A 144179-nucleotide genomic window follows, 5' to 3' on the forward strand; every position below is an offset into this window, starting at 1 on the left:
CTAAATGATATTGTGAAGAAATTCTACATTAATTTTGATTATGAAATTTTATGTCTTCGCAGAAGACATAAAACAGGTGTTCTTGTCAACTATTAATACCAACTCCTATTGTATGACCAAATTAGTGAATTTCACAGTAATATTTCTATACACTCATATACAATACTTGAATCCTGACCACTCTCCTTAATTCCAATTTTCCCTCCTCTCTCTTTTTCATCCCCAGTTACCATCCCTATTCTTTAATATTCCCTCGATAATTTCTCTTTCCAGATACCATATGTTAGGAAGAGAATATGATAATTGAATTTTTTTCTGATTTTTTCACCTTAACATGATGACCACCCTTTTCATCCATTTTACAGTTTTTTCTTCATTTCTTTTATTAACCTTTTCATGTGAGGTTTGAATTATACCATTTCCTACTATCCTGGGCCTTTAAATTTCTACTCATAAATCTAATATTTTTCTGATGTGTTTATAATTGCTTTGGCCCTTATTATAGATTTCAGTTTACCTTTGGTAATTTTATAGACTATGATTTGGAGAGGTTCTTATATAGCCATGTCCACTTAGTATTCTAAAATCTTATACCTGGATGTCCATAACTTTCACAATATAAAAGAAATAGTTACTTTTGTTCACTGAGAAAATTTGCATTGCCTGCAGCCTGTACCACTTCTCCATTGTGTGTACCAGTGATTCATAAAAGTAGTCTATGAATTGTGTCTAGTGGGTTTGTAAGTTGTTTACAATTGTTTTAATTGTTATTGATATTGTGTGAATGTGATATTTCATCAGGTTCAAGCTATGATATTTTTCTTTCACTTGATCTAGTTTGTGGGTCTGACTTCAACTGGATATTTTTAATTTGAGGTATTGGGCTCTTCATTTTTAAGATTTCTAATTGATTCTTTTCCAGAATCTGTATTGAATTTTTTTTCCATGTCCTGCATTGTTTTCCTTCATTTACTCAGTTTTTCTTTGCTTCATCTTTGAATTAATTCATAATTTTAAACCCCTTTTCCAAACTTTTTTCTGGCACTTTTGTCTATTGCATTATCTTTGGAAAGAGTTTCTAGAGTTATGAACTATGAAACAGTCATGCTACCTTGCATTTTACCTTTCGTATATTTCTATATTTAAATTTGTACATTTTCAGGGATATATATCTTTTCCACATTTATGTGAGTGTCTGCTAAGGAAATAGATTTCCATGGATGATGTGTCCTGGGCTATTGGTTAAACGTGTAATGTTGAATTCTTTTCCAAATGGTGTCTGTATTGTAGTTTCCTGTGTCTTATCTATGACTCCTGAGTTGTGATAGTTTGCACTGTCAAGTAACAACTTTTTGTGTTGGTGTTGTGAGAGTGGAGTCACGTTATTGGACTAGTAATATAGGCAGTAAAGTATCTGAAATGCATTTTCTGTTGTGGTTCTTCCAAACTTGTCAATAATGTGCTGTCTGCAAATACATTGGAGAGACCTAGGCTGAGGACCTGAATAAATGAAGATCTCATACCTGCATAATTCCATAAGAGTTGCTTCATTTATTTTTAGTCTTGCTTTAGGATGTCCACACCATTTAATTTTAGTTATCTCTATTTATTACTAAATGGGTGTGTTAGGTGAAAGCTTTTTATCTCTGTTCTTACTTTTAATTTCTTTCAGCACCAGGTTTTAGTTTTATTTTTGAAGATATATATGACAGTATAGTGTATTCTGTACATACATGGGCTATAACTTATTCTATTTACAATCAAAGAGAACATTTGGCATTTGGTTTTTTGGTATTGGCATATTTTACTTGGTATAATAATCTCAGATTCCATCCATTTACCAGCAAATGCCATAAATTTCATTCTTCTTTAAGGATGAGAAATACTCCATTGTGTATATATACCACATTGTCTTTAAATTTCATCTTTTGAAGGCCACCTAGGTTGTTTCCATAGCTTAACTATTGTTGGGCTGCTGTAGATATTGATGTGGCTGTGTCACTGTAGTATGTTGATTTTAACATACTACAGCGTGTTTTGGTTATATATGTAGGCCCAACTCTCCATCATGTCAGTTTAGGAACTGACTTCCTCAACAAGACTTCTAAATTGCAACAAATAAATACAAGAATCAACTGGGTTGATAACTGGTTGAATGGGGTTTCCATTCCAAATTTTCTGAGGAATCTCTGTACTGTTTTCCAGAATGCTTGCACAAATTTGCAGTCTCTCTAGCAATGTATGAGTGCAACTTTTTTTTCACATACTCTCCAGCATTTATTGTGACTTGCATTCTTGATAATTACCATTCTAACTGAACTAAGAGTGGAATCTCAATGTAGTTTTAATTTGCATTTTTCTAATTGCTAGAAACGTTGAGCATTTTAAAAATATATTTGTTGACCAGTTGTATTTCTTGTTCTATTAACTACCAGTTCAGATTCTTTGCATATTTATAGACATCCTATGCACACTAGAAGAGAATATAGGCCCAACTGTATTGGGTTATTTGTATGTTTGGTTTAAGTTTTTTGATTTTTTTCCATGGGGGCAAGTACTGGGATTCAACTCAAGGGCATTCAACCACTAAGCCACATCCCCTGCCCTATGTTTTGCATTTTATTTTTATTATTTTTAGTTATAGATGAACACAATTTATTTATTTATTTATTTATTTATTTATTTATTTATTTATTTATTTTTATGTAGTGCTGAGGATCAAACTCAGGGTCTCACACCAGCAAGGCAAGTTTCTAACACTGAGCCCCAGCCCCAGCCTTGTTTTGAATTTTATTTAGCCACAGAGTTGTTTAGTACCTCTTGATCCTCCTGTTTCAGCCTCCTGAGCTGGTTTTTTGAGTTCTTTACATATCCACAAGACTAATGTTCTGAGGTGCAGGTGGTAAAGATTTTCTCTCATTTTGTAGGCTCTCTGTTCATGTTCCTGATAATTTTCTTTGCTGTGAGAAATCTTTTTACTTTGTTACCTTTCCATTTATTGATTATTGATTTTATTTGTTGCAATTTAGAAGCCTTATTGAGGAAGCCAACATGATGGAGAGTTGGGCCTATATTTTCTTCCAGTGGGTACAGGATATCTGGTCTAATGCCTAAGTTCTTGATGTACTTTGAGTTGAGTTTTGTGCAGGAATAGGGATATGGGTTCAATTTGATTCTGCCATATACATATTTCCAATTTTCTCAGTACAACTTGTTTAAGAGGCTGTCTTTTCTTTCAATGTATGTTGTTGGTGCCTTTGTCTAGTTTGAGATAATAGTATTTATGTGATTTATGTAATGTTTTCTGTGTTCCATTGGACTTTTTGCCTGTTTTGGTGTCAAAACCATGCCATTTTTAGCACTATATTATAATTTGAGATTGGATATTGTGATGTCTGCTGCCTCCTTCACTTTTTTCACTAAGGATTGTTTTGAATATTCTGGGCCTCTTGTTTTTTCAAGTGAATTTCATGACTGCTTTTTCTATTTCATTGTAAAATATCATTGACATTTTAATAGGAATTGCATTAAATCTATAGAATTTTGGTAGTATGGCAATTTTTATAACATAAATTTTGCCAATCCAAGACCATTGAAAATCTTCCATCTTCTAAGGGCTTCTTCAATTTCTTCCTTTAGTGTTTGGTAATTGTCATAAAAGAGGTCTTACACTTCTTAGATTGTTTCCCAATTATTTTGTTTTTCTAATTTTTTGAGCCTATTGTGATTCATCAGCTGATACATAATTTGTGTACAAGATCATAACTGATTTATGGGTGTTAATTCTATATCCTGCTACTAAGCTGAGTTTGTTTATGAGTTCTAGAAGTTTTGTGGTGTAGTTTTAGAATCTTGTTGTTGGCAAATAGGGACACTTTGAGCTCTTCTTTTTCTATTCATATCCCTTTAATTTCTTTAACCAAACTTCTCTGATTAGAATTTCAATATTCATATGTTGAATAGAAGTGGTAAAAGAGGGCACCCTTGTCTTGTTCTAGTTTCTAGAAATAATTCTTCCTTTTTTTCCATTTGAAATGATGTTAGTCTTGGGTTTTGGGGAATAGAGCTTTTAAAATGTTCAGTTATGTTCCTATTATCCCTCGTTTTACTACCATTTTGAACATGAATGGGTGCTGTATTCTGTCAAATGCTCTTTATTCAATTATTGAGATAATTATGTGATATTTTTAAGTCTATTTATGAGTTATGTTTTGATTTTCATAGGTTGAACCAACTTTGCATCTCTGTGATGAACTCCACTTGATCATGGTGCACTATGTTTTTAATGTTTTTGTATGTAATTTTTCAGTATTTTGTCAAGAGTTTATGCATATATGTTCATCAGAGATATTTATCTAAAGATTTATTTCATTGAGGTATCTTTGTCTGGTTTTGTTATCAGGGTGCTTCTTCCTTCATAGAATGAGTTTGGAAGTGTTCTATCCTTTTCTATTTAATGGAATAATTTGAGGAGTTTTGGTGTAATTTCTTCTTTACAGATTTGGTAGGAATTGCCATAGAATTTATCTACTCATGGAATTTTCTTTATTGGTAGCTCCAAATACTGATCCATGAAAAATAAGTGGCTTCAAAAATGCTAATAGTCTCTGGGCTCAGTAGTACATGCCTATAATCCCAGTAGCTTGAGAGGCTGAGACAGGAGAATTGTGAGTTCAAAGCCAGCCTCAGCAATGGCTAGATGCTAAGCAACACAGTGAGATCCTTTCTCTAAATAGAATAAAGAAGCAAGGATGAGATGTGGCTCAGTGGTTGGGTACTCCTGAGTTCAATCCCCAGTAACAAAAAAAAAATGCTAGAAATGAGAAAAAATATGAATTTGTATAAATGCCCATGAATCATTCAGGTCACAATTAAACAGAAAAAGAAAACAATACATTTGAATATATATATTAGTGCTTTTGTGGTGCCAGTGATTGAACCCATAGCATCATGAAATTGAGGTACATTCTCTGTGAGTTGGCTACATTTAAAGCTGTTGTCTTCCATTTTTCGTACTTTTGTTCATCAGAATAGGACATGAGGACATATAGAATGCATACTGAAGCATGCTGAAGAATTGTGGAGTCTATAAAAGACTTCCACTTATGAGGAGGGTTGGGAAAATTGACATCATATTGTATAACACAGTACTAAATGGACCATCCTGCTCTCCTGGGACCAGATAAACTCTTCTTAATGGAATTTTACAGTCTCAAGAAATTGTAGTTTGGGCTGGGTTTTTTTGGCTCAGCAGCAGAGCACTCACCTAGTACATGCAAGATGCTGGGTTCAATCCTTAGTACCACATAAAAATAAATAAAATAAAGGTATTATGTCCAACTACAACTAAAAACATATTTTTAAAGAAGTCATAGTTTATAAAATTGTCATCAAAAAGTCTTCTACATTTACCTTGCCATGGGAAATAAAACTCAAATTTGAATAGAATGCATGAATTGAAATAATTTCTCTTCTTTTGAGTGGTGAATATAAATTCAGCCTGTATAATTTTAACAGTACAATTTTTTAAAAAAATCATCATTCATCATCATAGTCATCATCATCACCATCATAGTTATCATCATCATTATTTATTTCACTGTTGGGGATTGAAGCCAGAGCTCATACATTCTATGCTATACATTACCACTTATCTCTTTCCTCTGTCCTACCAGTAAATTCTCTCAGAGGAAATGCCACAAGATTCACATTGTTTTTTTTCTTTGATTGTTGTTGTTATATTATTTTGTTTTGTTCTATAATGTAAATGAAGTGGGAAAGATTTTCTTCTCCTATGTGGATAGACAATGTTTGGCTCTTTCTGAAAGAAAGAGTGAGTTAATAGTCTATTTAAATATTTTATTATATCAGCTACTACATAACAACTTACTGATACCTTTCTAGTGCTTCTTTCTACATTTCCCCATGACAATGTGGTGTGGATAAAAGTATATAAACTCTGAACGTTGTCATCTTTAAACACTTTTACCCCTAAGGGAGGTAAAGTTTTGTTTGCACCACACATAAAATAGAAAAAGTAGCTGGAAGTAAGATACTAGCATATTTGCTCTCTCCTACACTGGAATGTCTTTGTAAGCCATCTTTCCCTGGTCTGTTTACTGCTTTTCTTTAATTTCTGTAAACATTTTTATATATTTGTTGATCATCTGTATTTCTTCTGTGAAGTTCCTGTTGAATTTCTTTGCTCATTTATTAAATGGGTGGTAGTGTTATTATTAGTTTTAAGTTATTATTATTATTATCATCATCATCATCAAAATCATCATCATTATTTAGTTCTTTTTTAAAAAGAGAGAGTGAGAGAGGAGAGAGAGAGAGAGAGAGAATTTTTAATATTTATTTTTTAGTTCTCGGCGGACACAATATCTTTGTTGGTATGTGGTGCTGAGGATCAAACCCGGGCCGCACGCATGCCAGGCGAGAGTGCTACTGCTTGAGCCACATCCCTAGCCCCATTATTTAGTTCTTTATTCTGAAGTTAATGCTTTTTCTGAGGTGCAGGTGGCAAAAGTATTTTTCCTATTCTGTTGGTTCCCTTTTCATGTCCTTGGTGTTTTTCTTTGCAATGAAGAAGCTTCTTAATTTGATGCAGTACTATTTATTGATAATTGATTTTACTTTTTGCAGAAGAGTCTTGCCCTTCCAGCATCTACTATTGGGAGCATGAAGGCACAGAGAAACCGCTCCAAAAACATTTTCAGAGAATTATTTCTTATCTATTATGCATCAAAAATAGCTTCTATAGTGGGTATGTGCCAATTTACATATTACAGTCATGATAGGCCAGAGGGGATACACAGCCTATCATATTACAGGATTCTTGAAACCAAGAGTCTAGGAACTGCCTTGTACCAACAGAGGAATAATTTATTGTCAAAGGAGCAGAGAAATGGTGCTTGCCAGTGTTCTGACAACACTCTGTTCCAAAACATAGTGTTGTATGTTAGGACTTCTCTGTTGCACAATGAGCAAGATAGGCATTCTTCTTTGTCGATCCATGGTCAGGCCCTCCAATAACTTCTTGTACTTTAGAGATTATATTAAGAAGTCTGTTCCTGAGCTGATATGTTGGAGTTTTTGACCTACATTTTCTTTCATCAGGAGCAGGGATTCTAGTCTAATACATAAGTCATTGATCCACTTTGAGTTGTGTTTTTCGTGTGGTGAGAGGATTAGGTTTCCATTTAATTCTACTACATATGGATTTCCAATTCTCTCAGCACCATTTGTTGAAGAGGCTATCTTTTCTCCAGCATATTATATTGGTGATTTTGTCTAGTATGAGGTAACTGTATTTATTTGGTTTTGTTTCTGTCTTCTGTTTCATTGGTGGTCTTGCCTGTTTTGTTGTCAAAAGCATACTGTTTTTGTCTTTAGAGCTCTGTAGTGTAATTGAAGTCTGATATTGTGATGCCTCATGCTTCATTTTTCTTGCTAGGAATTGTTTAGGGTATTCTGGGTCTCTTGTTTATCTAAGTGATTTCATAATTGCATGTTTTCTGTTTCTGTGAAGAACATCTTTGGGCTCTGGAAGGGAATTGCATTGAAATTTTATAACACTTTTGGTAGTATGGTCATTGTGACAGTATTAAATTCTGACTAAGGACATGGGAAGTCTTTCCATCCCCCAAGGTCTTCCTCAATTTTTTTCTTGAGTGTTATGTAATTTTCATTGTAGAGGTCTTTTACCTCTTTTGTTAGATTGTTTCCCAAGTGTTTTTATCCTATTTTGAAAAAGATAATTTTCCTAATTTCTTTTTTAGCTCATTCTTTATTGGAGAATAGAAACAAAATTGATTGATGAGTGTTACATTTGTATCCTGCAATTTGATGAATTCATTTGTGTTCTAAAAGTTTTCTAGTGAGTTTTTTTTTGGGGGGGGTGTTCTAAGTATAGAATCATGTCCTCTTTAAATGGAGCTAGTTTTAGCCCTTTCTTTCCTATTGATATCCCTTTAATTGCATTCCTTTGCCACATTGCTCTAGCTAGAGATTAAAGGACTTGATTTGTTCAGCTCTCTATCATTCAATAGTGAATTTGGTCATTTGGTGTTTTATTCCATTATGATCTGATAGATTGCAGGGTATTATATCTACATTTTGTATTTGCTAGGAGTTTCTTTATGTACTAATAGAAGTTGTGAAAGTAGGAATCCCTGTCTCATTCTAGTTTTTAGAAGAAATTCTGTAGTTGTTCTCCATTTAGAATTATGTTGGCATTGGGTTTGTCATGTATAGCTTTTACAATGTTGAGGTTTGATTCCTTAATTCCTGTATTTTCTAGTGTTTAAAGCAAGAATGGATGTGGTATTTTGTCAAAAGTAGATGGTGCATCTATTTGGATAATCATGTGTTCTCATCTCTGTGTCTATTTGTGTGATGAATTACATTTATTGATTTCCATTTGTTGAATCAATTTTGCATTCCTGGGATGAAACTCACTTGGTCATGGTGCACTATTTTTTAAAATATATTTTTATGGAATTTAGCAGTATTTTATTGAGGATTTTTGCATCTATGTTCATCAAGGATATTAGTCTGAATTTTTCTTTTTTTGATGTGTCTTTGGATTTGGTAGCAGTGTGAGATAGGCTTCATTGAATTAACTTGAAGAGTTCCCTCTTTTTTACTTTGATGAAATAATTGAGGAGGATTGGTATTGGTTCTTCTTCAGAGGTTTGGTAGAAATAGGCTGAGCATCCATCTGGTCCTAGGCTTTTCTTTGTTGGTAGAGTCTTGATGACTTCTTTATTCTCATTATTTGCAATAGATCTGTTTAAATTTTCTATATCCTCTGGTTCAATTTGGGTACTTCATGTTTCCAGGAATTTACTGATGTCTTTAAGATTTTCTAGCTTATTTGGATATAGATATTGAAAAATAGACTCTATTTATGCTCTGTTTCAGCAGTGTCTATGCTGATATTTCCATTTTCACCATATACTTTAGTACTTTGCATGTTTCTCTCTGTGTTAGCTTGGCTAAAATTTACCAATTTTGTTTATTAAAAAATTGATTAATTTCTTTTTCAATATTTTGATTTTATCAGTTTCATCTTTGATTTTTATTATTTGCTTTCTTTTGCTGATTTTAGTGTTTTTCTCTAGGTCCTTAAAATGTAATGTTAGATTATTTGCTTAGTAGTAAAAGAAATAAAGAGTAAAGAGAGAACAATGGAATTTGATTATTTGTAAGAGAAATGAGAGATATAGAAACAAAGGGAAATAAAAGATTTGAAATAGAATACAAAGCCAATGCAAAATATGCTAATTGAAATCTTTAACCCTCAGAAACAGATAATGGAAAAAATAACTATGTTTAACAATGGCACAAATGAAGAGGCAGAAACATATGTAGATGTGCAAATGTATAAATATTCATCATGCATCCATCTGTACACAGAGAAAAACTAAAATAACAACAACAAAAATAAAAACCTGGGTTGTTACTGAGATTATGTGCTTGTTGTCTGTTCCAAAGTATCTTTCCATATCTCAGTTTCCCTTCTCCATGGAATGGCATGGGGAGCTGTGAGAAGTGCTGTCAGCTGCATTCCCATGATAAGGGTTATGCTGCATTGTACAAAGTATACTCAGGGAAGGCAGTGAGGTCCAGTATTTTCCCCAATTGTTTTATTCCATGGGGAGTTACTAGGCATAAATAAATCAATGCACATCTCGTACTATACCCCACTCTTCTCCTCAGGGCTACATTCATGGGACAGTGAAGCCAATCCTTTACCATTCTGTATTTCCAGGGCACTGTTCTTTCTGACATCCTGAGGTCTGCTACCAAGCACCAAGCTCCATCAATCCTGCTCAATGAGATTTTGAAGCCACTGCCACTGGCTTGGGGCACTGCTGTGTCAAGGGAAGAGAGGAGGATAGGCTCTTTTTGGCTTATCTGACTTGCATTACCTCCAGGAAAAATACTGTCCATGCCAGGAATTTTACTGATTTGCTAGGCTCAGTTTAGGCCTTGTGGCTGGTGTATGCCAGATTTATGTATCGAACTGAGCCTCAACACATGGATCTAAGTTCTCAGTCTGAGTTGGAGCCACTGCAGTAACAGATGTTTAAATATATCTCCAGCTTCTGCTACCTGTACATAGCAGGCAGACCGGTGGTGACTTTCATTCCACAGTTTAATGAGTAGAAAAACTTGAGTCTGCCCAGGGCAGGCTTGACCCCTGGTCCCAGATTCTGCATTCCAAGACTGTCTGCAGCACTTTTCTTCTTATTATTATTATCTTTTTTAATTTTAGGTGGACACAGTATCTTTTTTTATTTTTACATGATGCTGAGAATTGAACCCAGTGCCTCATGCATGCTAGGCAAACACTCTACCTCTGAGGCATAACACTAGCCCCTTGTCTGCAGCACTTTTCAGTCTCTTCTGTCCTCATGTACTGATTTCCCCCACTCACATCAGAACCTAAGCTTCAGTTCTGTTTCTCATCTTCATCTGATGCACCCCCAAATTCCCCAGTTTTCAAGGCTCTCTGTCCAATATTGAGTATCAGGGGCATGCTTTAATCCCCACCTCACAGAGAAGTAATTTTCTCACTCTCTGAATCCCATGTCATGGAGCTGTGAGAAAAGCCACTTCCTGCTTGTCTCCCCTTGTTTGACACTGATATCTTTATCCTATTTTATGTGACAAAGATAAGGTTTTCTTTCATTTTTACAGCTTTTAGTAAAGATTAAGGTTATGGGACCAATAATTTACTTTTAAGTATCAAACTTATAATTCCCATGTTTCTTCCTTGCATTTGATAAGTACAAAGTGGGAGACATAGGAATTGTTAATGCATTCATTAATTACCTGTCAGAAATACAATTAATATTAATTCTAAAAATTTCTCCAATATGGGCCTGGGGGAATATTTTATAACAAAACATCAGTGTCATAAGCTTTTAATATTTTTATTTCTATTTTGATTAGATATATATTTAGACAGGCCACTGATTGAGATTCCTTTTAGTTTAACCTTATGTCAGGAATCTGCATATTTAAGGAATGTAGACTTCAAGTTTGGAGACTGCCACTGATTTTTGCAGATGAGAAACTGGGAAATGGATTCCCAGAGGAAGGAGGACATTTACATAATAGTTAGGGAAACAGAGGTACAAATACCAAGACTCTGCTTTTCTGGCATTCTTTCCCCTTGAGTGTCTGTAAAGGTTTTAAAATGCTTCCTAGTTTATGAGGACTTGAAAAAAGTGGGAATGACACAGAAAAAAAATTAATTTTATAATTTATTTCAATGTGTCTGAAAGATGTATACTAAATAACATATATATTCACTTTGTAGCTTTCAAAAAATTTTTAAAGTTCCAGAGAACTCTTTGCACTTTTTATGTATAAAGGGATTGGATAGTGTATTATTACTGGTGATTTCCATGCTGAATAACAAAGACCGACATTTTCAAGCCACCTTGCTTAGTATTTGTCTCCTGGAATTCCAAGATAGGGAACTGTGCATCTTGCTACCTTGTCTTGAGTTATCAGAGGTTTGTTTCAGTTCAGGTGGAAGAAAAATGCCATCCATTACATGGATTTTAAGTTCAGTCTTCAAGACAGGCAATTTGCAAAAATAAATTATTATCAGGTTCTGCTGATTTATTGGCTTTTTCTCTGAATTGGAACTAAGAGTGCCTTCATTGAATATTTTATAGATTCACAGCAGTAGAGACAGAAAGAGGTAAATACATGCTATTTTTTTTAAATGGAGGTCATATTTTAATTATATCAATCATGAAACACCATTTATTTAATAAATTATACCTTAACTTTAAACAGAGTTTACTTTAAAAAGAAAACTACTCACCTGTTTTTTTATACATTTTTGCTCTAAAGATCTACTAAAAAATCACATCCAGGTGATTGCTGCTTTGCAAGGGTTGAGAGCAAGTATAAAGCTCATAATAAGGTAAAGTGATGTTTTATAAAGCTCATGTTCTTGCTCTGAATTTTGTGTTTTAAGATGTTAATGCTGAAAATGTGGCTATATTTTTCTTACATTTTATATGAAAATTTACTAATAATCCATTTTAAAGAATTATGTTGAATTTTTTAAAAATGTTTTTTGTATCAATGTTCTCTTAAGTACTTGGGAGTCCTGGGGGCAGGAAGGAATGATAGCCTGGGAAATAAATAGTAACAGAAAAATTGCAGCTTTCTAACTGCAGAAAAATATAATATTTAGTCAAGGATTTTTGGATTAGTTTATATTCCTGTGGTTTTAAATCATTCTTACATGACTTACAATATCCATTCCTAAATTAATTTTTATAGAATTGTGGAATTTCCCTGGTGCCATTAGTTTGGAATGTATAATATACATTGCATATAACTTTTCTTTTTTCACTTGGACCCTTGATGTTTTGGTATCATAACATTTAAGGAGACTTGTATTCTCTATTTCATTCCTTGGCTCTGTATTTATACGAAAGTAATATTGGGAATTGTGGCAACCCAGTAATCTAGAATCTATATCTTAATACTTGCATTAAGAAGGGCTTGCATATCCATACATTGAGTCTTTCCACTAAAACTTTCAGTAATTTTAAAAACTATAAGTAAATAGCAGATAGATTAGAATAACATAAGGAAGTACTAGGTCCTGAATTAGAACAAATTAAATTCTATGCTTTTATAATTATATCCTAGTATATAAATTCTATTTTGATGTATAACTGAAAAGAACCAATAAAAATTCTCAAAAAAAAGTCAGGTAATGAAATTTTCTAAAAATTTACTCTTCATCTAATCGAAGAATAGATGGCATGTGCAAAGTAATAACCAGTTTTAGAAGCAGAAACCCCAATAATTGAAATACTTTAGTTTCAGAATTGTTGTTTTTTCATTATACTTTCTTAAAATATCCAAATTCTATGTCACACTCTGAAATTTCAAATTTTAGATGTTTCTATATTTACTTAAATATTCATTGCAAAACACTACTATTTTATAAACTATTCCAGGTTAGGAAATATATTTGCAAATATCCTGGAGCAGCTAAAATAAGGTTAAATGTAAACAACATCTTTTGTTTTTGAATAACTTTAATTTTATTTCAGTTATAAAGAGCCAAATATTATGTGAGTAAGAAGGGTGTAATTTTTATTTGGGGGATAAAAGTATAGAGTTATCATACTGTATTCCATTTAGAATGCTATTATGATATTATTCATAACTTAACTGAGCTCATTTAGCTTGGAAAAATGCACTATTTCTAGCAATTGGTGTTATATACTTTGTTGAACATGAGTAAATGTGGATAAAATAAATGTCTACTTGTTGAAACGTCCTATGTAATATAATATGCATGAGATAACTAGTAATTAAGTATATTGAATTCAAAAATATGCTTTAATTTTTCATTCTCTATTAATATGTTGGATGTGAAAGTTTTGAGCAAGTTATCTCAAATTGGTGCTATAAAGGAAGAATAAACAAGTTAGAGTAATGTCATAAATGTGTTAGTAGAAACAACAATATCCTCCAAGCCTTCTCCAAATTTGAGTTTAGATTTGAACTTCAGATGAAAATTTGTAGTTTCTCCCTTCTTGCTTATCCTTTAAAAAACAACATATTCCACTGTCTTTTGTTATGTATGTCAAGCAAACCTGGTGATGTGGTTAGCAGCGCCACCTGGTTTATTAAGAGATATTGTATTGTTTTATATCTTATTGTTTTGTTAATTTAATTATATGAAGGTACTGGAATAAAAAGAATATACATCCCTTTCTAAAACAATAACCTACTATAATGCCTAATTTTCCCTGCAGAAAACATTCTTCAGTGTCTTTTCATTGTGCCATTTCTGTCACTTTGGTTTGGTTACTGAGTTAGTGTTTCTGTTTAGTAACTCTGTGTGGTTTTTATTCATTGATATCACCCCAGAAGATGGTTTTTGTCATTTCTCTTTCTTTTGAAAGCAGCAAAATTTGTATAATCATTTATCTTTAGCTATTTAACACATAAGATGGACAAAACTTATACTGTTTATGAATACAGTCAATCATCTTTGATACTCTAAAAGCTCATGTCTTATGAGCTTTTCCCTCAAGAGGTAATTCATGCCAATATTAAGTCATAAAAACACATTAAAATATTACCTATAATTTCTCATATTGTTAGTCTTTTTCAAAAGTATTCTAAATAAATATGGATATGATTTTTATTCTATAACATTCAGCTTAAAAATAGTATAATGTATTTCAGTATTTGTGTAAAAATCAATTGGAGATAAGGGGAGTGACATTTTGGAGATATCTCTGTCATGGCTCATAATTCTTACCCCATTAGTGAGAGAATTTTAGTTTGAGTATACATCAGAATGCTTATTCTGTTGTACCCTGCAGTAGTGGAGAACATTAATTATTTTGTCAACTTTGGTTCTTATTATATTTTAATTTTTTTCTTCCTAGAACATCCCAGAAGAAGGAAAAGAATTAATTGAAGCTTCCAGACAATCCATGAAGAATGGTAAGATATTTGAAGACTGCCTGAAATTGTGATGCTTATTGACTTTAAATTGCAGAATTTTATATACTGTTTATTATGTTTTTACCGTCAGAAGTAAAATATGACATTGGGAACCAAAAGAGTGGAAACTTACCTGTCAACATTAAACCTACCAATCAAAGAAGGAAGTAGTTGAAACCACACTTGTGCAGGCAATCAGAATAAAGAATGATTGTCCTTCCATTCCGTCACCTGATTCAAAGGTAATGTATTTAAAAAAAATTCTTTGCATTTTTTTTACATATCATCTTCCATGATGACAAACATGCTAGAAAGAAATAAGGCTACCAGGTTATAGTAGAAAACAAGGATAGCAACAGATGAGGTATATTTATAGAATTCACATTGAGAAAATATGGTGGGAATAAACAGTTTTTCAGTGTGCCCTTATGGAAGGAAAGAAATAGAAAAGAAGCCAAAAAAACAGCTTTATGAATATAAACCTGGGAAAAGGGGATTCATACAAAGAATTCATTTATGAAGGGAAAGTTGTGTCCAGATTGAATAAGAGAGTCAAGATAGCTGATAGTTAAAATAATAAATATTAAAATTAATAAGAGTAGCAACTTAATATTAGGCCAAACTTTGGAATGTTATGGGAAGTACATGCTGGACATATAGAACAATGTGTCATATTTGTCTATCATTTACTCTTGATGTCCTTCAATGACTAGGAGGCAGGGTTTTGGATTACAATCACAATCATTTGTGATTATAATGAATAGAAAACTAAGCAAATAAATGTGGCATATTTTATATGCTTAAGAAATCAATGTGACATATAACTAAAAAGAAATCAATTAAAAATATATACATATATATATACAGATAGTACTGCTATTCAATAAAATAAAAATCTAAACAGAACAAGTATTAGTATTAATGAATATAATAAATAAAAAAATGAACTTCTAAAAATTAAAAAAGATGGTAAATTTTTAAAAATTGATACACATTAATTATACAGAATTTTTGTGGTGGCATATTTGTACATACATATAGATTAAGTATATTCCCATAATTCTGTCTTCAACATTCTTTCCTCCATACTCCCAATTTTATGTATGCTAATGGTTAAAAATTTTTATTCATTTATTTTTATGTTGAACATTTCCACCTCTAGTTATTCATATGAGAACAATATATGATACTTTTTAACTGCGTCTGGCTTATATTACTTAACATTATGCTTCCCTGTTTCATTCGTTTTGCTAAAATTAACTTATTTTTGTTGTTCTCTTTGCATAGAAATCTTCCTTGTGTATATATACCACATTTTCTTTATCCATTCTTTTATTAACAAGCATCTAGCCTGATTCTATAACTTGCCTATCATTAATAGTGTCATGGTAAAGACGGGCATATGAATATCTCTAAAGTAAGCAGATTTTAATATTTTCCATTAAGCACTGAGTAGTATAGTTGGATAATAAAGTAGTTCTATGTTTAGTTTTTGAGTAGCCTTCATATGAATTTCCATAGGGATATAGTAATTATGTTCCTACCATTCACATATAAGAGATTTTTCTCCTCATCTTCCCAGTATTATTTGCTTTCTTGATGATTACTTTTTTGAATTGTGTAAAATGGGAGCTTGTTGTTTTGATCTGCATTTTCCTGATTGATAAAGATGTTATGGGTTTTTTTTTCACTGAAGTGTTGGCCTTTGTATCTCTTATTTTGAGGACTCACTGTGCATTTGCTCATTGATTGAAAAGGTTTTTGTGTTTCTGGTGTTAAGATATTTGCATTAATATTTTCAGGTTATTAACCCTCTGTCAGAAGAGTAGCTAGTAAAGCTACTCTTTTCTCCAATTCTGGAGGCTACCACTTCTCACTGTTATGCAGGAATTTTTTCAGTTTGATGCACCCCCTCTTATCCATTGTTGCTCTTTTTTTCTGAACTATAGGGAGCTCTATTCAGAAAGTCATTGCCTACATACTGAAGTGTTTTCCATATATTTTTTCTTCTAGCATTTGTAAATCTTCTGGTCTGGTACATATGTCTTTAGTCCTTTTTGAATAAACTATTGTATAGTGTTATAAAATAGGCATCTAGTTTCCTCCTTTTACATATGGATATCTAGTTTTTCCAACACTATTTCTAAAATGTCTTTTGTCTTTCCTCCAAAATATGTTTTTGGTGTCTTTGCCTAGTATCACATGACTGCATCTGTGTGACTTTGCTCTCTAACTTTTCTTCTATCCATTGGTCTATGAGTCTTTCTTTACACCAGGGCCATGGTTTTTATTACCATGGCTATGTTTTATATTTTGAAATTGGGCATTGTTGTTTACCCATTGTTTCTCTTATAATCAGCATCACTTTGTCTAAGTCTTTTTTTTGTTTATTTGTTTTCCTCCCATACAAATTTAGGAGTAGTTCTTTTTTCCCAATTTTTGTGAAAAATGTCATTAGAATTTGAATGGGAATACATGGAATATATAATTCATTTATGGCACTATGTCCATTTTCACAATATTAATTCTGCCTCTCCATGAACATAGGAGGTCTTTTTAATTCCTATTTTCTTCTTTAGTTTCCTTTTTCATTAATCTGTAATTTTTCTTGAAGAGGTCATTCACTGCCTTCTTGAGGGTTATTCCTAGCTATTTTTAAAGCTATTTGAATGAGCTATTACTCTTTCTTCATTCTCACTAGGTATGCTATGGTATATAGACACTTTATTCTTATATATTTATTTTGTTTCCTGTTACTCTGATGAATTCATTCATCAAAAGTAGAATTTTCATGATACATCATTTATGTTCCTCTAAGAATAGGACTATATCATTTGCATATAGAAATGATTTAACATTTTAACTTCCCTATTTGAATCTCTTTTATTTCTTTCTCTTGTCTAAACTTTTAAGTACTGTGATTAGTGAGATTGGTAGCAATGAACATTTTTGTCTTTTCCGATTTTAGTGAAAATGCTCCTTGCCGCACTCCAGCTGCAGCAAAATAGTGTGGGGCGGAGGGGGGGGGTGACAAGGAACTTGTTTAGATTGATACAGCAGGAGTAGAAGCCCTTTATTGTAGGACAACAGAGGTATTTATACATTTTGCACAGCTTATCTTAATTAGCATAAACTAGATACATCAGTCAACCAATAAGGAATCTCCACACTTAATGGCTCGCTGGCCTTACTTCACAAACCACTCCCTCTGGCATTTTTCCAGGCGCCATCCAGACTTGTTTACAGACTCTAACATTTCTCTGGAAAAATGCCAGGTGCCATCCTGACTTGTTTACAGACTCTAACAGTTCCTCTTCATTATACTATTGGCTTTGGGCTTGATATACTTGGTCCTTATTATCTTGTAATAAATTTCTCATATTTCTAGTTTCTTGGGGCTTTGTTATGAAGGGCGATTGAATTTATCAAAGGCTTTTCCTGCAGCTGCTTAAATGATCATGAAATTTTGCCCTTGATTCTATGTGGTGCATTAGTTTTATTGATTGGCATGTATTGAATCATCCTAGAGCAAAACCAGCTTTTATATTTTTTGTTTTTGTTTTTGTTTTTATGTGACTAGAGTCTCAAACCAGGAACACAGTACCACTGAGCCACATCTCCAGCACCTTTTATTGTTTACTTTGATACAGGTCTCATTAAATTTCCCAGGCTGGCTTTGAAATTACAGTGTTCCTCAACAACCTGCTGCCTTTCTGAGAATGTAGACATATACCACCATGCCTGACACTGTATGTAATTTTGTAATGTGTTGTCAAATGTGATTTGTAAAGATTTTATGATTTTTGTACTATGTTCCTCATGGATATTGGTATCAATTTCTTTCCTTGTTCTGTTCATATTCGCTTTTCCAGTAAGGGTAATATTTTGCAGAATTGCTTTGGAAGAATCTTTCCTTTGCTCTTACATGTAATAGGAGGACTAATATCAGTTCTTCTTTAAATATCTGATAAAATTTAGCCATGCATTCACCTTTGGTCTTGGAGGCCTGTTATTATTGCTTCAACCTAATTGCTTGTTATTGAGCTGTTTGTTTTTTTTCTATCCCTTTGATTCAAAAATGTTAGGCCATATTTTACAAATATCTTCTAGATTTTTTTTTGCAATTTTAGTTTTTAAAATAATCTAGATTTTCCCATTCATTGACAAATAAGGTTTCCTATAGTCTCTAGAGATCTTCTGGATTTCAGTGGTGTCTGTTTTAATATTTCTGTTTTTGTTTTTACCTTTATTCATTTGAATCTTCTTTCTCTTTCTTTTAGTTCCCTTGGCAAAGGGTTTGTCAATTTTATTCACAATTTCAATAACCAATTATTTGTTTTATTATTAATATGTTTTTTAATTATTTTATAATTTTGGCTCTGACATTAATTATTTCCTTTCTTGTATTGGTTTTAGAATTCATTTACAGAAGTTTGTCTTAGACTTTGGATGCTTCATAAGGTATTTAATTTGAAATATCTCAGATTTTTAATGGAGGTAGCCATTGCTATAAACTACCCTCATACAACTGCTTTTGGTAGATTAGTGAAGGGACATCAGAAGGGAAAGAAAAGTTCCTGTGCAGTAAGATTTATCAAAATATGACATGTGCATTTCTGTATATAGTATAATGAACCCCACTATTATATTTACATACAATGTCTCAGTAAAATAAAATAAAAAACAAGCAATAAAAAATAACTGCTTTTACTTTGTCCCATAAATATATAGATGTTGTGTTTTGACTCTCTTGTGGTTCTTGGGTTTATTTAAAACTTTTACACCCCTGATTTCATCAGTGACTCTTTGATTATGCAACTGTATTATTAATTCTTCAAGTATTCATGCAGTTTCTGTAGTTCTACTCACTATTTTCTTCTTTTATAATTAGATAATTATTTCACATATAATATTGGGGTTCATTTTGCAATAATCATAGAAGCATGGTATATATTTTTCCAGTTTGAATTCCCAGTACTCTCCCTTCCCTAACTCTGTTATCTCTTATCTACTCCACTGTTCTTTCTTGTATTTATTTGTAGTTGTTTTAATTAGTACATCATTGATATACATCAAAGTGAAATTCGGTGTGATATATTCCTAAGTGTACAAAGGAAAATTTCTTCAGATTCATTTCACCACACTTCCTTTGACAGTCCCTCCATCCCTTTAAATCTCCTTCCTCTACTCCTCTGACCTCTCTATTTTTATGGAATCCCCCATTTTTTCTTTATTTTTATCTACCTTCTTAATATAAGGGAAAATATTCAACCCTTGACTTTCTTGAGTCTGAGTTATTTCACTTAGCAGGACATTTTCCAGTTTCATTCATTTACTAACAAATGCCATTATTTCTTTTTATTGATGACTTACTAAGTAGAGCTGCATTACATGTATGTGCCACATTTTCTTTATATATTAATCTGTTGATTGGCACCTAGGCTTCTTTTTGATAGCCTTTCTATTTTGAATTGTGCTGCCATAAAATTTGATGGGGCTGCATTCCTAAAATATGCTGATTTTAAATCTTTTGAATATATACCAAGGACTGGGAGAGTTGGGTAATACATTACTGGTGTTTTAAGGAATCTCTTCATTGCTTTCCAGGGTGTTTGTGCTAATTTGCAGTCCCACCAACAATGTACAAGTGTACTTTTCTTCTGCATCCTCATCAACAGTTATTATTACTTGAGTTTTTGATAATTACCATCCTGAAGAGAGTGAAGTAAAATCTCAATATAGTTTTTATTTGTATTTCCCAAACTGCTGGAGATGTTGAACTTTTTAAATATATTTATTGTTAATTTGTAATTCTTTTAAGAATGATCTCTTTAGTTTTTTTTCAATTTATTCTGTGAGTTATTAATTGCTTTATAATAGTTTTTTGAGTTTTTTATATATTCTGGATATTAACACGCATTTGTGGATCAGGTGGCAAAGATCTCCCATTCTGCAGGTTCTGTCTTTATGCTTTTATTTGTTTCCTTTAGTGTTCAGAAGTTTTTAATTTGATGCCATCCTACTTATTGATTCTTGGTTTTATTTCTTATGCTTTACAAGTTTTGTTAGGGCAATTGGTGCTTGTGTTAATGTGTTGAAAAGTTCACCTTACAATTTTATCTAGCAGTTGTAGAGTTTCTTGTGTAATTCCTAAATCTTTGATCCACTCTTGAGTTTACTTTTTCTCTTCATGTGTGTATCTATTTTTCCCAGACCCACTTGTTAAAAAGGCTGTATGTGTTGTTTTCTGATAGCAATCCATTGTGATGTGGTAAGGGCTAGAGGGAATTATTTCAGTTTTGTATTTACTAAGACATGCTTTGTATCCTAATATATGATCTATTAGAAAAGAAGTTTTTTGTATGCTAAAAATTATGAGTTCTGTTCTTCTCTGATGAAATAGTGTGTAGATAACTATTAAGTTGATATGATATAAAGTAAAAGTGATATGTAGGACAGTTATTGATGTTTTGTCCACCTAACAAGTCACTTTTGATAGTAGTATTAACTTCACCAACACTTATGTTTTTTTATTGGGGCCTATCTGTCCCTTTAGACTGAATAGTGATTATTTTTATAAAATTGGTTGCAATGCCATTCACGTGTAAATATTTTACAGACGTTTTTCTTCTTGTTGGATTTTTCCCTTTAGCAGTATGTAGTGACCTTCTTTGCTACATTTGAGTAATTGTTGCTTGAAGTCACCTTTATCACATTTACAAATAGCTACTACTTTTTTGGCTTTCATTTACATGGAATATCTCTCTATTTTTTCACTTTTATTATGTGAACAACTTTGCAATTCACGTGTGTTTCTTGTAAACCACATACATTTGGGTCTTGTTTGTTAATTGAATATTTCAGTCTATATCTTTAAGTTGATAATTAACACGATGTGAATCCAATGTTAATTAGGTGTGTTTCTTTATAATAGAGGGTTCACTCTTAATTCGCATTTGCTTATCCACTCTTCTGGTTACATTAATTCTTTGTATTCTCCAATGATTTATTTTAATCTTCTTCTTGTGTATATAAAATTCCATTGTGAATTTCCTACACTGGTAGCTTAGTTGTCCTAGTTTATTTTAGTTTATTCTTGTTTTGAAAGGTCTTTATTTCTGAAGAATAACTTTGATGCAGATCACAGTATAGACTGGCAGTACTGAAGTAAGACAGATGAGACTGGACTCCAGAGGAATTAGCAGGAAGCAGGTTTATTGTCTCCAGCATCTCCAGAGGGAGCTTTCACTTAAAACAAATTCTCTCACTGAATACTGAGTCTAGACATTTGTTGAGCTTTATACCCAGTGGTGTGGACAGGGGAGCTTAAAGGTATACATTTTTGTAGGGGTCTACATGAAAGTTATTTTTTTTTCTGTGAGTTCTCATAAGTTACCTGGTGTCTCATTTCTTAGAACTGTCAGGGATTTTACAGATTATACCACAGAAGCAGAGTGCATTCATTAAGTCCAGGGGTAATTTTTTTCCCCAAATTTGAATTGCTTTTAATGATTTTTAAGTTTCCAAGAATAAAAACACAATACAGGTCTATATCATACCATATGTTAATTGCTCTCATTCAGAGGAAATGCTATCTGGCTAGGATGGTGTCTTAATACAGAAGAAGGAACAAACATAACCCAGGTTTGTTTTGGCCCCTCTTCCAATTTTCTCTTTATCCCCTATAACACACACACACATAGACATACAACTTTTCTCACCAAATAAAACTAATCTTGCTTGGAAACAAATGTGGATACTATTCATCTCTGCATACTGCATGAAACACTGCTCACTAAGAGTGAGTATGAACTATGAAGTAATCATTTTCAAAACCAGTTTAATATAGTTGTAACTTTGCCACATAATCCAATTTTAGTTTGGTTTCCTAAAAATTAGTAAACTATCCAGGTTGACAGGTCTGTAACACTCAAACCTTTTTTTTCTATCACACATGTACTCTACACCCATACATACCACACAAGCACACAAAGACATACAACATTCCCACTCTTCACAGGGCTCTACATTAACATTTGCTCTAATGTGGTGACATCTGAAAATATTAAAAATCACAAACATCTCCAGATGACCTTTCAACCTTGATGTCAATGTATAAGCTTAAGATTAATAACATATATCAGTACCCTGTGGCAGTTCCAATAATTAACTTAAATTTAATAGTATGAGGAGAGTATAACCAGTAAGATTTTCCTAGAAATGAAAGTGAAAATTTTGAAAGAAACATTTCATGCCTCCAAATTAAGAATGTCAAATTGTCAATTTACTGAGGTTCTATACAATAATATAAACTTTACTGAGGCTGTTAATTATGTAATATAAAATAATTTGTTTTTGTTTGTTTACACCACAGTCAAATGTGAATATTAATATAAAGCCTTCTCTGCCCAAAGATTATAAAAATCCTAAGTTTAATTAAATTTAGGGGCCTTCACCAAACTTGCTGCAAGTTTGGGGACATAAATATCCAACAGCCATAAAGCTGTGAAAGCCCCTATAAGGAATAAAATAAATCCTACTTGCCTCAGACTGAACAGAGTAACACTGAGACTCAGCCTCAGCCTGTCCTATGGCAGGGCTATAGGAAGAAGAAAATTTTAATTTTAGAAAAACATTACCCAATTAATTTAAAAGACATGCATTAATTTTTTTTAAAAAAATCCAATGATCAAGCAAGAAAAGGAGAAAAGAGCAGCTCTTTTATCTACTACAATTCCATTTTGAGCCCATATTGTTTTTTTCCTAGGGAAAGGGAGTTTTCCCCTATATAAGTTTAATTAAACTGAGTTCAATACATAACTTGTTCAATGGAATAGGTATTCTCCCATATCTAATGGCAAAAATTGTGAGAGATTTCCAAAACACAAATTCAAATGAAATAATTCCAGCAGTCTCTTAAAAATTGATCCTCATTTGCCAGCCTTGTTACTATCATCAGTAGTAAATCTTATAAAATAGAAACTAGTGCCAGATAAAATGTTGTTTTTGCTTTTCTACAAAGGATGATAAGTGGAGTAGATGAAAGAGCCAAAACTACAGTTCTATTAATCTTATAACTTCCTCAATAATGGCAATCACAGTGCCTGCCTGAATTTATCAAATCCCCAAAGTAGGACAGTTAAAATTCAATTTGACTCAACTTTATCTACTACTTAAAGAAGCACAAGTCAAAAGAGTTATTTCAACATAATTTGTCCCACTCATGATTCAACCACATTAAGGACCCCAGAAGCAGTTAGGTAAGAGGTATTTTCTAGAAGCTTAATCATCTTTAGGTGCATGAAAATTACAGATTACATAACACTAAATGGGCATCACCTATGAGCCACATAACTTACAAGGTACAGGAAAGATCATGTACTTAGTTCTTAAATGCCATGCATAACACCATCAATTAATTGTTCATTATAATTTTATCACTTGTTTAAATTTTTTTATCCCTTTGGACCCCAGAGAACAATAAACTTTGCTATAAAATATTGGTCTTCTCATAAAATGCACATAAAGCTTTACACAATTTTTATAAAGGTCTACCAACTCTTATAAAGTTTGTGGATAAATCTGTACATGAAATCCTTTATTAACACTGATTTGGGAGAGCATTTCCTATTTAATCATTATAAACGATTAATCATTCTTAATCAGGCCACTTTTACCTTAAATACTTTTCAACAAAGATTTTCTTTGGAAGTATGAAAAACTAGTGACCAAATCTAAAAAAAACTTAAGCATATTACAAAACAATTTAGCTATGCAAACAGTGGAAAGGATTGTGGGACTGGCAAAAGCTTTCTTGGTGATAAATGGATTCTGTCTTTTCAAAGTATGGAATTTTTTGCACCTCAATGGTACCAAAGTACAGAAGCTATATCAGAAGAGCACAGCACCAGATTTTAAAAACCATTCAGCTTTAAAATACTTGAAATTATTCACTTAAATACAAACTCTTCTGTAATGAGTACACATTTAAATATATTTTCCTACAAAGTTAAAGCCTTTTTGCCTTAAAACTTTATTTTTTAACATTTTTTCCCATAACCTCAAAGTTATTTTAAGAAATAATCACTTTTTAGAAGCCTTACAATTAGAGAAACTCCACTTGTATTCATTGATAGTTACTTTGTGGATTATTTGATACTTAAAGATATCAGGAAAAACAAAAAGTCCAACAAGGGCTATTATTATAAAAGATTTGTAACACAAAATACTGAATAATGGCAGTTATCTCTACAGAAAAGTTCTCTATTAGAACACAATAATATTCAAATTTGCCAAGGATAAAAATAGCAAAGCCAAGTAGGCTTAATAACAGAAGGTATCCATCTAATCAAATAAATAATGTTACCTTCCAGGAACCTAATATATTTAAAAATTGTCAGTCCACCAATTACCATCAAACTACCCCAAGAGGCACAGTAGTACACTTAGAATAACACATAACAACCCATTAACAACATAAGTAGCTATTACTACATGCACCTAAGCTTCTAGAAGTTTGTACCTGAAAAGCTTCTGAGGTCCATGAAGTACTGAAATCTCAAAAATAATCAGCATGAAATTAATCGGTCTGGCAGTAGGCTCTAAATAGCTCATGGAAAAACTATTAAGGCTTATATATTTTAAATATCTATGAGATCTGATGACACCCAAGGGTGTGGAAAGGTGACAATATGAAGATTTCAAACCTATTGTATAATAATTAATATGTATATTTAACGGAAATATCAACATACAATTCTATATAAACTGTTCAGTTTAAAACATGCAGCTAAGAAACAATCTACTATTCAAAGGACAGAATTCAATAATGTATCAAAACTGCATTGATAACTATGAATTTTATTATGTGGACATCTACTGTGGCATGCATCTGTACAAACCTTTCAGGCAGTGGTCCACAGCTGGGTTATGAATAAAAAGGCATAAATTTATCTCTCTTTATTACAATGAAGTTTAACAGTACAGAAAAGTCACATGACCTTCGTGGGTCAGATTTCTTAAACCCTGCAACATGAGGAACTCTAAATACATTAAGTATTGTTATACATTCAGACTTCCAATGCACAGGTACTTGGAAATAGCCCTCACCAAGCTAGGTTGGGGACATGAAGTCCAACAGCATCTGAAATGCTGTGAATGCATAACTTTACAAATAGCAATGTAAGCTTACAGAACCTGCCTTTATTAAGGTGGTATGTTCATGTAATTCCAGCGCCTTTACAATTTAACAATCCAAATTTACTATACTTCACTTCTAAAAGCCTAGATGAAACATGAAAAAGAAGCCATACAGTATAAATTGCAACCTCAGGAAAAGTTCCTGCTTTATTATTCCAAATAATTTTTCCCATGTAAAATAAATTTAGAATAGTTCCTGGTATGTGGGAAGATAATGTTTGTTAAAGTCACAATGAAGCCTTATTGACGGAAGCTCAGCTATATAAACAGCACAAGTTGAGAAAAGGTTTAATCTCCAGACCTATTAAACTGGATGAAGCAAGATCAGTAACGGCCACCTTGCAACATTACAGGAGGTCTCATTCCCATTGGAGGTTGAGGAGGCCCACCTTGGTTATTGGGTACCATTGGTGGTCGCTGCCCATATGGTGGCATAGCACCAGGAAGGTAACCTGGCATGCCTTGATGATGACCACCATACTGACCATGAGGTGGCATTGGGGGTCTCATTCCTTGCTGCTGTGGGATGCCTGGCTGTGGTGGCATTATACCTTCAATTGGTCCAACTGGTGGGTTACTGATTGGGGCCTGTCCTAGTCGAGGAAGATTATGCTGATAATTACGTAACTGTGCCCTTCTCTCTTCCAGTGATAAATCCTCATCTGGATGGATCAACTTACTGGTTGCACTGGTGGTTGTAAGTGTAGCAAGCTTACTTGTTATTGAAGCTGCTGGTTTTGCTGCAGTACTATTTGTTGTCCTAGTGGTTGAAGCTGTAGACTGTGTATAAGCAGGGAATGTAGGCTTTGGGGGTTCTGTAATTGTTGCAGGGGTGCTATTTAAGGGCTTGATATCTGTACCAACAGGTCCTTGCACAGCTGCCTGAGCTTGTGCTGTGCTAGGAAACAGAGCTTTAGAAGATGCAGAAAGACTTTATGAATTGGATGAAGCTATACTTGAGCTTGTTACAGGTGTCCCCATTTGTCCAGCACTGGGGAAAAGAGGCTTAGTTACTGGAGGCTGTGGAGCAGGTACTGTTGCTGTTGGTGCAGGTGGCCTATTAAGAATACCTGGTGCTTACACAGCCTGTACTTGAGTCATTGAAGGAATTCCAGGACAGGGAATGGGGGGCATACCTGGTGGCATACCAGGCATAAGAGGTGGTATTCCTGGTTCAGGTGTCATCATTCCACCCATTGGCATCATTATGGTTTCACCACAAAATGACTGGGTGTATTTTCTCTGATGATGCAATCCAGGTGGCATGCCTGGCATAACTGGTGGCATACCTGGCATCAGAGGAGGAACACCTGGCATTACTGGAGGCTTGCCTAGAGGAATTCCTGGTGCTCCTGGAACTGGTGGCAGTCCTGGCTGAGCCATTGGAGGGATATAACCTTGCTGAGGTTGAACAGGCTGTGGTTGAAATGAAGTTGAGGCTGCAGAGTCATCATCATCATACTCATCAGAATCATCCTGTTGCTTCTTTTTTTTTGACTCTCTTGTGTTTTCTGTTCAAGAAGTTGTCATCTTTCATCCATATCTTTTTCTAGAATACCTTCCATACCGTATATTTCCAACTCTATGTATGTTCTCCTAGGTATTGCATTCCTTACAGCATCTATTGTCTCTTTATGAACCTGCATGCAATGAATAGCTAAGCCAGGTCCTGTATACAATTTCTTATGACATATATGGCATTTAAAATGCTTTGCCTTTTTGTGCTGTATAAGGATCTTCTCATCATCAAATCTCTATTACAATACCAGCACCACGGCTTCAGCTAATTCTTCTTCTTGCGACCCATAGCTGTGTCCTTTCGGAAAATTAAAGGGAGGAGAAAATAGCAGGAAAAGGAGGAAATACATTGCTCACTTTTCTGACCCAATGGCCACCACCTCATCCCACAAGAAACCCAGGGGTAGATTTAGTTTCTGCAAGTCAGAGCAGATCAAAAAGAAATAGGGAGTGTAACCACATTTGAGCCATTTTGTAGAGATCTTTGCTAATACATTGTAAACAAGAACAATTATGGTGAGGGTCTGTGGAGAAGCTTAATGAAGATGCATTTGTGTATGAGGAGGTGCCACTATAGTATTTCTGTTTTAATGCTTGAAATATATTATTGCGTGTCCTTCTGGCCCTTTGAGTTATCCAGATGTGTTACCTTTTACCAATGACTTGGTGCTTCTCTCTTGAATCTGTAAAAATCTTCCTTTGGTCTGAATTTTGGCATTTTAAACAAAGAGCAGCTTCATTTGTGACTGTCATAAACTGGAAGCAATCAAGATTCCCCTGGACAGGTAAACAGAGAAACAAAGTGCTCTCGTCACAGAGTGGACATGACTTGGGATTTAAAAGGGACAAACTAAGGTACCAATAGCGTGGCTGAGTGAGCTGGGAGTTTGTGTCATTCCATTCACATGACATTCTGGAAGGGCACATTGGCTGAGGCTGGTGTGGGGTCGAGCAGGAGATGTTCTAGGTTATTCTATGATGCTGTGGTGGTGGATATATGCACCACACCTTGTGAAAATCCAGAGACCCACCAAGAGTGGAACTGGATGTAACCAAGTAAAATCCAACGTGAAGATGGGGACCTGTGACCATGAATCTACCTGCATTACGAGCACTGAGGATTAAGCCCAGCACTGAGGATTGAGCCCAGGACCTCCTGGGGGCTAGGCAAGTTCTCTGCCACACCTAAAGCCACACCTCCAGTCCAACCCTACTGCAAATGCATGCCACAACCCCGCTGAGCAGGGTGAGGGGAAGTGACCTCCTGGAAACTCTGGAGGTCAGAAGAGACTGGAAGACAAAGACAGAGGAACTGCGTAGAGCACCGTGTGCTGGTGGTGACCAGCCCTGGGAGGCAGTGGTGATGGTAGGAGCAGGGTCTCTCACTGGTGGAGATGAGTGACAGATAGGCAAGGGGGAGATAATGAGAGAAACACTCAGTGACAGAGAACTCCCAAACCCGGGATTGAGGGGGCAGGCCAAAGGGATACAGGAGCCAACTGAAAGTTCCCAGTGGCCAAAGCTGGAACAGAGCGCTGGATTGTAACCAAAGGGCAGTGTAGGTATTCATAAGGACAGACTGAAAAATAAATGACTGCACTCATCCCGTCCCAAAAATAAAATCAAATAAATAAATGGTTGCATGAATAAATAAACAGGGACACCCCCAGGCCGAATGACAATGTCCATGTTCTTGACTTTTATAGGTACTCCCTCCAGAAGGCAGGGCTCAACTCCCACTCCTTCAGTGTGGGTGGCCCAGTGACTTCCTTCCAAACAGGACACAAGGTGGAGAAGGGAAAGCCTGACCCCTCACAAGGTGGTCAATACGGGCAGAGGTGAGTCACGCCCAGGACCTGTACCCTGGCAGGAGATGGGAAGAGAGTGACACTCACCATGGTCTTCCTGCCTGAAATCACAACCCGAGGCTGACCAGGAGTGCAGAAGGCGGCCCTCTACACTGAAGGCCAAGGAACCCCCTGACCAGAATTCCCCAAAACTGCCCAGTAATCAAAACAGGGGGCCCGTCAGTCTAGCAGGGCATTGGGAGACAGATGACTAAGCAACATAGTGTCCTGGATGGATGGGTTCCTGGGACACAGCAAGGGCAGGGCAGTGAGGAATCTGATAGAGGATGGGCTTTCGTTAACACTGTACCAACAGTGGCCCCAGAGAATCGTGAGCAAGAAGGTCAGTGGCACAGGGTCCAGGGGACTGCCTGCCCCTGCAACCCTTCGGTAAATATAAGCTATTCTAAAATAAAAGTTCATTTCAAAACACTAGCATGATTTACCTGTTAATTACAAAATTAAATCTGCCTTAAATTTAGGTCTTCAAACTACCCATGACAGTTCCACACAAAATGCCAATTTTAAAATACCTTCTAGTGCTGAGGTAGAGGGACATACTCCCTTGTTATTTTAATGCCCTCCTCAGTAGACACGTCGTGGCTCCCATCCAAGAATTCAGTCTCTCTCACATCTGCTCTCCTTCCTGCTGTCCGCCTCATCCCAGCCTCCTCTCTCTGCCCTACCCACCTTTCAGTCTCATCCATTCTTTAAGAATACACAGTGGCTGGAGTTATAGCTCAGCAGTAGAGCGCTTGCCTAGCACATGTGAGGCCCTGGGTTCGATCCTCAGCACCACATAAAAACAAATAAAGGTATTGTGTGTATCTACAACTATAAAATTATATATATATATATATATATATATATATACACACACACACATACTGAGCTCCTAATTTGGATGCACGAAATTTGCATCCACTGGGAACCTCAGAATATGGCTGTATTTGGAAACTGGGTCTTTTCAGGTGTTATCAAGGTAGGGGGCCAGATGAAACCATTGGATTGAGTGGTCCCTAAACACAGTGAGAGTTCCCTCGCAAGAAGGCCATGTGTGGACGCCCAGGGGAAGGTTGTGTGAAGAGGCAGGGACCAGCGTGATATGTCTCCAGCTGAGGAGCGCCGGAGACTTCAGGAGCCACCTGAAGCTAGTGGAGCCGTGGAGCAGCGCTCCCTTGGAGTACAGAAGGAACTACCTGCTAACACCTTGGTTTGGGCCCAGAGAATAAGTGGGCTTTGGTGGCACTGTTCTTTTGTCCCCACTGTTGCTCTCTCTGAGTCTCCCCTCTCAGCCTTCCAGCACCAGCACATCTCCCGCCATCTGCTTCTGTCCAATCCAGTCTCCTTACAGCTCTGGTCAGAACACCCCAGCAACACTCCTGTCTGCCAGGCAACCAGCGCGAGCTTCATAAAAGAAGGTTCGTTGCATAAAAAATTGCTAGTGAGTTTTAAATTAAAGAGGCAGACTCTCGTTTACTTTTATTCTCAGCTCCAGGACGGCTTCTCCTAGCTCCCGCCTCCAGCCACCTAATGCGGTGGAGAGGTTTACAGAAGAGACTAGTGAGAGAGGGAGAGCACGCCAGGGAGTGAGCTTTTATTGGGGAACAAAAAATTCCAGGGAAAATCCCATCCAATGAAGGTTAAGGGGGGCAGCATCCCAAGGTCAGGGCCAGCTACTAGGTCTTCGGGGCAGTGGCCAGGCACGCCTCTGCACGGACAAGCCCTTGTACCTGGGACAGGGTGGGAAAGGCTCTGACATGGCTGTGTCTAAGCGCCTCTCACCCAGCCAGGGAGGTAACTCAAATCACATGCGAGGATGGCCTCCCACACTCCTGGGCCCTGGGGAGCCTGCTGCTACACCTGCTGCAGGTGGTCAGTCCAGGCAAAATGCAACTGCTGGAACGACAGCAGTCCCCGAGCACTTTGAGATGGGCAGGGTCAGCAGCGTGGAGCACACCGAGTCTCCTGACCAGCACGGAGGCCTGGCCTGACTCCCACTTTACAATCAGGTCTCAGGAGAAGGGAGGCTGGCCTGCCCCACCGAGGGCTGGGCTTGCAGGCGTGCTCCACCACACCTAGCTGCTCGTTCCTTCTTGAATTATAGTTCAAATTCAGCCTCATAATAACCTAGCATTGCCCTTCTCCCTAAAGCAGAAATAGGATTTTAAAAGCCTGTGTAATGAAAACTAAGTGCACGCTGCACGGCGTACAAGAAATTTTACCTTAAAATCTACCAGAGTAGCATCGGAAGTAGACAGAACTACTGGAGCCGGGCTGAGAAATCAGGGAAGGATAGAGGGAGAAGGGAGGGAAGGCCAGGGAGCACCCTTGGGATGAGGCTGGGAAGCACCCCCACTGGCAAGATCACTTCCAGCCACACCCCCCACGTGTGACACCAGTGGCCTCTCCCACACCAGCATCACCCCAGCTCCAACAGTGCACTGAACCCCGATTCTGCATGTGATGTCTCTCCAGGCTCCTTTCCTGTCACCAAATCACAAAAGCCTCAGTCTCTGAAGCCCTTCGAATTCTCCCTTAGGGGAAGGAAGGGCAGCTGCCCTCCAGACAGCAGGGACTTAGGAGCCCACTGCTGAGGGCCTGGTCACAGCCTGTGGTGCTGAGGGAGGTGGGACCTTTGGAAGGTGGGGTCCAGCAGCAGAAGGAAGCAGGTCACTGGGGGCATCCCCTTACAAGGACAGTGTGACCTGGCCTCTTTTTGCTCTCTCTTTGCCTGCTGACCACCTTGGGCCACCTTGAGGTGAGCAGCTCCCTGCAGCACATGCTCACTCTGTGATGCTCTGCCTCACCCCAGCCCAAGACAACGGGCCAAGTGACCGTGGACTGAAACCTCTGAAACCAGGAGCAAAGTAAACCTTTCCTCCTGTAAGCAGGTCACCAGTAGCATTTGTCACAGCAGTGCAAAGCTGGCTGATGGAGCTTTCACTGAACAGGTTCCACCTGGACCATAAGGACAGCAGGGAAGTGGAGCAGCCGTGGCCAATCACTTTCAGAGAAGTGCTCCTTCGGTGAGCCCGACTTCCTGCCCTAGTGCCCTGAGGCTCACTGCCTCACCCAGGCCTTGGCATCAGTGCAGAAAGAGTGATGGTGCCCATCCTGCAGCCTGGGAGTGAGGGACGGAGCTGAGAGCGGGCACGCAGAAGTGGCAGCTGATGTCCTGTAGCCACATTGGCATGGAGGAATGCTCCATTTTGGACACCAGAGTGTGTCCTGAGTAGCATGAGTCATGGTGGAGGGACCTGAGGCGGCCCGGGGTGCTCCTGCGCACACCAGGAGAGCTGGAGGGAGACCCCAGTCACGCTCTCACCCAGCGTCACTTCTGCACTGATGCCAGGCAAAGGAAGGCAGGTGGCAGAGCAGGGAGGGAACTCAGGTGTAAGGTCAGGAACCAGGGCGCTGTGCCTGCTATGTCCCCCACTAGCAGTGTGACCACAGGTGAGGCCCCCTGGACCCTGCTTTCCTTGCCTACAGGGGAAAGGCTTCCATCTAAATGTTGCTTAGGGAATTTCCTGCTCTGCAGTCCATGCCCCTTCACAGGTGAGAAGAGCCTCTGTCAAGTGACACCTGAGGCTTTCAGTTGAGCATGCTGTGTCCCTTCCCATGGGCAGACTGTCAGGTCTGAGAGGCCTGAGGGACAGCAGCCAGAGCAAGAGGCAGAGCATGTGTGGCCGGTGGTTTCCTGAAGCGCCCCATGCTGACCGACAGTGTCACCAACCACCCGGGGTCAAATTCCCTGCAGTCGCACTTGAGTTAGGAGACGGAAAGATCTCTGGCTCTAACTAAAGCATGTCCAGGATGGCAGCAACAGAAACACTCCCCAAGCCGGGAGTGACATTTCTTCTCTCATCTTTCTTAATGGGAGTTTGGGGATACCTAGATTTCAAGAGGTACTAATCATGATGATATATTTTCAAAATTGCAGTTGCTGTAAATACAGAATTTCCAGTATAAGCTAGTCAAACCTACTAAAGCATATTATTATGGGATTAAGTATCAATCTAAAGAACAACCAATCCCTTTACCTTACATGATATTCACAACTCAGTGTATAATATCTGGTACCTACAACTTCCCATTAGATTGAGAAATAAATATAATTATACAAAATATTATTTTGTCTATGATTATATGTGAAAATATGAAGTTTAATTTAGTACATTTGACCATTAAGCATCAGGATTCCCTAATTATCACTAGGCCAGGTGGGCCACATCTGTAATCCCCAGTACTTGGGAGGCTGAGGCAGAGGATATAAATAAAATAAAAAGAGCTAGGAAGGAAGTTCAATGGTAGAGCACTTGCCTAGCATGCATAAGGCCCTGGGTTCCATCTCCAGTACTGCCAAAAAAGAAAAGAAAAGAAAGGAAGAATTCCTAAATATCTATTTCAAAATTAAAAGATGTCCATGTTTGGAATAGGAGAAGGCAACCTGGTTTTGCTAAATTGAACAACAAAATAGATGATTGCTGAGTGCTAGGGAAGATTCCTGTCGTCACCTCCACCAGGACCTAGCAAAATCACAGAAGCATTTGTCCTCCCGCCCAGCAACCCCACTTCTAGGAATCTATCCTAAAGCCGTCCTGGCCAAAATATAAAACACCCTCTGCACGAGGCCAAGCACGGCAGAGCTATTTGTAAGTAAGACCGCACGACACTGGCTGAGTAAGCCATGTCTCAACCCCATGTGGAGCTCTAGGCAGCTCTGGAAACTCCCAGCACTGCCCTGCAGGCCTCTGGACATGCCCTTGTGAAAAGGGCAAAGCACAGAGGGCGGTACCTGGTGCTCACTGCCCCACAAACCTGAAGATGTAAAGCAGGCTTGAACCCCTCTTATTTATTTATTGGTACCAGGGATTGAACCCAGAGGCACTTTACCACTCAATCACAGCCCAGCCCTAATTATTTTTTATTTTGAGTCAGGGTCTCCATAAGTTGCTTAGACCCTCAACCTGGTGATTGTCCTGCCTCAGCTTCCTGAGCTGCTGGAATTACAGTTATGTGCCACCATGCCTGGCTTCTTACATCATTAAAAAATATATATTTTTAAATGAGCTTTGCATGGTGGTCCCAACAGCTCAGGAGGCTGAGGAAGGAGAATTGCAAGTTCAAAGCCAGACTCAGCAACTTAGTGAAGCCCTAAGCAATTCTGTGAGACCCCATAAAATATTAAAGTAAAATACTAAAAAGATCTGGGGATGTGGCTCAGTGATTCAAGGCCCCTAGGTTCAATTCCTGGTACCTCCTTCCCCCAAAATTTAAATGATCAAAATGCATAAGTTGAGTTTTAATATATTGATCAACAGGTGGATGAGGCTCTCCACTGTACCATTTTTTAATCTGAATTCTGAGGGGTGGGTATAGTTGTGCAAGAATGCTGTAACATTAAAAATTCAATATAATAAAAATATGTGGAAAAAAGACATTAATGAATTGAATTCATGTCATTTGTTAACAACCTAAATGTCCATCAACTGATGCAAGGATAAACAAAATGTTGCATTTAGTAGAAATATTATTCAGCAATAAAAAGGAACGATGGGGGCTGGGGATATAGCTCAGTGGTAGAGTGCTAGCCTAGTAAGCACTGAAAAAAATAAAAGTGAATAAATACACAATAGACATGTTACAACATGAATGCACCTTGGAAGGGTTATGTTAAGTGAGGGAAGACAGTGGTGACAGCCCTCGCACTGTAGGATCCTGTTTACAGAAGACCCCTGGAGAATGGGAGGACCCACAGGGACAATGGTGTGCCTGCAAGCTACGAGAGGAGCCACTGGAAATGACTGTGGAGGAGGGCAGGTTCCTACCTGGTGATATCAAGATTTCTGTGAATATTAAAAACCAATACGATAAGTGAAATGCATCTCATATTAAACACAATTTAAAAATCTGCTGTTAAAGGAATGGATCGGGCAATTAGAGAACATGAAGGCTGACTTGATATTAGAGGATGTAAAGGAACTGTCAGTGTTTAATGGTTACTAGGATCAGTAATTTACAGACTTAGGGAAGAGTCCTTGTAGCCTGGAGAGACACACTGACGTGCTGTGAACCAAGTGACACTGGTCTTGGGTTTGCTTTTAGGTGACCCACCACGGAGAGCAGTGGAGTGAGTCCCTGAGGAGGCGGGCCGAGGTGCTGTCCCGCTTCTGTGTACATTTGAACATTTTCGTGTTACAAAGTTTAAGAACAATCTTGACCTCTGAAGAGTTAAGAACATACTCAATGTTTTCTATAAACAGTGCAAAAAACCTACTAAGCCTGGCAGGGCAACTAATGAGAAAGTGAAAGAAACAGGGTCTTCTAGCTAAAGGAGAGAAATTCTCCCCCTGTAATTCACCATTTTGTGAGGAGAAAGATACAGAGAACGTGCATAGACGAGAGACATAGAAAAGGCTATTTGCTCCCTGAAATTGGTTAACCAGGATAAACAACTAAGTTAATTATTCATTGATTCCATGAGGGTGAATAGCCCCAAGTATTGAATTTGTTAGTTGTACCTACCTAATAAAGCCTGGGGAGAGACCACAGCATAATATTTCTACACAAGGGCATGCTGAATGTGGTCTATTATATTGGAAATACTTTGCAAATAAAATTAAATCTTGGTGGATAAAAGTCTTATTTCCAGCCATGCAGCTATTCATTTCTTAACTATTTGGTTTGATTTGATTCATGCTAATTTTGAGTTCTATTGCTAAGACACCTGCATAAGGAAGCAGCCCCCTGGCAAAAAGAATTCCCGGAGGTGCTGCCTAGGGTTGTCCCCAGCCAGCTGAGCAACTGGGACAAATTATCCAGGCCTCCTGGAGGCCGCTTTTTCTTGTATAAAAAGAGCACAATAACACCTGCCACGTGGAAGTGTGGAGAGGTGAAATGTGCCAACACGTCCAAAATTGCTATTGCAAAGTCCAATCAACAGCAGTAGTTATGAGAATTGTTCTGAAGCTCAGTGTTAAGTTAGGCTAGCACAGGGGCTGGCAGAAGATCTTGGTCTTCGTGGCCAGGGTGGCCGAGGTTAAGGTCTGGGGCTGGAGGGTTTCAGGGTCTTGGAACGGCAAGACCAAGTTGGCACTTGCTGGCTGACTGTGCCAACTGAAGCCTTTTGGTTCTTTAGTAATTATCTGATCTATTAATTAATAAAGCTATTAATTAATGTAATTCTCCAATCTCTTAATGAGTGGATCCACTAGCTGATATAGCCAATAAAATAGTTTCCAAAGGCACATTAAAGTATTTTAAAAGATAAGCTGCCTAACTATAATCTGCACGAATGAGCATAATTTAAAATAATAAATATAAACTACTTGCTGGTTCCTGAGTTACAAGAGATAATCCCAGATACATGGAAGAATAGCAAATTTTAATCTACATTTTACATTTAAAATCCCAGCACTAACATGGAAATCAGCCATGCTTGCACACAATGGATCTTTTATTAAGTGAACCCCACACCCTGATCCTTGAGAACACGTGGGAGCCAACCCACCTCCTGACGTTGCCAAGAGCCCTGCTATCCACCTCAGAGTCTGCAGTAAAAAAGAAGTGATTTTTAAAACGTGTTTTTCCTGCTTATTAAGGACTAGGTACCACAGAATACTTAGAAACAAACTAAAATTATATAAAAAGTAAAAAAAATTAATCCCACACTCAGAAAAAAAAATATTACCAACTTTTGGTCCACTTCATTCCAGTCTTCTCTGCATGACTTTCATCTCTACTTGAAGTGATAGTGTATTCAATTCTATATCCTGCTTTTGACTTAAAATACCGTACAAGCGCTTTCCCTTTTATTACCAATTCTCAGCATTTTCTAAGACTGAACAGGACTTAGCCATATGGAAGTAACCGATTTGGGGCCTGCCCTGTTGCCAGCCGGCTGGCCCTATTGCTTCCCATTTGGGGTCTCCACTGTGCCCAGCTCTGCAGGGATCCCTGCATCCCTCAAGGGTCTGCTCTCTCCACATCGCAATAGCAGCATCTACAGGGTCACTGTGCTCAGCCAGCAGCAAGACCCCCACTCCAGTCACGTCTCTGAAAAACAATAATACGAGCAGGAACGTTAAGAATATAGGCCTCGGGGCTGGTGTTGTGGCTCAGCAGTAGAGCGCTCACCGGGCATGTGCGAGGCACTGGGTTCAATCCTCAGCACCACATAAAAATAAGTAAATAAAATAAAGGTATTATGTCCAACTACAACTCATATGTATGTGTATGTGTATGTATGTATGTGTGTGTGTGTGTGTGTGTGTGTGTGTGTGTGTGTGTGCATATAAAATTTTAAAAAAAGAAGAAGATAGGCCTCCATAAACTTCAAACAACTGGGTTATTTCTTCTCCACTATATGGTAATCCAAGGTCAGCAAAATGGGGACATGCCTAGTGGAACAAACTGTTCCTATGGTCCATGAGCCCCCAGGCAGCACTGAGGCTAGCGAGTATTAACTGCAGGCTAACAGTCAAGGACACCACCGCAAAGACGGACACATCAGGCATTGGCTTCCAGCTGAACCACCTGAGCACTCTGAATGTTCCCTGGCGTCTAAGGCAGCCTCTTCCTTTGTGGTGCAACCGCCCACGCTGTCACCTAAGCAAAGAACAAGGATACACACCTGCAGCTCCAAACATTGAGCCTAGAGTTTCTGTCAGTTAATCTTGGGGTTGGGGGAGTCCCTTAATACTTAAAGCTCAGAATGCCTGTGTCCAGCCTATCTCAAAGCTGTAACAGGAACAAGAGCCAAAATATTGCAAAATGATAACAATAACAGAGGTCAAGCATCCCTCATCCAAAAATCCAAAATGCCCCCGAAATCTGAAACTTTTTGAACACTGACATGACACCACAAGTAGAAAATTCCACACATGACAGGTTGCAGTAAAAATGCAGACATGCAGAATCACTGTAGAAAACTGCTGCTACCACCTGGATCCGGAGTGGCTCCCAAAGGCCCTGTTTTCATGGACTGTTCTCAGCTTGGGGCTACTGGAAGATGTGGGCCTAGTGGGAGGTCTTCTGGTAAGTGGGGGCATATTTTTTATCCACTCTGAGGCCATGGTGCATGCAATGTCACCATGATGTGCTGCCTTCCCACAGGCCCAGAGCCATAACACTAGTCAATCATGGACCAAAACTATAAGCCAAAATAAAACTTTCCTTTTTATGAGTTGACTGTCTCAGGCATCTGTACAGCTAATGGAGAACTGATTAACAAGATGACCTTCTGGTACATAAGGTGTATAAGAAACATACATAAAAAAAAATACATGAATTTTGTTAGGATTTATCCCCAAGATATTTCATGAAGTATATGTAACTATTTCAAAATCTGAAAAAGTCAGAAATACTTCTGATCCGAGTGTTTCAGATAAGACGTGCTTGACCTGCAATAACACAGCCTCCCAAAACCTTAACATATCTCACAGAGGAAATCCTACACCAAACTGTGGCTAAAGAGTGCAAGGTCAGGCCATGGTGCAAGGCCATGGCCAAGGGACAGCTCTCTACAGAGGGGCACCCACAGCTTCTGATGCATATGCTTCCCTCCCCTGTCCTCCCCTGCCCTCCCCTCCTTAGCTGCACAGTGCACAGAAACCACGCCTGCTCCCGGGAGACCTCCCGCTCATCCACTTTCTGTGGACTCCATCTCTCAGTGACCTGCTGGCTTTCATGATTAGATTCATTTTCACTTATGAAGAGCAAGGTATAAAAAAAAAGTCAGGTAACTATAAAAACAAATCATTTCTCTTAGAAGAAGTTTTACAAAAACCAAGCTTCCTCATAATCAAGAAAATAAAACTCCTGGGCAAGCCCTTTATATTGTTTTTTCCCAACTTTTCTAAAAATAAAGTTTTAGAAGTTTGAATCTTCATAAGGCACTGCTTCAAATGTACCCTCTGGGATACAGTCATCATCACATTTATTTTTGGAAAGCCGAGTAGGTCAAGAATACCTAAAATAACCTGGTTTCTATTTAAAATACCCTGATCACTTTGCAACTCAGAAGGAAAAAAAGATTACTTACAATTATTCAAAATATAGACATCCGCTAAGCATGCATATCTGACACACAGTGGGGCAGGACTCCTCTGAAGGACAAAGAGAGAAATTTCCTTTCCCAGATGTGTGAAAATGCAGCCAAGTACTTGAGAAAAAAATTAAGAGATACGCTGGACAGTCATCTCCACGCCAAGAAAAACACATTAACTGTGAAGTGATCTGCTGAATCCAAACAAAAAAAAAGGCATTTTTCAAGAGATTTCAACATGTTCTTACCAAAGAAACCTTTCAGCCATGACGGCAGCCACTGTGAACATGTTGTGGCAGAAGAGCAATGGCACCCATCCAGTGCAGGCCTTGGGGCCCACCCAGTCAGGGAGACGTTTCCGAGGTATTTATTCCCCAATTTTTAAGCAGTACTTACCACAAATACTTTTTAATGCCTCATTCCCAGGAGCCACAGGACATGAAACAGTGACTTAAATTTGCCAGAAATCCACTGGCTCACACCTCTGCACAGGTGCCCCCGCCCCACCCCATGGCAGAGAAGACTCGAGACAGAAGGGGAGGCCAGGAGGAGTGCCCCAGCCAGGCAGGGAAGTCAGGGACACCATCAGGACTCAGAACTCCTCAAGGAGGGACCCCATCTCTGTGCCCTGGCTGGGGGCCTCCCTGGTGGCGTACATCAGTGAAGTGTGTGCTGTGTGAGCTGAGGGCACAGATAGAGATGGGAGCTGGCAGCAACCAATCCCTGCGGGGCCCTCCGAGGGGCTGGAAGGAGCGGTTCCTCTGCAGGCTCTAGCCCCACAGCCCTGATGAACACGGCTCTCAGCAGGGCATGTGGACAGTCCCTTTTCCGAACCAAAAAGCACTGAATCACCACACAAATGCACACCCCCTAGGCAGTGTGATTCACCAACATTGTGCCAAAAATACTTCCACACTTAGCGTGGTTGTTTTGACAGAGCGAATTGTTGTACTGTGATTCTGAGTTTTGCTGCTGTCAGCAATCTCAATGAGACCCGTGCCGCCCTCGTTCCTGAATAATGCCCACCTTTGGTAGTTCCTTTCCTGTTGAGCACACCCTGCTGTTCCTGAGTGATGTTCAGCCGCCAAACCACGTTGGCCAGTGCTGACTTGAGCAGCTGGATGTCGTCTTCCTGCATCTGGACCTGCTGCTCCAAGGAGGCAATGTGGTCTGACACCTCCATGCTACTCGTGGCAGACGCGCTGTCATCTAAGCCAAAGGGAAGATGGGGAGAGTTTTAGACACTCCCAGAGCAATCACATCTCCAACCACAGGCTGGCACAAGGCTCCAACTAGACTGTAAATTGTACATTGTTAATTGTAATTTATAAACTGAAAATGAAAATTGTAATTTATAAACTCAAAACTTGAGAGACACAGACAGAATGAAAAGAGCGCAAGAGAAGGCAGATCTGTCCCAGCATTGCCACGTGCTCCAGCCCTCCCTCTTCCTGTGCTCCAGCTCTCTCTTCTCCAGTGCTCTAGCTCTCCCTCCTCCTATGCTCCAGCCCTCCCTCCTCCCATGCTCCAGCCCTCCTTCCTGTGCTCCAGCTCTCCCTACTGTGCTCCAGCCTTCCCTCCTCCCTTACTCCAGCTCTCCCTCCTCCCATGCTCCAGCCCTCCCTCCTCCCGTGCTCCAGCCCTCCCTCCTCCCGTGCTCCAGCCCTCCCTCCTACCGTGCTCCAGCTCTCCCTCCTCCCGTCCTCCAGCCCTCCTTCCTGTGCTCCAGCCCTCCCTCCTCCCGTCCTCCAGCTCTCCCTCCTCTTGTGCTCCTTTCATTCTGTCTGTGCCTCTCAAGTTTCAACTGTAGTTTTAACTGCTGTTGTCCTTTTCTGCAGGTTGGCCAACTTACTGTCTTTTCTATGACATTAAGAATTCGGAAGTAGAAGGGATGCGGGCATCTGTCCACTTCACCTGCACAGAAGTCTGTTTTGCCTGGTCTGCTGGCTTGTGTTCAGCCATGCTGACGGTAGGCCACACAGGGCTATGTCAGTTGAGTTTGAAGAACAAAGCGCCGAGTGGCCCAGTGTGCTCAGTACACAGCATCGCACCCCCCATGCCCCCCAGGCAGGCGCTCCGGCATCCTCCTGCCTTTCCTGTCCTCCCCTTCGCCTACCCTGCTCCAAGGGGCTGGCCTCTCCTCTCCTCGGGATTTTTGTTTCTGCATTGCCTTTGCTTGGGCCGTTTCTCAGCCAACTTTTTGCATGACCAAATTCTTATGCTTGAGACTCAACTCAAATAGGAGCTTTTGGGAGAACCTTCCCAAGAACTTTATCTAAAGCTGTTACTTTCTATTTCATTGACCTTATTTGTTGCACAGCATGTTCTAAATACTATAAAATGGTCTTGCTGGCATGTTCACTGCTACCCTTCCACCTGGAATGTGAGCATTGTGGAGGGATTTCTGCTTTGGCGTATGTCAGACTAAAAGACCCTCCTGGAAGCACCCTCCACCCCATGCAGAAACCAAAAGCCTGAAGTAGCATTAAAAAAAAAAACAACTACGTGAAGGTGCAGGGAAGAGAACAGAAACATGCACTCTGGTGGGCACTCACACTTGCCCTAGTGGGAAGCTCACTCACCCTAATGAGAGCTCATAGATTCTGATGGGGAGCTCACACTGAGACTCTAGTGGACAGCACACTTAAGACTATAGTGGAGAGCACACACTGAGACTCTGGCGGGCACTGTGGGCCCTTGTGCTCACACTTAGACTATGGTGGGAAGCTCAAACTTAAGACTATGGTGGGGAGCTCACACTTGGACTCTGGTGGGCACTCACATTTCATCTCCAGAGGGATGCTCACACTCAACACTGAAGACTTCACATTCACTTAGAAGAAGTAATGTAGAAAACTATACAAGAAGCCTGTCTCATTGCTTTTACCCTGGGGATAAGCAGTACACTCAGTGGTAAGGGCCCAAGTGGTAAACTTTGAAATATTTTTGCCCTAAGAAATTTAAAAAAAATCAAGTTAGGAAACACTACTGAAAAAGGTGGGGAAATCCTACAAGGAAAAAAGCAAGAGAAGGGTCCCCAAATCCCATATGCTCAAATCTCTGACTGATCTGTGAACTGCATACACAGAACAGAGAAATACTCCAGCGAACTGCAAAACATCAGAACTGAGAGTGGAGCTGTTGGCCCAGAGATAGGGTCTGCAGCTGAAGTCCAGAGAAGAACAGCACCTATTAACACAAAGGAAACACCACCAAAGAAAAAAGATATCATGTAGCTTAACATTCACAATGCCCAGCACATAATTCAAAATAACCAAACACACCAAGAATAAAGAAATGGAGCACATTCTCAGGAGAAGAGAAAATAGAATTGAGTCCAATCTCAAGAGGAACAAAATATTGAAACTACCAGATGAGGAATTTTAAATAGATATTATAACTATTCTAAAAAGAAAAATTAACATTCTTTCAGTGAATAAAAATTCAGTAGAGAAATGGGAAATCCCAGCAGAATAGAAACAATTAAAAAGAGAACCAAATACACATTCCAGAACTTATACATATATATATACATACACACATTTTCTGAAATAAAAGTTCACTGCATGGACAACAACTGAAAGGACACACAGAGGAAAGATCAAGAAAACCTGAAGGCAGGCATATCGGAAGCAATGAAGATGAAGGACACAGAAAAAAGCCTGACCAAAAATTAAGAGAGCCGTGGGAATCTACTAGGCACTCTTAGCAGTCCAACACACACTTAATTGGCACACAAGGAAAAGCAAGAGAATAGGGCAAAAACAAAATCTAAAAAACAATGGTCCAAAGATGCCAAATCTGATGTGCAGAAATATACAATTGCAAAATGCTAATCAAATACCAAGAAATAGACGGCCATGATTAATTTCTCTGACAAAAAATTATATGGGTACTGTTTATGATATTTTTAAAAAGCTAGACCCAACTATAGGCTGTTAACAAGAAATGCACTTCAATATGAAGATACAGATAGAATGGAAGTAAATGAATAGAAAAAATACACCATGCAAACAGTAAGCAAAGAAGGCTGGACTACTGTTAATGTCAAATAAACTAGGTGTCTAATAAAGTGTATATTAGACAGTCGTTCCACAATGAAAAAAGGGATAAAAACCAGGAAGATTCAACAACCTAAACATGTGTGTGCCCAATATAGAGCTTCAAAATACAGGAAGCAAAATTTGACTGAGTTGAAATGTAAAATAGATGATTCTACAATTTTTACTAAAATTTTACACCCCATCTTTTAGTGACTGATGAACAACTAATAAAAAAAAATCAGTGAAGTAACAAATAATCTAATAGTATAAACAACACTTACTTGCTACAGACAGAAAACCACACCTATATGACAGTACATATGGTACATTTGCCAGGATACATCAATTCTGAGCCATAAAACAGATTCGAACAAGCTTACAGATTAAAAAAGTACATTCTCTGACTACAATGGTATTAAAATAGAAATTTTAAACAATAAGACAACAAATATTTATAAGTTAAATACTTCTTAAGTCAAAAAAGAAATTACAGAGAAATTAGAAAATTTTCTCATTGAAAGGTAATGAAAATACAATGTATCAAAATGTATGAGAGGCAGCTAAATCAGGCTTTGAGGGAAATCAATAGCTTCAAATCCCTGTATTAGGAAAGATTGATTAAATGTAAGTATCACAAAACAGGGGTCTTTTTTGGTGCTTCACTTCTCTATGACTTGGTCCCTAACACAAAATAGGAACTCAATAAATATTTGGTAAATAATTGATAAATGGGTAAACAATCATTTTTAAAGCATGCATTAAATTAGATAATGGGATATATAGATTACTGATTCACTGACCCATATCTTAAGAAGTTCCCTGTCTAATGGAGAAGAGACATGCCCACAAGTTTTAATTGATACATTGATAATACAATTGATAAAATTATACAATTGATAAATTGTATAATTCAGAAATACACAAAGTGATAGGCAACTACACAGATGGGAACATTAACTATATCTGGAAAAATAGGATCATGTAGGGATTGGTTCCTATATGCAAGCTCTGTCAACTCTATAAATAATAGATAATTGTTTCATACACAGAAATATTTTTAAGTGTGTCTGTGATACCTCTAAGAAAGAATAACACATTAAATATCTGTAAATTAACAGAACTTATTAACTATCTAAGTACATTTAAAACTTCTAAACTCACCTGGACATGGTGGTGCATGCCTGAGGCAGGAGGATTACAAATTCAAGGCCAGCCTCAGTAACTTGGTGAGACCCTATCTCAAGATAAAAAAATAAAAAAGGCTAGGGATGTAGTTCAGTGGTAGAGAGACCCTTGGGCCCAATCCCCAGTGACAAAGGGGAGGGCTGCAGGGTGTAGTTCAGTGGTAGAACCCCTGGGTTCAATCCACAGTACTACAAAATAATAATAATAATTATCATAAAACTGCTAAGCTCTGAAAAAAAAACATTGTGTCAGTCCTTTTTCTAACTTTATTTTATTACTTTTTATTTTTTGCAGTGCAGGGAATCAAACCTAAAGCACACTCAAGCTAGGCAAGCATTTTTTCATTGAACTACATCCCCTGTCTCATCAAAGCCTTTTAAAAAGTATATCCTAGCCATATCTCTTTAAAGAATCAAACTATGAAGCCTGAAAAACTTGAAACATCCTCTCTCACTCTCCTCCTCTCCTAGAACTCTAGGTGTCATTTCCGTGCTCCTACAGAATCCCATTGCATGTCAGGAGTACTGGTGGGTCTCTGGGCCTGCTTTTCCTCTGTCCCTCCCTGTAGATTAAGGCACACACACATACAGTGCATTTAGACTCAACAGTGAGAAAACCAACAACCCAATTTTAAAAATCGTGAGAGAAAACAAGCAAAAGACTTGAACATGATAAGATGCTCAAGGTCATTAGTCACCATGGAAAGCACACTGAGCAAGCAGGTAAATGAAGGTGCACACCTGCCACCCCTGAACTCGGAGGGGGTGGCAGGTGGATTGCTTGAGCCCATGAATTCGAGACCAGTCCCAGCAAAGTGGTGAGACATGTCTCAAAAGAAAGACTGGAGATATGGCAAGCATTGCAGTGGTTAAAGAATGCTGACACCACCAAATGCAACAACATCCAGCAAAGGAAACCCTCCTCCGGGCAGCCAGCACACAGGGCGGTCTGACCCCTTGGAAGGCAGGTTGGCACTCTCACAGAGTCAACAAGCACTTTCCTCAGGACCTAGCTCTTCCCGGGTCCTTACTCTAGAGAAACAAACACATCCAGATACAGGTCTGTCTCCGTGGCTCTACTGGTGAACGGACAGAGTGTGGCATCTGCACAGCCGAGCACAGCTGAGCAACATAAAGTGAACCAGGTCACCCAGAACAACATGGGTGGGTCTCAAAGGTGTTACCTGAGTGAAGGGAGCCAGTAGAAAAAGGTGAGTGGATAGGAATTCATGCAATGACACTCTCCAAAAGACAACCATAGAGGGGAACAGATGGGGTCACCAGGGGTTGAGAGGGGCATGGGGCAGGAGAATTGGGGGTGGATGATTACAGTGCTCTGTATCTTCAAAACATGCAGCTGCGCAAATCCATATGGTATTCCAATGACTGAATTATCTCGAAACCACTTTCCTTAATGTTAACCTACAAAATAGCTTTGTGAGAGTCCAAGTGCAGTAAGATTCATGCACTGGCTTTGCCAGTTTGGGAGGTCATACTTCTGCTTGTTGGGACTGGTTGCCATTAGACTCTGATATCCTAGCTGAGAAATGCTTCTCTGAAACAATGCGTGCTGCCCAGGGGAAGAGACACCCCTCAGCGTTGCCTGACTCCTGTGAGGGCAGCAGGTCTGTGGAATTCCTCCGCTGTCCTTTGACCTGCAGAGTGGAGTAGGAAGCCCCACTTCAGATGTGAAACAAACTGGGAGAGAGAAATGGGAAGATAAAAGGTGTTTTATATCTGTTTTTCCTCAGAGGAGCAGCAATTGAGCAGCCTAAGGTAATCTGCTCAGGTGTGATCAAAAGAAAGGGCGGGCAGGTCTGAGCACAACTGTGGCAGGGGAGTCTGGCCAAGCCAGCTTCGTTGGGGGTCTCTGGCCTGGTAGGAGGCAGGGAGGTCTCAGGTGGGGAACCATTCGGGGGCTAAGTGGGTGAAAGAGGCACACCCTGGATGCAAATGCCAACATGGCTGCTTTTAAGTGACCAAGGGCATAAGGGTTAATCTCTAGGTACCTCTATTTCTCCTGCAGTAAAATAGGGACAACAGCAGTATCTACTTTGAAGGATTATGGTAATGTCAAGTGAGTTAATAAATGTAGAGCACTTGGAATATATATACATACATACATACATATATATATATATAAGTTATGGATGGATACAGTATCTTTGTTTTATTTATTTTTGTATTTATTTTTTATATGGTACTGAGAATCAAACCCAGTGCCTCATGCATGCAAGACAAGCGCTCAACCACTGAGCTACAACCCCAACCCCCATTTTTTATATATAAGGTGAATATATAAATGTAATCTATTTGTTATTATTACCAATTACCAAAGTAAATTCAAATTTAACATTTCCTTTGAAATTTCTATGTGCTAATATGCAAATTGGCATTGAATAAGTAATTAGAAACTGGTATTTTAATATATGTAATATTTTTTAAGTTATGAGAATGCTATAGTTTGGATGGTAAATGTTGCCCAAAAGTCCATGTATCAAAGACTTGATCCCCTGGGTGGCACTATTAAGAAATGCCAAAAAAAAAAACAAAAAAACAAATAAACAAAAAAGAAAAAAAATGCCACCTGTGAGAGGTAGGGCCCACTGGGAGGCCCTTAGGTCACTGTGGGAGGTGCTTTGAAGGGGACTGTGGAACCCCAGTCTCCTTCTCTTTTTTTTTTTTTTGTGTGTGCTTCCTGGCCACAAGGTGAGTAGTTTTGCTTCACCATGTACTAGAGGCACAAAGCCTCACCATAGGCCCAAAGTCACCTGGCCTATTGGGCCAATTGATCATGAACTGGAAACTTCAAAACTATGAGCCAAAAATAAACCTTTTTTTAAATAAGTTAATTATCCCAGTTACTTTGGCACAGTGATGGAAAGATGACTAACAGAAGCTGCAGTGTACAGAATCATGGATTTCTATCATCTCCAGGGTTGTTCATGCTGACAGCAGCTTTTAGAGAGGGCACGCATGCTCAGTGGGGCCCAGGCCAACACAGTACTAGAAAGGAAATGAGCATCTGTAGTCCAAGCTGGGATTTCACCACACAGAGTAAGACCAGCCTGGCTGCCACCTCCTAAAAATCCAGTTTAACTCAACATCACTGCAGCTAATAGAAGGGTGGATAGAAGGGATGAGTGGGTGGGTGGGTGGATGGACAGAATGTAATAAAATGCGTAAGTCAGGTGCTGGGCTGGGGCTTAGTGGAACAGCAGTCACCTAGCACGTGGGAGGCACTGGGTTTGATCCGCAGCACATTTATTTATAAATAAAAAAGGTATTTTTTAAAAATTACAAAAAATGCAAAAGTCACCCTTTTAATCACATTGTCAAATTTGTACAGGAAAAAGCTTGATTTTCATATTTTACAAAACAAAAATTCCCAAGCATCTCAGCATTTGCCTTCAAATATAAACTGATCTGTTCACAAGAACCTCTATTTGTGAGATTGCTAAAGTTTCCCCCATGATATGATCCCAGTGCTTTTCAAATCCTGCCAGAATCACTGCTCTAATCTGTAATGGATTTTCTTCCTTCTACTTACTTCTGAGGATTAATGTTAAGAGCACAGAGGAGACTTGGCAGCAGGTGAGTCTGGGGCTCTCACCCTCTTGCTTTCAGGAAAGGTCAGCCTTGCTGCTCAAATGACTCACACTTCAGCTCAGCTAGGGACCTGATTAGTATAATGAAAATGAACCCCAGAGCCTGGGCTAGCCCCACAGACCCTTTCCAACTCCCCACATTCCACAGGACTTCACAGCTCCAGGGGGAAGGCTACATCTGAATTGTCAAAGACCTCACTAGATTAGGACTATAGCACAAATAAAATCTTAAGTTATCATTCTGAAGTAAGGTGAGTTCCTGTGCTCCTACAATTTACCTAAGGAAGTCATTAAAATAGTGTTGGTGTTAGAGCCTTTTATCTTAATGCTTCCAAAATTTTCATGTTCTTGTCAATAATCACTTTGCTTTATAGCATTAGAGGGAAGTATAAAAAAGAGGGTCTCACTGAGTTGCTGAGGCTGGCCTTGAACTTGAGACCCCCCCTGCCTCAGCCTCTGGAGTAGCTGGGATTATAGGCATTATAGGCATTTGCTGTCTTCCTTGGGTATTTTAAAGAGGTTTTAAGGACTACTCTCTGAACTGGAAGGCCTGGGGCACCTGCTCACTCTTTGGGGAAGCTAGGGAACTGTTCATCCAGCACAATGTGTGGGGGTCTCTTCACCGGGCAGCAGATGGCCATCTCCGAGATAGTGGCAACAATGGCGGCAACAACTCCAAGGGCACAGAGTGGACATGATTTACTCCGAGCCAGGCTCAGCTCACAGTGAGTGGTACGTGGTGTGAGGTGCAGAGGTCTCTGCTGGCCACTTCTTCATAGGCTACTCAGCCTCTTTGGCCAACAGCAGACCTTCTTGGGGCTACGAATCCAATCCACTAATATTTTGTCAAGGGCCAAGCACAGGTGAGAAAACTAGTCTTCACAAAGCCTACGAGGGTCACCTGTGCCGACCTGAGCACTGAGAGGGATTCAAATGGGGCAGGGCTGACTCCTGGATGTGCTACTTGCTGGCCGTGGGTCCCTAGCAAGGGACTTGACCACTCAGGCACTATCCCCCTGAAGCATACAGCACGAGGAGGACACACAGATGCCCAGCCCAAATGACAGTGTGGGACTGCACAGGTCTGGTGTCCTTCATCTGAGACGTGGGACCAGAAATGCTTCCGATTTCAGAACACTAGTATAGACACCCGGCAAGTGACTTTTCCAAGTCTGAAAAGCCAAGCATTTTAGCTCTGAAATCCAAAACTTTTTGAGCATCATGTTGACATTCAGAAAGTTTTGGATTTCAGAGCATTTTGGATTTGGGATTTTCAGATTAGACATGCTTAACCTGTAGTTAACTGTTGGTAAAGGAAATACTGACCTTCAGTGAAATCATGATTAAAATGGTTACTGGAAAGTCTGCAAATACCACTGTGCCATGCTCAGTCCAGGAGTGAGGCCCAGACGAAAGTAAAACTGTCACTGCTGCCTCTCGCACCTCTAGCCAGGTGGGGATACAGCACAGATGGGTGGACAGAGCCCTCTCCTGGGGCAGCAGGCAGAGCCCCCAGCCTCATCTCCCCTTGCCTCTCAGGGGACCCAGCCCAGCCTTGGTGGGCTTGCAGCTTAGCCCTACCCTGGGCTCATGGGAAACTCATGGCGTCAACCTTTGACTACTTTTGTAGCTGTAAAAGGTGACAATGCAAAAGGATCTTCAGGAAGCATGTCTGCTCCATTCCACTTAGAATGTGGGAGGAGGAGGTTTTCCCCATTCCTACCGTTGTGTCACCGTCTAGAGGTAAGCGCAGCCTCCCTGCTCCACCGATGTTCTGGTGATACTAAGACCTTGCTGTTGTTAGGGCCCTTCCTGGAGGTCAGAGGGGCTATTAATTTTAAAAGGTCAACCTAGAGCTCTGATTGTGCTTCGTGGTAGAGCACTATGCCTAGCATGTGTGAGGCACTGGGTTAAATTCTCAGCATGGCATATAAATAAAGGTCGATTGACAACTAAACAAAATCTTAAAAAAAAAAAAGGTCAACCTAGAATCTGCCTCTTCTATGTTGAGATGTCCTTACTACCTTTTCCTTAATTATTTAAAATTAGATGATGCCAAAGCCACAGCCGCCCTCCTCTCCACATGGGGGGTGTCAGAGCCTGTGCCCCATGCCTAATCTCTATCCATGCGACATCCTTTGGCTTAGCTGCTATACCACTTCACAGATGAGGACGGAGAAGCTCCGTGCCTCTCTGCCTCATCTGAGGTCACACAGCTGCAGGGCAGCAGGCTGAGGCCAGCTGTGAGGCCCAGGCTCTTCTCAGCAGAAGTAAGCGCTGCCCACTCAGATGAAAGCACCGCCCCTGTGGGACTCCATACTGCTAACAGAACACACACAGAGTTTCTGCATCCTCTTAGCTTTTGCAAAATAGCAGATAAATGCTGTTGGATTAAAAAAAATCTCACTGGGTTTTAGTATTTTAGAGTCAATAAGGAATGATAACTTTTTCCAATTATTTGCAAAAAAAATCTAATATAAAAGTTGGCTTTCCATGTTATGCATCATATGCAGAAAAATTATATTGTCATCCTCTGCGCCACCCTATGTGCATCCAATAGCAAAGGGAGCATGAAAACAATCAGTGTCATTTTTCGGGCCTCCCGTAAGATTCGCAGCCCTGGGTGCCACCTTGGCTGAAGGACTCCAGCTTTATTTCTAAACTAAGACTGCTGGTTTTCCTTGGATCATCTGGACAGTCAGAAGCCTGAGTCCTGCTCCTCCCTGGGCTGGACCTCCACCAGAGCTCTGGCTCCAAACCCATCACTTCATAGAAAATTACAGGACTCTGCCATATCTTAAAATAAACTCGTCTCCTTGAAGCTCATGAACTAGTGTTGGCACTACTGACCGTGAAAGGCTCAGCAATAGCCCTGGATGGATACAGCAAGGTTGCCATTGCCTACCGATTAAGAGAACTGCAGCAGAACCCTTGAATCTGGGGAGGGGTGGTGTAAAGAACTCAGTAGGTTTGGAGTGTCCCCCAAGGCTCGTGTGCTGAAGGCTTGGTCCATGGAGGGACTCACAAGCTGATGGCTTCGTTGGCAGCTGGTGGAACTGTGGGAGGTGGGGCCCAACTGGAAGAAGTAGTGGATCACTGGGGGCATGCTCTGGAAAGGAGCAGCTTGTCCCCAGCAGTCCCCTCCCCAGCTTCCTGGCTACCATGCCTTCCACCAATGTATTCTGCCAGAGCAACGGACCTGGCCAACCTTGGGCTTAACCTCTGAAACTATGAGCCAAAAACTCTTTCCTTAAGTTGATTTTCCTAGGTATTTCATCCCAATGATGAAAAAGTTAACTAACAGATTTTTTTTTTAATTTTAGACTATATAATGGTAGTGGAGAGACAAAAAAAAAAACAAACAAACAAAAAACATGACATTACCCTAAGAAGCCCCATATGACCATTTAGGCGACATGGAGTTTAAAGCCAACAAAATTTCAGCTCAATAAGGAGAACACTGTTGGGATCCCTCTGGACCAGTGCTACCCTGGGCAACACAGCTAACCCTGCCAGTTCCCCAGTCTTTGGTGCTCGGTGTTGCAAGAGAGACTGGCCAACAAGCAACCACCGTGGAGACACAGAAGAGAGGAGAGAGCAGAGCAGGCCCTGCTCCCCTGACTCTCCTTCCAGTTCTGGGCATGAACCCAGGGCCTTGCACAGCTGGGTGAGCTCTCTGCATGAGCCCCACCCAGCCCTGCCCCAATGCTCCCAGGCCAATCACCAGGCCACAAAGTGACCCAAGGACTGGGCACACAAGCTCCAACACCGGGGAGGGATGAGCAGGCCTCCGACCAGCTGCTTCCATTTCATCGGTGAACAATCATTGACAATCAGAGGAGGAAGAACCATCATCTGTGGGTGATAAGCTGAGTGTTGAGGAAATTCACTAACTACTTTTTCCAGCTCTCCTTTCACCTTGCCTGACCACATCCTCAGTCAACAAAGACTTCCCAGGAAGGCCTTGATTCCTTGCCATCTCTGGAATGTTGACAATGCTACACACACACACACACACACACACACACACACACACACGCACGCACGCACTCGCAGGCGCAAGCAGGCGTGTGCACACACACACTGTCCTCTGCCTTGGCAGAAGCAGTTGTTTCCATCAGGAGCAACGGGCCCTGCACCTTGAGCTTCACAATACCTTCCCACACGCACACTTTCCAGCCTTGAGGCAAACGAGGGATCGTACCACTGGGCAGAACCGTACTCCTGGGGACGGAGGAGCAGCGTGCTTTAGAACCTGGCTTGTGCCAGCAGGGTCCAGTGCCAGACACGGTGATGGCAGCAGAGGCACATCCTGTCTCTGGGACAGCTGGGATGGGGGTGGGGGACCCAGGTCTTTTAATAATGGTCCTAGCAAGTCACACAAGATCACCAAATCCCAACCGTACAAGGAAAGATTAAAGCTTCAGAGCGACCAGACAATGAGCCTGAGGACAGGACCTGGGAGAGGCCCGCTGCGCAGCCTCAATGATCATTTCACATGGAGACTACTGCCAGCCTTCCCTGAGAACCGGCTGTACCCTAAAAGATGTTGGGTCATAAGCTGATTTAACAAAAAGCATCTAAAAGGTAGCTTTAATTTTTTAAAATGATAACAAGGTTTCAAACCTTTCAGTAAATAGAATAAAAGAAAAGCTCTTTTTAAGCTGGGCACAGTGGTGTACACCTGGTCCCAGCTACTCAGGAAGTTAGGGCAGGAGGACCACTTGTGCCAAGTTCAAGGTCAACTAGGCAACACTGCAAGATGCTGTCTCAAAAACAAGCTTATTTTTTCCATTAACTTGCATATTATTTATTTCCTATTTAAAGTATTACCTGTTACTCACTGACTTCTGAACTTAGAGGTTTTGCTGAGATTCAGATAATGTTCCCTTGCCCTTGAGGACATGTCCTGAACAGCTGAGATGGAAATCAGAAATGCACAGTTTAAATAGTCAGAATGCACCAAGGGGCCGAAGCCACAAACTGTCTGCCGGAGATGAGAACTTTCTGGAAAATAGGCAGCTAGTGGTCCCTCATCAGGAGGTCACCGTGGGTTAGTTCAGCTGGCCAAAAACACTTAAGAATGAAAACACGTATGTAGGTTCTCGTAGAACTTTGCTCTCGCTCACTACCAGAAAGTGGAGCCAAAACAACCGGACACCTAGAGGAATCTAGAGAATCTAGGAATCCCAGAATCTAGAGGAAGTTGAGATGGAGCCTTCTGCCCACGCTCCTTTTTTGTGACTGGTGTTGTAAATGTTTTTGCCCTTTTTTAGTAATATTGTGGAGCTAATTTTTAAAAGTGCCATAACTTCTGCTTTTAGCCAAGATGGAAAAACATGGACTGCATTTACCATCCTTACCTTGAGCAGTTAAAAGAAAAAAAATCAAGAAAAACTATATCCAGCAATGGTGTTCAAGACACTGGGCTTTAGACTGTGAGGGACGGTGATGGCTGAGAGATGGACAGAAGGAGTAGCCTGTGATGACCTCAGCATGCAGCTGGAGCTGGAGGTGCTGCTAGTTGCGGGGGAGGGGAGGCTGGTGGTATGCCTAAGTTGAGGTGACAGAGCTAAAAGGCCAGGTCAGCTAGGGTGACTGGAGTCCACAGGGCCGGATGCTGGAGAGGGAGAGCTCCAGAGATGGGCAGACACAGAGTCTGCCACCCACAAGAGCTACAGAGAACAACCACCAGGACTCAGGGCCAGGAACAGTGCGTGTCACCACCAGGTGGACTGTGAACCCCATCACCCGAGGGCAATGGGCAGAGGACTCACATGCACTGCACTACACTAAATGCTACTGTGGTCCCCACGGGCTGAAGCACAAGACCCAATGTGACCAAATGCTTCCAAGTAACTTAACCACCTCCCAGAACAAAGGTGGAAAATATTTACAGGAACATGAAAACACCCGCCCAGCCAGGCAGGCAGAATGCACGGTCCTGGCTTCCCGCAGAAACTACCAGGCAGGCAAAGAGGCTTGGAAACATGACCCAGTAAGGCACAGATGGACCTACAAACCCACCCAGAAGAAACAGGTGGGGGAATTGAGAGGAGAATTAAACAGCAACCAGGAGGACACGCATGTGTTCACGATGCTGGAGGAAGGAGAGATGTGGAGTAGAGACGTGGGGGATACACATCAAAGAATAACTCAGCCCTCTAATTGTGAGCCTCCAGGACGCAGTAAGGCGAAGAAACAGCAACAGAAACGACCCGAACAAGACAGGGACAGCCGGGAGGCAGGCAGAGGGACGTAGAGCAGGCAAGCAGGTGGGGTTGCAAGGCTGTGTCATCAACAAAAAGCTATCAAGAAATAATGGCGGGGACTGGGGATGTGGCTCAAGCGGTAGCGCTTGCCTGGCATGCGTGCGGCCCGGGTTCGATCCTCAGCACCACATACCAACAAAGATGTTGTGTACGCCAAAAACTGAAAAATAAATATTGAAATTCTTAAAAAAAAAAAGAAGAAATAATGGCAGGAAATTCCCAGTTTGATGAACATAATAAACCTACAGATCAAGAGGCTCTGTGAATCCCAAGAACGAGACACATGAAGAAAATGACACCAAGACAAACCAAAACCAGACTGCTTAAGACAAACCAAAAACAGACTGCTTAAGACAAACCAAAAACAGACTGCTTAAGATAACTGGTCAAGAGAAATTGGGTAAATGAGGGACAGAGGGGAGCTTCGATGGGAAAAGAACATGCACAGAAAATCTGAAGGTAACCCCGTGTTTCACAGTGAGATGCTGAACCCTCTCCCCTAGGATCAGGAGCAAAGCAGGGGGTCCCCTCCGCCACATCTAGTTGACTTGGCACAAGTCCCCCTTGGTGTGGCAGGACAAGAAAAGAAAGCAAAAGCGGTTAGGAGAAAAGACATACAGCTGTCTTCCTTGCAGATGTCCTGCATGTCCACATCCACGCTCCCAATGAACCAAGGAAAAGCCCCCTGGAACTAATAACACAGTCCTGATATGAGTCTAAGATATCAAAGTCAACCACTCTCCTGGAGGCCAACACTGAGCGACTGGAGCCTGAAATTTAAAATGTAATCGCAAAAAAAAAAAAAAAAATGTAATCGCACTTACAACAGCACCAAGTTGAAATGACTACATGGAAATCTAACAAAATGTACATAAAGGACAGATGTGCAGGAAACCACAGAATTATGATGACAGAAATTCCAAAGAAATGGAGAGATGTTCCATGTTCATGGATTAGAGACCCAAGTCTGTTAGGATGCTAAATTTTCCCAATTTGATCGGCATATAACAAAACCCCAATCAAAATGCTAAAAAAGCCATTTTGTGAATATTGACAAGATAATTCTAAAGTTTATGGAGCAGCGATGCAATACTGAGAAAGAGCACAGAGAACAGAACCATGTGGCTTCAAGACCCCATGACGCTAGAGAGAGAACAGACACAGAGATGTATGGGATGGAAGGGTCCAGGACAGACCCCACCAGTGTGCCCGCCAGCCTTCCGCAAGGAGCGAAGGCCATCTAGTGGGTAGAGGCAAAGCCAACCCTTCAGCAGATGGTACTGGATGCCCACGTGCAAAAAGGAAACAAGCCAGACCCGATGTCACCAGCCCCGACTCAGGCTGGGTGTGGCTCGGTGGCACAGCACAGTGCAGCCAGTGTTCACCACCAGCACCACAAAGAAAGTAGAAAGAGAGGGAAATTAGGAAGGAGTTTGAGTTTGAAGAACACAAACATGCAGTGTGTCACACATGGGAGGGAGGGAACCAAAACAGCGCCTAGGAATTGATATCGGGGACACCGACCTCAGAGAGAAAGGAGACGGGGACGAGGGAAGCACCTGCAGGCCACCCTGTGAGACCCAAAGTAGGCAGAAGGAAGGAGCACTGGACCTGCAGGACTCGGGGGAACAGGAGAAAAGCAACAGGAAGCTTACAAAACTAACCTGACTCTTGGAGAAAATAAATAAAATCCACAAACCTGTAGCCAAAGCGATGAGAAAACGAAGAGAGAAAAGACATGAAATATCTGATCAGCAACAAGAGAGATGACATCCCCACACCAACGGACACTGAAAGGATGAGACGATGTTAAGAATCTTAGCTGTTGGGGCTGGGGATGTGGCTCAAGTGGTAGCGCCCTCGCCTGGCATGCGTGCGGCCCGGGTTCGATCCTCAGCACCACATACCAACAAAGATGTTGTGTCCGCCGAGAACTGAAAAATAAATATTAAAAAATTCTCTTTAAAAAAAAAAAGGATCTTAGCTGAAACAGATAAGCTCTTTTAAAGAAAGCGCCGTCCAGGGCCTAGGCAAAGAGACAAGCAGATGGCCCTGCGGCTGGAAAAGGAAATGGATTCCTCCATGGGAAAAAGGACACAGACGGAAGACCCTACACAAATATCATACAATGCAACACTGAAGAAGAGCACAGGCAGTATTGTCCCATAGGCTCCTGCCAGCCAACAGGTAAGAGGGGAAATCGGGTATTCCAACTAGGTTAGAAAAGGAAAAAGAAAAAAGATTTTTTTCCATAGGTGACACAGTTGTACAACTAGAAAATCTGCTGGAATCTACTAGAAATCTTCTGGAATTTTTGAGTTTATCCAGTTTACAGGAAGAAAGATCAACACAGAAAAATAAATTGCATTTTCAAATCCTTACATCAAATAATTGAAATATTTATTATAAAATAAGAAATGATTAGGGATCCATATGATAAAAGGTGTTTAGGATCTGTACACAGAAGAGAAACATTACTTTTACTCTCAGAAAACACCACTGAGAGAAATCAAAGCCTTAAATAGATGGAAGATTTGTTAAGACAACAGTTTTCCTTGCAGAAAAATTAAATCCATCACTTCAATGCAGTCTCAATCAAAATTCCGGCAGCATTTTTGTAGAATTGAAAAGCAGATCCTGAAACGTGCATGGAAATGCTGAGGACCTGGAAGAGCCCAAGCAATTTTGGAGGACGAGGCTGAAAGATGAGCACCCGACTCAGTCGCTGCAGAGCCACAGTGATGGGGCTGTGGGGTCTGGGGGAGCAGATCAACACATGGGAACAGGGAGTGAAGGAATGCACCCTGGTGTACATGAACCATGGTAAAGAGAATTCAGTGGAGAAAGGAGTCTTTCCATTAAATTAGGCTGGGACAATGATAGAGCCACACTCAGAACAAATGCCAACCCCCTGTCACCATGTAAGGAAATTAACTCAAAATGGATCACAGACCTCATGCAGGACAGGAAACAGTAAGACTTCCAGAAGGAAAGGTGATGACCCACTTGGGCAGCTGTCTCTAGATGGGATGACAGGACCCCACTCCACAAGAGAAACGAGACAGCAAGTGGACCTTCATCAGGCTCAAGCGCTGCCCTTGAAGAGGTACAGTGAGGAGGGTGGAAGGCAGGAAGGGCACTCATGGACAGTGATGGGGAGTGGAGGGGCCAGGCCCACAAGGGGCACAAAGAAACCCCAGGGGAGGGGAAGGTGTCCTTGCTCTGGCTATGGTCATGGTTCCACAGTCGGGGACATGTCAGAACTTATCAAACTGCTCTGTTCAGTAAGTTCACACTGTACACCAATGGCACCTCAGGGGAAGGAGCAGCGAGAAAGTGGCCTCTTTCAGGGAAGGGGACAGCTGGGGAGGGGCAGGGCAGGAATGGGGAGGGGAAAGCATGTTGTGAGTGACCCAAGAAGCTTCCCCGGGGGCTAGAAGGATCAAAAACCCTCTGTGGAACAAGGCAGAGTATTAAAAATAAGAACACATCCAATTTGGGCAAAGAAAGGGAGGTGGTGAATCGAACTGTTTCTGGGCCTGAAGGTTACCAGATTTTTGTCTTAATCGTCCTAAGGAGAAGCGCGAGGGCCGGAGCTGCCCGTCCCAGAAGGCAGAGCAAGGTGCGCTCCCCAGCGCCTCCACACTCAGCCCAGCTTCAACGCCCCTGCAGCTGCGCGCTCCAAGCTGCACGCAACGGGAAGCCTCGGCCCAGCTAAGGACACAGCGCCCAGCGTGTGCAGGGAACTGGCATGGCACCTGTCCCCGTGCCCCATGGCTCCACTGGTTCTCTGCTGTCAATGGACGGTCAACCCGAGTCCTCGGCTGACGTTCAGATCTACCCAGGGCCATTTGCCTCTTCACATTAAAAGCCCAGCTTCACACTGCCAGGCCAAGAGAGGCTGGAAAGCCAGGCCCAGGGGTCTTCAGGAGCAGTGCCACTGCTAAAGAGCATCCACAGACACACGGACACTCCAGCTCTCTGACTCCTTAAAGTGCACTTTAAATGCTTGAGCCGTCGGAGATTCCAAGTGAAACTGCAGTTTGATCCTTTCTTGGAGTGCCATTTGAGGCTCCACCTGAAATGTGAGCCACAGGCAAAAGTGGAGAAAGCAGGTGGGACGGACGATCACCCTAACCTTGAATATCCAGAGCCGTCAGAGGCCCCTAGAAAGCCGAGTGTGCAGGAACCTCTGCCCTTGACAGCAGCACATGCTTGTCTTTGCACTTTCAACCATTTTGTTGGATAACAAAAAGGGTTGGGTTGTTTATGCAACCTAAAAATGGGCACAAACCTTAAATGAAGTTCCCAGGAAGATGGACCAATGGCCACTGAGCCCAGGACAAGATGCTCCTGGTCAAGAGTCAGTGGGATGCAAACTAAAATCACCACGAGCTGCCCCTTTCCAGACCAGACCTGCTGTGACCAGGAGAACTGAAGCCAGGGGGCACGGGCAGAACCCAGGAAAATGGCCCTGCAGCCTGGCAACAGGATCTCAGGGGCAGCCCCCGTGGGAGACACTACATGGTTTCATGAGAACACATGGTTCCCGTGGTTCCAGTCCTCAGAGCCCACCCTGCAGGGCTGAGAGTGGACATAAAGGTGTGCACACTCCCACAGCCACTGCAGAAAAGCTCACAGCAACGCAAAGGTGGAAACAGACCATGACCTTGAATAGATGGTGGATGGCCAGCACGGGCTGCAGCCACACAGGGAATGCTATGCTGCCATAAAAAGGGATAACGTCCTGATTCTTGGTATAGCAGGACAGACCTTGAAAACAACCACTAAGAGAAATAAGCCAGTCACAAAAAGACAACTACGGGATTCCACCTACATGAAATGTCCAGAGCAGGCAGATTCATAGAGAAAGAATGTGGACTAGAAGTTACCAGGAGTAGGAGAGGGAAGAAGGGGGTTACTGCTTCATAAGCAGAGTTGTTTGGGGTGAGGGAAGAATTAGAAATAGAGGTGATGCCGCTCAGCACTGGAATGTGATCTACATCATGGGCTGTACACTGGAAATGCTTAATATCTCAAGTCTCGTTATATATTTTATCTCAATTAAAAAACAGCCAAATAATATAGGCATTCTAAATAACTGGCTCTCAGGAAAATGATGTATTCACTCACTGTCCACTCGACCAGGGGGGGGAAAGGCCCTTGTGCACAGAGACCACCGGAGGCACAGGGGCGCAACCTTGGAAGACACAGGATGGCACAAATGAGCACAGGGCCAGAGCCATGATGAGCGAGAGCCATAACGCCATAACCTGCCAACTGCCCTGAGACGGACACCCAGACGGCCACAGTACCAGCAGCTTCGATGCCCTCCACGTACTTCTCAGGCAAACATCCTGCAGGTGACACCCCCATTCAGAGGCTACATGTGCCCTGCAGGCCCCAACACCCAGAATTCCCCGGGTCCACCTGCTGGGTCCACCTGCTGGGTCCACCTGCAGGGTCCACCTGCTAGGTCCAGGCACGAGACCAGGTGGCTGGCTTGCCAGGGCTGCCACAACAAAGTCACATGGAGCCAGTGGCTTCCGCATCAGCAATGTGACTTCCTGTGCTCGCTGTGGCAGTACGTACGATACAGAGAAGATGAGCATGGCCTCTGCGCAGGGATGGTCTGCAGATTCTGAAGCGCCCCATGCTGTTTCTCACGCGGGTCAGAATGGTGGCTATCAACAGACAACAGTAAGTGTTGGTGAGGACGTGGGGGAATGGGCCAGAGGAGCCTGCACCGGGACCTGCCTGAGAGTCCTCCCCACTGTCCTAGCCCTGGCCTTGCTTCTGGGCTCTGGCTACCACCAAGTTCTGGTGTGCACCACGTTCCCAGGCACACAGCTGTCCTCCCCTTGGCACCAGAGTGGACTTCAGCTTGCTTCTCTCAAATGACCTCTGGGATGGAATTCTTTTTGCCCTAAGTGTTGTTTTTAAGAAACAGGATGACACAAAATTGGACTAGTATCATACTGGTGCATGGCCTTGGTGTCACTCAAGTCCCTGGACAAAGGGCAGCATCCACAATGCTGGGACAGGAGCAGCAGGACTCCACTCCACAAGCAACAGGGCGCATGGTAGAGTGAGGACCCTCCAGGGGCCAGATTCAGTGCTCTGCAGCACTGAGAGTCAGGACTCAACCCAGCCCTCCCCGAGGAACGACAGGCAGCCATGCAATCAGGCCTGTCCCCTCCTGCTCAGAGCCAGGGCACGGAGGCAGACGCCCCAGGCTGAAGACCTATCACATAGAGAGTGGCCAGCTGCCCTCTCCCCCACAACTGCCCCAGGTTTCCCTGCAGTGGTAAGCAGGGGCTCAGCATGACCGCTGTACATTTGAGAGGAAAGACTTCTCAAAAAGTCCGTGTTTGTAAACAGACACCTTTTATCTAAAGTTATTCTTTATATGAAAAAATCTGTTTTCTCTCCAGGTGCATATGACAGCACTGCTCCCACCGCAGCCTACTGAGCAAGTTTCTCAGAAGGGTACCAAAGTCTGCGGCGTCCATACACAGGACTGGGGCTGGCTGGTCACGAACTCAGGGACTTAGAATAGGCTTCTAGAAAGTGCTCGGCATGGCTCCTTTGCCAAGCAAGGCAGTCCCATGCCTCAGGAGCTCTGGGGCTACCAGGGACAACATAGCAGCATTAATTGTCACAGACAACAGTGAGGCAGGGCCAGAGCAGAGGGTCCTGGGGATGAGGGTGAGGTGTGGGGTCTCTGCAGTCAAGATGCTGTCCCACCTGGCCTGTAGGTGGCAGGAGCAATAGCTTGGCCTCCAGGGCCCGGGTCTCCCCATAGAAAGCAGAAGAGGCTGGGGCTGCGCTCAGTGTGGATCCCTGCTAGAAGCCCTGGGTTCCACCCCAGCTGCACAAAGCCATGCCAGGGAGGAGCATGGAGTGGAGCCCAGGGAAGTCCTCAGCACTCGCAGCCTCTGTCCCCTCAGCCTGGGACAGTCAGGTGACAATTCCTGGAAGCAATGGTGCCCAGTTTGTGTAAGAGGGGTAGAGTATGATGCCCAAACCACCAGGCAAAGTCCCCACAGCACCCCCAGTCTCCCAGCACAGGCTCCAGGGAAGTTCCTGCTCCTCCCCCACTGGACGGCAGGGACCTTGGATGTCACTGCACCCTTTGCCCAGAGCCTGGCAGCGGGCTTGGCATGTGGCACTCAGTGAGAGAGAACCAGCCCCTCCAGGCGCTCAGAGTCATGGGTCCTGGCACGCCCGTCGCTTCCTTTGTTTCTACACCAAACCCAATGGCTGGGATGGGCATCACTGATCATGAATACAATTCTACAGATCACAGAAATTCAGGCCCAGAGAGGGTGCGTCAGCCCCAGAGCCCATCCAATCTGAACCAGGCCACGTGAAGCCAAGACCCCGGCCCTCCTGCTCCAGCTCAAGCACCTGGCTCTGGTGCCCAAGCCATCTTGGCTGCAGTGTGATGACGGCAAGGTTGCCACCACCCACATGGGGTGGAACTCACACTGACATAAGGAGAGAAGCTGCTCTGCTGGCAGCAGGGCCTCTCGGTGGCAACGTCATAAAGAAGAAACCGGCTGGCTGCAGCCAGTGGACATCTTCAACCAGCCTCCCCACCGCATCCTGGAACTTAGGGGCCGCAGGGCCCGGGGCTCAGACCAGAGAGCAGAGGCGTGAATCACTGCCCAGAGGAGATGGTGCTGCAGAGTGGCAACTGGGCCTGCCGAGGCCTGGCGCCCAGTGTGGATCCAGAAAACATAGATGGACTGTACTGGTGACAAGCTGCCTGCCTGATGGGCAAGGTGGGCCAGAGAGGAGGAGCGCGGAGGAGAGGCTGGAGAGAGGCTGCAGCAGCCCGCAGTGGGCTGAAAAAAAGAAAGAAGAGACTCGGCGGAGGGAGAAAAAAGGCAGGCCTGTGTGGAGTCGGTGTCCTCCGCTGCTGACCTCAGCCTGCAAGGTAAGCTGGAGAGGATGATTACTACAGTTCCAATCACTGAATGCTGTCAAGTGACCACTTGTCATTGCCAGGTCCCTGCCACATGTGTGCACTTGTGTTCTCACACATACACTCCTGCATTTGATATCCAAAAATACCACTGATGATGGAGCAAAGCTTCAACAGATAGAATTTAAAAACAAAGGTCTCTCGAGTCCCAGGGAGTCCTGACCACAGGGAGGACATGCTAGCCTGCCCTCTGCTTGGAAGCCAGGGCATCTACTACCATCATTTGCAACGGCGCACAGGAGCGAATGCCTTTGTTCAAAAAAGAGCAGCCAGGTCTCTCCTGCACCCTGAGCTGTCCGCAGGCTGATTGCTCAGGGCTCCCAGCGACTCCTGTCTCTGTTGTGCCTGGACCTGCTTCTTGACTCACCGCCCCCCTGGGGGTGCACTCCAGCCTAACCACAGATGTCCTCCGACGCTGCGGGTCCAATAAAGAGACAGGGCTTTGAGGTCAAAGGACCTGGTGTCCTAGCACCCTGGCAAGTCCGTCAACACCAGACACTCTTGATCTGTGCATAAGAGACCATGACCCTGTTCCCCGGACTCAGAGAGGCTCAAATGTAAAAAGTAGGAAAAATTTAAAGGTTGATTCAGGAGTCTCTGCGAGGATGGCCACGTCGGTAATCACCCAGCCCATCTCAACCTCCCAGTGAGGCTGGGGGAGGGCACTTCTCAAGGCAGGTGGCGAGTCACTGGAAGAGGGCGAGCTTGTGAACAGAGTGGCCATGATCTGCCACACAGGCGCCTCCTCCGCTGCCCCCACCTCCTGCACATGACACATAGCTACTTCCATACACACTGGAACTTGTATGTTGGTGGAGGTGTGCCCAGGCGAGGCACAGTGCTACTCACTGCCTGTGTCCCCACCTGCTGTGAGAGGCCTGAGTTGTGCTTGGGAGTGGGCTGGTTCAGAAAGCCCACCAGGCTCCTGGGAAAGACCTACACCACGTCTCTGGCCTGCTCTCGCCTGCACTTTTATCTGAGCACCCAGAACTGCTTTCAAAGGATCCATCCCAACAGGAAGACAGCAAGACAGATGACAGGTGCTGAGGTGTCCCAGTGTCCAGGCTCTCGCTCATCGCCCTCAAGTCCTCTCCCTGTGAGCTGCTGACAATCAAGAGCAGGGACCAAAGATGCAGGCTCCTTCTTCTGGAGGCCACCCAGCCACCACCCAGCGCAGGAGTAGCATGCACACAGCTTGCTCTCCGGGACTGGGCGTCCAGTGCTTAGCTAAGATGAAATGCTGTGTCCACCCCACCCTTATGAAAACAGACTAAAGTGCAGGCAGGGCTGAAAGTTTCAAGCAGCGGAGTTGAAGACAGGTGAACCTACAACACCCAGCAGGCTGATGTCCCCAGCACGTGACAGCATCTGGCCACCTCACACTCAGTCTGTGCCCAGCTCTTCATCCCCCTGGATGGGCACAGGGCAGTGTGCGCCACAGCAGTCTGGGTGGCAGGTGAGCCACCTGCAGGTCACAGGCAGGGGGCTAAGAGTCCCTCTAACTGGTTATTCTTCTTATTTGTCTTGATTTTCATTTTTATTTTGCTAATCTTTTGCAGTGTTGGGGATGGAACCCAAAATCCTGTGCATGTGCCTCGTGATCCTAGACAAATGCACATCAAGAAAGATCTTCAAAGGTAAAGGAAAGCAGAATAATGAGCCTTCCCACCCCAGGGGAGGCTCGGTGCTGGGCCACAGCTCAGGATGGGCTGGGCTCACCCTGGGGTGCAGAGTGGGCAGGGGGAACGCCCGCCAGCCTCGCCCCACTCTCAGGTCTGCCGCACACCCACACCATGGGGGAAAACCAGCAGACACTGCCACCTGAGCCACACTGCTTCAGTCCTAAGAGGGAGACCTCCAACTACCCTGTTCCCACCACCACAGTGCCAGGCCCTGGTTCTTATCTGCCACAGTCCGGCTGCAGCAAACTAACCAGGGGGGTGACGAATAACTTTGTACATTGATACAGCAGGAGTAGAAGCCCTTTATTGTAGGACAACAGAGGTATTTATACATTTTGCACAACTTATCTTAATTAGCATAAACTAGATACATCAGTCAACCAATAAGGAATCTCCACACTTAATGGTTTGCTTTTGTTACTTCTCAAACCACTCCCTCTGGCATTTTGCCAGGCACCATCCAGACTTGTTTACGAACTCTAACATTCCCCTGGCAAAATACCAGGTGTTATTTTGACTTGTTTACAGACCTTAACACTTATCTAAACCCACAGAGAAGACAGGGGCGCTTCTGACATTATCAATCCCACCTCGGCCATCCCACCTAACAGAAACCGTCACTTCCAAAGCCACCAGTAACCCTATTTTCCCATTGTTTATTGGTACATTATATTGTACACAGTGGTGGGACTTGTTACATATTCCCATGTTAACACACCCTCTTAGTATAAAGAAAGGAGGGTAAAATTTCCAAGAATCGTGAAACCACAGATGGGAAAAGAGCCACCCCCCTTTTAAAAAAAACATTCAGCTGGGAAAAGGAAATATAGACGGTCATTGGTATTTGTACCACCCTTTAAAGACGTAAGTGTGGGTGAGCTCAAGAATCAAACCACATAGTACACAGGCTGTGCTGCTCACAAAGCCACGCTTAGGGTGCTACACTTAAAAGCATGGTTGAACCATATCCAAACAATTAGTTAAAGAATTAAGATTCTGTGCTTTGCTCTCTTTGCGGGTCTAAAGGACCAGGAAGGCCCGGGGCCTTCCCCCTGAGCCTGATACCTCTCTTGATGAGAGCTTTTTGTCCTCGTTGGGCAGGTGCACATTCCCCCTGGGAAAACCCTCAATTCAACCTCAGCTGGAATCTACAGCCAGAGCACCTTGAGCTCCAGGTCTTGCCCATGCCAGGCACCTGCAGGTGGGTAGGTAGGTGGCAGGTGGGTAGGTGGGTGGATAGATAGATGAACAGGTAGGTGTGTGGGTAAAGTGAGTGGATAGGTAGGTAGGCAGGTGGGTGGGTAAGTAGGTGGGTAGGTGGATAGGTGAGTAGGTAGGAAGGTGTGTAGGGAGTAGATAGGCGGGTGGGTGGGTAGGTAGGTGGGTGAATAGGTGAGTAGGTAGGTGGATGGGTAGGTAGGGAGTAGGTAGGTGGGTGGGTGAATAGGTGAGTAGGTAGGTGGATGGGTAGGTGGGGGTAGGTAGGTGGGTGGGTAGGTAGGGGGTAGGTGGGTGAGTAGGTAGGGGGTAGGTAGGTGGATGGGTAGGTGGGTGGATAGATGGGTAGTTACGTGGGTGGATAGGTAGGTGGGCAGGTGGGTGGGTAGCTAGTTGGATAAGTGGGTGGGTGGGAGGCAGGTAGGTGGGCAGGTATATAGGTGGGCAGGTGGGCAGGTAGGTAGGCAGGTATATAGGTGGGCAGGTGGGCAGGTAGGTAGGTGAACAGGTGAGTAGGTAGGTGGGTAGGTAGATAGATGGGCAGGTGGGTAGGTACGTGGGCAGGTAGGTAGGTGGGTAGGTGGGCAGGTGTGTAGGTAGGTAGATGGGTAGATGGGTAGGTAGGTAGATGGGTAGGTAGGTAGGTAGGTGGGTGGGCAGGTAGGTGAGCTGGTGGGTAGGTAGGTGAATAGGTAGGTAGGTAGGTAGGTGAATAGGTAGGTAGGTGGGCAGGTGGGTAGATGGGTAGGTGGGTAGGTAGGTGGGCAAATAGATGAGCAGATGAGTAGATAGATAGGCAAGTAGATGAGCAGGAGGGTAGGTAGGTAGATAGGTAGGTAGGTGGGCAGGTAGGTGAGCAGGTGGGTAGGTAGGTGATTAGGTAGGTAGGTGGGCAGGGACAGGAGTGTATGTGCATATGAATGTGTGAACTTGAGACATGGAGTGACTCCTGCCTCTCTCTTCCCAGACTCTGCTGGCTTTGCAAACGAACACTGTTCAGTCAGTCATTAATCTACCTTGGAGTGTCCTTGACTGGTTCCATATATCAAACACCAAATCCTGCTAATTCTAGACATCTGCATATTTAGAAAATTTAAGATCTTCCAAATATCTATAGATTCCACCTCCAATGTCCCTTCATTGGTTTGATCCTGGTCATTTGCTTCTGGACTCCTGCCATGGCCTCAACTGGTTTACTTGCCCACAGTCCCACCAGTCCCTTCCCATCCCTCTTTGTGATGTCACGGTGATCTTTCTAAAACAAACGGGATTGGCTCATGGCCCTGCTTGACTTCTGCAGTGGGTCTCTGCTGTCCATGGGGCGAGGCACTCAGCACTTGACCTGAGCCCCATGAACCTCGTCGGCCCCACCCTCTGCCCAGCTCCTGGGCCGGCCTTAGTGCGCTCCTGTGGTTCTCGGGCTGTGCACTCTCCTTCTCTCATCTTTCTGCCTTGTGGGCATGGCCCTCTCTTCTTCACCTGACTTCCTTCTACCCTTCCCAGCCCAGACACTCCCCTAGTCACCACCACAGGAACAGCAAGCGGGGCTCCCTCCCCCAGGACAGGGCCCTGCTCACCATGCATGGTCACAGCCCCTTCTCTACCAGACCTGGGTGCCAAGAGCGCAGGGCCTGTGCTCTCGGTTTCCCGGGTCCTCCCCACCTAGCATGCCACCCGGCACAAAGCGGCCTCCAGGACACACCCAGTGAGTCACTATTTCTTACCCTTAATGGTAGGGGCAGGCCCTGAGAGTCCCCAAAACCCTTGAGGTCAAACCACTTTTGTACTAATACCAACATGTTATTTCCTTTGTGCCCGCTGCGCCCGGCAGAGTGCTATGCACTGCAGCTGGAGCCTCCCAGGAGCACCTGTCCACTCGGGAGAACAGACAGATGGCTCAGAAAGACAACGGTGTTTGCTGCCCATGAACTTACCTGAGCTTTCCAGAAAAAAATAGGAGAACTTCAGGGAACTTTCGTCAGTCTCTGTGGGCGTGACAGCTTCCCCGGCCTCAAGTTTTCTTGACAACACCAGTGGTGATGTCAACCCCCGTGATTTTCTGGATCATCTGCATCATCTGAATCTGTTTTTTTTTTCTTTCTTTTTGTATTGAGGATTGAACCCAGGGAAACTCTACCACTGAGCTACCCGCCCCCCTAGTCCTTTTTGTAATTTTGAGACACTAAATGGCTGAGGCTGGCATCAAACTTCCAATTCTCCCACCTCAGCCTCCTAAGTCACCGGGATTTTAGGCATGGGCTATGGCACCTGGCTCCACCATGTTACAAAAGCTTGTATCAGAAAAGAGCCATTTAAATGCAAGACAGACCACAGGCTTGAGAGCCACTGACCTACAGGGCCAAACTGAAGGGTATGCAGCAGAAAGACATCAGGCAGTCACGGTGCCTTCAAAATGCACCCTTCTTCTCTTAGCATCAGCCAGCAGTGAGCCCCCGGCAGGTAGGGCCCACCTGATAGCCTAACCCTAACCCTAACCCCAGCAGGTAGGGTGCACCTGACAGCCTTTCTGCCCCACCCCCCTTTCCCCACTTCAAACCAAACATTCACCTCTCAAGTTGGCCAAACTTAGGAGAAAGCCTGGGGACCAGGAATCTGCGCTCCAGAGGTCAGTGGCCCCTGGTCACTTGGGCAGAGTGAGGCCTCCCTCCAGCCTCTACGTCCCTGGCGCTGTCACCTATAGCATACAGAGTGTCCACTGCCTGTGGACAGAGTGTCCTGGGATGCAAATCAAATGGACAGGTCCTCCAGGTGGTGCCCCTGCCCTCGGGCATACGTACCCAGTCTGCACCTTGAAGGGCAGGTTCACAGCCTGAGGCAGAGGGACAAACACAGCACAGGACCCCAGCAGGAGGCCAGAGCCAGGAGGACTATCTGCAGCCAGCAGTGTCACTGGGAGCCCTGCCCACCAGGCTCTCCTGGGGCCGCCCCTCCTCTACACAGAACCCGTGCTGGAGTGGCCCAAGTCATTATCTTCAAACCATAAAGAAGAATATCTCAAACACCCTAAAAATTCCCTTGGCTCTCATGCCCAACACAGCGATGTGCAGGGTCCTCACTGGTCCCCACGGAGCTCTCCTCCTGAACCAAGCCCACCACACAATGGAGGCTGTTCTTCTGGAACGCAGGGGTGTTGCCCAGAGCTGATGGCGCTGGCTATCTAAGACAGGGCTCATTCATCCCCTTCAACAAAGAAACACAAAGGGAAACCATTGTTTTTACAAGAAAAATAGAACAATTGTTAATTTCTCTAAAATTAATCACTATTAATCACGACACGAGAGGCAGTACCACTGCTGTGCTAACATCCACAGTTCTCAAACAAAACCTCACAGATCTTGGTTTTAGCATGGGGGAAAATTCAAGCTCACAGACACCAAAACGACCAGGCAGTGCTCAGCCATGAGCTATGGGTTCCACAAGAACATTCTGGAATCAAGTCGGTTTGAATACAGATTCTGCCCCTCCCTAGCTGTGTGACCTTGAGCAGTTTACTTTGCCTCTCTGAGCCTCAGCTGTTTTAGCTGTAAACCTGAGGGGGCCCATCCTTCCCCAGGACTGCAGAGAGGGATGACAAGCACATACACTAGCAGGCACTGGTTGTTTGTCTTTGCAAGAATAAGGCCCTCAGAGTCCCACCCAGGATGGCATTCTTCTTGGGGAGTACGATCCGCAGCCTGGGAAAGGACCTACATGCTACCACCACTGGGTGGGAGTCAGGACACGGGCGCCACAGCCTGGATGAGCCGTGACAGTGGCTGGTCTGACCACGCCTGTCTCACAGTCACTGACCCACTGGAGGAGAGTGCACAATCTCAACCCTGTCTCATTGGCCTTCCTTTTGGAAGGTTTGTTACTCTTCAGTCTCTTCTGAAATGAGTTTTGTCCTGATCTTGTCAGGTCCTTTACATGAAAATGAGGACAAATCTACCTTGCCTTCTGTGTCCCCAACTCTTAGAAGTCATGACCTCACAGCCGTTGTGGAAGGCAAACGCACAGATCTGCGTCACCGGCTCCAGATCTGGGCCGGCAACTGCAGTATTGAAGCCAGTGGCCCCGGCCAGCCGAGAAGGGGTCTCCTGGCAGGCGAGGTGCATTCTGGCCACCAACCTGGGTGCCAGCAACCTCACCGCAGGCGCAAAAGGGACTCTCAGGTCAGGTTTTCCAGACCATAAAAATAAACATCCAATTTGTCTGAACTCCAGCCTGCATTCCATCGTATTGGTGGAATCTGACCACTATTTTTTCATTAGGATCAGTCTAATGACCTGCAAGTCGACAGTCCTCTCGAAACGCCATGGTTTTTAACAGGCTGGTTGTTTTGGCTACTCCACTGTTTATCTTCTTCCACAACTACACTTTTATACACTTCCTATGTAAATGTGTTTGCTAGGGCATCTGAATTTTGCCTTGAAGACAATGATTAAAAAAAATAAAAGCTAAGCCACAGCTTTATATTTTCCCTTAAATCCAAAGCCGGCCTTTCTCTTGCATGAGGCTGTCCTTTGTTCTCCCTCAATGGAAACCCAAGACCAACAGGGTTGGTTTTTCAGAGCACACAAAACTGGTTCAGCCCTACCCATAATCCTTCTGCTCGATAACAAGATTAATCATCTTTCCTCAAGAAGGGGTGCTAACAAAGAGTCTGGGGTAGCAGGCCCTTCACTTCAAAGGGAAGCACCCTACATGCGTGGCCTTGAGGAGGACAACCCAGAGCCAATAGAGTGGGAACAGATGCTTGGCAAGCTCGTTAGCAGCCCCTCTGCCACTCCCACTCTCCACATACTGACAGAGAAGGGCCGCACTCAATTCTACGCGCTCACATGCTTGCAAAACCAAGTGACAAAGCAGTTGGCAACTGAGGCCCAGCAGAGGGCCCCGAACTACCTGCAGCCTCTGCTCACAGGTTGTCCTGACCCCTGACATTGTCAGCAGCCCTGTCTGCCTATCCTTCATGCCACTAAATCCTGACACCCTGAGTCCCTCACAATGCTAGGGCCAATGCACCCGAGTGAAGGGACAATGGGCTGCAGGAGGACCCCAGGCAATGGTGAAAGGGTGGCAGACAGGCGTGGAACAGAGGAGAAACGCTGACAGACATCTTTTTGCTTGCCCAAAAGGCCAGATGGCTTGTGAGCCAGGACAACCCTAGTCCAGCAACCAGAAAGGAGTCACCCTGGGGACGTGATTCAGAAAAGAATCATCAGCTACATTTTTAGATTTAGGATAGAAAACATTCACTGGCTAACTTGCTCTCTCAGTCCATATCCAACTCTTTTGTTGTCACATAGGCACACCTGAGCGCACACCCTCAATCAGGTACCCAAATGCCAAGTTGGTGACCTAACCAGGGACCCTGCAGCTGCCCAGGCACCCAGTAATCCCAGCAAGCCTGAACTGCCAAAGTAGCATGCAGTGCCCTCTGGACGGCATCGATGCCATCACATGGCTCTCACTCTCTTGTCCAGTGAGGCAGCGCACAGTCCCAAAGCTGGCCAAATGGGAGCCTAGTCACATGCTGCACCAACCACGCTACGATGGGGCCATGAACCACACTATCGAGCGACACCGTAGCTGGCTCAGTTTGCGTAAGCACATTTACAATGTGTGCACAACAAAAAAATAGCCCAAAGACAGGCTTACCAGAACATGACACAGGACTGCGTGTGAAGTGAGCCCCATAAGATACAGGGAGCACGTGAGAGGGTCCCAGACAGATGAATCTGGGTGTGCGGCAAAGAAAGGAAAGTTGGGAAAGGCTTCTCCATGTGATCGGCTAGGATTCTTTTAGTTGGCAAATAATAATTATATGTATTTAGGGGGTAGAATGTATTGTTCTGATAGATGTACACATGGGGATGGCTAAATTGGGCCACTTAAGGGGCCCACCACTTCACCACCTGCTTATCATCTTCATGCTGAGAACTCTTGAGATCTACCATGTAGCAACTGAGAGATGTAATGACTACTACCTGGGCATCAACAGCAGACACCAATGAGAGCCCCGAGGAGACTCCTCAGTCCCCAAAACAAGCACCACGTCAGACTGGCACAGATGAGGAACAGGGATCTGGGCACAAGGTCAAGCAGCTTGTCCTAGGCATCTGAAAAGAGCCATCACTCCTGGACGGGGCGTTGAGGGTGAGCTGAGTTCTAGATGGGGGGACAGGCGGGAATCCACAAATAATGTGAGGGCCTAGAGGGCAGCATAACAGGAAAGGATGGTCCCTGGAGTCCACAGGCTTGGAAAAGCTGCTTAGCCTCAGCTTCCTCATCAGTGGAAAAGGCTGATGGCGGCCTGTCCAGCGTGAGAGGAGACACTTCCGGGAAACCGTAGTGCAAATGCTGAGCAGATGTGGAGAGTCACACTACTCACAAGCCACCGCCAGGCTTTGTTTATAAAGAAATGCAGGTTCCTGCTGTGCAGGGCAAGAAGGACGGAAGGAACAAGCCAGTTGTCAAAGTCACTGAACCCTCCTGAACTTGGCTTTCTCGGGACAAGATTCTACCAAGTCTGGCTGCCTGGCTCCCCAGACACCTGCTCCTTCCAGAGGATGCTGTGACAGGTGACTGTGGTATAATGGCCTCACAGTTCTCCAGGGACACATTCACCCACGGGCCAGGTTTCCACAGGAATGTCACAAGTGCTGGGCCAGTGTCCACAGATAAGGATGTGACAGCGTGTGGCCCTAGGAACTAATGTGGGTACAGGTCCAGCTGGGTCATCAGGACACAATGGCATTCAGACTTACTCAAGCCTCTGGGACCCAGAATATTTCTGAATTTGGATTCAGACTTTAGAATGGATATGTGGAGCAAATTTTAGATATTGCCAATACCCAGTCTAAGGCAGCACCTGCAATCAAAAACACCTCTACAGAAGGCAGAGCTCTAGAGTCAGCAGAAACCTCGAGGGGCCAGATGGTTCAACTTGGGAGTTTCTGTTTCACCAAAAGTAATTTCAGGTCAGGTCAGTCCATCAACAAACTAGTTACCTAAAGCATTTGAGGTCCAGAGCTTACTGAATTTGAAATCACAGATGAGGGATTACGGGCCTGACTCAGGTGCTCTGCCCAGATATGAGGTATCTGAGGGGCACCCTGAGCTGGGGAGGGACCCAGCAAACAGGCAGAGCACCAACCAGGTCCCCAGGATGCCTACCAGGGCTCTGTTCAAGCACTGGACATGCTTCCGGGCATCTGTTCATCCCAGGAGGAAACCACAGGAGCAAGGCTGCACTCCTGCTCAGCTACAGTGACCAACGGTCCCTTTAGACATGTCACACTGAGATTTGAGGGAGAAGAGGAATTGAAAACAAAGTGCAAGCCAACTTATTCCACACGTGGCTATGGAACACAAAGCTCGTTAAATAGGACATTTGAGCAGACAGGGAATCAGAAGTTTTAAGACAATACCATGTGTTCTATACAAAACCTTGTAATGGTATATGTTTTCTATATTCAGAAATCTGAAAGTCAGGTTTTCTCAAAGCAAGGCACAGCAGCTATGAACAATATTCAAGGTCCAGGGGGAAGAAACAAAACTCGCAGAATAAAAGACAAAACTGCCCGTATCTTAACCTCTTTTTAAATCAAGTGCTTTAAAAGGTGAGCCAACAGATGGCTGTGGACACAGCCTGGAAACCACCAAGAGGAGACGCCAGGACAGCTGGGAGCCCTGCCACTGCTGTCCGCTGCCCTGCTAGGTCATGGCCCACCCGCCTGCCCACTGTCCACACGAGGCGGGGTATGCGCCAACATGCTACCTCACCCACCTGAGAGTTCCTGAGACAAGGAAGGACAGGCCCCGTTTCCAGGGAGGCAGGGGCACGAGGATGGCCTGAGCCCAGGAGGTCAAGACCAGCCCAGCAACACAAGATGTATCTCAAGAAACAAAACAAAACAAAAACCTGCAAAACACTAGAGGGGAGACTGTTCACATTGGGGTCACTTCCTAAGGTCAGTGGATGGAACAGAAACAGGGTGTGCCTTGAAAAGCTCCTACAGTGGTCCGCAGGTGGAGTGCACAGGGTTCTGCATGGACTGCACCATCTCTCAGGAAATGCCTCCAAGGGTGGACAGATGGCAGTTCCGTCAGCTGAACCTGCAGAGCCCTGCCTGCCTTTAGAGGCCACAGTGAACAAATGAACGCATACAGGGGTGTCCTGCTGAGTCTCGCACAAATGCCCCTGGCCCATGACCCTGCAAGCCCCATGCTCTGGCTCCACCTGCCATAACCAGAGGCAGGCTGGCTGTGAATGCAGGCCGCTCGTTACTGTGTAACACAAAAAATGTTTTGGTAAAACTGAAAGGCTTTCAGGACCAGAGGTTCTCTCTCTACAGTCACCATGATACAGACCACAGGCCTCTGCATAACTACAGCACTGGAGGCACCTACGAGGCATGCCGGGCACTATGCAGAGCGTCAAACAAAAAAGCAGCTCAGCCACCAGCCCTCAAGGAGCATCCAGCTAATGGTAGAAATGAAGGCACTCGGGGCCAACCACAGTGCAAGATGGGACAGGATAGGACAGAACAGGACAGGATGAAGCCAGCATTGTTGGAGGTGCATGGAAACAGGAGAGACAAGCAACCCTCAGGATCATAGAAGAGTTCACCCAGGAGGCAGGCTGAAGCTGAGTCCCAAGGGATGGACACATTTCAACAGGAGATGGGAGGGGTCGGGAGGACAAGGCACAACCATAGAGCCAGAATAGTCTTGGCACACCATACACAGAAGATCCAACATGGATGACAACCTACTAAGTGTCAGGAACAAGAACAAGACACCCAGCTGCAACCACCAGGATGACACTAAGAGGACACTGAGACAACATGTAGATACTTGCTGCTAAATATCAACATCTCCATAGATGACAATATGCTGCATCTCCGAGCTTCCCCTGCAGACCCTGCCTGACCCCTCTCTCCTGTGCTTCATGCCTGCCGGGAAGCTGCATCCTGGGCTGTGCCAAAAGGCCTCCCCAGGTGTTTCAGCCAGCTTTTTCGCTGCTGTGACCAAATGACACAACCAGCGCAATTGTAGAGAGAAAAGGTTCATTCAGGGGCTCACAGTTTCAGAGTTTCCACCCATAGACAGTAGGCTCCATTCCTTGAGGCTCGAGGTGAGGATGAACATCATGGGGGAGTATGTGGAAGAAGGAAGCAGCTAACATGGGGATCAAGAAGCAGAGAGAGACTCTATTTTGCCAGATACAAATATACATCCCAAAGCCACACCCCCAATTCCCACCTCCTCCAGCCACACCCACCACTTCAGCTACCACTCAGTTAATCCCTATCAAGGGATTAGTTCACTGATTGGGTTAAGACTCTCACAACCCAATCATTTCTCCTCTATACTTTCTTGCATTGTCTCACCCAGGAGCTTTTGGAGGACACCTCACATTCAAACCATAACATTCTTCCCTTGGCCCCCAAAAGCTCACAACCATCTCACAATGCAAAATGCTCAAAATTCAAGTCCAAAGTCTTCTCTGAGGCTCAAGGCAATCTTGCATTGTGAGCTCTGTAAAATTAAAAGCAATTTACAAGCATCCAATATATAATGGTACAAAGTAAACATTTCCATTCACAAAATTAGGGGCATAGAAAAAAGGGAACAGCATGGCGGAAGAGTGTGGCAGAGGGAAGCAGCTTACATGGTGATCAGGAAGCAGAGAGAGGTCTCCACTTGCCAGATACAATATATACCCCAAAGCTATATCCCCATGCCCTCCTCCTCCAGCCACACCCCACCACTTTAGCTACCACTCAGTTGGGATTAATTCACTGATTGGGTTAAAGACTCTCACAACCCAATCATTTCTCCTCTGAACTGTCTTGCATTGTCCCACACATGAACTTTTAGGACACCTCACATCTAAACCATAACACCAGGGGTGTGCCCAATGGGGCACTGTCCAGCAGATGGAAGGACAGAAGAGACCAAGGTCAGGTCCAGATTCCCCAGCTTCTCCATGTGGGGCCACTGTGGGTTGGCTGGTCACAGATCCTGTTTGGAGGTCCTGTCCTTGCAGCCCTGGCTGAATCTGGTCTGGTAACTGGTAACTGCTCCCCTCGCTAGAACTCTACCTTCTGCACCAGTCACAGGCACTACTCCAGCCCCGTGGCTCAGTACACACCCACTTGAGCCTCCCTAACAGCCTCTTTATTAAATGCCCCTCAAATTGCCCAATGTGAGGTACAACTGCTTCTGCCTGGACTATGCAGCCACCTTATTCAGGGCTCAGGACCACCTCCCCTTAGTCCACCTGAGGAACCTGAGGCCAGGAAATAATATGCAGTTGATTCGGGTCCAGTCATTATTGCAAATGCAAAACCAGGACGGGAACCCATATCTCCTCTCTCCAATGCCCATGCTCCCAACCTCTGGGGAGTAATTTGTGGTAGATTCAAAGAATACTGAAAGGAACAAACATCATCCTTTTTGCTAATTCTCAAGAATTACTTATTCATTTTGGACATGTGCAGCTTCTGCCTGCTTATCTTTTTAAATGGTCCTGCAAATGAGAAGCTCCAATCAGATGCTCATGTCAGTGAATTGTGCCCAATGTGCAAAAACAATCTCAAAAAAACAAAAACTAAGAAATATTCCAGGACTCCAGTCCAGATCCTCCCTAGATCCTGGGTCCTACATCTGCTGTTTCCTTTCTTAGATTCTTAGCTCGTGGAGAGAGAATGCATGTTACTGGTGATGAGCAGGCATATGTCATGGAATTTCTTCAGCAAACATATGCCCCTCATCATTTCCCTACACTGCTCTGAGATCTTTTTCCAGCTCCCCCACCCTGGGAGCTCAGATGCATGCCACCACTCTGCCTGTCAGAGCAGCTTTTCTGGCTGTTAGACAGTGGGAAGGTATATTGGGCTTGGGGCCCAAGTCCCAGGGCTCCACACTGCCCTTCTGTAGTGTGGCCTTGCACTGGCCCTGGATCAGGGTAAGAGCAAGCTTTTCACTGCTCTGATTCCAGAGGTGAGATGCTCACCCCGCACAGGCCGAGCGGGACTGTGGTGGTGCACCCAGCGTCAGGTAGGGACAGGGCACCCACAGTTCCAATGGCCTGAATGCTCAGATAACTGGCCCTCTCTGGGTACCCGGCCTATGCTTGTAGCTAGACGTTGTTCAATTTGGGATTCTATAACTTCATGATATTATTGTTTTACTTCTGAGAGTGAAGTAAGCCACTTGCAAAAAGAGGAACACTATAAGTGGCACTTACAGGAGACCCTTGAGTGGCCAAACTCCGAGGACAACGTGAGAACAGGGCTTGGGCTGGAATGATAGAGGGAGTTCTGTGGTCAGTCATGTTAAGAACGAACTCAACACCACTGAGCTGTGCACTTGAACATGGGCAGGGCGCTAACTGCATGCTGTGCTTTACCACAAGTCGATCTTTTCGCTCTTACAGAGAAAGCAAGACAGTAAGTAAATAGAACAAGGTTAAAGAAAAACTGAAGGTACAAACTGCCAACAGTGACAGAGTGCTTTCATCAACTGTGGGTCTGCAGGTGGGCTCCTTCCCTTCACACTGCAGTGCTGGGGCTGGCCGTTGTTGGGGACCTCAAGCAAGCCACACCTGGCCAGAATCTGAAAGCTTCCTAGGCAGGCGGTGACCAGACGGAAATTCCCATTTAACATTCCACTGGGAAATGGCTCACACTCATTCAAAAGCATGTCCCCTGGGGGCTGGATCCCAGGGCACTAGGTTAGCAATGCAGGTGGCAGTGGCACCCAGGTCCACCCACATCCTAGGGTCGTGTCTTAGGGGCTGCACTCTTTGGGACTGGGGCAGTTCAGAGACAAATGAGGTTTCCATAGTGAAGAGTTGCCAAAGTGTGATCTGAAAGAGACTGTGAACACACTGCCTTGGTGCATTTCCTGTTGCAAGAAGAACACCACAGACCAGGTCCATGGTGACAGGAGGTCTGAGGTGGAGGGCCACAGCTGGTGGTGGCCTTCCTGTGCAGGGCATCACACAGTCCTCTTCTTACACAACCAGGAGGGTCAATCAGGGAACTCCCCTATTTACTCAACTCAGTCACCTCCCCTAAACATCCTGGGATTACTTGTCAACACAGGACCCTTGGGGCACACACTGAACAACATCCAAAGCATAGCAACAGATAAGCTTGCTCTAGACCCCCCAGAGGGGACAGGCAATCAAACACAGGTGACGTGCAGCAGCCTCTCCCAGAGACCAAGGGCAGACTTGAGCCAGCCCCTTGGCACCTCTCATGCCCACCAGCATTCCCACCTGGGGATTCCTTAGCATGCCCTGCACTCAGGCTGCAATGCACGGCTCACATCCCTGCTCTTCAATGCACCAGCCGCCTGCAGCTTGGTACTGAGAATGCTGAGCCTCTGTTTCCTCATCAGCCACAACAGAGGCAAGGATAGTGCCCACTGTGCAGGGGTGGGTGTAGCAAGGATCAGGTGAGACACACTGCAGTGTCTGGCGAACGCCCAGGAGGGCACGTCAGCAGAGTCTTCGTCTCTTGTAACACACACACTCACACACTTACTCACGATGCCCGGCAATGGGGAGATTAAGCTGAATGTGACGTGGTGCCTACTTTCAAAAAGCACAAGCACTGGTGGGCTGGGAAATAACTCTGTGGTGTGAGATATGATTAAGTAAAAGATGCAATGGGAACACATACTTTTACATAATTAAATTATATCAACTAGATAAAAGATCACTCTCAAGAAAGACAAAGAAATCACACACCAAATCAAATTTTAGAGCAGAGAGGTGTGGGCAGCCCTGCTCAATTACTTTCTAAGGGCTGATCTGGGGGAGCTGCTAACAGATCATTGTTATAATGGCTACAATGATCTCTGGGGAGTGGCCGCCAGGCTTCAAGCACAGGATGGGTCAGCAACACAAGTGACTCTGGAGCAGAAAGCTCTCAGAAGGTCCCCTCCCAAGGTTTCCAGGATGCTTCCCACTCTAAGGTTTTTCACCATGTTTGCGTCTACAATTGGAGCTAAAATATTTATAACACTGAGGCACAAGAAAGCCCTAATTCCATTCAGTCATTTCTTAACTGGAGCATATTTTTCTAAGAATGTAAGACTCTTGTTACATAACTTTTTGGGAGCGATTTAAGTCAAATCCTTTTTACTATCTAAAGTGCTGGGTTTTCCAAGAACTACTTCATTGTGTCAGTTACTTTGGCTTAAAATAATGTGTGCTAAGACTGTCAAACCACCAAATGCTTTCCCCAAATGTTTCTACTTAGTGATTCAAGTGACAGTGTCCAGCTAGAGGCACTGTGTACTGATGGCACAGGACAGTCCTGAGGCGTCAGGCTCAGCCCTCATCAGCCTGCACTCAGGTAGGGGTTAGCCTTGGAGATCTCAGGTCTGGGATGCCTTCTCTCTGAGCACCCAAGTATAGTGGTTCTTGGAGGAGGGGAGAGCTAGGTGTCACATGCCTCATGTGTACAGGTGCACATACGTGCATGCAGACATGCAGACGTAACACGTGTGACAGGCCACACACAAACATACACATGATGTCAAGGAAGTCAAGGCGAGAGCTTTTCCTCTTGTACACGTGTCATATGGGAGGCCGGGGGCTGGTGTGTGTATTTGAGGAGGCCCTGGAAGATCAATTAGCTAATCTCTGAGTTGACTCCATGGACATTCATCAGGAAACCCACCATGGGCCCGGCACTGCCAAGGGGCAAAGGCCCAAAGACGATCCCAGGAAACAGCCTGGAAGGAGCATATAGTCTCAGGCAGGGCACCTGACCCCACTGGCTGGGCCCTGGCAGGTGAAAGAGCCCAAAGGCACCAGGAGCCATAGGCCATACCCTGAAGGGCCTTGGGTGCCAAAGATGGAGAGAGGTGAGTGGAAGGCACTGGACCAGATCTGCCCAGAGGAGCATTCAGCGTCAATCTCTCCTTGGGCAAGTCAGCCGTGCCCACGGGTTCAAGTTCTGTCTCTGTGCTGACGGCTGACAAATACCTGTCAGTTTCAGCCCAGATGCCTCCTAGGCTCTAGGCCCTGCACCCACAGCTGCACAGCACCTCAGCGGGGCCCTCATGCCCCACACTGAACCCACCACCCACCCACCACCTATCCCCTATTTCTCACTGGCCTGGGGTCTGCCCTGGCTAGAGGAGGCGGGGCCTAGGATTGTCCTTGGTTCCTCCCCCTCCGTCCTCTAAGGCAAGTCCAGGTGATGTTGCCTGCAAGTATCTCCTGAGCCTTGCTCTCACCCCTCCCACGTAATTACCAAGGCTCTCCTGGGTGACAACCTAATGTCCTCCTCCACCCTGGTCTGCTCTTTCAGTCCACCCTCCCTGCTGCAGGGACAGTGATTTTATTTTTTTTTAATTTTTTTTAATATTTAGTTTTTAGTTCTCGGCGGACACAACATCTTTGTTGGTATGTGGTGCTGAGGATCAAACCCGGGCCGCATCCATGCCAGGCAAGCGCACTACCGCTTGAGCCACATCCCCAGCCCCGGGACAGTGATTTTAAATCTGAAAACCTAACCAGGTGCAGAGGCAGGAACCTGTAGTCCCAGCTACTTGGGAGGATGGGCTGGAAGGACTGTTTGAACCCAGGAGTTCAAGACCAGCCTAGGCAATGTAGCAAGACCCTGACCCTCCCCTATACACACAAAAAAATCCTGAAACTCTGATCAAGTCACTCATGCCTCAGCATTGTCCCCGACACTCTCCCTGCTCCTAGCAACAAGACCAAGCTCCTTAGCATAGTCTCAAAGTCCCATGCCATCCTCCTGGCCACCTGGCTTTGCTTTCCTTTACCACATATGACTATCCTTCAGTTCCCAACAGGTTCTTACACCAACGGAGGGCTTCCTGCAAGCTTCCCTGGGTCTGGAACATCCTTAGCCTCACCCACCTGCCTGCAGCAAGAGGGCTGGAGGATGGCCCCTTCACCTTCCTTAGGAAGTAGCCCTGACAGAGCCCCAGTCCAAGGCCTATGACAGCCACCATGGCGCCCTGGGCTGCCCAGCACAGCCTATCCCTCTTGGCATAAATAACTGTGAAAACTGGAGGCAGAAAGGCCAGATTGGGGCCACTACTACAACCAAATCAAACTCTGGATGAGAACTGCTGGGGTCCAAGCTAAAGCAGGTGGGATGGATGGTCAGGTATTTGGGAGGCACAATCCACTGGACCAACTGAAATGTGAGTGGGGAAGAAGAACCCACTGTTTCTAGCACAGACCACATTTTTAACACTTGTAATTGCCTCAGCCTGTTGTGGGTATTCACCAAAAATGGGGAGAATGTGTCAAAATGACCTGGGGTCCTCCTGATGCACAGCTGCCCATGTACCTCCAGCCTCGCTGTCTTGACTTTGCTGCCCACCTTCCCTGGGAGACTGTTGGTGGGAATGACTGAGTTCAGGAGGTGGTCCCACCCTGCGGAGTATGCAGAGTGAAGGGCCACACCTCAAGGAAGAATCGACCCTGAGGGTGAGCGTCACTGGACCTGGCCTCTGGTTCCCCTCCCTCCCACAGCACAGCATTCCTGCCCTCAGGCCTCCTGTCATTCCCACTGTGGGCAGCTCCGAACCGGCCCTTGGGTGCCATGCGCTCTGCAGGTCAGGTGTGCCTCATCATTGGGGGTTGGGGAGTCACTAAGACAGAGTTTAAACATTTTCCAGAAAGCTTCACTTTCACACATGGCTACTCAGCAGACACGTGGGTTCCCACACCTCCAGCATTGGCCAGTAAAGGAGCCCGTGGACCGGAACTGGAAGTGTCTGCCTAACGCTCAATTCCACGGTGAGTCCAGCACTTCACAGAAAAACTCTTTCAAACAGTTGTTTGTTAAAAGTAACCCACAGAGGATGGCACTTGCTCCTGCTTAAGACTAAAGTCTCCCCCCAACCTGGGCCCCATGAAAATAAGCAGAACTGTACAACACCCAGGGAGCAGGAGGGCTGGGCGATGGATGGCGACCACACAGCAGGGGACTTCACAGCCACTTTTCGTTTTTATTAGCAATGTTTCCAAAGGCATTTAAAATGTTTTGCTAATACTAGAACCCCTCTGTGAATAAGCCAGGGCTTTAAAGATAAATAATAATTTTTCCCAAAGGAAGCAGCACAAAATACCAGTGATTTCAGAACCTGGAGCAGCCGCCTGGCCTGAGCGCTCAGCCTACCGCATGCTTCCCACTCTCTGGGGCCTGCCTGTGAACACCACTTCCACGCTGCGATAGAGCTTTATGGCACAAGGACCGCAGAACTATAAACCAAGAGTCACTTCTCTTCTCTTCTCCGTCCTCCACCCTCCACTCTTATTTTTTAAGAGAGTGTATGAAAACACTTCCACTTTCCCAGATATTAACAATGATCAATTAATGACTACTTTTAAAGCAGAATTTTGTGCATTTTCCACCAAGAAATATGAGTTTGTTTGTAATGTCATAAATGCTTGTGGTTTGACTATAAAATAAATTCCTTGCTGGGGGGGGGGCGAGCGCACCAATTAGCGATTCTCGCTTAGCACAGCACTTGCTTTGCACTTTTCTATGGAGGCGTTTCCCTTTGATTGAGCTATCACAGAATGCTAAAGTCAGTACTCTGTCACCCTTGAGCATGCAAAAGAGGGCTGAGAACACTTCGTGTTGTGGAGTCCACATGCTGCCCTCCCAGGAGCACTGGGTCCTGGGTGAAATCCAAGTATTTGCCAACTTGAAAAGTCTACCGTTGTCCGTTAAGAGACCGTCACCAATACTATAGATGTCAGAGGAGTTTAGGATGACTGGGAAAGGGGATCCCATTTCCCATAACAGAAAGATGAAAATTAAAACACTCTTCCATTTCCAAACTAAAGAAACTAACTGCAGTAGTTCAACGATTATTAGAGCCCCTTCAAAATGTGCCAGGCAGGTAGAGTGAGTTGGTCTGAGTGGCTCCTAAGCAGCACCCTGCGGGAAAGCGGGGAATAGAAAAGGCAGCAAGCCAGGACCAGACGCTTACGACACTGATCGACTTCCCCGTTGTTGTAACACTAGATATATTTCCTGAGTCCTGGGATTATTTACACGATCACCATCTTTAAACACTGATGATACTTGGTTTAATCTGAGAGAGCTCTGCCTGCTGGAGGAAACTCCACCCCCCCCTCTCTCTCTCACACACACACACATACACACACACACACAGAGTTATTGAAACTAAGAAAAAAAAGGACTTGGCCATAGTACCTGTAAAACAGATAAGAACTTAGGTGAATATCAGCAGGAGGTAATAATGGAAATGTGGCCAGCAAAGGAGCGAACATGACCTTAGGCTGCAGTAGTAGAAGGAGGACCTCAGAGGAGAGGACGGTGCTCTGCTATGGAATACCACGTTCACTGTATCAAATTTGAAAATGGACACAAACAAAATGAAACAGGCGTAGAGGAGGCAAACCAGGATGATTAAGGGTCTAAAATTCCTTGTTTTTTAATGGTAATGTTTAGTCAAAAGAAGACTGAGAAGGAGCCATCGGGACTGTCGTCTAACAGTGATGACCCAGTAACACAGAAGGAGCTGAAAACTCTTCCCCCAGACCCTCAGGGAAAGCTGGGGGCCAAATTTTGACTCCATATCGGAAATGACAGTCTATATGTTCTAAGAAGGAAAGGACTAGGCAGGCAGGTAGTGAGCTCCTGAGTCATGGGGTGGGTGTGGGAACAGAGGCTCCCCCCTGGCCAAAGCAGCTTCCCTCCCTTTGCTGGCCAGCTGTGTCCCCAAGTCATCAACTCTGAAGAAACCACTCAAAGACCTAAGACTGTGAAGCACGCCATGAGAGGACGTGCTCAGTCCTGAGAAACAAGGATGGGCAGGGACGTGCGCTGGCACATTTGGCTGTGACAGCCAAGGTATCCAAAGGACACAGAAACAGAGCAGCAACATTTGTTCTTTGCCCTCACTTCTTCCCCTCTGTCATCCATTTTCTTAATTCCCATTCTTTTATCAGCAAGGGTCATAGAAAGAGCTGGATATTTAGATTTCAAAACTTCAGATCAATTCCTCAAAATGTTAAAAAAAAAAAAAAAACCAGTGATCACGTGACTCAGCAATTTCACTCCTAGGTATCAGCTCAAGACAAACACGTACATCCACTCAAGATGTGTCTATATGTAATCCCAGCAGTTTAGGAGGCTGAGGCAGGAGGATTGCAAGTTCAAAGCCAGCCTCAACAACTTAGCAAGGCCCTGAGCAATTTAGTGAGACCCTGTTTCTAAATAGAACATAGAAAAGGGCTGGGGAAGTGGCCCAGTGGTTAAGCCCTCTGGGTTCAAGCCCCTGTACCATAAAAAAAAGGAAAGAATAAAAGATGTGTGTCTGTGGCTGGTATAGAGAGGGAGGAGGAGGGTGGCACAGGAATCCCTGGGGAACCAAGTCCACCACACCCCACGATGTCCATGTGCATATATACCACGTATATACCACAATGGATGCACTGTTAATTACAATTATAATGCAATGATTAAAATAATAATAACAATAATAATAGGAGCTCAGTAAATCAGAGTAAGCCTGTCAGGGGAAGGAGAAAGGAAAGGGAAATGAGATGGACCAAATTGTGTGTAAGTAAAAATACAGCATAAGAAATCTCACTATTATGTATGATTATAACACATTAATAAAAAATATGTATGTGAATTTCATGGTGCATCATTCACAATAGTGAAAAAGTGAGGGGAAAAAAACCCAATGTCACCAGCCAGTGAAGGAATAGCATGTTACCCACAGGACAAGACCTCAACGGCCATAAAAAGGAAGGGCACCCAGCCTGCATGGACGTGCTGAGAGAAAGAAGCCAGCAATGGAGACGGAACGTCATAGGATTCCACCTACGAGAAATGCCAGGATGCACAGAGGCGGAAAGCAGATGGGCGGCTGCAGGGGCTGAGTGGGGCACGGTGGGGGCGTGATGCCACCTGGTGCCAGGGCTTCTCCTGGGGTGAGAAGGATCTTCCAACTCCCACAACTCTGAGAGCAATGGGTGTTCCTGAAAGGGTGAGCTAGTTCAGGGTACGTGAGTAGCTCCACAGAACTACCATCAGCAAAACAAGCACAGAGCCCCAGACCGTTTCCAAAGCCCCAACTGTGGGTTCTTTTAAAGTTCCCAAGGTCTCTCTGTGCCTCAGTTTCCCCAAATGTACAGGGAGGATGGAAATGTTATCGCCTCACAGGGGACTCTGAAGAACACCTACAGTGAAAGATGGTGTTTTCTAAACCACAAATTGGCTTGTAAAGCACAACTATTGTCCACTTTTCAAACTACTGCAGTTTTTTTTACAGCATTAAAAAGAAGTCTGATTTCTAGCTCACACCACAGATTTTAAATACTTTGAAAAAAAAGCAATACACACATTTTCTACTTTAATGAGGATGATTCCTGAAAAATAAGACTGGGCAGCCTCGTTGGTAGGCCAGAGATTGTACAAGTTTACGTTTAGCAGCCCGAACAATTAAGTAGGAGAGAGAACAAGAAAAAGAGTGAACAGGGAAGAAGGAAATTTCATTCATTAGAACACATTTTCTTCTTTCTCCCTTCTCACTTATGCATTCTTTTGTCTTTATCTCTCTTGATAAAGTCTTGCAGATAATAAGGGTGGATTGTATTCTCTGAAGCTAATACAGTATAATGATGACTTCTGAGTCCTGAGTTCCCGCCACTATTAAAACCTCGAAGCACATTCAACATATAAAAATGTATGAGTTCACATATTATCCCATGTGGTCCTGCCACTGTAAATCTACTTTAAAAAGAATTTTTTTTCCAAAGTAGCTAATGAAATATCCAAATGTTTAATTTAGTTCTTGGTAAATGGTGTTTCTGTGGTGCACTGTTTTAATTGAATCAACATAGTAATTAACTGAATTGTATTCATTTGTATTTTCACTTAATGAGAGCCTCTTAAAATGAATGATTTCACATCAAAACATCTATTTCCTAAGTTGTCATCAGTTAAACATACATTTTGCACCAAAGGCTATTCTTTTTTTTTCTTTTGGTACTGAGGATTGAACTCAGGGGCACTCAACCCTGAGCCATATCTCTAGCCCTATTTTGTATTTTATTTAGAGGCTGGGTCTCACTGAGTTTCTAAGTGCCTGCTGTTGCTGAGGCTGACTTTGAATTCATGATACTCCTGCCTCAGCCTCCTGAGCCACTGGGATCACAGGTGTGCGTCACTGTGCCAGGCTCCAAAGGTTACTCTTGCTTCAACTTTATTCATAAGGCAAACCTCATCCTGCACAATACAGAGCTAATAAGAACTTTAAAAACTCACCCAACAATCTTTGATTGATATTGTTTGATTGTAAGGTGATTTTTCTTAAGCTGGTTTAAAAACACATCATGTTTAAAAATAAGCTTAAACTGGATGCGGTAGGGCACAACTATAATCCCAGCAGCTCTCGGAAGGCTGAGGATCGTGAGTTCAAAGCCAGCCTCAGCAAAAGCAAAGCACTAAGCAACTCATTGAGACCCTGTCTCTAAATAAAATACAAAATAGGGCTCAGTGGTGGAGTTTCCCTGAGTTCAATCCCCAGTACCTCACCCAATAAAAGAAAACACCAAGCTTAAGAGCTGGTTTTTACTTTCTTCTAGACATATTACCAGTAAAATATCATACCAATATCTCCAGGCTGGCAATTAACAGGAAAAGGCAGAAAACCAAAACATTCATGAGTCTTTGTGTAAGCCAACTTCATGACTGAATTTCTATTTAAGAACCATATAACCAGACTTCCAAACAACTGCTCAAATAAAAATATCTACAGTCACTTTCATATCCAAGTCAAACCGTCAATGATACTGCTGCCCACATACTAATTTTTGAAAGGCTTTATGACTGGAAGTCATTTCATGTAATTTTCAGCGGCATGCCCCTTACAATTAAGGCAAAGAGAATTCTACCAAAAACATGGATCTTGGAGATCAAAAATAGTAATTTGGATATGATCAATCATAAGTCAATTAAGGAAATTACTCAATATATTAATTGAAGAAGGGAATCATCCTGCTGGCATCCCACCACTAGACTATGAAGTACCCCAGTGGCAACAGTACCAAATCCATTCTACCCAGCCATATGAAAATCACAAGCTGCAAACCTGTCTGAGTACACACTGTCATGAAAAAGATGATAAATTTCACCAGAGAGAGAGAGAGAGAGGAAAAAAAAAAAAAGAAACTCAGTATACAGGATGGATCAACACACTCGCTACTCTATACTGCTACAGTGATACCTCTTGTTTGCAAACAGGTGTTAGGTCTCCCTAGACCACAATTACAATGAAAAATCTCTCCAGTTGCTCAAGACTCTAGAATTCAAAATTATCCCGACTGCAATGTAAGCATATTCTACAAAATACACATTTTTTTTTCCTTTAACAAACTTTGGGGGTCCTCTGATGAAGCAATGACCCCAACATGTAAAAAAATAGGTGGTAAACTTTTGTGCATGAATTATGACACATCATGTTCTGATAATACATGCAGCGTGCTGTGAAAATCTGTTTCAGCCCTGCTAGTGAGACCAGAACTCTTCCAAGCATGCAGGATTTCATATTTGTTTACACGATGCCCTATGCACAGGTAGGAATGTTTCCTTCTTGTAAAAAAATGCAACAAAAACTATTATCCCATACGCCAAATAAGACGCAGCACCCTGGAGCCAGTCCTCGCCGTCTTTGAGCTGAAAAGCTCTGGGCTACGCTAAACGGCGGGGCTGTGGGGCGGCCCGGGCGGGTCCCGGGGTCCCTCTGCAGCACACCCGCGCACCCCGGGAGTCAGCCGGTGCCTGGGGCTGACCTCCGGGCGCAGCGTCCAGGGCGCTGCTCGCCGGGGAACCGGGCGGCCGCGCCGCCGCTCCTCCTAGGGCCCGGCTGGTCTGCCGGCCTCCCCGCCGCCTCCCGCGCTTCCCGCTGGGGTCCGCACGCCGGCCGCGTGCGCGGGGCCCAGGGCGAGCGCGGCCCCGCGGCCCCAGCACAATGCGCCGGCGGCGGCGGGAGCGGGGCCCCTGTGTGGTCTCCGCGGCCGCCAGGCCTGGCCCCCGCGCGCCGCCCGCCGCGGGCCCTCACCGTTGCAAAACTGGAGCAGCGAGGACGTGTCTGGCAGGCTGCTGTAGCTCGAGAAGCCGTCCTCCATGCTGAGGCCGCGGGCCGCGCCCGCTCCCGGCCGGCCGCCGCTCTCCCACACACTGAGCTGAGCCGCGCCGCGACCGCGCTGGCGCTGGGGCCCCGCCTGCTGTGGCGGCGGCTGCTGCTGGTCACCATGGCAACCAGCCCGCCGCCGCCCACTCCGCCCGCGCCGCCAGCCAGGGGGCGCCTAGGTGGCGGCGGCGCGGGGACGTGGCAGGCGGGCGCGGCGGCTGCCTCCTGGCCCGGCCCTGCAGCGGCGGGCGGCCTCGCGGGGACTAAGGGCGAGGCCGCGAGCAGGGGCGCGGGACCCTGCCCACGCTCGGCGGACGCGCTGTCCTCGCGCCGTGCGCAGCTCCGGGACCCAGCGCGGACAACTAGCCGGGCGCCTCCCCGGGGCCGCGTCCTCCGAGCGCGCCCTCGCCGCCCGTTTCCCCCCGCGGCGGGCCCTGCCTTGGCCAGGACAGCGCGCAGCTGCCACCCTCCGCGGCTTCCCACCCAGGGCAGCCCGGCCCGTCACAGTCACAGCCTCGCATCTGCCTTCATTCAGTCAGGGCGAGGCCAAGGGTCAGGACAAAGTACCGTAGCAGGAGAAGCGCGCCCATCCGCGAGTTTGCAACTTTTCCTGCCCCTATTGAAGCTAGGTCAACCTTCTGAGCTAACTACCCACGGCCAGAAGTGATGACAGTGCGGGCACTAGCGGTGAGGGGGCTCTAACCCCGATGGACTTGGTCCAGAAGCGACAGTGTGACGTTTACACCTCTGATGCACAACCACTCGTCCCTTGAGTTATATGGGCAAATCTGAAGGAGGTTGAACATAGCGGGGGGATGTATGAGCTACTATTAGGGAACTTTTGGGCCTCCCTAGGTCTGGAGGCCTGTCTTTCTGGAAACTACTAGAGTAGATACCAGTAGATGGCAGGGTGGGGGACGGGGGTCTGTCACTCTGTGTGTAGCCCATTTAGTTTATGGGGAAACCAGGCTGCTGTTAGGTGCTGCAGGCAAAGGGGGACATTTAAGGCCTGTTATTTAAGGAAAACAAGGATTGTTGACAAGGGACGATATATCGAGGATAAAGGCTGAAAGACCTAGGTGGGTGAAGGACAGTGGGCAGGACGTCCTAAGGATGTTGCAGGAAAGAAGGCCAGCAGGACCTGCAGAGGGGCCAAGAAGCCTGCCCTGCCTAGTGGAAATGGATGGCTCATGTAGCAGACATTCGCAGAATGAGATTGAACTGAGGACCAGGAGCCAGGGGAGAGAGTTCCAAGAGCCAGAGGGGACTAAACAAGACCCTGCAGGAGATGGAGGGCTATGTGGAGGTTTTCATGGGTGCACATGCTGATGAGAATGGGACTGGGAGCTGAGTCTGTGTGTGACCTGGACACCAGGGGTCAGGGACTGCTGCTGGAGCAACCCAGGGTGTCTTGAGTGTTCCAGAAATGAGCACTGAGGGCCTGGATAGAGGAACCAAAGTGGACCTGGGGGATAGGCAAGGACAGTGAAACCTCCAGTGAGGAGTGCCCTGTGGCAGCTGGAGTGAGAGGGTTGGGCTCTAGGAGTCCTTGGCAAAGAGTTGTAAGTGAATTCTCTAAAGGAGAGAGTGGAAAGTCAGAGGGGAGCTCGGGCAGAGCTTGGCAAGGGGGGAGAAGGAAATTCCAAAGGAGCAGTTGGAGAAGCCAGAATTTCCACGGAGGATGTGGTGCAGGAAGCTGAGAGCACAGACAGCTTCCGGGGGTGAGTGCTTGGCAGGGTCCTCTGCAGAGGGCCAGGGAGGATGCAAATGGGGAAAGACCCTTCATCTGGTGGCAAAAGGCTCCCAGGTGACCTGGAGCATCTCAGGGAGGCAGTGGGAATGGAAATCAGGTTCCTGGATGCCAAGAGGAGGACACATGTTTGAGGACTTAATCAGGGAAGGGAAATGAGAGCCCAAGACACTTGGCAAAAGGGCCAAGTAAAGGTCTCCCTGTCCCCTGCATTTCTAAGAGGCAGGTGCTGTGCAGAGAGAGCTTTCAAAGGGCGACACGGAACACGATGAACATTCTGAGTTTGCCCTTCTGTTTTCTCATTTGCCACCCTTCCCCTCTTTGGTGCCCATCTTCACACTCTCTGTTCAACCTCCCAGTCTCGAGCTTCAGGATCCAGGGGAGGTTTGGCATAATCCGGGCGTGGCATTTCTGAACTAGGAAGGGAAATGTTAACTATGAATACATGATTAAAAGTTGCTTCTTTGGGTTGGGGCTGGGGCTCAGAGGTACAGTGCTTGCCTGGCATGTGTGAGGTGCTGGGTTTGATCCTCAGCACCACCTAAAAAATAAAGAATTGTGTTCACCTATAACTGCAAAATAAATATTTTTTAAAGAAGTTGCTTCTCTTTAGCGACTTTTTAAAAAAATATTTATTTTGTATTCCTGACTTTGAATGGTAAAAGAATACTATCTGGTCACCACAGCTGAGGTTTGGAAGTAAAGAAAACTCAGAAGTGGGAAAGAAAAACTCTGTTTAAAAGTTCAGCTGCAAATTTGAGCTGGAGATTTTCTTAGAAGATATTAATTCCACTAGAGTGGAATTACAAGGAAGAACTCAGTCCACTTGCTGTTGAGTCAATAAAGATCATCATTACACTCAACCTAGGGTATCCAACAGCTATATTTTTCCCACAATGATAAAACCTTAGGCTTAAAAAAATATAGAATCATTTCAAGCATATTAACATTAAGTCAATGAGGTTTAATCTACATGACACTAAAAAAAGAATTCATGGAGAAAGGTCAAGAAAAATCTCTGAAGATTTAATTAATAATGTGTGATATTTTTCCCAATTATTTTAACAGACTGTGATTCCACATCATTTTGAGGTAATTTGTGGCCTAAGCCCAGAAAATGTTGTCATTGTAATAAATGATGTACACTCTGTAGGACAATGTAACCATAGTGTTCAGTGGAATTAATAACAGCATTTGTATAATGTGTGAAAAAAGAGAAAAGAAAGTAGGAGCTCTGTAGCCTTTATTCATAGAGAGCAATAAAAAAATTACTTAGAAACATGAAGCCTTGGACATCTATTGTTTAATGAAACAGGCTTCCAAGAACATTTACACAGTGCCAGACACCAGGCTTGGGGCCGAAGGTGCAACACAGAAAACATGGAGTCTTTCCAAATGCAGGTGGCCATGAACTCAGGTTATAGGGTTGTAATCAGCACCTTAAAAATGAAATAGAAAATTCCACTTCTGGGTATGTTCTCACAAGAACTGAAAGCAGAGACTTCATAGGTATTTGTACACCATGTTCATGACAGCATCGTGCACAGTAGCCCAAAGTAGGAGTAAACCAAGTACACTCCAATGGACAATGGGAGAAGCACAAGGCGGGAGAGCCGGACCACAGAACATTCCATTTTTAAAAGACAGGGCATTCAGACACATGCTATGGCATAGATGAACCTTGAGGACATAGTGCAGAGTGAAATAAGTTGGTCCCCAAAGGACAAATGCTACAGGACTCCACTTATATCAAGCTCTAAGAGTAGGCAAATTCATAGAGTTGGAAAATAGTATGGTGGGTGCCTGGGGCGTTGGGGAGATGGAATGGGGACAGAGTTTCAGTTTGGGATGATGAAGAAGTTCTGTAGAGGGATGGTGGCAATGGTGGCCCAATGATGTGACTCTGCCAATGCCGCAGAGCTGTACCCTTAAAAATGAATGTAATGGTCAATTTTATGTTCTCTGTTACCACAATTTAAAATTATGAAATGGACTAGAGAGTTGCCATGGGTACTGAACATAGTAAGAACACATATTTTTACTTGGATTGTGAGTCTTTCTTTTAAATGCAGCTACCTGGGCCTAGTTGATATTTAAAGCATGTTCCCCCAGGAATATGCAGAGGCATGCTGATGGTAAAATAATTCATAATTACAAATAATAAGTGATATGAAAGAAAAATGGAAGAATTCCAGTAGTTCTGGAGGATCCGAATTGGCCTGAGTAGGAAATTGAGGGACCAGAGGGGAGCGCTGAGCTGGGGAGTCCACTTCTGGGAGATGAAGGCACTGAGGAGCCTGGGACTTCACTGTGGCAGAGGGGGCCTGCTCACAGGAGGGCTCAGAGATCCTGTTAAGGCCTGTGGTTTCTCTCTAAGACCAGAGTTGACCTTCAGTTACTGTTATAGGCTGAATTATGTCCCCTCCAAATTCCTGTGCTGAAGTCCTAACCCCCAGGACCTCAGAATGTGACCTATTCAGAGATGGGGTCTTTACAGGGGCAATCAGGTAAAAATGAGGTCATTATACTGGGGCATAATCCAATGTGACAAGTGTCATAAGAAGGGGAAATGTGGACACAATTTCTCAAGGAAGAAAGATGGTGGCCAGGGAGAAAATTGTATCTACAGACAAATAGGAGGGGCTGGACCTGGTCCTTCCGTTGTACCTCTGAGAAACTAACCTTGCCCACACCTTGATCTTGGACTTCCAGCTTCCAGAAAGACAGCAAGTGCGTGTTGTTCAACTGCCTAGTCTGTGGTCTCTTGCTCCGGGAGTTCTAGCAAGACCCTTCTGTTAGCATAGAATCTCAAAACCAAGAACCAGCAATGCCACCTTTCATTATTGATATTAAAATATGAAACATGCTTTCTCATGATGAAATCATCACTCCACACCGTGAGAGATAATCACCAATTCTTAGCACTGATAAGGGACATTAAGCCCTGTGAGGTCCCACCTGCCTGCCAATGCAGCTGTCGTTTCTACGGCATCACTGACAAGTGGTCACTCAGCTCCTTTCACAAGTTGAAGAACCTCAATGATTAAATAGACTGTTGCTTATTTTTAGCCCAAATCGCCCTTGCCAAAGCATCCTTTGTAGGTCCTGCTTTTGTCTGGTCAATTCGATCTCCCTCTGCCCTGGTTCAAGTTTTCATCTATTCTGAAATGTTGCAATGGTAGTCGGGGGCTTAAGCCCCCAGCTCAGCTTCGTTACTCGAGGGTTAATTTGCACAAAGAGACAAGGTACTTGATGTCATTTCATTCTCTGTTGCCTACTATTAAGTGCAAGCATCTTGGCATAGACTTTGTCCTGCTTCGAAGGCCATCTTTGGCACCCAACACCCCTGTCACACCATGCCATCCGCAAACTCTAGCTCATGGCTCTCACGGCCATGTGTTTGAATACTCTGGCCATGTGTTTGAATACTCTGGACCCCAGTCCCAAGTGCCCTGGCCCACCAGCATCCTGACTGCCTGGTCAGGTAGGCATGAATGGGCCTCTGTAGGCACAAGCAAGTCTACCCCTTGTGCTTCCCTTATGTATCCCTAATGTCAATCCACCTCAGCCCGTGGGACCTGTGTCCACTCTCCTGGGAGATCACATGCCTCTAACACCCATCATGCTTGACACAATGTGGAATGTAGTTGGCAGTGAGAAAAAAGCTACTGAATGAATGAATGAACCCTCCAGACAAAATTGGCCACCTGTTACACTCGACAGACTTTCAAATGCTTGGAAGACAGCCCTCGTGTCTCAGAGTAACATCCCTATTTCCTCCTGTCCATCATGTGACAGCTTCTAGACCCTCATTTGCCTAGATGCATGTGCCCCTCCACCTCAAGTCCTCTCCCTTGATCCTGGTACCCAGAACTACACACGACAACCCCAGAACGCTCTGACCTGGAAGCACTTCCCTTTAATACCTTCAATATTTTGAGTCTATTGATGCACCCAAAGTTTATATTGATTTTTTTTTGAGCAGCCAGGATGTGGGCTATTGTTTCACATTGAACTTCCGGTCAATTATAGGCCATCAGTCTGTTTGAGATGAACCGCTCTTGGGTCTTCTCCATCCTCTACTGAACTAGTTAATTTTTTCTATCCAAAGACAGGATTTATCTTTATCCCTGTTAAATGTCATCTTATTGGTTTCCATCCATCCTTTTACAACCAAAATCTCTTAAACTCTTAAGTCTGACATGTAACACATCAGCTCTGTGACAGCAGAGAATGTGCCATAATAGACCTGTTAAGGTCTCCTCACCCTTGTCATTGATGAGCACATCATCAGGGTAGGATGTGGACAGAGCCCGCAGGCAGCACTGGGGACACCTGCCTGCACCTCTAATCATCCATTTGCTTATATCTGGGCTGCTTGCCCAGCTGTTTGCCCACCCTGCCCACCTTCCTCCGTTTCGTTGAGGAGATTGGAGAAGAATTTCCGCCACTGCTCTGGAAACCCAATCTGGTAACACCATGAAGAGAGGAACTTAGTTGGCTTGGCTCTGAGGAACTACCTTTCCTGCCAAGTGTCGACACGCTAGCTCTTCAAAGATCTGCTGAAATCTTTGCTCAGAACCAATATTAATATCCAACGTATCATCTGTGTGTTTCAGAACCCAGCTTCTCCTGCTCTTTGGGAAATGATGAGCTTTTCTCCCTTCCCAGTTTTCTGTGACTCCCATCTGGCAAAATGAAAGGTGGCTTCCAGAGGCCTGGAGAAGGCAGCTGCAATCCCTGGCCCTCGCTGGCCTTGGACTCTTGCCGATGCCTCCCAAGGGATGCTTCTCCTAACCCTCCTGTTTTAAGATTACTGTCATCCTTGGAGAAAAAGAAGCCCATGAAACAAAGTCCCACTCTGCACACTGGCTTTCAGGGTCCTTCATGGTCCCATCCGTGAGCTTCTAGTTCAGATGCTCTTTGCCCTCAACAGTTCTCTCTGCTTTTCATTTCCCCCAAACCCCTTAACTGCCTGCCCCAGGGGCTTTTGCTCATGAGATTCCTGCTGGTGAAAATGTCTTTCCACTGGATCTGTGGGCTCCCTGGCCTTGCCCCTGGCTGGGAGCATCAGGCATGGCAGCAGCTCCATAGCTCAGCTAACAAAGCCAAGCTCCTGGACCACCAATGTCACTGGTACGGGCCACAGTGGAGGAGAGGTATGGCTGAGAAGCAGTACTTTCTGCTCAGACAGCCTCATCAAAGGCCACTCCAACTCCATTATTCTACCACAAAAATGTTGACATCACAGAGCCATGAACATTGAAGCCTCTTAGATAATTTGTTTATTGTCCAAGGAGATGTGACATCTCTTTATTATCTAAGAAGCCCATGGCCTTTTTACCCTAATAGGCTATTCAATCCAACATGTCCTTAATGATTTACATTCATCCAAAGAATTTACATGTTTCAAAGTATCTGAAATGAAGCGGAAGATCAAAAGCAACAGTTGGTTGGTTTTCTCTGCTTAGGAATATCAACCCATACAGAAAATGCATTGTCATCCTTGTCTCTACAGTAAGTGCCACAGAACATTGTGAATCTTTGGCTGTGGCCTCTCCACCAAATCATGTCATTTTGGGGGCGTTTGGTTATTTGCTCCATTGTGCCGGCTGTGAAGTTTCACAGCCGTTCTTGGCATACCACAGGCTAACCACAGAGTAAATAAGCTAATATTAGAGCAACCACTCATTGCAGGGTGCCTGGGACAGCCAGGCTCCCAGACTGTGTCCTGGCTGATGGCTCACATCTCCCTTTGACTCGCTCAAGTATTCTGGTAGGGATGATAAATCATATGGTCATCCTAGCTGATGTGGGAAGGCTTAGGATCCGTCCACACTGTGCGCCACAACAAATTATTTTAGATTCCTGCAGGCACATTTAAAACGCCATCAGAAGCTGCCTCACAGCATCAAAATGGCAAGAAATAAAGTTGCCAGTCATCCAGATTTTTATCAGAGAAGTCAAGGGGAAAAAGGCCCACTTCTGAGGTTTGCCTGGGGCCTGCTCACCACGTGTCACCTGGTGCTCATCCTACGTGGGAGCTGCCAAGAATGAGCAGGAGGTGGGCTCAGAGACAGAGAGGGGTGGAAGGAGTCCCCGGGAAAATGGAGCTGGTCAGGGATAATCATGTCCACAGAAGGCCGCCTGCGGTGCTATTTCAAGAAAGGCAAATGTGTACCAAAAGGAAAGATGATGTTTGGATGTGGCAGTGGCTTTGTGGAGGAAGAAGAGTGAAGGGTGGCGTGGGAAACCAGGGAAGGAACGGCCCCCTTTTAGTCTGAAGCCTTGTAGAACTATTTGATTTTTTAAAATAAGCACAGTGTGCGACAAGGCTAATTTCAAACTCACTCAGAAAGTCCCTTGTATGTTTTAATCTAAGTCCTCAAGCTGCCTTTGTGTATTTGCTCCTGATTGTGAGTTCCGTCCTCGTCGACATTACAGACACCTGCGGAGCCATCTTCTGAGGCTGGCGACTGTGTCTGCCAAGTCTCAATTCCAGTCCCAAAGGGACCTTTCCTTTGAGTAGGGAAATCTTGGATGGTGAAAGATCTACATGCCTTTTTATTTTGCTTTGTATTGGAGCTGGGTTTCCAAAAAACTCCAAATACTATGTAAATCAATCAAAGTCAGGAAAATGTGTGGCTAAGGGACGTGATTTTAAGGTGTCCTGGGATAAATTTTCCAGGAAAAAAGTATATTCCTGCATGAGATTATAACGCGTCAGGTTCTGTTTTCATATACTGTCCACTTGCTGAGACATGGAGGTGGAAGTCAAAAGGTAACTGGAGAACATGTTCCCAGGCAGCCTCTCACCCTGTGAGGACAGGGGGTTCCCTTAGGACCCTCTTACTAATGACAACAAATTAGAATTCATTTTCATACCATATACTGAGATGAGGCCATTAGTTACATTACCATATGCCCTCTTAGTGACGTCATTCAGTGGTTTGAAACTCAACTCCATCCAGTGAACTTAGTAGCAAAACGAATGTCTCTACCTACTGTAATAGGAAGTCATTGTCTTTGTCATGATTCACACAGGCATGGATATTCTATGTTCTGCTTCTTCCCTTGCATATCTAATGTCCTCAATCAACTGTCCTGCAAGTGCATCTAATTGGTGGAAGCAAAATTATAAGTCTCTATGTTGAGTCAGTGTGTCTATGCAAAGTGATTACATACTTTTTATGAGACCCTATTTTTTAACTGAAGTTGTAGGTTATTAATTTTGAGTAGTGCAGTTTCTCCAAATTATGGCTATCTAAATTTTTGTCGTCTTCATACAAACTTGAGAATACATTTGTAAGATATTCAGAATAAAAATGTTACTACATTGGAGAAAATTAGCATATCATCATCCCACATCTTACATTGCCCATTTTTGTTTACATAGCAAGAATAGCTAAAATATACTCATTTAATTCAACCCATACATAGTACAATTTCATCACTCCAGTCCTCACATTGTACAGTACATCTCTAAACTTGCTTATCTTGTACATTGCCACTTGGTATCTTCTTGCCTACATTTTCCAGTGTCTACTTCCCCTTCTATCACCACTCTTGTTGCCTAGCTCTTGAGCTCTTCCAAACAATACAAGCAGAGAACATACTTCCAAACACATTTTATGAGGCCAAAATGTACTTTCAAGTATTGATTTTGTATACTGTGACCTTGCGATATGCACTTATTTCCAAGAGTTTTTGGTTTTGTTCTTTTGAATTTTCTACATAGATTACAATGTCATCTAAAAATAAAATCACCTTGTTTCTTCCTTTGAATGTATATTTTTTTTCTTTATTTTTGAACTGGTGAGGGCTTCCCATATGATGTTGAATAGAAATAGTGAAAAGGGGTACCCTTGCTTTTCTCTTGGAAAAATCATCAAATTGCTCACATTAGGTATGATGTTTTCATTAGAGTTTTGTGCATGTTCTGTATAAGACAAGGACTTTTTATTTTTATTATGAATATAAATTGGATTTTGCTAAGTAATTTTTTTTACTTGAACTCATGTATTTTCTTCTTTTAGCATGGTAATGTAGTAGATCATGTTAAACCTTGTATACCTAGAATAAATTCCACTTTGTCAGTATGTACCTTTTTACACATTTTATTTGCTAATATTTTTTGAGGGGTTTTGTGTTTGTGTTACCGAGAGAGAGATTTCTATACTTTTCCTATTTTGCAATGTCTTTATCTGATTAGGGTGCTGCTGGTCTTATAGAATGTGTTAGTGTGCCCTCTGATTCTATGTTTGGGGAGAGATTGTGGAGAATTTAGAAAACTATAAATTTAGGGTAGAACTCACCAATGAAACACTGGAGACTGATACTTTCCTATTTGAAAGGTTATTAATTATTGATTGGATTTCTTAGTAAATGTACAATGCTATACAGACTTTATATTTCTTTTGTGAATTTTGTTAGTTCGTGTTTTTTAAGTAGTTGGTCCACTTCATCTAGGCTACCAGTTTTGAAGCTATAGGGCTGGTTGTTTATAGCTCTCTTTTGTCATCTTTAAGATTCATGATTAGTAATAATAGTCTCTCTTTCCTTTATAATGTTGGCTTATTATGTGTTCTCTTCGTTATCTTGTTAGCCTGGCTAGAATTGTTATTAATTTATATTGTCAAAATACCAACTGTGGTTTTGTTGATTTTCTTTATTATTTCCTGCTTTTCAATTTTTTTTAAATTTCTGCTTCAAATTTGATGATCCTCCCCCTCCCCTTTCTTATTTCTTGTTTGCTTTAGAACTTCACTTGCTATACTTCTACTGAAACTTGGGTTATTGATTTTAGAACTCCTTTTTCAACATAAGAATTTAATGCTGGGGCTGGGGTTGTGGCTCAAGCGGTAGCGCGCTCGCCTGGCATGCGTGTGACCCGGGTTCGATCCTCAGCACCACATACAAACAAAGATGTTGTGTCCGCCGAGAACTAGAAAATAAATATTAAAAAAAAATTCTCTCTCTCTCTCTCCTCTCTCACTCTATCTTTAAAAAAATATATTTTTAAAAGAATTTAATGCTATATATTACTCCATTTAAGCATTGCTCAGCTGTATTGCACAACTTTTTGTAATCTGTATTTTCATTTTCATTTACTTCAAAATATTTCTAAACTTCTCTTGATAATTTGAGTAGTGGGTTGTTTCAGAACTGTATCACTTATTTTATAATATTGAGGTATTTTTCAAAGAATCCTTTAAATTTTATTATGATAGAGGAAAACTTTTTGTATGATTTTGATTTTTTTAGAGAGAGAGCGAAAGAGACAGAGACACTCAGAGAGAGAGAGAATTTTTAATATTTATTTTTAGTTTTCGGTGGACACAACATCTTTATTTGTATGTGATGCTAAGAATCAAACCCAATGCTGCGCATTCCAGGCAAGTGTGCTACCACTTGAGCCACATCCCCAGCCCATAATTTTGATTTTTTTTTTAATTTTAGTTGGCAATAGACAAAATATCTTCATTTTCTTTATTTAGTTTTTTTGTGTTGCTGAGGATCAAACCCAGTGCCTCACACCTGTGAGGCAAGTGCTCTACTCTTGAGCCACAACTCTAGTCATGATTTTTTAAATAAATTTTAAGTATGTTTTATGACCCAGAAAATGTTATATCTTTGTCAAGTTTTCATATTAATGTAAATGTGAATGTAAATTCTGCCAGTGTTGGATGGAATATTTTGTTCATGTCAATTTCATCAAGCTAATAGGTAGAACTCTTTGGTTTGTGAATATTTGTACTTGTTGTCTAGCTCTTTGATTGATCAACTACTGATAGAGGGTTATTGTACACACTTTAATATAGGCTTGTTGAGTTCTCCTTTCAACTCTGTCAGGCTTTGGATTGTGAATTCTGATGCTGTCTTATTAGGTACATACACATTTAGGTTTTTTATGTCTTTCTGAACAATTAGCCCTTTTATTATTTTTAATCTTTCATAGTCATTGCTCCAAAGCCTGCTTTATCTCATATTAATGTAACTATTTTAGCCTCATTTTGGTTAGTGTTAGCCTAGTAGATATTTCTCCAGAAATTTACTTTTAAATTATCTGAGTCTTCATATTTAAAATGTGTTTCTTACAGACAACATAAAGTGCCCACCTTGAAAACTTCTTTTAGTTAGTGTGTTTAGACATTTTGAAGTTATTATTGCTATAACTTGAACGAATATTCACCATATTAATATCTGTTTTCTATTGTTTGTTTTTGTTCTTTGTTTCTCTCATTATCTTTTACTGCCTTCTGTGTTTCAATTTAATACTTTATGTAACTCCAAATTATCTCTTAACAGAGTTTTCTTTTTCTTAAACTCTTTAAATTGTTGACCCAGACTTAAAATATATCACTTTAACTAGCATAAGCTCATCTTCAGAGAGCAATCTATCACTTCAAATGTGTCACAGGTAACTTATAATGTGTCACTTTCTCTTTTTGTCATTTCTGATATTTCTGTCATTCATTTCACTTAGGTATATGCTATATTTGGCCCATATATTTTACAATTGCTGCCTTAAATAGTTATCCTTCAAATCAATTAAGAATAAGAAAAATAAACCCGGTTTAAACCTTGATCCATCCCTTCATCTTTGCTCTCCATTTCCTTACATAGGTGTGATTTTTTACCTTTTTTTTATTTGCCTAGAGAACTTTTTCTTTTTTAATTAACATTTTTATAGGGCAGATCTGTTGGCCTGGAATTTCTTCAGATTTTGTTTGAGAAAAGTCATATTTCTACATTTTAGAGGATTATTTTGAGGGATATATATTTTTTCAGAGTGTTTTTTAATACTTCAAGTAGTTTGTCTAATTATTTTTTTATTTTGTGATTTCTGTTGAGAATATGTAATTACTTTCCTTGTCCCTCTATAGATAAGTTTTGTTGTTTCCCTATGTAGATAAGTTGTCCCTCTACAGATAATTTTTTTGTGTGTATGTATGTATGTATGTATGTTTAGTTTTCTGCTTTTCTGTTTATTATGTTTTCTGATTTTATGCAGTTTGAATATGATATGCCTAGACACAGATTTTTAGTAATTGTTTTCCTCTGAGTTTCCTTCATCTGGGGTTTGGCATGTCATTAATTTTAAAAATGTTTATTTTATGTTAGTTTCTTCTTTTATGGTATTTCAATGATGTGTTTATTATTCCTTTGAAATTTTTCTGTAGGTTCTTGGATTTTGTTGAGTTTTTTGTTATTTATTTTCCTTCTTTACAATTCAGTTTAGGGAGTTTCAATTGACTTGTTTTGGAGCACAGTGATTCTCCAACTGTGCTCAGTCTATGTTGAGCTCCCAGAGGTCTGTTTCCTTGATATTACTCTGTGTGTGCATTTTAAATTTCTGGTTGCTCCTTTAGATACTCAGAATTTTCAACTCTCCACCTTCATTACTCAACTGTTCTTGTGTTTATCTGCTTTTATCTATTAAATTACTTTGCATATTAATAGTTATTTAAATATTGTATCTGGTGATTATATAAAATATTGTCATTTTGGTTCTGAAAATTGTTTTGTCATTTTAAATTGTGTTTTCATCTTGATTTTTGTGATGCCTTGTATTTGATAATTGGACCTGAAATAATGAGGCTTTTAAAGAAAGGATTCATGTTCATCAAACTAGGAGTTAGACTGTATTTAATGTTTGCTCTAGGTTTAGGTAACAGAGGCTCCACGATTCACTAATATCTTTTTGTCTTTTTGTTTATCATCCCCTCTTGACTTTTGATTTCACGAAGTACTACTTCTCAACAAAAATAGCTGTCTTGTAGCACTCTTTCAGCTTATGTACTCTTTCATTACACTAGAACCTGTTGGTGTGGTAGTAAAGAAAAAGGGTAAAGGAACATTCTGTAGCTTTCTTGTTAAATCTCAGTCTTTTAGTAGGCCTCTGTTTGGTTCTGTGTCTTTCACTAGTGCTTCTCCAGGGGTCAAGCTGACCCCAGACTCTTATTAAAACTGTAGCTTTCTAAATCTGTGTCCTTGAGTTAGTGACAGCTATTGGCTGTATGGTTTTTATTGTTGTTGATATTGTCTTTTTAGATAAGGCAGGAAGACTAAATTGTACTAGAGTCAGGGAAGTACCTTTCCTACAGGTGGGATGTAGCTTTGGCAGAGTCCTTTTCCTTCACAGTCATAGCCTTTGTTTTGGAGAAGTCTGTGATGTATTTCATGGTGGTTACTCTTTTCTCTCCCTGCAGAGCTATAGGGGATCTTGGACTTTCGCTATGAGAACCTACTTCTATACTAGGAAACTGTAATATTGCTTTTTTATGTATTATTTTTGTAAAGGAAAGTTAGAAACTTTTATGTGGCCTTTATTGTCATAATGCCCCTCAGGTTGTGAAACAGCAATTCAAAGGAAGCTCTGCTGCATTGCTGAGAATGTCTGTTACAACTATGCATTCACATACTGGAAGTATAAGTGCAGGAATTTTGGTGTGAATATGTCTCAAATTTTCCTACCAGTATTCATGTGGTTGATTTTGTGTATTGCCCAATTTTTCCCTTCCCAGCAGAGTTCTTTATTTATCAATTCTAATTTTAATATGTTAACTAAATTTTTATCTAATTAATACACTTATTCTTTCTTCAGGTTCAAATTGTTCGTTTTCTAAATTCTTGATTGGCAAATTTTGTTTCCTTCCTTTTTTCTCATTTAATATTGACATTTTTATTAAAATGAGCTTTTATATAAAATGTTCCAAAAATCATCTTCTGTTTAACTGTGGTGTTAATGTTCTATTTTATTCAAGAGTCATGTACAAGAGTATTACCAAATTACCAAGTGTTTTTCTGTCTAAGTCTGCCTATAGTTAAATCTTACACATTAATTTATGTTTTTGTTAATTTTGGTTAGCATCTGTAGAGTATGAGTTTTGTACTTACTTAAACTCTTTTTTATGACCCCCAAATTTATCATTGGATTTTGCAAAGGATGTCTAAGAACTTTAAAAGAAAGCATGGTATCTGTTAATCGACAATATATGTATGTATGTGAATCTGTGGACTACTATATATGTGTTCCTGTGAAAATTTCCTCATGTTTTTTAATTGATAAAGATCAGTGATTTATTTATTATAGTTCTTGAGGCTGGAAAGGAAGCCCAATACCAAAGCTCCAGAAAATCCAATATCTGGTGAGTGCCTCATTCCTCAGAGTTGGCATCTTCTCTATGTCCTCACATGGTGGAAGGCAGCTTCCTCCAAGTCTCTTTTATAAGGATACTAAACCTATTCATGAGAATAGAGCCCTCACGACCTAGTTTCCCAAAGGCAGATCCTCCTAACACCATCAACTTGGTGGTCTCCTTGTATTTTAAAAAGATTTCAAAATAATTAATCACATGTTTTTATATGGTCACTATGGATTGATTCAATCCATAAGTCAAGGGTAAAAGACCCACTTAAAAACAAAAGGAGGCATAAGAAAAACAGAACAATTTTAGAAGAAAATACAGAAATATATTTTACTAATATTACTAATTTACTAATATGAAAATAGTTTTATTTCAAGATGAGTAATTTTTTAAATGAATCATAAATATATCAATGATTAAAAGTGATAATTCTATTACATTATGTTAAAATAATACTTCTAAAGACACAATGAAGGAAAAGAAGACAGAGCATACTCTGGGTAGAAAACATTTTTGATACATAATATGTAACCCTCAGAGAATCATTATTTAAATATTAACTAACAATGCATAATAATAACTATGCATTGATTAAAAGTAAACAAGTTGATAGGAAAATTACCCGGCAGAATAATTAACATTTTATAGAAGAAAAGAGAGAAATAGTCAGCAAACTAAATAAATTATTTTCCCTTTGATTGGTAGTCATGAAAGTGCTAATCAAAGTCTTAGAGGCATAGCATTTGATACAATCTGGAATGGCAAAAATTAAAATCTCAGTATTTTCTGAAAATGTAAATCAAAGAAAACTCTTACACTGATGTTGGCTTGTAATTGGTGTAGCTGCTTTGGGAAACAGTTGAAAGTTATCTTGTGAAGCTGCGCATGGTTATTTTCATGCTGGAACAATGCCATTCCAGGGATCAAACCAGAGATACATTCTTCCATATGTACCGAGAGATATATGCAAAAACATTCACAGTTCATTGTAACTCTATTAGCACAAAAGAAGAAATGAATCAAATAATTTTAGAATGAACACAAAGAATGAACACAAAGGGATATTCCTACACAATAGTGAAACTTCAATGAACAATCACCTGTAGTAATTTAGGTACACTTAAAAAATGTCAAGTGAACTATTTTTTAAAAGATGTTATGATATTTCTTTTATACAAAGGTCATTAAATTGTCAAATATGTTTTTAGCAATTGCTATATATTTAAAAAAAATTATTTTTAAGTCACAAATTTAGTTGTGTTTGAGATAGCTGCAGAGATATTTGACAGAGTCATTATTGGTAATCTAATACTTTTGGATTCAAGTTTACTGATTTATATTCAACAAATGATAATATATGTCAGGTTGCATTTTTATATTTTGTTATTATTACATTAAATAAGGTAGTAAAATTTAGTATTTTGTTAAAAATTCCATAACTTTCTCTAGAGATGATTTGTTTTACTATAGACTTATTGAAAGATTTAGATAATAGCTATTTCTGAAAAACATCATCTGTACTATATCTTGATTATTTTTAGAGAGAAACTAATTAATTATTAGTCAAAACTTGTGGAAATTTAACATATACTTTATACTAATTTTAAATATTTTAGGTAATTTCATAGATTCATTTTATTTATCCATTTATGTTCAGTTCTTTACACTGTGCAATTTCACAGTTTCCAAAAGAGCAGCAATTGTTAGCTTCATGTTAACTTTTCACTGATTTCAAAGTAATGATGATCTTTGTTTCTTTTCTGGGTAAATGGTACCATCTGTCCTAATTGGATGTTAAATGTATGGCTCCAAAACTGTAATACATGAGGACACATTAATTTGTCATAAAAATTGATAGGTATTAGACAGACATGAGCAGTAGGAACCTGAGGTTAAAGGTATAAATCTATAGACAGTGCTTTTTTGAAAAAAGCAATTTACTCCGGGCCTCTCTGGCCCAGCTCTGGCTTCAGTCAATGAAATATGTTACATTCTTCAGCAAGCAACCTGTTACCAGTAGGAGAAATGCTGGCCCAAAGACACCTCCTTACCAATACAAAGAGCAAGTTACCCTCCAAGGGTAACTTGTGACCTTTATGTAGATCAAAGTTTCCAGAACTTTTGGAAGACAGGATTATTAGATGTAAAGCCCACCAACCATAAAATCTGTAAGTTTCAATTAGAACATGTCAGCATAGGCCATTGTGACCCAGAATTGCCTTTGGAAATTTTGCATGTCATTATAATATCAAATTTCATCTGTCTGGGTTTTGCCTCTGTGCCTATAGGTAATAGCATGTGCAGTGGAGATTAAGAAAACTGGTGCAGTCTTGTTTTCAGTCAAAAGTTCAGAGCTGGACCTGGTCAGGGCTCTCTAGAAATTTCTCTGAGACTCCCAATAAAACTGGAAGGCAGGAGCAGGGATTGCACTGTTCATCTCCTCTCTGAGAGGACCCACTCTCTACCCTTTTCCCTTATCAATGTGATTTTTTAGCTTTTTCCTTTCCACTATAAACTGCTGCTTACTAGTATGTGTGACTCAATTTAAATTCTTCCTCTGGGGTTGTGAAGAGTGGGTAGTCACAGGTTGCCACTTTGGTTCTGTGAGTGGACCTTGCTCTGTAAAAATATAAGTTATCTTTTGAATTTTATTTATGTCTTTATTTCTTGTGATTTTGGATATTTTGCATGCTTACTGATGTCTATATTTTTCCTGTTATCTACCGGATATTACAAGAATAGTGTTAAGCAAGTGAAATAATGAAGTATTGTCAATGTAAACTAAATACATTGATTTAGTTATACTTTAATATTAAAATTATTATGTATAATAGTACACTGTGTAAAGAATTAACATGATGTCTTGTTAACATGCAAACTGTACTGTCCAAAAAGGATTTTTTCTGCCACTTTTAAAGTATTTAATACTGATAATTTTAAAAATGAAATAAACAAGCCAGGTGCAGTGGAACATACCTAAAATTGCAGCTTCTGTTAAGGCTGAAGCAGGAGGGTTATAATTTTGAGGCCAGGCTCAGCAATTTAATGAAATCCAACTTAGTGATACCAATCCCAAAATAAAAAATAGAAAGGACCAGGGATGTAACTCAGTAGTGAAGCACCCCTGGGTTCAATCTTCAGTGCCCTTCCATCCCAAGAAATAATGTATGGAAAGTTTTAGTCTAGTGAACCACTAGGGAAAAGAAATGTTAAAAATATATAATTTTTATGCATTAAGATGATTATTTAAATTTAAAAGTTTCCTGTCTTAAAAGTTTACTTAGAACTAAATAGTAATTGTGACATCATTATATATGTTTTTATAGGGTATTATTTTAGTAGTTATACTTTTTAAAGATAATTTAAACAAGATTTTTGAAGTATATATTTCTGTGTCTCATAATTAAAAATGGCATAATGGGTTTAAATAGCTTGACATTTCTGCTTTATACAAAACAGATTTAAATACCAGGCCACATCCAGGTGATAGCAATCTTCCCTTTTTATAATTATTCTTCATCTATGTTATCATTTGAATTTGAGCTAGTTAAATATTTTCTGGGAAGAATATTGAATGCACTGAAATGATTCTCCAAGCCAAGCTAACCAGATTAGTTATAGCTCAGGGGAAAGTTTGCAAAATAATATTGCTGTTGTTGCCTTGTACTTTCCTATTTGCTGCTTTTATTTTTATATCACTGACAGTACTTTCCACACCAAAACTTTATAGAAAAATTATTCCTCTAGTAAAAGTACACTTTGCAGGCTTTAGCACTGAGCAAAATATTCTACCAATAAAATCTGATGTTTGTGTTCAGCTGATAAAAGGATTTGGAATTCAGAGACTGTCTTAGAAAATGAGTGAGTCAAATCAGGTGAAACCAAACTTCATCTAAATTAAATTCTGCTGTTTCATCTTCATATATTAATATTTGCTGGCTAATGAATTAATTTAATCCACAGAGTTGGTATGCTATTCCAGCATTTGCTGCATATTAAATTACTATACATTTATTATAATATTGAATATATTATTAATTAATAAGCAATAAAATCAGTGTTATTTAAAATGCATAACTACATAATTTGTTTTATAGATTGAAATTACCTTAAACCCAATATTCATAAAAAAACTAATTCAAATATCTATTGACTAGGAAATTGTAATTTTACTTGATAGAGTTTTAGCTTGGTAAAATTTTTTCCTGAAGTTATTTTCTGCAACTTTGAGTTATTTCCTATAGTTATCAGACAGTCTATATCATTAATATTGTTCTCATAATACCTATATGAGGCAGACATAATTATGTGCATTTTACTCCATTGCTTTGGGTGTCAGGTGATCAGAACATCCTGGCAGAAGAGTGTGGCAGAGAAAAACAATTTAGGACATAAAATCAGGAAACAGAAAGAGAGCCTTCCCCTCTGCAAAACTAGAACAAAACAAATACCCCAAAGGCATGCTCCATTGAAACACCTCCTGAAGCCACATCCTACCTACCTACAGTTACTACCCAGGTAATTAGATTTAACCTAATAATCTAATAAGCTGAGAATGGATGTTATGACAAAGAGATTGAGAAACTTATCTATGGATTCAAAGCAAATAAATGGTAAAGTCAGATTTAAAATCAAAGCAGTGTATTAATGGGGAGGAAGAAAGGAATATCCAAATAAAAGGATTTGCCCATTGAGTAGTTTTGTGGCCTTTTAATTCAAGATATACTTGATTCAAAATTTCATGAGCATTTCATAGGAAATAGAATTAAGAATAATTTACTTTGAAATTTAAATTCTGTTGCATTTTTCAGATTTAAATAATGCCCCACTCATAATGGCAAACAGTAGTGAAGATTTGATATGTTATAAGATTTCTAGGGCTGCCATACAAAATACTATAGTCTAGGTTGCTTAAACAACTGAAATTTATTTCCTGTCTGATCAAGATGTTAGCCGGTTTGGTTTCTTCTGAAGTGTAGGAAGCTTTAGAATCTCTCTTTAGATTCACATGACCATTTTCTCCCTGGGTCTTCATGTAGTTTTCCCTTTGACCATGTTTGCATCCTAATCTCCTCTTCTTATAAGAAAACTAGTCATATTGGATTAGAGGCCACTGTAATGACTTCCTTTAACCAAATTACATCATTGAAACTCTCCACATATAGCCATGTTTTGAGATATTGGGTTCAAGGGCTTTAATGTATGATTTTAGACAATACGAAATTCAACTCATAAAGCCACTAAAATTCCTGATTCCAAAATGTATTTCAAAGATATAGTAATCAAAAAAATTACTGACATATAACAAACTGACCAATGAAACAGAAAGAAACCCCAGAAATATATTCACTCATTTATGATCAAGTTATTTTTTGAAAAAGATGCCAAGAACACATAATAGGGAAAGAACAATGTCTTCAATAATTGTTGGAAAATTTATATCCATGTGCAGGAAAATGAAATGAGACCCTTGTCTCCTTTCATATATAAAAATCAACTCAAAATGCATTAATGACTTCAACATAAGACACCAAACCATAAAAGAAATAGGTTAAAATATGGGAAAACTCCATAACATTGGCCTGGGGAATAATTATTTGGATAGGACCCCAAATAACAGGCAACAAAAACTAAAATGTTTCTGTACAGAAATGGTAACAACAAGGACATAGACAATAGACAGATTGAGAGTCTATATTTGTAAACCAAATAAGGGATTAATATTCAGAAAGTTAAACAACCACTTTAACTCAATAGTAACAATACAGCCTGATTAGAAGATGGGAAAAGGACCTGACTAGACATTCTCATTAAAAGGGACAAGAAGTACAGTGAATATGAAAGATGCTCAATACTACTAATAAATAAGGGAAATGTCAAATAAAATGACAATAAGGTATCATTTATATCCATTAAAATATTTATTATCATAGATGAAAATTAAGTCAACTTTTCACTGCTATGACCAAAAGAACTGACAGGAACAATTTTTCAGGATGGAAAATTTATTTTGGAAGAAAAAATTTATTTTGGGGCTCATGGTTTCAAAGGTTTCAATCCATAGATGGCTTACTCCATTGCTTTGGGTGTCAGGTGAGGGAGAACATCCTGGCAGAAGAGTGTGGCAGAGAAAAACAGTTTAGGACATAGAATCAGGAAGCAGAGAGAGAACCCTCCCCTTCTGCAAAAGCAGAACAAAACAAATACCCCAAAGGCATGACCCAATGATCCACCTCCTGCAGCCATATCCTACCTACCTACAGTTACTTTCCAGTAATCCCTATTAGGAAATTAATAGATTAAACTCTCATAACCCAACAATTCTACTCCTAAACTTCTTCGCATTGTCTCTCACATGAGCTTTTGTGGGACATATCACATCTAAAACATAATAAACAAGTGTAAGGAGATGTAGAAAAGAGGACTCTTGCACATTGTTGGTGAGATGTAAATTAGCACAGCCATTATGGAAAATGATATATATGTTCCTCAAAATATTAAAAATAGAATTACCATTTGATCCACTTATACCACTACTGGATATATAACCAAAAGACAAGAATCCAGCCTGTCAAAGGGATATCTGCACTTCCATGTGTATTGCATTATTACTCTCAATAGTCAATATATGTAATCAACCTAAGTATCCATCAACTAATGAATGGATAAATAAAATAGAGCATATAGACACAATGGAATACTATCTAGCCATAAAGAAGTAAAGCATGGGGCTGGGGTTGTGGCTTAGCAGTAGAGCTCTCACCTCGAACATGCAAGGCCCTGGGTTTGATCCTCAGCACCACATAAAAATATATAAATACAATAAAGGAATTGTGTCCAACTGTAACTAAAAAATAAATATTAAAAAAACAAGAAAAGCCTGTTATTTGTGACAACAGGAATGAACCTGGAGGACATTTTGTTAGGTGAAATAAATCAGGTACATAATGACAACTAGTGTATGGTATCACTTTTCTTGTGGAATCTGACAATGTCAGACCCATAGAAACAGGGTGAAATGGTGATTATTATCAGAAGCTGGAGGTTGAAGGGATTGAAGAGATTTTAGTCAAAGAATGCAAATTTTCAATATATTTTGAGGAGGATGAAGTTAGTTCTCTTTGAAGATCTTGTAGAATGTGGCTGCAAATCTATCCAGTCATTTGTTGGTAGGGTTTTGGTGGCATCTTCATTTTTGTGACTTGAAGTTGAGCTGTTTAAATTTTCTAGATCCTCCTGGTTCAATTTAGGTGGATCACATATCTCTAGAAATTTGTCAATGTATTCAAGATTTTCAAATTTATTAGAGTATAAATTTTCAAAATCATTTATCTGATTTTATTCTATATTTTAGTAATGTCCTTGGTCACATTTCTTTTTTTGTCATAGATTTTAATAATCTTATTTTATTGAACACATGCATACAAGGCATCACATTTAGCTATAAGACTATTTAAAGATAATTTTTATATATCTGCATAAACTTGATCATGACACCACTTTCCTCCTCGAAAGTATTTTACCTGTATTATTTACATTGAATACCCAGAATACTTGTGTTACACATATGATATTGTTAAATCTATGGTGATAATTACCTTTCCAAAGAGATTAATGTTGCATACTCTAGTTAAAATTTTGGTGTCAGTGCATGAAAACATGGAGAATATTCTACAAGATCCAATCCTGCCCCTTACAATCTGTGTGGAAGAGATATGAGTTCTTTATGAATTTATTCAATCCTATAATTTTCATTTCTAAATAGGAGTCCCTACACACAATAAAACCTTTAGCAATAGAAGACATGCAATCCATATTTTCCAATTCTGTAATAACATAGAAATATGCACGTTTCCCTTTTTTTTTAAAGTTAATAAAATGTGTCCACAAAACCTCAAATGTGTCTTTTTTTTTCTCTGAACAATTTGTTTTAATTCATTTACTTTGGCAATTATAATAATATTTAATAAAATACAGATTATGAAAATGTACTCTAAATGGTAATTTTCAAAAAGATTTTTTTCTATGATGTGGAACAAATATTAAAGGTAAGAAAATGGATTCTAATGAATACTTCAAGATGTATGGTAAAATGTAAGCCATTTAGTGGTTTCCTTTACACATAAATTTAATTCTGATCCTACTGAATGTCCCCTTTGGAGTATTTTGCTAATTTATACTATTACTTTAGAGGTCTGTCTATTTCACATGGAATAAAACGTTTTATTAAGAAAGATGATATTACATAACTCATCAAGAAAATTATTTTTCTGTACCACAATCCACAGAAAAATTCAGCACCACTAATTTTCTGAAAGAAGTGATTCATTTGAATAATTTGAAACATAGAAGTTAAATAAAATTTTTTAATTTTTGGTAAAAGTCATATGAATGCATTATGTTATTTCAATTTTTATTTATTTCCTAAATTAAAGTATAATTGTGCAAAATTTAAATAGCATTGTTATTTTGTGTAGTTTAAGATAATATCAAGGTCTCTGAACCTTCTTATGGAGTCTGTGAACTCTTAATGTTGACTCCTGAGGAATTCTAAAATGTTATATAGTTAATTTGATGACACACCTATTAGGATGTAGAAAATGCTAAGAAGCCTAACTATTTCACCTTCTAAGAAGTCTATCTTCTTAGATTTAATAAATAATAGATCACTCATAAAAATTCCTATTAATTTCCTTTTTACTTGTATATATGTATCCTATTCCAAAATGAAGTAAAACTCAATAAGTTAAAGTAAACTAACAGTAACATTTTTGAGAAATGGACAGATTTCAGGCATTTCAAATATACAGCAACTGCACTTTGTATAACTTTCTGAACTAAACTAAATATTGTAATCTGAATTATATCTGCTTAAAGAAATTAGACATAATTTCCCAAAAGTGAAGGAATGATCCATTTGTAATTGAATTCCAGAAAGTCCTGCTTATTTTCTTGGCCACTGTTGTTCAATGCACTTTTTACTAGAAAGAGTTTGACAGGTAGAGATGGTCCAGAAGTTGTAAATTTCTGCTTTTAGAATATTCATGGGATCTAATGAGAATATAATGCAAGTATTTTTGGTTTTTTCCATTTCTCATGTGTATTTCCCACTTGTGCCTCTACATTTTATGTAAGATATATTTTCTTTTTCTAGTTTATATAACGTGATTTCAATTTTTTAATGTGTCACTTTGATATCTTGAATTAAATATTCTAGGTGTGAGATAGAGTACTTAATTAGAAAGTTTGTATTTAGGTCTTATATAAGAAAGAATTTTTAATGTTTATTTCATGATTATCTGATTCTTGACCATGGTAAGGATGGATTAGAGTTAGCTACTGATTTATAAAATGCTCTTCAAATTTTAAGACAAGGTAGCACTCAGGATACTCAATTTTAATACTCAAGTAATGATTATCTAACTAATGATTTAATTGGTTTGACTGTTACACAGTCTTGTTTGACTAGGTGACAAGTAGAGCATAAAAGACCCTTAGGAAAACTTCATCAGAGCTTGCTTCAGACATGAAGATTCTTCACACACATTTTAATGTTTAATAATCCTGATATGAAATTTATACTATGAGGCTGAGAAAGGACCCAGGAGAAATTCATCTACAGGTTGCTTAAGCTTCCAACACTTTCCTGTGATGTTTTCTTTTCCCGTTGTTTTATGTGAATCCTTTTAATAATCTGAGCTTATATAATCATAAGATCCAAATATTACTTACAATAAACTATACTCAGATTATAACATTATCTAAAGATAAAAAGTTGACCAGATCCACTTTTTTAAAAATATTTTTAGTTGTAGTTGAACACGATACTTTTATTTTATTTATTTATTTTTATGTGGTGCTGAGGATCAAACGCAGCACCTCACACTCTTTAATATAGCATCACAGAGACAAAGAAATGAGCACTTTCTCCAAAGAGGAAACTAAAAAGAGAGATGATGAAGTGATTATAGATGGTGAAAAATCTCAAAGTCCTGAAGTTCTCAAGCTTGAGGCCCAGAAAGCTAAGAGTCTAATCCTAGTTTGAAGGCTTTAGGCTCAAAATTCAAGAAGAGCCAATGTTTCTGTTTGAATCCAAAAGCAAGGGGAAAACCAAAAAAACAAACAAATGAAACTTGCTTGAAGAAAGCCAGGCAAGTAGTTCACTTTTACTTGGGATAAAGTTGGGTTTTGTGTTATTCAGCCCTTCAATTTTCTGGGTGATGGTCACACATATTAGGGAGAATAATCTACTCTGTGTACAAATTCAAGTATTAGTCTCATCCAAGTCACTCAAACATGCAAATAATAATGTTTAACCAAACATTTAGCACCCTGTGATCAGTCAAAGTGTTACATGCAATTATCTGTCACACACTACAAAGAAAACATTTATGGAATTATACAAAAGGAAATGAGAAAAAGAATCAAAATATTTCCTTACCCACCACCCCCCAAATCAACTAAGCACAAAGAAATCCTTTAATAGAGAAAAAGGACAGCAGATCTGATGAAATAAAATGAAACAAATAGCAGAATGGCAAAAGTAAGATTTTTCTATCTTTTTTTTTTGCTTTACTATCTTATTTGTAAATGGATTAAGCTCTCCAGTCAAAAGACATGGAATGCAATCTGCAAAGTAATCTAAAGCTTTACTTTAGATCTAAGCTAAAAATGAAAGGATGGAAAACGATATTCTATGTACATAATGAATTTCTTTTTTCAACAAAAGAGCAGATATGATGACATTAATATCATAAATAATGTAAATTTAAAAAGTATAAGAGATAGAGAAGGATATTATATAATATTCTCATTGTCATGAAGAAGATAACCTGAGGAGAGCTCCTGAGAATGCAAATTAAATTCAACTGCCCAGAATACATGTAAATTTCCCATGGAGAATACAAACTTACCATTGCATGCCACTAAGTCATTATGGTAGTTTTGCATGATATTATCTACATAGCTACTTAGGCAAAATGAAGTGAAAATGTATCATATTGAAGAAAAATATGAAATGCAGCCTACCTCCTTTCAAAGAACAGAGGTTAGATTTTTAGCAGATGTCCAAGCTGAAAAATTAAGAGATAGCTTTATAATGCTGGCAGTAAAAACATACATCATTGAACTCTATATGAAACAAAATATTGTTCCAATGTGATGGAAAAATAGATACTTAAGATGGACAAAAATGGGAAAATTTAGTACTGAATGATTTACCCTACAGAAAATGCTTATAATAGGTCTTAGGGAAAAAAATATATATATGCAAATAAATTGGTGAAATCTACAGCATTGATGTATATGTCAGGAAAGGGGGATACATTTAAATAAATTTTATAATGCATTTCTGTCATTTAAGAATAAGAAGGATGGAACTAGAGACCATCAAGTTAAGCAAAAATAAGTCAAAATCAGAAAGTTAAGTGTCCTGTTGTTTTCTGTCATATGCAGAAGCAAGAGAAGAAAAAGGTAAACAAAGGTGGGGGTAGATTTCTTAAAATTCAAAGGGAGACCAGTAAAGGCAAGCGACCAAGAGGTAAGAGGCACAGAAATAGGAGGGAAATGCTGGAGAATGAAAATTGGCCAAATTGTATTTTTAGATTATGTGCATGTATGCGTATATAACAACAAATCCCAGCAATGTGCACAACTATAATGCACCAATACAAAGAAATGAAGAAAAAATAAAGTTAGATGTGTAGGAAAAGATTGACTTTGTGGGTCCAGTCTATATGTTAAAATTACCAGGGTAGCACCTGAAAGGGTATTAAAAAAGTACATAGCTCTCTAAATAATAGATACAACTATAATGATTTAAAAATTAAAGAGAAAAGTGTAAGCCACATATGACAAAAGGAGTATGAATGGAGTAGAAATATCATCAATTAAACATTCCAAATAGTTGTGATTATTGTAAACATAAAGGCAGTAATCTTTTCAGTTAAAAGACACAAATAATCTAACAAGATAGAAACAAAAACCTAGCTGTATCCTCTTTGGCATTCTAATCAAAAGAATAGATATACACAGATAAAAGCTAATCAAAAGAAGGTTGTAAAGATAGTGACATCAAACAAGGTAGATTTGAGATAAAATAATTAGTAAAGATAAAAATGTTATGAGGTGCTTGATGTACTGATGAAGTAAAACAAAACATAATTTTATGCAACTATATTTTAGCCTAAATACCCATATAAAACATTGATTATCTACAGGGAGAAAATCGAGTTTGCTCTCAGATTAGAAGATTCTAGCATATATTTTGTAGTAAGGTATGAGTAGCAAAATAGTATCAAAATCAAGATATTGCAAAATCAGGCAACTTGAACATAAAATTTGACCTAATAACGTTTATGATTGTATTCTAAATCTATAGAATACCTATTTTTAGAATCCATTATGACGTTTTTAGGTTCATTATAGCTTTACACAATATTTGTATTTATTATGCTTTATTTGAACATGCACATAATTTGATCAATCTCATTTTTTAATACTTTTCCTTTCCCTCTCCTCCTGTCTTCCCATGATACACTTGCTCTACAGTACAGATCAATTATTAATATTGTTATTCATTATTTTCACTAGTACATTATATTATATATAAAAGTGAGGTCCATTGTGGTATACCCATGCATGGACATAGGATGATCTTGTAGATTTTATGCCCCAGGACTTCCAATGCCCTCCCCTCCACTCTTGCTCTTGAGGCTCTTTCTTCACTCTATTGGTCTCCCTCACATACTTAGTCTTTTCACTCACACACTGTACATTTAAATTGAATGACTGGCACTTCAAAGGAATCTTAACAGATTTCTAAGGAATAAAATTAAAAAATTTTGTGAGTACAGAGTGAAGTTAAGCTAAACATTAAAAGCAAAAGATCTTTTTATGTTTTAAGGCAGAGATCACAATGGAACTTAAAAAAAACAGGTATATACTATATTAGAATACAATAATATCAAAAGTTGAGATGCATGGAAACAGTGTTTTAGAGGGAGCCTGAAGCTTTAAAACCATGTATTATCAGAGAATAGAAAAAGCTAAAATTGAATTAACATTTTTTCAAAATGTTCAAGGAAAGATAAGCAAATTCAACAAGAATATTATAAAAAATAATATGAACTTAATAATACAAAAGAAAATAATACAGAGAAAATTAAATGTTTCTTTATTAAAAATACATGTAATTGGGGCTTTCCTAGCCCCACTCTCGTCCGGACCAGGAAACTTGTGGGGCCGGCGACCTTCAGCCCAGCGCCGGAGCGGGGCGGAGAGCGGTCGGGAAGTGACTGCTCCCTCTCGGGGCGTCCCTTCATTCCCCCCGCCGTGCCCCCGGGCGCGTGGCCCCTCCGGGGAGGCGTCCGCGTGCGGCCATGCACTCCGCAGGGCTCCTCCATGCACCGGGAGAGCGCGGACCGCTGCCTCGGGCCGCCGCCTGCCGCAGCTCGCCGAGCCCAAGCCGGAGCCGCCGCCTGCCCCAGGCCGGGGTGTCGAGCAGCCAGCGGCTCGGCCATGTGGGGCTAGCCCGCGCGCCTGGCCTGCAGCGCGACCGGCAACATGGAGGCGGCCATCGTCGCCCCCGACGGCGGGGACCAGGGCGGCGCGGCGCCCCACGCGACGCCCAGGGACGTCTATCTGCGAAAACTGGGCTTGTATCGGAAACTGGTAGCCCAGGACGGGTCGTGCCTATTCCAGGCCATGGCGGAGCAGGTATTGCACTCTCAGTCTCGGCATGTTGAAGTTAGAATGGCCTGTATTCACTATCTTCGGGAGAACAGAGAGAAATTTGAAGCGTTTATAGAAGGGTCATTTGAGAGTATTTAAAACGTTTGGAAAATCCAGAGGAATGGGTAGGACAAGTGGAAATAAGTGCCCTTTCTCTTATGTACAGGAAAGATTTTGTAATTTATTGGGAACCAAATGTTTCTCCTTCACAAGTAACTGAAAATAATTTTCCTGAAAAGGTGTTACTATGTTTTTTCAATGGAAATCATTATGATATTGTCTATCCCATAAAGTATAAAGATAGTTGTGCTATGTGTCAGTCTCTCCTGTATGAATTGCTGTATGAGAAGGTATTTAAGACTGATGTACCTCTGAAGTAACTGAAAACAACAGCGAAATATCCGATTCAGAGGATGACAGTTGCAAGAGTAAAACTACCACTGCTAATGATGTACATGGATTTAAACCTTTGTCAGGCGATGAGCACCTGAAGAACAATGGGAGCTCTTCTAGCCTGCCTTTATCTAGAAAGGTTCTTAAGTCACTTAATCCAGCAGTATATAGAAATGTCGAGTATGAGATTTGGCTAAAGTCTAAACAAGCTCAACAAAAACGTGATTATTCCATTGCTGCTGGTTTACAATATGAAGTTGGAGATAAATGCCAAGTTAGGTTGGATCACAATGGAAAGTTTTATAATGCAGACATTCAAGGGATACACTCTGAAAATGGATCAGTTTTGGTTGAAGAACTGGGAAAAAAACCTACACAGAAGAACCTCAAAGCACCTCCCCCAGAAAGCTGGAACACAGTGTCAGGAAAGAAGATGAAAAAACCTTCCACTTCCGGACAAAATTTCCATTCTGACATGGATTACAGAGGGCCAAAGAATCCAAGCAAGCGAATAAAAGCCCCATCAGCACTACCTCCTCGCCTGCAGCAACCTTCAGGAGTAAGACAACATTCTTCTATGTTCTCTTGTCATTTTTCAGGGTCCCAGTCTCAGAAATCCTCCAGTGAGCACAAAAGTCTTAGCAGGACACCCTCACAGATCATAAGAAAACCTGATCATGAGAGAGTTGAAGATTTTGATCATACAAGTCGAGAATCTCACTGTTTTGGCCTCTCCCAAGAAGAGCGCAGAGAGAAGCAAGCTATAGAGGAGTCTCGTTTACTCTATGAGATTCAGAACAGAGATGAACAGGCTTTCCCAGCTCTTTCTAGCTCATCAATGAATCAGTCCACTTCTCAGAGTAGCAACCCATGTGTTCAGAGAAAATCATCGCATGTAAGTGATAGGAAAGGAAGCAGGTGGAGAATGGATATAGAAGAACGAAAAGACAAAGAACCTATCCATGGACATATTCACTTGGATAAAAAGCCTGAGTCAAGCACATTGGAGAATACCAGTGATGAAAAATGTACAAGAATTTCATCACCATCAAAGTCAAAGAAATTAGAGTGCCCATCTCCTGCAGAACAAAAGCCAGCAGAACATGTGTCTCTTTCGAATCCAGCTCCCCTTTTAGTTTCTCCAGAGGTACATCTAACTCGTGCGGTGCCTTCTTTAGCAGCCACTGTGCCAGCCTGGACAAGTGAGCCTACAACTTTTAGACCAACAGGTGTTCCTGCTCCGATTCCTGTTTTATCAGTGACACAGACTTTGACCACTGGACCTGATTCTGCTGTGTCTCAAGCTCATTTAACACCCTCTCCAGTTCCTGTGTCAATTCAGGCAGTTATCCAGCCCTTGATGCCTTTGCCTCAGACACTGAGCCTTTATCAAGACCCACTCTATCCTGGGTTTCCTTATAATGAAAAGGGAGATCGAGCCATTGCACCACCTTATTCACTGTGTCAGACTGGGGAGGACCTGCCTAAAGATAAGAACATTCTTAGATTTTTCTTTAATCTTGGAGTGAAGGCATATAGTTGTCTTATGTGGGCCCCACATTCTTACCTTTACCCTTTTTTTTTTGCACCAGGCCTACCTGGCAGCCTGCAGGATGTACACAAAGGTCCCAGTACCTGTGTATCCTCATAATCCTTGGTTCCAAGAAGCTCCTTCTGCTCAGAATGAAAGTGATTGTACTTGTACCGATGCACACTTTCCTATGCAGACTGAGGCCAGTGTTAATGGTCAGATGCCTCAGACAGATATCGGACCACTGACATTTTCTTCACCTCTGGTTATCCCTCCATCTCAGGTGTCTGAAAGTTATGGACAGTTCTCTTACCAGACTGATCTTGAATCTGAGAACACTGGGCAGCTTCTTCATGCTGAATATGAAGAGTCACTAAGTGGCAAGAACATGTATTCACAACCGTCCTTTGGACCTAATCCATTCTTAGGCCCAGTTCCCATTGCACCTCCTTTCTTTCCTCATGTTTGGTATGGATACCCTTTTCAGGGGTTCATAGAAAATCCTGTAATGAGGCAGAATATTGTCCTGCCTTCTGATGATAAAGGAGAATTGGATCTCCCTCTGGAAAACCTGGATCTCTCTAAAGAATGTGGTTCAGTCTTAGCAGTAAATGAATTTCCAGAAGCCAGGGGTGAAGTTGTACACATTCTCCCTGAAACAAGCGTGAGCAGCAAACATGAAGGCCGATCAGAGCAGTCATCCCAGACACGAAAGGCAGATCTGACCCTGGCTTCTGCACTTCCTGGAGCAGAGGGAAAGTCTCATCTTCCTTCTCAGATTCTAAACAGAGAGAGAGAAACTATGCCTGTTAAACTTGAGCCTAAGAGGACCATTCAAAGTCTGAAAGAAAAACCAGAGAAAGTAAAAGATCCAAAGACTGCTGCTGATGTGGTCAGTCCTGGGGCCAACTCTATGGATAGCAGAGTGCAAAGACCAAAAGAAGAGAGTTCAGAAGATGAAAATGAAGTGTCTAATATTCTCAGAAGTGGCAGATCCTAGCAGTTCTATAATCAAACTTACGGAGGCAGGAAGTACAAAAGTGATTGGGGCTATTCTGGTAGGGGCGGATATCAACACGTGAGAGGTGAGGAGAGCTGGAAAGGGCAGCCGAGCAGAAGCCGGGATGAAGGTTATCAGTACCATCGACATGTCAGAGGACGTCCATATAGGGGCGATAGGAGGAGATCAGGGATGGGAGATGGCCATAGGGGACAACACACGTGATGGTTGTTGCTCTGATGTTTTAGAACAGAAGGCCTTTCTTAGGTGGAGTATTTCTGGAGGCTTTAAAAAAATACATTAAAATAAAACCCCAAATTGGAATCATCTCCTCCCTCCCCCTTTACCCTCATTCCCATTCTGGATGAGATTTTGGACATGAGTCAGGGGCAGGTGAATTTTTGGCATTGCCATTTATCTTCATTCACAATCTGTTTTCATTTATTTATCGGGTGACTGCCCCCATAAAAACTAGAAAATAAGTTTGTTAAAGTATTTTTTATAAACAGCCTAATATAAAACATTTAAAAAATACATGTAATTACTTGAACAAGTAAAATCGATGAGAGAAATAAGGAAAAATAATAATAATAGAATAAAAAGAGATCTATAGAAATGAAACATCATAAATCGATAATATGCATAAATTCTTATCAGCAAATTTGAAGTTTACATGAAATGGACATGTCTATATAAACACAGAAAAAACAAAATCTGAATAGTACAAAGTGGAAAAATGGATATATTACCAAAATTGAATGCATTTTTAAAGACTTTCCCACAAAGAAATTAGGTCTAGATACTGTCTGCAGTGACCCATTTCAAACATAGAAGGAAATAAGTAAGGCCAAACACAGAATAGTTGTGATTATTGTAAACATAAATGCAGTAATCTTTTCTGTGAGAAAGCACTGCCTACATCCATTTATGGGACCAATATAATAACCCTGACAAAATAAAACAAAACAAAGATCTGAAAGAAACATCAAATAACTGGAAATGGGTAGACAGTAAAGGCTAACCTGAGACTTGAGTATAAATCCAAAAATTCCAAATATAATATTTTAAACAAAATCTGGAAATGCATAAAGGGTACACACACACACACACACACACACACACACACACACACAAATAACATACCCTAATCTAATATGGTTTTTCCAGAAAAAAGTTTGCTTCAGAATTAAAAAGTAAATAAAAGTGAAGTAATAAAGTAAAGATGAATATTAAATATTCCAAATGTCTGTTAAGAGATGCAAGAAAAAATAATAAATTTCACTTCTAATCATAATTAAATGTCAGAACCTGCAGACAATCTAATTCCTGGTACAGTAGAGATACATAAAGAAAGACACATGCACATGCACACATCCAGTAGAGAATAAGCAGCAGCTTTATTTTTCCCCCCTTCTTTTATAAGGCAAAAATGAAGGACATCTTTCTGGCAGCTTAATCTTATCAAGCATGGATAAACATTCTCTGAGTAATTTTGTTCATGGTCACAGTGCTCCATATTTCTTATTATCTGAGTTGTAGTTAGTTAATTTCTGGGCAATGACATATCTATATCTATTTAGATTTTAAACTTGGCAGAACATTCTGCCATCTTTTCAAGACTACAACAAGGACACAGCTCAAAGAGTTCACAGTTTCTCACAGAACCCCTTTGTTTTGCTAAGCACAGCAAAACTTAACTGTGTGTGCCTGAGCACACAATTAAAGGATTAAGTATTTAGGAATCAGAGAAATGTGCTTCATCTGTTTAAGGATATCTGGAAATTGTCAAAAGCAAATAGTTTGCTTAAGGGAGATATCCAGAGACAAGTATATCCACTACTTACTGTTCATCAAATTGCAAATTCCATACAGTACAATGAGGCAAGGAAAACAAATTAATTAAAATATTAAAATTTTCAGAGAATAAGTTCAAAATTAGTAGATGGCCTAATTTTTATGTAAAAATTTTGAATGTACAGCTAAATTGTTCAGGATAAATAAGTGGGTTTTTTTTTACTATGCTTTCTGAATTTGCATTAAATGTAATTATTTCAGTTTTGTGTTCATAGATAAATTTTAATAAATACAGGTACCACAAAAGTCCTACTATTAAATCGAACAGAATATGTAATACTCTACACAGAAACTCTGAACCATTTTTCAAAGAAATATTTTAAGTCTAAGTAAATATGGTCAGATCTTTGCTCATGTATTAGAAGACTCAATATTGTAAAGCTGTCCATTTTCACCAAGGTTACCTATGGATTCATTTTAGTAGTAAACAAAAATCTCCAGATTGTGTGTATGTTGTGTGTATACGTGTGCATGTGTGTGTGTGTGTGTGTTTGTGTGTGTGTATATATATATATATATATATATATATATATATATATATATATATATATATGAATTGTCAAGATGTTTTTAAAATTTTAGCATTGTCATGTTTGAAGAAGGCCCAAATATTTTTGAGATTTGCATCATTACATACCAAAAGTTATTATGAACACTTTATATGCTACAGTAATCAAGGAAGCTTTTTATAATACAAGAATACACATAAAATATTAGAACTAATTAATACTGAAACAGAGTCACATATACATGGAAATTGTATTTGAAACAAACTTTACTACAAATCGACTTTATATTACACCAAGTGTGGAACTTTATATATATATGCAAACTGATAAAATACAAAAAAATAGATAAATGCAAAAAAATAAATAAATATTTTTGGAGTTAGTAGAGGAGAATCTCTTAATGAATTTGTCATCTGGGTACTTTACTTTCTTAGAGTGTTCTATTTTAAAATCAAGAAGATGATTTTCAAAATTAGATTACATTAAAATTAAAGTATTTATTCATTAAACTCTTTTAAAAATCATGCTTAAGACATTTTATTTTAAACCATTTTGTTGTAATAGTTACTTTACATAAAGTTTTTTTTTTTGGTATATGTATTGATTTCACATAACAAACAATCCATTAAACAGGGAATATATTTGGGAAATCAATCTCTCTCTCTCTCTCTCTCTCTCTCTCTCTCTCTCTCTCTCTCTTTCTCCTTCTCTTTCTTCCTTCCTAGGTGAACATATCTCTGAAGGAGCAGAAAATAAATATGTGATTAAAATTCTGATGTAACATATTGAGTGAAAACTTAGAATTAAGTAAATTTCTTTCTTTCTTTCTTTCTTTCTTTCTTTCTTTCTTTCTTTCTTTCTTTTTCTGTGTTTCTTCCTTTCTTTTTAAATAAATGCTTACTCTGGGAAGAAGTTAATTGTTTTAATGGAGAGATTTTTGTGTTGTTTTCTGTAAAGTACCAGGCAGTAAATACTTTAATCTTTGTGTTCTCCCTATTATCTCAGGTAATGCCAACATCACAAAACAGACAGGCTGGATAGAAGCAAGGCCTATGGCCAGAGGGGCAGAGGTAACACCTTGCAGAATCAAGTTGGTCCCAGCAGCTCTGTCCTAGTCATAGCAGGATTGCAGGTAGGTTTCTCCCCAAACTAGTCCTGTTTCCCCACTGCACATGGCTGGACCTGAAGCTCCTCAACTTGTGTCAAGTGCTCTTCTGCCATGGTTGGGGGCTTTGCTCATTATTTACCTGACCTGCATGCCCATTCTTGCAGCCAAGATCAATTATTAAGTGGCCTCTAAGACCCCTGGACAGTGTAGCAGGGGCTGGGAGCCACACCCCTAGGAGAGACAGGGTGATCTGACCCCCTCTAGAGCTGCTGCTACCCTCTGTCTCTAGCACTTAGGGTATGGGAAGGGCACAGGAAGTGCCATGGAAATTTGAATTGCCCCTTCACTTGTCTACAGGCCTGAGAATGAATGGAGGATGGGTATTGTATGTAAGAAGTGAGAATGAAGGAAACAGATGGCTGGTAGAGGGTGGTGAGTCAGTGATGGGGGGCTCACAGGAGTTGGGGTCAGGCACAGTAAGGGGTGCCCTGATCCTTTCCAGTGTGGGGATGACACTGGCCCCTGCACCTCTGCCCAAATCTATTTCTGGTCTCAGTGTGCTGAGCTTTTCTGCCTTATAACTGTGGTCTGTGATGTGACCGATTCACAGGAAGATTGTTGGTATCTGTTGCCTATATGAATCCTGAGCTGACCAATGTCCCAACCCCTCTACAGCCTTTTGACACCAGCTTCTAGGATAGGGGACCCCAGCTCAGGACCTCCCTGAAAATGTCCCCTTCCAGCCACAAGAGAAAATCATGTACTCCCAGTACCTGTGCAACAGGCTTGAATCCCAGGCCCCAGAATCCTCACAGCCACTGTTCCTGCCCAAGCCACACAGAAGCCAAGCTTAGTGTGTGGGTTGGACTTTCTTAGAGGTCACCTTCAGTCTTCATGGTGGCTTCTGTCCTTCTCTTCCCTTCCTACTGGATGGACTTGCAATAAGAGCAGGACAGGACTTAACCATTGACTACCTCAGTTTCCTAATCAGAAAACAGACTGGCAATATTGATCAGAAAACTGATTCTTATGTAGTGCTATCTCAACCCTTTGATTTGATCTCCCAATGATTTTGTAGGGTGTTTCTCTTGGGGCAGATACGAAGACATTAGGGTACTGAGCTGGTGGTTGAGACTCTGGACTTGTAATACTGTCAGCCCTAAACTGTTTCTTGGTCTTGTCAGGTGGGGACAGAGGTGTCCCCATGGAATCTCAGCCCAGGCTAGGGAGAGGCCAGAGTAGGGGGTTCTGGGAACAGAAGGGCCCTGGGGAAGACACCAAAGATGGCAATCCCACCTCAGCTCTGTGGGCTGCTGAGGTGAGCTGCTGACCTCAACAGAAGTCTTCCCACTGGCTCCTGTGCTCCTGCAGTTGCTGGATGAGTTCTGAAACCTCCCTCTGTTCTCCTTCCTTCCCTCAGTGCATCTTTTTCTCCCCACTTGCCTTCTCCTTTCTGTGCCTGCCCTCCTCTTCCTGGCTCCTCACATCTCTTTCCCGTCTTCTCTTTCCCCTCCTCTCTCTCCTACTCTCTTTCCATCCTTCTTCCCCTTCCACACTCTCTTCACTCTTTTCCCTCTTTTCTCTCCTCCTCCCTTCCTCTATCCTCCCACATGGAAGGGTGAGTTCCCTCTATCCTGGCTGCCATACAACACTAGGAACCTTGTTCAGGGCTCAGGCAAGCAGCCAGTCCCGGATACTGGAGCATGAAACATCAGGGTTAGGGAGGGCTGGGTTGGGGTAGGGGCAGCATGCAAGGCTAAATGGTAGGGGAGGGAAGGGAGATGATGGTGCAGTGCAAGGTCAGCAGAAGGCCCAAGTCCACTGCCAGGTGTCAAGGTTTGTAAGGTGAAGGGGGCCCAGGAAAGGGGCTTGGCTAGGTTTCCCATAGGGATCCTTCAGGGCCCAGAGGCCAGCCAATTCCACTCCTCTGCCACAGGTGAGTAGAACCACATAGAGACCAGGACCAAAGGAGAGCACTATGAGGGGATACATTGCACCTGGAATTGGGGGGTGGGGTCGCTGGGGAGCAAGGACCCCTTCGAGGAGACCAGGCTACATAGAAACAGGGAGAGGGGAGGGTCCAGGCAGTGCCAGGATACCACAATACAAGAGGAACAGAGGGGAGGCACAGGAGAGGGCCAGAAAAATGAGCCTGAAATCACAGGACAGGAACAGGATCTTTGAGAAGGGCAGTCACGGTTTCAAGCAAGGGACAAGGCCAAGGAATGGAGAGCCAAGTGGTAGGACCTAGGCCAGTGTCTCATGAAAACAGACAGAGTTGGGGAAGGGAGAGAGAATAGAAATGGGAGTAGGTGGCACAAGGAGAGGCTCAAAATCCAGATCCACTACTGGATTTCAGAGTTGGGGAACATGGCCTGGGATGAGGGAGGCCAAAGTGCCCAGGCAAAATGAAGGGCTACATTTTCCCAAACGGAGCTCAAAGGTCCAAAAGGCCAGGTCAAGTCCCCGGCCCTGGTGTGCATCCTACTAAAGGGATCAGGAAAAGGGACACAGAAGGGACAGGGACAACACGAGGTCCAAAGGAAGGCACAGGGGAATAGGCCAGAGGATGCATGTTGTTGGGTTGGGGACCAGAACCCCAGCAAGGAGATCAGGCTGGGGACCTAGATGTAGTCCCATGCCAAGGCAGAGCAGGGAAGGGCAGGACTGGGCAGGCGGGCAGCACTAGGAGGAAGGCAACATCAAGGCTCTACATGAGGTCATAGTGGGTATGGAGAGGGGCGAGAGCCAGGAACCAAGCAAGGAGTCCAGGCAATGTACGGACCTGACCCAAGATGATGAGAGACCCAATAAGCAGGGAACTGCACAAGGAAAAAGCAGGGAAGGGGAGGAAGGGGCAACGTGAGGATGAGGAGACAGCAGGCGGGTGGGCGGCACAAGGGGCACTGAGGGGAACAAGGTAGGTGGCACAAGAAAGGGGCTCTCACGTCTGATCCCACACGAAGCGATGCCATGCGAAGCCATACAACACTATGCCACACAACAAAGGAAAGCAGTAAGGGACCCAGGAGAGGAGCCAGGCCCAGGGACTGAAGCACAAAGGGTCAGGGTTCTGGAGGGCTGGGTTGGGGCAGCATGCAAGGCGAGAGGGCAGGGGAGGGGAGGGAGGGAATCCAGCAGATCAAGATCCAAACAAGGCCCCATATCCATTGTCAGGTGTCAGGTTTCAGGCAGCCAAAGGGGGCCAGTCGAGGGGCAGGGCTCTGTTTCCCATAGGAGCCTTCAGGGCACAGAGACAAGCCAATTCCACTCCTCTGCCCCAGGAAAGTAGATCCTCAGGGAGGCACCTGGACCAGAGCAGGGCTGGGGAGGGTAGGGAGAGGAGAGAGAGTAGATGGTGGAGCACAGGGAGGAAGCCTCAAGGCCCAGGTCCACGGATAGGGTTGGAGAGTAGGACCTGGGCTGATGGAGGCCAAAGGGCCCAGGCAAGGGGCAGGGCTACTTTTTTCCTTAGGGAGCCAGAAGGGCTAACAAGCCAGGTCCACTCCCTTGGCATGGGTGTGAATCCTGGGAAAGGGATCAGGAAAGGGGGCTTGGCAGGGACAGGAACAAAAGGAGGGCCAAAAGAGGACAGTGGGCAGTGGTCTCAGGACAGTGGACAAGACTTGGGAAGGAAGGCAGGGGATCCAGCAGGGCACAGGCAGGCTGCAGGCCCAGGGTCACTGCCAGGTGTCAGGGTTCCAGGTGAAGGACCAAGCATCCAGGGAGAGCAAGGGGCCTAGTTGAGGAACACGGCTCTGTTTCCCATAAGGTGTCCTTGTCCAGATGAGAACCAGGGCTAAGGACCTGGCAAAAGGAGGTCTGGCAAAGGAAGGGGGCCAGGAGGAGGGCAAAGGGAGGGCACGGTGGGGGTTCATGGTAGGTGTGCAGAGGGGCAACAGCAAGGACCCAAACCAGGAGCAGTGGCAAGGGATTCACCAGACCGACCCAGGATGAGGGACCCAAGGATAAGGAGACACATGATTGCCAGAGGAAAACACAAGGTGAAAGTTAGAAAGAGCTGCAGGAGGTCCAGGATACAGTGGGAAGTTCAAGGGGCACGTAGGGGACCATGCTGGTGGGCCCAAGCAAGGGGCCCTTAGGTCAGACCCAGTGTGAAGAGATTCCACACTACACCAAGGGGCATGAGGAACATGATAAGGGGATCAGGTGAGTGGTCAGGCCCTTGGACTGGAGTGCAAATGTCAGGGATAGGAAAGGCTGCATTGGGATATGGGCAGCATGCAAGGCAAGAGGGCAGTGGAGGGAAGGGAGGGGATCTCTCAGGGCTGGGTTGGAGCAAGGCGCCTGTTAATTGCCAGGCATCAAGGTTCAGGCCGCAAAGGGGATACAGGCAAGTGGCAGGGCTGTTTCCCGTAGGGAACATTCAGAACGCAGAGGCCAGCCAATTCCGCTCCTCTGCCCCAGGTGAATAGATCTTCAGTGAGGGATCTGGACCAAAGGAGGGGCAAAATTGGGCACTGTGAGGGGATACCTGTGGTGTGGAGGTTGGGATGGTGTGGTGAGCAAGCAGGATCCATTTTAAGAACCCAGGCCAGAATGAATCAGGATACCACACCATAAGGGGAACAGAAGTGAGTCACAGGAGGGAGCCGGTAAAAAGGTCCTTAGCCAGGATAGAGAGGACTCCCCCTCAAGGTGGAAGACCCCTCCCACCTATGTGTGTTTGTGTGTGGGAGGCTCATATACAGTTGTAGCCAGGGTAGCAGGATCTGGCCCCTCCAGGCCGAGATCCTTTTCACCTGGTTGTCAGGGGGAGCTCCTATCCTGGTGCAGCCAGGGTAGAGGGGACTCGCCCCTCAAAGCAAAAAACCCTCTCCTACCTGGGTGTTGCGAGGAGCTCCTATATCTCCGCAGCCAGGGTGGAGGGGACTCGCCAATCCAGGTGGCAAACACCTCCCATCTGGGTGTCAGGGGGAGTTCCTATACCTTCGCAGGCAGGATCCAGGCGACTCTACCCTTCAGGCGGGAGACTTCTTTCACCTGGGTGTCAGGAAAGATCCTATACAGCAGCAGCCAGGGTAGAGAGGACTTGCCCTTCCAGGAGGGAGACCCCTTCCACCTGGGTGTTCCAAGGAGCTTATATACCCCCTTATCCAAGGTAGAGGGGACTTGCCCTCCAGACGGGAAACCCCTCCCACCTGGGTGTCTGGTGGAGCTTATATATCACCAAAGCTAGATAAAGGTTACTTGCTGCACAAGGCGGGAGACCCCTCCCACCAGGGTGTCAGGGGGACGTTGTATACCGCCACAGCTATGGTAAAGGGGAACTCGCCCCTCTATATGGGAGACCCCTCCCACCTGGATGTTCAGGGGGAGCTCCTATACCGGCCGGGTAGAGGGGACTCAGCACTCCACGTGTCAGGTCCCTTCCACCTGGGTGTCTGCAGGAGCTCTTATACTGCCACAGGCAGGATAGAGGGGGCTGTACCCTCCAGGCAGCAGACTCCTCACAATTGGTTGTTATGGGAGCTCCTATACTGCAAGTGTCAGGGTCGAGGGGACTTGTCCCTTCAGGCAGGAAACCTCCCCTTACTGGGTGTGGGGGTTGGAGCTTTTATACCTCTGCAGCCAAGGTAGAGGGGACTCGTCCCTCCAGATAGGAGACCCCTCCCACCTGGATGTGTGTTGGGGGGGGCTCCTATACCCTATAGCCAGGGTAGAGGGAACTTGCCCCTTCAGGCAGGAGACCCCTCCCACCAGGGTGTCAAGAGGAGCTCATATACCACAGCAGCCAGGGAAGTGTGGACTCACCCCTCCATTTGGGAGACCACTCCCACGTCAGTGTCTGGGGAAGCTCTTATAGTGCTGCAGCCATGGTAGAGAGGACTTGCCCCTCTAGGCAGAAGACCCCTCAAACCTGGGTGTCAGGGAAAGCTCCTACACCTCTGCAGCCAGGTAGAGGGGACTGGCTCCTCCAGGCGAGAGATCCCTCCCACATGGGTATCCAGTGGAGGGCTCCTATACAGCTGCAGCCATGGTAGCAGGGACTCGCCCATCCAGACTAGAGACCCCTTTCACCTGGGTGTCTGGGGAACTCCTATACTCTGTAGGCAGGGTAGAGGGGCCTTGCCCCTGCAGGCCGGAGACCCCTCCCACCTGGATGGGGGGGCTAGAAACTGCCCCAACCAGGGTAGAGGGGACTTTTGCCTCCAGGCTGGAGACCCCTCACCCATGGGTGTCCGGGGGAACTCCTATACTGCTGAAGCCAGGCTAGAGGGGACTCGACCTTCCAGGCCAGAGACCTCTCCCATCTGGGTGTCCTGTGGGGGGGGGCTCATATACTACCACAGCCAGGGAAGCAGGGACTCGCCTCTTTAGGCTAGAGACTCCGCCCACCTGTATGTCAGGGAGCTAGTATACCGCCCCAACCAGGGTAGAAGGGACTCACGCTTGCAGGCGGGAGACCCCTCCCTCCTGGGTGTCGGAGGGGGCTCTTATATCCCTGCAGCAAGGGTAGAGGGGACTCACCCCTCCAGAGGGGAGGTCCCTCCCATCTGGGTATGTGTGTAGGAGATCCTATACCTCTGCATTTAGGCTAGAGGAGACTCCCCTATCCAGGCCGGAGACCCTTCCCACCTGGGTGTCATGTGGGGGCTCCTATACTGCTGCAGTCAGAGTAGCAGGGACTCATCTCTCCAGTTGGGAGATCCCTCCTACCTGGGTGTGAGGTAGAGCTTAATTACCACAACAGCCAGGGTAGAGGGGACTCGTTCCTCCAGGCGGAAGACCCCCTCCCATCTGGGTGTTATGGGGTGGGGGGGCCTTGTATCCACTGCAGACAGGGTAGCAGGGACTCGCCCCTCCAGTCGGGAGACTGCTCGTACCTGGGTTTCAGGGAGAGCTCAATTACCACCGCAGCCAGGGTACAGGGGAGTCTCCCCTACAGGAGGGAGATCTCTCCCACCTGGGAGTCCTGAGAGTTCTTATATGGCACCAGCCAAAGTAGAAAAGACTCGCGCCTCCAGGCCGAAGACCCTCCAACCTGGGTATCGGGGTTAGCTCCTATACCGCAACAGCCAGGGTAGAGGGGACTCATCCCTCCAGTCAAAAGACCCCTCCCCCCTGGGTGTTGGGGAGCTCATATACCTCTGCAGCCAGGCTAGAGTGGACTCGCCCCTCCAGGCGAGAGACCCCTTCAACCTGGGTGTCGGGGGGAGCTAGTATACCACCCCAACTTGGGTAGAGGGAACTCGCCTCTCCAGGCAAGAGATCTCTCCCACCTGGTGTCTGGGGGGTTGGGGCTAGTATACAGCTGCAGCCGGGGTAGCAGGGACTCGCCCCTCCAGGTGGAGACCCCTTTAACCTTGATGTCTCAGGGAAGTACTATACCTCCTCAACCAGGGTAGAAAGGACTCGCCCCTCCAGGCGGTAGACCCTTCCCACCTGGGTGTTGGGGGAGCTCATATCCTGCTGAAGCCAGGGTAGAGGTGACTCGCCTCTCCATGCAGGAGACCACTGCCATCTAGTTGTTTCAGGGAGTTCCTTTACTGCCACAGCCAGAGTAGAGGGGACTCGACCCTATGGGCAGGAGACCCCTCCCACCTGGGTTTCTGGTGGGCAGGCTCCTATACTGCCCTAGCCAGGATAGAGGGTACTCTCCCTTCCAGGTAGGAAAACAATTTCACCTGGGTGTCTGTAGCAGCTTGTATACCCTCAGAGCCAGAGTATAGGGGACTCGCCTCCCCAGTTGGTAGGCCCTCCAACCTGGGTGTCAAGGGGAGCTCATATATTGCCACAGCCAGGATATAGGAGACTAGCCCCTCCAGGTGAGGGACCCCTCCCACCTGGGTGTCTTGGTGAGCTGATACACCGCCTCAGCTAGGGTAGAGGGGCCTTCATGTCCAGGCGGGAGGCCCCTCCCACCTGGGTTTTTGGGGGCAGTTTGTATCCTGCTGCAGCCAGGGTTAAGGGGACTGGCCCCTCCAGGCTGGAGACACCTCCCATCTGGGTGACTCCAGGAGCTCTTAAACCTCTGCAGACAGGGTAGAATGAACTCACCCTTCCAGTCCGGAGACCCCTCCCACCTCTATGCCTCTATGTGTGTGTGGGGGAGCTCCTATACCTCTGCGACCAGGGTAGAGCAGACTTGCCCCTCCTCTCCAAGCGGAAGACTCCTTTCACCTGTGTGTCCCTATGAGCTCCTATAGCTCAGCAGACAGGGTAGAGGAGACTCTCTCCTCCAGGCGAAAGACCACTCCCAACTTGGTGTCTAGGTGAGCTTGTATTCAGCCTTAGCCAGGATACAGCGGACTCACCCCTCAAGGCAGGAGATACCTCCCAACTGAGTGTGTGTGTGTTTCGGGGGGGAGCTCCTATACCACTGTAGCCAGGGTAACAGGGTCTCCACTCTCTAGGTGGGAGACACCTTTCACCTGTGTGTCTGGGGAAGCTTATATCCCACTGCAGCCAGGGTAGAGGGGACTCACCTCTCTAGGCAAGAGAACTCTCCCACCTGGGTGTTGAGGGCGGCCCGGGGCTCCATTACTGCCGCAGTCAGGGTAGAGTGGACTTATCCCTTCAGGCGGAGACCCCTTTCACCTGGGAGTCAGGGGGAGCTCATATCCCACTGAAGCCAGGGTAGAAAGGACTCACCCCTCTAGGCGGGAGACCTCTCCCACCTGGGAATTGGGGGAGCTCAGATACTGCCACAGCCAGGCTAGAGGGAACTTGCCCTTCTAGGCCAAAGACCCCTTCCACTTTGGAGTTGGGGAAAGCTCTTATACCGCTGCAGTCAGGCTAGAGGGGAGACCCCTCTTTTACCGCTGCAGCCAGGGTGTCCGGGGGAGGTAGTATACCACTTCAATCAGATCAGAGGTGTCTGGCTCCTCCAGCGGGAGACTCCTCCAACCTGAGTATCCGTAGGATCTTGTATATCACATTAGCCAGAATAGTGGGAACTTGCCTCTCCAGGCAGGAGACCATTCCAATATGGGTGTCTGCAAGCTCTTATGCCCCCGCAGCCAGGGTAGAGGGGACTTGCCCCTCCAGTCAGGAGACCCCTCTAACCTGGGTGTTGGCAGGAGAGTTTCTATACTGCAGCAGCCAGGGTAGAGGAGACTCGCCACTCAAGGCGGGGAAACCTCTCACACCTTGGTGTGTGTGGTGGGGGGGGAGCTAATACACCACTCTAGCCAGGGAAGAGAAGACACACCCCTGCAGGCGGGAGATCCCTCTAAATTGGTTTTCATGGGTAGCTCCTATACCACAGCAGCCAGGGTAGAAAAGACTCACGCTCCAGGCCAGAAACCCTTCCCACCTGGGTGTGGTGGTGGTGGTGGTGGGGAGTTTGTATACTGCTGCAGCCAGAGTAGTGGGGATTCGCTTATCCAGGCAGGAGACTCCTCTTGACTGGGTGTTGCATGGAGCGTGTATACCACCTTAGCCAGGATAGAGGAGATTCACCCCTCTAGGCAGGACACCCCTCCACCTCGGTGTCATGGGGAGCTTGTATACTGGAGCAGCCTGGGTACAGGGGACTCGCCCCTCCATGTGGGACACCTCTCCCACCTGGGTGTGTTTGGGGGGGCTCTTATATCTCTGCAGCCAGGGTAGGGTGCACTCGCCTCACAAGGCAGGACACCCCTTTCACCTGGGTGTCAGGGAAAGCTAGTATACCACCACAGCAAGGGTAGAAGAGACTAGCCCCTTCAGGTGGGAACCCTTTCACCTGGGTGTCCAGGGGAGCTTATACACTGCTGCAGGCCAGGTAAAGGGGACTCGCCCATCTAGGCAGGAGACCCCTCCCACCTGGGTGTTGGCAGAAGCTCCTATAGCACTGCAGCCAGGTTGGAGGGGACTGGCCCCCCAACGGAAGACCACTCCCACCTGGGTTTCTGGGGGAGCTCATATATGGCTGCAGCCAGGGTAGAAGGGACTCACCCTTCCAAGTGAGAGACCTGTCTCACCTGGGTTTCGAGAGGAACTCATATACCACTACAGGCAGGGTAGAGGATACTGACACCTCCATAGGAGACCCCTTTCACCTGAGTGTCAGGGGGAGCTCTTATACCGCCGCAGCCAGGGTAGAGGAAACTCACGCATCTAGTCGCGAGAAGAACTCATAAAACTTACCCCCCACATAAACAAACAAACAATCTAATTAATAAATGGGCAGCTGAGTTGTGCTCTGGCCTCCAGTTTCGTTCTGCAATTTGTGTCTTGAAGTTCTCCCTAAGAGGAAAGGCAAGAAGGAGCAGTTTTTGATTCAATAGAGTGCCCCAGGGTGGGGGCCAGCATGCAGGCTGGGCAGCTGGAAGTCAGACCTGTTGATGGACTTGAATGGAGAGCATCCACGCTGTGCCCACATTAAACATTGTGAAGTCCTCTTCTGACATGTGCCTCACTCAAGTATCATTGTGAAGTGGACCAGAGGACCGTAGCTTCAATCTCCATAAAGATAGGTGCAATTCTTTGGTTTTCACTCCAGGCTGACCTTGCGTTCCCGGGCCATGCTTCATTAGACCCCTCAAATTTTGATACTTCCCCCTCACTATAACAATGGAAAGTGCACAAGTGGAACATAAAGCAAAAGTCTCACAGAGGCATGAAAAAGCAATTCTCCCTCCATCGCCCTCCCCTCCCATATCTATGCACGCACACATTTCTAAAAATCCACCATTAATATTGACATAAGTGCAGTAGGCAGTGCCATCTTATTATGTACAGAAACAGCATGAAACTAATGTCATTCTCATGCCAGCTTGCTGTGTCACCTGTGTTGGGTCCTGGATTAAATGCATAAGTTCAATTCTGAGTCTTTCACTTACTAATTATATGCAAAAGATATGTCCCTTTACATTGTGGTTGCTCTAGCTGTGGAATGGCAACAATTCTGTTTATTATTAGTACTATTATTCTGCAGGATTGGGGGTTTTGTAGCAAGGATCTTGGGCAGGAAAAACACAGGCAGACTCTAGATGCAGGCACCATGACACTGACCCTGTCCCTTACTCAGTTCAACTTCTCTCTGTCTTCTGTATTCTCCAGCTGCTGCCAGGAATGTAGCACAGACCAGGGAAGGCTGTGTCTGTCCTCAAAAATGTTGTCTCTTCTTGGTTCTAGTCTGGGCATTAAATCTCTTTGTTCTAAATACAAATGCCACAGCAGTGAGTGAAAGACCTGGGGTGACCACATGTACACTGGAGGTCCACTCACCTATGGCTTAGGGAGCAGAACACTGCAGAGCAGATGTCGGGGCTGGGAACCTACATGATGATGTTGTGGAGTTGTGGGGAGAAGGATGACATGGAGAAAACACAGTTATTGAAGGCTGAACCCATGTTACAATAAATCCTGAAATGCATGCCTGTGTAAAAATATATCAGTAGCATTATTAGTTCTAAGGTGGGGAAACAGAAGACAGTGAGTTTAGGAACTGCCAAAAGACAAAGCAAGCTGATGTGACAATTACCACCACTCAAAGTTCTGTGAAATGAGACTCACGACCATTTGCGAAGTCGAGAGAGGAGAATGCTTCAGAACTTGAGTTATGTTTGGTATTTGACATTTATTTCATTTTGAAAATGGATCTGATAAACAAATTCAAGTTGTTTTCTACCTAAATATATCAACTCATGCTTAGTAAATCTCCAAATGTGCTTTCCATACATTTTAATGACATTTATGTCACGTGAATGGTCATCATTTGGTGTCCATCTTTTCTCACCCCATTCCCCCAAATTTTCATAATCCGTGCCCCAGGCAGAATTCACCTGGGAGAATTAGAGATCTTCTTTCTTCCTCTTTTTTTCCTTCTAACTGTACATTTCTTTGTCTCCATGGTAATTGAGGAAATTAGGAGCTCTCATGACTCTACATTAGGTCACTAAAAAAATTAGAAAATAAGTGGACACTTTGATATTAGCCATAATTCCAAACTACTTACCATTCCACATACTCACTTATCCCTGTATGATATTGAAATTATTAATAAAGTGAAGAAATAACTTACAAATAAAAGGAAATCTACCTTATGGCTCAGCAATTCCATTTCCATAATATAGTAAACTATAATGTTCTAAATTATTATTCATTTATGTATGTATTATAGCATTACAAGTAATTACAGTTTTTATTGTCCAAAAAGTAAGTGTTTAGTTGAAATTATAATGGAACTTTATGTATGGTCCTGCTCTGCATTTTTTAAAAGCACATTGCTAAATGATGCACACAGGCTGTGAGCATAACCATCAATGAATTGGTTTATATTGCACACACGTATACATGCATAGATGTGACATACATGTGTATGTGGCATATATGTTTGTGTATGACTTGCAAGTGTTCATCAACATACAAACAGTGACAATATGGATGAATATTTTCCTTCATGAAAACAGTTTTCTGTATTTTTCAATTTATTTTGCAAGAAGATGCACTATTGGTATAACCAGAAAAGCAATGAAAATTATTTGAAACCTAACAAAAAGAAGCCTAGTGCCCTTTCTGGATAAGGTGGTCTTGGGATTTCTTTCTTATATACAAGGGATAAAGACTTGATGTTATTATATTCTAATTTAAAAACAGAAATCTAGAGCAAACATTGTGAGTGCATACCATGACCTGTAGGACAGGCACTGTCAGGAGCACCATCCCAAAGGCGCTCAGGACAGACCACACATTAGGAGGCGTCAGATGTAGCTTGTCCTTCTCGTGAACCAATTGTTGCCTTTCTCAGAGGGATTTCTACTCTGCAAAGTTACCTTTACCATAATGCCTTACTTCTGCCCCCAGGTGGTGAGAGGGTGTTACATCCATTCCTTTGCTTTGTGTGCTATCCGCGCCTGGAAGAAAAACTAATTAAATGCGTTTCTTATCTTATTTCTTTCCTCTAGGCTTCTGGAAAGTGATCACAGAGTCAATTTTCTTGGATAACAACTTCCCTACATAATAAAATTCTCCAAACCCACCTAAGATGATCAAAGATTTTTTTCACACTTAAAAAAAATTAAGAATGTGTCAGGCATTTTTCGCCTTTATCTTTTGTATTTAGTTGTTGAATTACTGGGATGCTTTAGCAGGGCATGAAGACAGGTGACATAATAAGGAAACAAGAGTGGTTAAGAAGAAGGAAAATATACCTAAAAATGACATGCGACTTCTTCAGCACATGAGAATATGATGCCCAGGCACAGATACACACACACACACACACACACACACACACACACACACACACATACACACACACACACATATACACATGTACACCTGCACACATATGGGCATCTCCACACAAACTCTAATAGAAACATGTTCTGTGTTCAACTTTGCAGCAGAATAGCAGCTCCATGCAGGTAGGCAGCAGACTCACTTTTACACATTCTATTATCTTCTGTCCTGGGAACAGTGAGTGGCACACAGGACATGTCTATAAATATTGGCTAAACAAGAAGTATACTTTTAAGACAAAGGAGAAATAGCTAGTCAATTGAGAAAACTATTATTCCCCCACAAAAAAAAATCCCAAATTATTTTAATTTACCTTGAATTTTATGAACCAATATATTGGCTGTATTATTCAGGGTGTACAGGAATACAAGTGTATGTTACTTTAATTTAGAAATAATGTCAAACTTAGATAAAAGTCTACCCCAAAGAACACTTTTCACCTAAATCATCTGAGGCTAAGTCGCTGACATGATACCCCATCATCCTCTACTATTTTAGTATGTGTTCCCACAAATGAGGACATTACTCTACATGACCACAATTCAGTCATCAAACTCAGGTCATTAATATTGACATATTGCTAGCGTCAAATCTATACACCCCATTCCAATTTCTCCAGTCGTCCCAATAATGCCATTTATAGCCAAAGAACCTGATCCAGGATCACAGAATACGTTGAGTTGCCAGGTCTCTTGAGTCTCTGTCCATCTGGAATAGTTCCATAGTCTTACTTTGACTTTTGTGACATTCATTTAACAAATTAGATATTTGCAGATTATTTATACATAGAATGTCTCCCAATTTGAGTTTATCTGATATTTCCTCACAATTTTATTCAGGTTATGCATTTTGAGCAAGAATGTCACAGATTTGAGGGCAGTGTACCTTTCACAACTCTATAATTTTGATTTGTTCCATTATTTTTGATATAGACTTTGATTTCTTCCAGGTTTTTCCAATGGAAAATTAAATGATATTTTTCCCTTTGTAATTAATTAATAAGTATGTAATGGGAAGATGGCTTGAGAACGCATAGACATCTAATTCCCCATCGAGCTTTTATAAATTAATTCTGTATCCATTCACATTCCTAGTCTGAATTATTATTGTAATTGCTGTCACATTATGATTGTCTATTCCATGATTTTCTTTACATTAATTAATAGATTTCTATTTTTCCATTTATATAGTGCAAACTAATGGATTCATATTTCATTCAATGAATAGAATTTGTTATTTTCATTTTTAATTTTGATGTTCAAGTTGATGGACTTTCAAGTTGACCTTGGTTTGTTTTGTTATGTCCACTCTTGTCTGAGCACCATTGTGCTTTGTGGCACAAGAGGTTCTAGGCTGATGGAGGTCTACTCCTGTCCCAGCCCTGGATCTGCCTTTACCCCAAGATAGTTTGCTTCCTTTTAGTTGAGAGTGGTGGTTAGAAAACTGGATCCAGGCACTAGATGTGCCAATTTCTTGTGAATTGTCAGTATTTCTCGACCCTCTGAGAGGACAGAGATACACACATGAGCTGCTAGGGTATCATCTGACTCTGATTCTGTCCATGATTCCCCCTCTTTATACTTAAAAGTCATTTATCCAACTGTGAAATATCCAACTGCTGTTAACTTTAATACATTTACTTATTAAATTAATAGTCCCATTATGTCACTTCTCTCCTTTCATCCTTTACTCACTTTATCTGTGAGACCAAACCTCCACTCTAAACTCATCTCTGAACACCTCTTTACCCATTTCAAACTCTCATTCATCAACTATTCTGAACCATGTTCAATGTGGCGCCTGCTGTTCTAAAGACAGGAGAGAGTAGAGGAAACAAAATAATACTGGTCTCTGCACACATGGAACCTGTCTTCTACCTGGAAAAAAAACTGAATATATTTTTGATATTTTAATTGTTTTCTAGTGGAATGACAGTCTTATAAAACCACAGTGGAGTTACAGCCTAGCCTACACAGATTCAAACTTTGGTTAGGACTACTAAAGATTTTCTATGAATCATACGTTTTGGAAAAGTTTTAGAAAAGATACAGGCCAATTTGAATAATAATGATCTACAAAAGTTATTCACCCCTGCCTAGAATAATTATCAAAGCACTTACTTCCTTTAGTAATTTTCCTTTCTTCCAGTTAAATCTTCATTGTCAGACTTCATTTAGAGGCAAATCTTTTAAGTGAATTCTTTCTGAGAAGTTTTAATTGTAGGAGACATGTAAGAAGAGACATCTGTGTGAAGTGGGAGTGGGTCTGGGAAGTTTTGCCCTGGTTCTTTTCCTTCTGATACAACCCATGGAGCAACACTGCAGAATAAGTTTGGAAATCTGGATCTACATAAATGCCAGCCATCGCCCAGGGCAAGTTATCTGAAAAATGACATTATTTTATGTAATCCACAAATAATTACTAGACCTCTTTTCTGTGCAAGAACTATACTAGGTGCTAGAGTAGAATGGAAGACTAGAAAGAATTGCCTTCACCTCACCATATCTGCAGGGTACTAGGGAATAGAGATAGCACACAAAGATATTTCCAGACTTGTAACAACTGTGAAGGAAACACACCATGCAACCAGGGACCAGTATGCCAAACCTCAGCATTCAGTAAGAGCTGCTCTGGCAGGGTCTCCATAAAGTGCTGCTATTGAAGTTGAACCCTCAAGAATGTACAGCTGTTCCCAGGAATGGTGTGTGGAAATGGTAGGATAATTCAGGCAGACAGAAAGTCTTGCAAAAAATGTTGGGACAGGAAAGAGCTGATGCATTTTCAAGAACCCATCTAGGCCACTGTGGCTGGGAAATACTGATCAAGAATGATGGGAGCATTGACAGTTAGAAGAGGCTACTTCCCACAGGGCTCTGTGTAGGAGTTAGAATTTTGTTTTTAAGGAGATGAAAAATAATTGAAGAGCTTTGTGTAGAATAATGATTTAATAGCTATTTGTCATGTTTGACTGTCTAGCATCTGACCTTTTTCTCTTGGGGGAAGCTCCTGTGCAGCATGGACTTTGGTGACCAACGCTCACCACCCAGCCTTAAGGAACAGCTTAGCCTCTTCTGAACAAATTGAGCAATAAATGATAAAATGATTAAGTGATTTATGGGGTCAAAATGTCACCCTAATTCCTACAGAGGCCAGACTGGGGGACTTGACTTGAGACCTGTTAACTCCGGTGACTTATTGATTTGAATCCCCAGATAGGTTAGAGTAAACCAGGCCTGTCAAATCAACATTTTAGCAGGATGGGGTTCCTGCTTCTCCCTTCTAACAGGGCAGAGCTGCCTGAAGAAGCAGAACAACAGACTGTTTCCTAAGGACCATCAGCTTGCTCCTAAGAGTCAAGGTGAAAATGAGCTGAGCATGAGCACTTATCTGCCTGGTTTACCACTCAGCAGTCATTGTACTTCCTCAGGGACAAAGTGACGTGAGGATGGAGAGATGCCAGGAGTTACACCAGTTAGGTATAGGAAGAAACCACAAAGAAAGAATCTTCAGAAACAGAGAGGTAGGTGTCCCTAATAAGGCAAACAGAATATTCTGCCCTAGGAGGTTGGCCTCTGCCTTCTTTCTCTGCCTGAAATACCTGTCTACATCTTCATATGGCCCGATGCTTCTCAGCATTTTAGCTAAAGTCCTATTGCTCTTCCTCCAGAGGTCATCCCTGGAGCACTGTACTTGACAATTTTCACCTGTTCTCAGCACCAACACATCACCCTGCTCCGTGTCCTCCATGGGACTTCCATCTACAATTATTTCATTAATAGAATGTAAGTTCTCTAATGTGATAGCCTTCTTGTTGAGGACCTCAGGGTGACCTCACACACAGAGGTGGGTGTCTCAAGTTGGGTATTCCAGATGCAGAGGCTGGGGTAAGATTTTTGTGCATATGTGTGTAGAGGAATCCTCTGAAAAGAAGTAAGAGCAGCAGACATCCCACAGGGGAAGATGCTGACCAGAAAGATGTGGGTTCAGTTCTGCAGTGGTCCACTTCCAAGTCTGTATGTACTGGAAGGGTTTCCCAGAGCTTTCACTGCTGAAACCAAACAAGCCCAGGAAAATCAGGGCCGTCCACCACTTGTTCTCTGCCTAATCTCACGGGAACTCTAGAGCATAAATTCATCATATAATCCGTGCACTTGGGAGCTAGTGAATCCCCATCCAGATGAGTCAGTCATGGACAAGAGAAGTGGCCACTATGAGCAGAGGATGGTCTTGGGGAAGGTAAAGCTGTGAAATATTGGCAGGCCATGCTCACCGCCCTTGTGATGGGCACAGCTCCTGGAAAGGGGATCTAGGGGAGGCACTAACAAAGGGGACAGGTAGCATTACCATAAATCTGTTTGATGAATGAATGGTATACATGAAATTGACCATCTCATCCCATGTTAATCAAATTAATCTGACCTTTGTGTATTTGGCATTTTGATATAAATGAGATGATGGAAGTTCCTTGAGGTCCTTTCTTGTATGCCTTGCTAATATCTTACTTTTTACAGTTAGAACACTCTGTGCCTTCAATCTTTCTCTCTCAGTTGGTATACACAAAGTTTATGACTTGCTGACTCAGACTCTCTCCGTCTATTAATGCTTGCTGGGGGTAAGTTAGGGAATTTGAAAGAATGCACTAACTTCTTAATGAATCCAAGATGCCTTGTAGGGAATGTTGGTACTATTCCAAAGTGACAAATGGCATCCTAGTGGGGTAATAGAGACAGTCTTTTCACAACTCCAAAACAACTAGTGTAAAAGTTGTAAAGAGGCGAGGAGTAATCAATTGTCTCTGTTACTTAATTTCAGATGACTTATCTTGAGTTCCTTTCACTTGCTTCTTACTTTCAACTTCCATTTAAATAATTAAGTAATTTAAAATATGCAGTATGTAGGCTGGGCACGGTGACACATGCCTGTAATACCAGTGGCTCAGGAGGCTGAGACAGGAGGATCACAAGTTTAAAGCTAGCCTCAGCAAAAGTGAGTTGTTAAGCAACTCTAAATAACTGTCTCTAAATAAAATACAAAATAGAGCTGGGGATGTGGCTCAGTGGTCGAGTGCCCTGAATTCAATCCCTGGTACCAAAATAAACATACACACACACACACACACACACACAGATTATGCATGTCTGCGTATGTTGTGCTATTTATATGCATTGCATACTTGTGAGTGTATGTATAAATAATATAAGTAATACATGTATGGATTTTCTTTCTTTCCCTCTGCTTGTCTTTCTTTTGTACTGGAGATTGAACCCAGGGCATTTCACCACTGATCTGCATTCCTAGCCCTTTTTATGTTTTATTGTGAGATAAGCTCTTGCTAAGCTGCTGAGGCTGGCCTTAAATTTATGATCCTCCTTCATTGGCCTCTTGAGTCCTCGGGAAGACAAGCATGTGCCACTACACTGGGCTTCTTTCTTTTCTTTAGACACTATCATTGGCAACTTAGAAGGGTACACATAGAGCATGGGGATTATAAAAAGAATAAACAAGAAAGATGAAATACCGGCACCTACCAATATTAACGCATAAGAAAGAGAGGAAGCCAATAATATGTTTAATAAAAAGCCCCATATTGTAAAATTCCACACACTTGATAGAAGGAACCCTAAATTTTTCTACATACCTCTAACATAAAAAAGGGAAATTTCTTAGTTAACCATGTTCCCCAAATAAGCACAAATTAATCCTTTATGGAAAGTGCTAGAATTTCTCAAATAAAGAAAAAGCAATTGTCTCATGATACTCTTCATATGCTCTATATGCATGTAATACAAAGTAGAAATATACAGATATATATATACATATATAAATGTGTGTGTTCTTGAAACAACTTGCAGTAATACTTGGTAAAAATAAAAGGTCTTCTAAGGAAAATGAAGGTAGACAAAGACTCAAACAATGCAGGGATGTCATCAGCATGACAATAAAACAGTAATAATCCTGAAACACAAAGGCTCAAACAAATACAGAACAGCTGTGGGGAGTATAGGAGTTGACTCTCTTATGAAGGGTGAGAACTTGCTAGGAGAGGGTGTGAGGGGATTGGAAGGTGCTCATATGTAAGGAAATGCAGTGTGGGGAGGACAGGTCAGCATCATTTCCAAGACAGACCTTGAGTTCAGCCAAACTTGGGGAACCTGAAGTGAGTGGGCATCTCCTGTCCTATGCAGTCGTGTTAGTGTGTCACACCGGGGCTGTGGATGCTGTCGAGAGAACATCACAGGAGCAGAAACTGCAGAGGAACACTCTGTACTGTGTGTGTGTTTGTTTGTGTGTATGTGTGTGTGTGTGTGCATGTGTGCGCACGTGCATGTGCAATAGCTCTGGCCCTTGCATGTGCTAGGCAAGAGCTCTGCCATGAACCACGTCCTCAACCCCACACTGTACTTTTAACATGGTAACGTGGGTGATATAGGGCACTAAGCCAACCATTTTCCTACAGCCATGAGACAGTTTGAACAAATAAAGATTTTCTTTGTTTTCACAAATAAAAGTCAATGTAAGTTTCCTTGTTTTTGCTTACTTCTGTGTTGTGCAGGTTACCATTTACTAACCCAGATAATCGATATCCTGTCTGGTGATCAGCTCATGGATATCTGGCAATTAACAAATAGATGATGCTTTTCATAATGAAAAGTCCTATATCTGCTGGTTTTGGAAATGCATTGATGTAAGTTGGCAGCTCAAGTCTAAATACGATTGGTGAACGAGGCCAGGAATCAATGATTATTTTTCTTAAAGTGCGCTATATATGGTGGAGTGTCTGAGTATTTCATACTGTGTTCTTTTATTATAATGTCTTTAAGGTGAATAGCAGGAAACAAAAGAATTTCCAAGGTTTACCATGAAATCTTGCCTAATAGTTTAAAATTCAGTAGGTTTGGGCAAGTTTTCCCCATAACAAGTAAAGATTGATCCTCAGAAAAAATCAAAGTTACTATATTATGTGGGCTGCTCTCTTAACAGAACTTGAAGAAGAATGAAAATAGGCAGGTAGTCTAAATGTAAATGGCATATTCAATTTGGAAATAAATGACTAAAGGACTGAAGAACTATTGAAAAAAAAAAACTGCCTGCCTCAGGATTGGGCGTTCAATCCAATATTCTGAAGCAACTGGATTTACCAGTGGCACTTGTTACTTTATGAATATATGCAAGCTTTATGGTGTTATTTTTATGTCTTTCTCCTTAAAGGAAGAAAATACCTAGAATTCACAAACATAAAAATAACTAGATACTAGAAAAATTTAAAAGGGCACATGGTCATCCATCAGTAATCAATCACTTAAAATGAACATGTTTTCCTCCCAGAATCCAGTTGTGTGGTGCCATGCTGTGTAGGTTAAATTTATAAATCTTTGTAGGTATAAGTTTCAGCAAAATTTTGTTTTTCTTTTTTCTTTCTCCCTTAAACTTATTTCTTCTGAGAATTCACTTCTAAGACTACAGAGAAACAGGAATCTGACAGTCCCTGGCTGACTCTATCAGGGTGGACAGTTAAATAACTCGGCAGGTTTGCAATACTCCTCCAGCTGGGCCACTGGGAGTTTGAGTTTGGACCTGAGCGAATCCATATTTTCTCTCTCTTTCTCTCTCTCCCTGTCTGTCTCCCTTTCTATCTATCTATATATGTATATATATTATAAATATACATAGTCAGATTTTATATGTTTTATATATATATGAATATATATATACCTATGTGTGTGTGTATATATATATATATATATATCAATTTATATAAAAAATATATGCCCATTAGCAAAATGAGTGGGAGATATGACTTTTATCTATATATCAAGGAGTAGGTGGGGCCTGTTTTATCCTTTCAGCTCAGATTATTCCTCTCTTGTAGAGATCATTAATCCTTTCTCCTCTCCGAAATTAACTTATTAACCTCGCATGTGACCAAACTCAAGAACTCACAATCTTCAGAAGTGGGAGGCACAGCTATTTGTTTAAACAAATGTTCATCCCTTCACTGTTTCTCACTAACTAAAGCATGGCTGCATTCAGAGAAACTAATCTTCAGGTGTTCCCGGCTCCCTTGCAGCTAGGGCTGATTGTGGGGCAGGGTGCTAGCATCTAAGATGGAAACAGATTTCACTGCTAGTTCTTGGAAATCTTTTGATTTCCTCAAAAGAGAATGACTAACCCTGATGAAGCTCCTTCCTTCTTATTCTTGCAATGAAGACCGATATAATGAGGATAAAAGGCAATAAACTCAACCCAGTAGCAACAGCAACAGAAAATAGAAAAAAACCTGCAGCCCCGTGGTATCACTTGGCAGTTGGATCAATACCAGCAGGCATGTATGGCTAAAGATCCTATGATGAGAGCCAATGAGAAGTCCCTATTTGTTTCATCTTCTTAGTATTGACTAGTCTGTTTCTGCAGCGAGCTTAGCTAATCCCCTTCCTACAAGCATATTAGCAGTCAAACATTGTTGGAGAAGATCAGCCTCAGTGGTTGGCTCTGTTTTAATTCATACTTAATGCAATATTCACTTGCAAAGCCTTCTATCATATTTTGTTTTCCTGGTAAAGGTAATATTTGTTGTTGTTGTTGATGTTTGACTCCTTAGTAACTAACTCCTTTCTACCTCGTGAAAAACTCCTTTAAACTTTCT

General features: G+C 42.6%; 1 protein-coding gene, 1 non-coding gene and 1 pseudogene across 2 annotated transcripts; 2 read left to right on the plus strand and 1 right to left on the minus strand.

The window, feature by feature from the left end:
- Nucleotides 1–21712: 21712 nt before the first annotated feature.
- On the minus strand, nt 21713–87398 carry LOC144364817 (echinoderm microtubule-associated protein-like 1). Its single transcript, XM_078037137.1, has 3 exons — nt 87243–87398; nt 40153–40335; nt 21713–23113 (listed from the first exon to the last, which is right to left on the minus strand). The coding sequence occupies exons 1-3, from the start codon at nt 87307–87309 to the stop codon at nt 23103–23105; spliced, it is 261 nt and encodes an 86-aa protein (XP_077893263.1). The 5' UTR covers nt 87310–87398; the 3' UTR covers nt 21713–23102.
- On the plus strand, nt 59787–59894 carry LOC120886999 (U6 spliceosomal RNA). Its single transcript, XR_005730171.2, has one exon. It is a non-coding gene; the product is annotated as a U6 spliceosomal RNA (small nuclear RNA).
- A 28345-nt stretch (nt 87399–115743) lies between the features above and the next one.
- On the plus strand, nt 115744–119095 carry LOC144374198 (OTU domain-containing protein 4 pseudogene; annotated as a pseudogene).
- The last annotated feature ends 25084 nt before the right edge of the window (nt 119096–144179 follow it).

Source organism: Ictidomys tridecemlineatus, unplaced genomic scaffold (assembly GCF_052094955.1).
Source record: "Ictidomys tridecemlineatus isolate mIctTri1 unplaced genomic scaffold, mIctTri1.hap1 Scaffold_61, whole genome shotgun sequence".
NCBI classification, from domain to species: domain Eukaryota; kingdom Metazoa; phylum Chordata; class Mammalia; order Rodentia; family Sciuridae; genus Ictidomys; species Ictidomys tridecemlineatus.

Excerpts from the sequence above, each read along its gene's own strand:
- LOC144364817 (XM_078037137.1), bottom strand. The coding sequence starts at position 87,309 with ATGGAGGACGGCTTCTCGAGCTACAGCAGCCTGCCAGACACGTCCTCG. Across the intron at positions 40,336-87,242 it reads GCTGCTCCAGTTTTGCAACG|ATGACAGCGCGTCTGCCACG; the intron begins GTGAGGGCCCGC and ends CCTTTGGCTTAG.